Genomic DNA, 121,896 nt, shown 5'->3' on the forward strand with positions numbered 1-121,896 from the left:
GAAGGGGATTGGAAATGGATCCATGGAACCTCAAGGAGGTGCACAGAGCCTGGTGTTTGTTTTCATGGTGCCTCTGATACTGTGGGCCAATTTGACTTGATTCAGTGAGGGGATGGTATTGTGCCATCACATGTCTAATTCAATTCCTCTAAGTCAGGTGGCCAAAATATGAGTGAGTTTGACTGGCTCTCTGGGATCTATGTGTCCTTTGCTGTTTGGAGGCAGAAACCTGGCTTGAATCCTGGATGTGCACTTTTCAAATCAACCTGGCAGGGAGTTTGAATTCTAGAAAGCTGGGCTTCAGAGTGTTACTGTAGCATGTCCATGAGTAGGTCCACACTTTCAGAGTGTGAGCTGTGCTTATGACTCAGTTCTTTCTCTCCAGAGATTTCCACAGCCTCTGTCTTCCCTCTGAACCTGATGCTTCAGCCTTTGTTGGACACCCATATGAAGGAACCTGTCTAAATCCATGTAAGGTGATTTCACTGTTGGGTTGTTTAGGATTCCAAGCTGAGTCCCGGGTAGGAAGGCTGCTGATTAATGGCTTGCTTTCCTAACTTAAATAGGAGGGTTGCTGCTTTCAGCGAGGGGCCTGGCTGACTGAGACTGTCACTCCACCAGATATAGTGCATCTAAGGGGGCCTAGAGGGATATGGGTATGCAAATCACATTAGCAAGAGCCCCAGGCCAGGGCAGAGCAGGATTCCTCTGTGGGATGTAGAGGAAGAGCTGAGACTTGCTGTGAATGCCCTTGCCCACCAGATGGTGCCTGAGCACTAGCAGAACCCCTTCTACATCTCCATGACTGTACTTTCAAACTCAAATATATGGTTGGAGATGGGTTAGTGGAAGCCAAAAGAAGGGCCCAGATCTGGGGCTGGGTTACTGGGCACCTTCTAGTCTCTGGACAATTGGCCTCATCTCAGGAGAGGGGACATGGTTCTGCCTGCTCATCTCTGGTTCAATTCCTACATGGTCCTGTGGCCCAATGGCTAGGGAATTTGACAGGCTGTCTGGGGTCTGAATCTCCTGATTGTTTACATGCACAACTCTGGACCCAGAGTTACCTGGCTGGAATGTTGGCTGTATGGTTTTCCAGAATCAGTCTGGCCCATGTAGAGTTGAGCTACATAGTAGAAAGGTGGCCCTCTGGTTGTGAATGCACTTTATCAAGCTGGTGCTTTTTAGGAGGCAGGCTGTGCTCAGGCCTGTGCTCTTTCTCGCTAGAGATCTCCTCATGCTTTTTTTTCCCCTCCCACCTGAGACTCTTCCTCCTCTGCCAGACACCTGTTCAGAGGAAGCTACCTGCAACTAGGTAACATGAGTAAAGCCTGGGTGGTCCTTGGTTTCTATCTGGGTCCCAGGGTGAAGGGTGCGCATTGATTCAGAGCCTGCTAAAATGACTTACAAAGATGGGTCATTGACTTCAGGATGTGGGCTGAGTATATGGGGTGACTGTGAAGAATCTATACTCCTGCCCCATAGTGTATTTCAGTGCGCCTGCGAGGAAGAGGAGTAAAGACATCATGCTGGCACGTGCACAGATCAGTACAGACCAAACTTTTGCTGTGGGAGGCAGAGGAAGGGCTGAGAGTTGCTGTTAGTGCACGTGTCCACAAGAGAGCACCAGATCACAGCACAGCCACCCTGCAGCTCCCTGTTTCTATCTCCAGGCTCAGAAGGGGATTAAAGTTGGACACATGGAGATGCCCAGAGCCTGCTGTTTTATTCATGGTGCCTCTGACCCTGTGGCCCAATTTGCCTCAACTCAGTGAGGTAACAGAGTTCTGCCATTAAATGTCAAATTCAATTCCTATCTGGTTGGGTGGCCCCAAGTTTAGGGAGCTTGATAGGCTGTCTGTGGTCTGAGTGTCCTTTGCATGTTTGCAAGCAGAACTCTGGATCCATAACCACCTGGCTTGAATGTTGGATGTGCAGTTTTCTGGTGGGGAGTTTGGCTTCTGGAAAGCTGGGCTTCAGGTGATGAATGTGGTGTGTCTGCACTGTTGCATTTTGGGGGTGGGGTGGGCTGTGCTCATGGCTGAGCTCTTTTTCTCCAGAGATCTCCACAACCTTCATCTTCCCTCTGCACCTGAGCTGCTTCAGCCTCTGCAGGACACCCATTCAAAGGAAGCTCTCTAAATCCATGTACGGTGAATCACGAATCACGGCTGGGTTGTTTAGAATTACAAGCAGAGTCATGGGGAGGAAGGTTGCTGATTCTAAGCCTGCTGTCCTGACTTAAATAGGAGCGTTGCTGACTTCAGGCAGTGGCAGAAAGTTGGGTATGGTGAGTGGCCTGGCCCACTGTGAGTAAGTCACTCCCATGTGTATTTGTGTGTCATGAGAGGGAGAGGGGTAAGAGCATCACACTGACAAGTGTCCCAGGCCAGTGCAGGCCAAGGTCCCTACATGGAGGCAGAGGAAATGCTGAGAGTTGCTGTTAGAGCAGATTAGCACCATCTGACACCAGAGCACAAGAGATCCCCTGCCCTCGCCACAGGTCCCAGACTTCACCTTCAGGCTTGGAGGCAAGTTTGGAGATGGGTCCTTGGTCTGGTGGCCCAACTGCTAGAGAATTAGACAGGCTCTCTCTGGTCTGAGTCCCCATCATGGGTTGAATGCAAAACTCTGGACCCAGAAATACCTGGCTGGGATTTTTCCCTACACTTGGCTATCATCAGGCTGGTCCATGTGGATTTGCACTTCTGGAAAGTAGGCCTTCTGTTTGTGAATGTACTGTGTCAACACAGTGGTTTTTGGGGGGGGGGGGCAGGCTGTGCTCATACCATTTCTATTTCTCTCTAGAGATCTCCTCAAGCATTTTTCCCTCCCCCCAAGCCTCGTCCTCCTCTGCCAGACACCTGTGGCAGGTAGCTACCTAAAACTGGGCAAGGTATATAAAGGCTTGATGGTCCTTGGTTTCATGCTATGTCCCAGGGTGGAGTAGTGCTGATTGTTTAGGGGTCTGCTCACATGACTTACAATGTGGTGTCATTGATTTCAGGGTGTGGGGTGAGTGTCCTGGCTGACTCTGAGATTGTTATACCCTGGCCCATTGTGTACTTCTGTAGGCTGAAAGGGAGAAGAGTAAGGAAATCACACTGGCAGTGCCCCAGGCCAGTGCAGACCAGACTTCTGCTGTTGGAGGTGGCATCAGGGTTCAGAGTTGCTGTTACAGCACATTCTGGTCAAAGGGCACTAGAGAACCCACAGAGACCCTCCTCTCCTTCAGGCTGAAATACCCAGTTGCTGATTGGTGGGACCCCATGGAAGTGCTCAGGGCTGAGTTGTGGGTGCAGGGCACCTCATCATATGGACATTTTAATTTCTGCCTCAGAATGTTGATGTAATTCACTACTCTTTAGTTCAAATTCAGCATGTTTCTCTGGGTAAATGTCCAGAAATTTTGACAGACTCTTGGGGTTCTGAGTACCCTTTGCTTGTTTGAAGGGACAAGCACATACCTGGCTTGAATCTTGGATGTGTGGTTTTCTAAAACCAGGCTGACATCATGTCCTCTCTTGTGTATTCAGTTCACTGAGAGGAGAAGGAAGAGGACAATCAGGCTGGTCCTTGCCCAAGACTAGTGCTTACAATTGACAAGCCCAATCTTCAACACCTTTGTTTCTGGGACCAAAGGTCTGCCTCTGAGAAACAGGGCAAGCTGACACATGGAACGTGTCACACCCTTGCACCTGTGGCACCTGAGCTGGCTGACATGCCCATCGGATTCTGAAGGCACATCTGAGTCCCTTCCCTGAGGTGAGTCTGTTTGGCCAGAGTATTAGAGGCACCCTGTTTCCAACCCCAAACCTATAAGCATGTTCTGAGTGTTCCCACAGTCCTTCTGCAACTCTGTCTCTGGAATCTCTGCACAGGGGCTCTGCCTGTGCTGTGGTTTGGCGTGGCCACCTTCAGCTCTCACACCATCTCTCAGCCCTTCCTCCTGTTTCCCTCAGCCGCCCTAGAAGCGACATTGGCCCTGGGCCCAGGCAGCTTGATTTTGTTTCTCTTCAGCTGCTCAGCAGCATGAATGCCCTAGAAACTGGGGCATTTCTCTCTCACAGTCTCCCTGAGTGTTCACCCCAACTTACCCCACACCCAATACATAAACCTCTGCATCTCCACCCACTGGGTACGGAGAGCCTTCTTTAGATCAGCTGCAGCTGCCTTCGCTCACATGACTTCCTTCAGTTCTGCTCCTTGAAGCAGTGGCTGCACACAGGGAATAGAGGTGCAGATGGAAGGGGAAGAGAGAACTGTGGGGAGAACTCCAGAAAGATACAGCACAGGGATTCCTGTCTGCCCCCTAAAATAACACCACTTTTACAAGCTCCACTCACCACCACCAGTCCCTTTTGACCTGTGATGGCTTGAGAGAGGCTGCAGATTTGGTCATTGTAAAGCCAAGATTCAAGACAGATATTGTGGGTCCAGTGTCCTTGCCCCTTGAGAAACAAAAAGCAAACCTAGCCAAGGGTACATGTCCACCTCCATGGCCCCTGGGCAGCCAGAGCAGGATGGAAGTACTCAGCAGATGCAGAGAGCACATGTCTTTCTGCTCACTGAGGTGACTCAATTTGTGCCAGAGAGTCAGCGGCACTCTGTGAGCCATCTTAACACATCCTAGTGCTCCCACTAATGCTACTTTGCACCATCTCTGAGTCTGGAGGTGCAGTTGGGGAGCCCTAGGTGGGCTCTATCTGTGCTCTGGCCCCTTCTGGAGACTGTCCCCTCTAACACCAACTCTCAGCCTTTCCTCCTGTTTCCCTTATCAGACCCCCATTGCCCTACTGGCCTTGGGCAGCTGCCAGCTTGATTGAATTCCTGCTCACCTTTAAGCCAAGGGAAGTGCCCAGAGAGTGGGGTAATTCTCTCTAAAAGACTCCAAGCACTCACTGCTATTGACCCCAACTTGATGCATTAAAACCCACTGTTTTCTCCCACCCACATGTGTCATGAGAGCATCCTTTCCATCCGTTACCCTACTTTAATTCCCAAGAACTACCTTTAAGTCTGCTCCCTGAAACAGGGGTTGGGGACAGGAAAACAAGGCCTCAAAGGAAAAAGAAGAGGGAATTTAGGGGAGGTGTCTTGAAGCACAAAGCATAGCAAATTGCACAGTCACCCAATCAAAACAGCACCACTTTTATGTGCTCCGTTCATGACCACCAGCCCCTTTGGCCACATGACAACTCTGTGGAGGGGCAGGGGCAGGGGGGTGGAGCTTGGCAATTGCAAGGCCCAGATTCAAGACCGACATTTCAGGTCCAGAGTCCTGCCTCTGAGAAACAAAAAGCAATCTTAGCCCAGAAAACCTGTCAAACTCTCTGGCCCCTGGGCTACCCAGGCAGGCTGGAAATGCCCATCAGATGCTGAAGGCATAGTTATGCCCCCTCCCTGAGGTGAGGCAATTTGGGACAGAGTATTAGAGGCATACTATAACCAACCCCTCATCTAGGAGCCTACTGAGTGCCCCAACATGCCTGCTTCACCTTCACCTCTGAACCTGAATTTGCTGAGAGTCTCTGCCAGTGCTCTGGTGTGGCCTGGTGACCATCTGTTCTAACTCCATCTCTCAGCCCTTCCTCCTGTTTCCCTCAGCAGCCCCTGAAGCTGCACTCTCCTTGGGCCCTGGCAGCTTGATTTCACTTCTCCTCAGACACCAAATACAATGAAGTACCCTAGGCCCGGGGTAATACTCTCACAGTCTCCCAGAGCATGCACCCCAGCCTACCCAACCCCAATATATTTAAACCCTCTGCATCCCCACCCATTGGGTCTTGAGGGCCTTCTGAAAATCAATCACACTGCCTTAGTTCATGAGAACTGCCTTTATGTCTGCTCCCTGAAACAGGGGAAAAGAGGCTCAGATGGAGAGGGAAGAAATTTGGTGAGATCTTTTGTGAGGAAAAGGACAGAGATTAGTAAATCCACCCATGAAAACATCACCCCTTTTACATGGTCTATTCCAAACCACCAGCCCGTTATTCCACATGAAAATCCTCTGCAGTCCTGAGGCTTAAATTACAAGCATGACATTGAAGACACAGGTTTCTCATCCAGAGTCCTGCCTCTCTAGAACCAAAGGGAAATCAGACCCCAGAAACATGTCAGGCACTCTAACCACTGGGCCCCTAACCAGGCTGGAAGTGCCCCAGCACATTCTTTTTTCTTGTGTGTGGGGGGCACACCCATGGCATATGGAGGTCCCCAGGCTAGGGGTCAAATTGGAGCTGCAGTTGCCTCCCTATGCCACAGCCACAGCAACGCAGGATCCTCACTGCATCTGTGACTTACACCACAAATCACAGCAACCCCAGACCCTTAACCCACTGAACAAGGCCAGGGATCAAACCCAAGTCCTCATGGATTCTACTCGGGTCTGCTAACTGCTGAGCCAGGATGGAACTCCACCCCAGTACATTCCGTAGTGACTCCTACAGGCTGTGCCTGTGCCCTTGTGCCACCTGGCAGCTGTGCCCTCTAACACCATCTCTCAGACCCTCCTCCAGTTCCCTCAGTAGCCCTCTGGGCTGCACTGGCCTTGGGCACCTGCCCAGTGGATTTCCTTCCTCCTCTTCCTCCCAGAGCACTGAAGTGCCCCACAGGCAGGGGTATTTCTTTTGCAAGCTCTCCCAGAGCACTCACCACAACCTACCGCACCCCCATACATTAAAACCCTGGGCCACCCACCCCCATCTTGGTCCTGAGAGCCTTCTTTAGATCCATCCCCCTGCCTTCATTCATGATAAGTACTTTGAGAAACAGAAAAAGGATACAGGAAAAAGAGGCTCAATGGATAGAAAAGGAAGGAATTTAGGGCCATGTCTTAAGAGAAAAGCCACAGTAATTCGCACAGCCACCAACCAAAATAGCACAGCTCTTACATTCTCCCTTCATGGATAACAGCCCTTATTTGTACATGATAAACCCATGGAAGCCAGAGACATGAAAACTGCAAGCTCAGGATTTAAGACTAATGTTTCTGGGTCCTAAATTGTGCCTCTCCTGAAACAAGGGAAGTCCAACTCCAGAGAACATGTCAAGCTCTCTGTCTCCTGGGCTACACAACCAGGCTGGAAATGCCAATCAGATTTTGAAGTCCCAGGTGTGACCCCATGCTGAGGTTGGGCAATAATGGGCCAGAGAGTCAGAGGCACTTGTAACCAACATCACAGCCCTGGGCACATCCTGGAGGTTCCACCAACCCAGCTTCAACCCCACCTCTGAGGCTGGAGGTGCAGCCAGGAAGGTTACAGATGGGCTCTGCTGCTGGTCTGGCACAGTTGGCAGCCTTCCTCTCTAACAACAACTCTCAGTGCTCCCTTTCATTTCTTTCAGCAGCTCACCAGTACTGCGCTGGCCTTTGCACCTGCCACCTTGATTTCCTTCCTCTTCACCCTTCCAGTGCCATGATGTGCCCTACAGACAGCTATTTGTCTCTCAGTGTCCACCAGAGCACTCACCCAACCTACATCACCCAAATACATTAAAATTCCCTGCCTCCCCACACAATGGCTCATGAGAGCCTTCTTTAATTCAATCACCTACCTGTGGTCCACTCCCTGAAGCAGATGTTGGACACAGGACAAAGCAGCTTAGATGGAAGTGGATGAGTGAACTTTGGGTAGAACCCTTGAGAGAAAAAAACACTGGAATTACCATAGCTGCCCAATGAAATCTCACATTTTTTTACATGCTCCACTCATGACCACCAGACATTTTTTTCTACATGAGAACATCGCTGAGGATGGAAGCTTGAAACCTGCAATCCCCAAACTGAAGACAGATATTTCAGATCCAGAGTCCTGCCACTTGAGACAAAAAGGGCCATATGATCTTAGAGGACCAGTCAAACTCTCTGTCCCCTGGGCAACCGGTCTAGGTTGAAAATCCCCACCAGATGCTGAAGGCACAGATATTTCCCCTTCCTGAGGTGGTGCAATTTGGGAGTCAGAGGCACCCTGGCATTAACCCCAACACTCTGGGCATGTCCTGTGGGTTCCAAGCTACCATCTCAAATCCAACCTCTGCACCTGGACATGCAGCCAGGGAGCTGAAGAGGGGGGTTCTCTCTGCTGGTGCTCTGGTGCCATCTGGTGGTCATTCTCTCTTAACAACACCTCTCAGCCAAATTCATTCCTTCAGCAGCCCCTGGCGCTGTACTGACTTTAGACACCTACCTGCCAGCTTGATGTTCTTCTTTCTCACTGTTCCAGCACAATGGCTTGCTTTGTAGACTGGGGTATTTCTCTCTCAAATTCTCACAGGGCAGTCATCCCAACATACCCCACCCCAATACATTAAAAACCCTCTGACTCCCCATCTACTGTGTCTTGAGAGTCTTTAAATAAACCAGCTTGCTTTCATTTGCAAGACCTGCCTTAACTTTGGCTCTCTGTGATACTGAAGTCAGGGGCAGGAAAAAAAAGCCTCAGATGGAAATAGGAGAGATAATTTTGGGGAGATGTCTTGAGGGAAAAACACAGTGATTCTAACAGCAGCCTACCACCCATTCACCAGCACCAACCTCCATCCAGATACCAAAGCACTCAAAAGTCAGGGTCTTCAGAATTGCCAGCTCAAGAGATTCAAAACAGATGGTGTCTTGGTCCAGAGTCTCCCCACTCAATAAACAAAATGCAATCCAACCCCATTGTGCCTGGCAAGTTTTTCTAACCATCATGCAACCCAGCTTCTGCTTGACATGAGTAATCTTGTCTCTGGGAGTCACAGGTGCCCTGAAAACACCCCAGTTCTAATGGGCCCTTTCTGAAGGTTCCCCCAAACCCATCATCACCCCTAACTCTGAGCCTGAAGGTGCAAACTTGGAGCTGCAGATATACCCCAAAGATACACCATCACCCTCTTGTGGCCACATGCTCAAATAGCAACTCTCAGGCCTGCCTTCCCTCTCCCACAGCTGCCCTGGGGGCTGCACTAGCCTTTGGCAAGCCTGCTGGTTTGACTTGGCTCTTCCTGTCCCTCTAAACTGGGATATTTCTCCCTCAAAGTGTTTCAGGGCACTGACCCTAACTTGCCGAAGGCTAGTACCTTAATGCCCTCTGCTGCCCCCCCCCCGTTATGTCATGAGAGCCCTCTCTATACTATATGTATTAATTCACTACTATATATATATGTTTATGTTTGTTTATTTAGTTAGTTATCAGATCCACCTCTGGCAGGAAGAAATTGGCACAGATTGAAACACAGACTAAACCGTCTTTACCCCTGGCCAATATGTTAAAACCCTCTGCCACAATTATAACGTTAGAGAACCTGGCTGTTTCAGCAAATCATTTTAAACTTTAAATATGACATTAAAAAACATAACTTCTCAGAGCTCCTGTCATGGCACAGCGGAAACGAATCCAACTAGGAACCATGAGGTTGCAGGTTTGATCCCTGGCCTTGCTCTGTGGGTTAAGGGTCTGGCATTGCCTTGAGCTGTGGTGGAGGTCACAGATGTGGCTCAGATCTGGCATTGCTGTGGCTCTGGCATAGGCTGGCAGCTGTAGCTCTGATAAGATCCCTAGCATGGGAATCTCCATATGCCATGGGTGTGGCCCTAAAAAGACAAAAAACAAAAAAATTAAAAAATTTAAAAAATAAAAAACATAACTTCTCTCAAAACAACAGTGAGGTACCACCTCACCCCAGTCATTATGGCCATGATTAATACATCTGCAAATAATATACACTGGAGAGGGTGTAGAGAAAGGGTAACCTCCTACACTACTGGTGGGAATGTAAATTGGTACAACCACTATGGAAACCAGTATGGAGCTTCCTCAGAAAACTAAAAACAGAACTAACATGTGATCCAGCAATCCCACCTCTGGGCATATATCCAGACAAAACTTCCGTACAAAAGATACATGCACCCTTATGTTCACAGCAGCATTATTCACAACAGCCAAGACATGAAAACAACCTAAATGTCCACTTACAGAATAACAGATTAAGAAGATGTGGTACATGTATACAACAGAATACTACTCAGCCATAAAAAGAATGAAATAATACAATTTGCAGCAACATGGATGCATACTAAGTGAAGTGAATCAGAAAGAAGACAGGAGTTCCTGGTGGTGCAGCAGAAAAGTCTTTTTTTTTTGGTCTTTTTGCTATTTCTTGGGCCGCTCCCACGGCATATGGAGGTTCCCAGGCTAGGGGTCGAATCGGAGCCATAGCCACTGGCCTACGCCAGAGCCACAGCAACGTGGGATCCGAGCCGCATCTGCAACCTACACCACAGCTCACGGCAACGCCGGATCATTAACCCACTGAGCAAGGGCAGGGACCGAACCCGCAACCTCATGGTTCCTAGTCGGATTCGTTAACCACTGCGCCACGACGGGAACTCCGGTGCAGCAGAAATGAATCCAACTAGGAACCATAAGGTTGTGAGTTTGATCCCTGACCTTGCTCAGTGAGTTAAGGATCTGGCATTGCCATGAGCTGTGGTGTAGATCACAGACACGGCTCAGATCTGGCACTGCTGTGGCTGTGGTGTAGGCCCACATCTGTAGCTCCAATTAGACTCCTAGGCTGAGTAGCAACATATGCTACAGGTGCCACTCTAAAAAGCAAAATAATAATAAAGAAGAAAGAGGACAAGTACCATATGATATCACTTATCTATGGAATCTAAAATACTGCACAGGAGTTCCCATTGTGGCTTAGTGGAAATGGAACTGACTAGTAACCGTGAGGCACATGTTCAATCCCTGGCCTCACTCAGCTGGTTAAGGATCCAGCATTGCAGAGAGCTACGGTGTAGGTTGCAGATGTGGCTCATATCCTGTGTTGCTGTGGCTGTGGTGTAGGCCAGTGGCTACAGCTCTGATTCAACCCTTAGCCTGGGAACCTCCATATGCCATGGGTACAGTCCTAAAAAGACAAAAATAAATAAATAAAATAGAATAGAATAAAACACTTCATGAAATGAACCTATCTACAAAACAGAAACGGATTCACAGACATGGAGAACCAACTTGTGGTTGCCAGTAGGCAGGGAGTTTGGGGTTAGAATATGCAAACTCTTACATTTAGAATGGATGAGCGATGAGGTCCACTTATAGCATATAGAAGTATACCCAGTTTCTTAGGATAGACCATGATGGAAAATAATATCTTTTAAAAATGTGTGTATATATATATATATATATATATATGTATGTGTGGGTCACTTTGCTATACAGAAGAAACAGGCAGAACATTGTCAATCAACTATACTTTTATTAAAAAAGGTAACTTTTGGAAGTCCCCTTGTGGTGCAGTGGGCTAAGGATCTGGCATTGCTTCAACAGTGACATGGGTTTGATCCCTGGCTGGGAATTTCCACATGCTGTGAGCAGTGCCAAAACAAAGAAATGAAACAAAACAAAAACCCCATAACATTTAATGTCATTTTAAAACTATTCCAAAAAAATAAATAAGTAAAAGGAGTTCCCGTCGTGGCGCAGTGGTTAACAAATCCGACTAGGAACCATGAGGTTGCAGGTTCGGTCTCTGCCCTTGCTCAGTGGGTTAACGATCCAGCATTGCCGTGAGCTGTGGTGTAGGTTGCAGATGCAGCTCGGATCCCACGTTGCTGTGTCTCTGGCTACAGCTCCGATTCGACCCCTAGCCTGGGAACCTCCATATGCCGCGGGAGCGGCCCAAGAAATGGCAAAAAGACAAAAAAATGAAATAAAATAAAACTATTCCAAAATGGTACTGCTTTTTACATACAGAATGCAACTTTCTCTAGAGAATAAGCATTGACCATATATCATAGTTGGCTAAAAGTAGACACCAATTAAAGTACTAAGGTTAACCACACATTCATATTAATACCAAAATAAATCTAATTTTTCTTTCTTTTTTTGGTCTTTTCAGTCTTTTTTCTCTTCATGTTTGCACCTGTGGCCTATGGAAGTTCCTGACCGAAGGACTGCATCAGAGCTGCAGTTGCAGGCCCTCACCATAGCCATGGCAACAGTGGATCTGAGCTGCATCTCAGACCCATGCCATAGCTTGTGGCAATGCTGAATCCTTAACCCAGTGAGCCAGGCCAGCTGACAATATTGGGTCCTTAACCCACTGAGCCACAATGGGAACTCCATAAACTTCTAATTTAATACTGGACTAATCTATTAATTAGTAGAAGCAATACAGTTAGTATGAGTAATAATAAATAGTTCTCCTTGGTTCCTAGTCGGATTTGTTAACCACTGAGCCACAATGGGAACTCCTAAATAGTTCTCCTCATATAAGTTTTTTCCAGAACTCACTGATAGTTAACAATGAAATAAACCCAACTAATACTTAACTTTTTCAAACATTGTTAACCCAACAAAAGTATGCATTTAAGGAAATATTTTTAAAATGGTAAAAGGAACTCTATAATTACAAACCCTGCCTCTTTATAAGAAACACTGCCTCTAGCACTTTTGGTATTAGAGGTTCTACCCACACAATGATATGTTTAATGGTCACTATATCTTGAATGTGGAAAGGTGGCATAGTCATTCATGCTCTAAATAGGGACTGTGTGACTGGTTACTTGAGGGTTTTACTGTTTTTTTGTTTGTTTGTTTATTTTTTAATTTTAGGGCTGCACCCAGAGCATATGGAGGTTCAGAGACTAGGGGTCAACTCAGAGCTGCAGGTGAAGGTAGCTGCATCTGTGACCTACACTATGGCTCACAGCAACACTGGATCCTTAACCCACTGAGCAAGGCCAGGGATTGAACCCGTATTCTTATGGATCCTAGTTAGGCTCATTAACCACTGAGCCATGAAGGGAACTCCCTGTCTCTTTTAATTAGGTGGGAATAATTTGAGTAGACCCTATGGAGCTTTAACTAATTAATCCAAAAACCAGTAAGTGAACTTCAAGGGATAACGTAATTCTTAACAGAGTAACAATTTTGGTTGGGATGCCCTTGGAAAATAAAGCTGTTCTCAGGGAGAGAGCAGTGAGCAATGGCTTGAAGAGAAATCTTAATTTCCTGCTCAGGAATTGAATTTGGGCAGGCTGCATGAACACCAGGAATCATAGCTGCTAGACCATCAGGGGCTGGAGACTAGAAGCAGAGATGCCCTGACTCTTGCCCCCACTGAAACCAAGAGTGTTTCAAGAAGGCAAAAACTATTAAAAAAAAAAAAAAAGCACAAAGTTTATTATTATAAGCACAGGACATGTGGAAGGACAGACAGGGAAGTGTTTAGAAGCACAAGAGCGCATCACCCAGGTCTTTGTTTTCCTCTGGCCAATGGCAATTACTCTAGGTCTTAGTTTTCCTCTGGCCAGTTATCCTGCTTTACTTCTCACACTTGATTGAACCCAGGGCTCTCCTCAGTGTGTGTGTGTGTGTGTTTGTGTCTTTTAGCCAAGATGGATTCCAGCATAGGGGGTTATGGGAAGACTGACAGCATCAATTATGGGATAGTACCCTTGCCTTTTTAATCCTGTCTTTCTGCACATGTGTAGCTGGGGTCTCCCTGACCCCAAGGATGGGATGTGGTCTCTTGATCTTTTACCCAAGAAGGGCTTAGCCCCTCTCTGCCCTGCCATTACCATTATTTTAAAGTGTCCACAGGAGAAAATGCTCATCTCTTTATCCTGTTCCTGTTATTTTCTCTTGAAATATAAACAGGATGCTAGTTGTAAATATCTAACCTGGAGCCTATATATCTTCTGCCTCAAAACAACCTCTGAGGGATGAAAATTTAGACCAACTAAACAAAATGCCTTATCACCTACTGATCTAAAATTTGATCATTGGAACAAGTTGCATTGGGGATAATAGCATAATCCTAATTCTAGATTTCAACAGTAGGGTTACAACCTCAATGCTGGATCAGGACATCCCAATGGTGTAACCGCTATGAAGGGTCTGTTTGTCCAGCAAAGAAAGACCTACATGAACTGAGTTCAGACTGGAGTAGTCCTGGTCACTTCCTGTTATAGACTTCTCCCAGTAAGAAAGGACAAGAGAAATAAGGCCAAATTTTCAAAATGTCTTCAAACTAAATGATGATATAATCTACATTCAATTAATTTATACATCCACTACTGTAGATAGAAGAGGGTTTGTTAGAGTTTTCAGAGCCCAGCCATTGCACAAAAACTTGAACCTTTATCCACAGTAGTTCAATTTCTTTTCCTAAGAATATGCTTATAATTAGCATTATTTCACTAATTACCCAATTTTACCTGCTATAGCATTCCTTACATGCAGTGAATTAAAAATCCTAGGCTAATCACAAATCCAGAAAGGGTCAAAAACTGTCAGCCTCTATGGATTATTATAACCCATTACTGATGCAGTCAAGTTATTTATTAAAGAGCCACTACAGAACTTACCATTGTGGTGCAGCAGAAATGAGTAACTACCTGACTAGTAACTATGAGGTAGCGGGTTCAATGCCTGGCCCTGCTCAGTGGGTTAAGGATCCAGTGTTGCTGTGAGATGTGGTGTAGTTCACAGACATGGCTCATATCCTGCATTGCTGTGGCTGTGGTGTAGGCTGGCAGGTGTAGCTCCAATTCTACCCCTAACCTGGCAACCTCCATATGCCTTGGCTGTGGCCCCACAAATCAAAAAAAAGGGGGGAAAAAAAGCCACTATGACCAACACTATCATCAATATGTTTATTATGGCAGCAATGCTAGCATTAACACTGGCTGACACACTATGAATTCTTCTCCCCATGTCCTATATACTCATTGACATAAACCAAGGGGTACTGTTTATATTAGCTATATGAAGCCTAGCCATCTATTCCAGATTCAGATTCAATATACACACTAACTGCAGCCCTGTGGGCAGCAGCACAGACAATCTCATATAAAGGAACACTAGCGATTATTCTATCAGTCCTACTGATAAATGGACAATTTACACTCCACCAGTACTTATTACACAGAAACACCTAGGACTAATTTTCCCACCTTGACCCCTACCCAGAACTTGATTATTCTAGCAGAAATCCAGTGGATCCCTTGTAATTTAACAGAAGTAGAATCAAAACCTGTATTTGGCTCCAATGTAGAAAGTGTAGCAGGCCCGTTCTCCTTGTTCTTCCCAGATACTGTGTCAATATCACTCTTATAAACATTTTCACAACAATCCTACCTTTAGGAGCATTTCACAACCCCTACAGGCCAGAATTACATACAGCTAATGTCATAATTAAAACACCCCTGGCAATCTCCTTTCTATGAATTTGAGCACCTTACCTGCATTTTTTATATGATCCGCTTACACATCTATTTTTTTTTTTTTTACCATTAGCCCCCTGTATATGAGAGGTTTCATGATGTGTCTTCACATCAGGAATCCCACCATAAAGTTAGTATGTCTGACAAAAAGTTACTTAGAGTAAATAACAAAGGTCTAAACCCTCTTATTTCTAGAATTGTAGGAATTGAGCTACTGTTAAGAGTTTTACATGCTCCAGGATTCCATGTTACACCACGTGCTAGAGGAAGGTCCACTAAGTGAGCTATCAGGCCTATCCCCCCAAGATGTTGTTTAGATCCTTCCTGTACTAATAAACCCTATTGTTTTTACTGTCATTCTACTGACTATTATCTCAGGAAGCAGAATTGTAGTAACAGGTGCACAGTGATTAACATTATCTCCATTCTAGAAAAAAAATATCTATAAGCTATAGAAGCATCAAACAATCCACCACATCACTACTACTTATGATGGCTATTATTGTTAATCTAATACACTCTGGTCAAGGAACACAATGAATTTCAAAAATTTTTAGTCCAACAGCACCCACCATCAAAACAATAGCTTTTGTCATAAAATTGGAACACTCCCCGTTTCATTTCTGAGTGCCTGAAGCAACACAAGACTTCCATGAACAGCAGGCTCAATACTTTAATGTGACAGACTTGCACCCCTAACAGTTTTATGCCAAATCTTACCATCCCTCTGATCTCAGAGAGACAGCAGTGAGTGATGGCTTGAAGCAAGATCTTAATTCTCTGCTCAGGAGTTGAACCTGGGCAGCCTGGATGGAAACCAGGAACCCTGACTACTAGAGTAGCTAGAGGGTAGAAGCAGAATCCCCTGATTCTTGGGGGTTCCTGTTGTAGTGTGGGGGAAACTAATCCAACTAGCATCCATGAGGATGCAGGGTCAATCCCTGGCCTTGCTCAGTGAGTCAGGAATCTGGCACACCTGTGAGCTATGGTGTGGGTCACAGATGCACCTTGGATCCTGCATTGCTATGGCTGCAGTGCAGGCCAGTGGCTAGAGCTCCAATTTGACCCCTAGCCTGGGAACTTCCATATGCCTGGGTATAGCCCTAAAAAGCAAAAGAATCCCCTGATTCTTGCCCCTGTTGAAAGCAAAAATGTTTCAAAGAGGCAAAGACTGTAAAAAGAGGTATATAAAGTTTATTTTTAGAGACAAAGTCCAACATGTGGGAGACCACAGACAGAAGCTGTCTATTTATCTAAGGCAGAAGCAAAGCAGTACTACACAGCCAAAGGAGGAGTACAGACTCCGGCATCCCCCTGAAAGAGGGGCAGCCAGAGAGCTGATTTAATCACTTACATGGGATGGTTCTTCTGGTTCTTTGTTTTCATTTGGCCAATGATCTTGTTTTAGCTTTTGCCCCCGACTAGGCCCAGGGCCCTCCCCAATCTGCATGCATATCTTTTGGCCAAGATGGATTCCAAAGCAAGGCCTTGTGGGAAGGTTATCTAGACTTATTATGGCCTGGCATCCCATTCCTTTTTGCCCCAGAGAAGTCTTTCTGAGCATGTGTAGTTGGGGTCTCTCTGACCCTGAGGATGGGGAGTATGTGACTGCTTGGTCTTTTGACCAAGCAGGGCTCAGCCCCTCTTCTGAGCCTGTCATTGTTTAACAGGTCACAGAAAACAAATACCAAGTATCTGCCTTGTGCACATTGTTATTTCCATCCTCAAGCACAGACAGGTGGCTGCTTTTCACTGTTTATCCCAGAGCCCACCTATCTGCTACCTCAGGAAATGAAAACAAGAGGCTAGTTGTACCTATTCTCCTGCCTCAGGAAGGGTCCACAAGAAATTAGTTGTAAATGTCTATGCTGGAACCTATCTTCTGCCTCACGTTGACCTAAGTATACTACTGTCAGCTCTATCATGAATCATACCTGGAGACTGCAGAGGATTCAACTGGGATCAAGTACAGAAATTGTGGCCTGCTCATCAAGTGCCTATATATGTATAACAGCTATTACAATGCACAATCCAGCCATAACAATCCTAAATGCACGGCTTTATATCATAATAACACATCTTCTTAATATTGATGCCCAGCTCAGGTACTGCAACAGTATCATCATCACACACAGAAAACCACACACCTCCCCTCACAATCCTTATCCTCACTAGAGCATCATCAGGAGGTCTCCCACCACTATCAGGATTTTTACCCAAGTGAATAATCATGCAAGAGATAACAAGATAACATTTTTCTACTTACACTATTAGCCATCAGAGCACTACTTGCTACTTGTCCACATCACTAACTACATTCCCTTCAATAAACATCAAGACAAAACGACAATTTGTACATACAAAACAACCTTCCTTGCATTACCAATCATAATATCCACTCTATTACTACATTTAATGTACATATGTATGTAAGTATCTTTTTATTTATTTTTTTTTGTCTTTTTGCCATTTCTTGGGTCACTCCCTCGGCATATGGAGGTTCCCAGGCTAGGGGTCAAATTGGAGCTGTAGCCACCGGCCTACGCCAGAGCCCCAGCAACGCGGGATCCAAGTCGCATCTGAGACCTACACCACAGCTCACAGCAATGCCGGATCGTTAACCCACTGAGCAAGGGCAGGGATCGAACCCGCAACCTCATGGTTCCTAGTTGGATTCGTTAACCACAGCACCACGATGGGAACTCCTGTAAGTATCTTTTTAGGGCCACACCTGGGGTATACGGAAGTTACCAGCTTAGGGGTTGAATCAGAGCTGTAGCTGTCAGCATACACCATAGCCCCAGCAACACCAGATCAAAGCCACATCTTCAACCTACACCATGGCTCATGACAACGCCAGGTCCTTAAGGCACTGAGTGAGGCCAGGGATAGAACACACGTCTTTATGGATACTAGCTGGATTCTTAACCCAGAGAGCCATGATGGGAACTACCTCTATTACTACCATTAACACCCATTCTATCAGTACTGGACTAGGAATTTAGGTTCATTTTGACCAAGTTTTCAAAACCCTAAGCAAATACAATATATTTAAATCCTGAAAATAAGGATTGCAAGTCTCTAGCCTACATCAATTGAATGCAAAGCAAATTCTTTAAGATGGGTTTCTGCCTCAGGAAATTTTTGCTTAACAGGCAAATACTCCAGTCAATTGGCTGTAATTCTACTTCTCTCACCTTCAAGAGAAATAAAAATCTGGAAAAGCAGCTGCAGAATTGAAACTACTTCTCTGAATTTGCAATTCAATTTGTTGATTTATCACAGGGTTTGTGAAAAGAAGGCTCAATCTGTTTAGATTTATACTCTGCTCAGCCATTTTACCTGTGTCCATAAACTGCTGAGTATGTTCAACACATCACAAAGATATTGGCACTTTGTATTTGCTATTTGGTGCCTGAACAGAAACAGTAGGCAACACCTGAAGTCTATAAATCCATGCTGAGGTGTGCTGATCTGGAGCCTACATGGAGATGAGCCAATCTATAATGTAGTCATGGCAGCCCCTGCATTTGTAATAGTTTTGTCCACTCTGATTGGAAAGTTTGAAAACTGTCTTGTTCCACTAATAACTGGGGCACCTGATGTGGCATTTCCCCGCATGCATAACACAAGCTTTGACTACTTCCCCCTCATTCTTACTCCTCCTTGTATCATCAATAGTAGAGCTGGTTCTGGTACCAGTTGAAGCATACATCCACCTCTAGCCACCAATCTGGCACATGCAGGAGCCTCTGTTGAACTAACCATTTTCTCCTTAATTTTAGCAGATGTTTCCTCAAATCTTGGTGACAATACTTTGATGACTAGAATCTTTAATGTAAAACCACCAGCCATTGTTCCAATTCCAAACACCATTACTGGTTTGATTGGCCCCAATTATAGCCATCGTACTGTAATTAGCACTCTCAGTCCTAGTGTAACCAAGCTAGTGTCCTGTGGGGCTCCTAGACACACACGTTTTCTGTGTCCTCCATTGCTTGTGTTTTGGGAATAAACTTCAGCCTCCATGACCTTCCCTGAGTTGCAAAGGGCAGGTTCAAACAGTTGATAATCTGGGAAGGGAGAGGATGCAGAAACGAGAGAGGAGCGATCAAGAAGGAATAGTGCAGATTTGGGGGCAGGGTCTTGGTCCCTTCTTGAGGAATATGGATAACAGTATCTTTGAATTCTTCTGCAGAACTAGAAGCCCCAACAATTGGAAGGTGTTAATGAAGCATTCTTTATTCTGTAAGGAAGACCACTAGACCATTGGACACATGCTTTGAAAACAATGCCAGCTGGCTTCCACTCTGATCCTTATCTGCAGTTCCATTTTTCATTCTCAAAAGTATAAAACCACTTCCCAATCTCTCCTAAGGAGGCCACAGTCTTTAAGAGGTTATCCTGATGTGACCCTCTTTGCCTGGCAAAGCAATAAAGCTATTTTTTCCCCTTTTGTCCCCTAATCTGTCTCTGCACTTCTATTCAGCACTGGTGAGCAGAGGCTGAGTTCTGGCAACACTAGCAGCCAGAATTATTTGAGTTAATGGATCAAAATTTAAATTTTACTTTATTTGACCCTGCAGAAGGAGACATAATTCTATACCAACACCTAATTTGATTTTTTGGTCACAGTGTCATGTCATGAGACATGTTTCTACAATATTTCTTAGTCTCTTTGCTGAAAAGTCCATCTTGTCCTGCTTTACTTTACCCCATCTTCCTGCTTGAAAACTAGTCACAGTGCTGGTGAATGTTCTTAAGCTTAAGAACAAAGACCCAAAGGCCTAAGTTATTTATAGGCTCAGCTGAATGTGGACCTAATGCATTGGTCTAGGCATGCTGAGCCTGTGCATATAGGCATGCCACTTGCACAGCATGATATATCCTCTTAAGAACAAAAGAAAGAGGAGCCTCATGGCCCCAAGGGGTTTATGAGGGGTCGTTAGCAGGATGTGTATTAGCAAGGAGAACCAAGGTGCAAACCTAGGCATGCCCAGGTTGCTGCAGATAGGCACACCATCTGCAGAAGCACATTGGTGATTTTCTAGATGCTATGCATAGATAGCTGATGCCAAGCTTCCTCAAATGCTAATGACTGTTAAATGCCCAAAGGTCAGAATAAAACCTTAATCAGCAGCTGGCTTTGTGACTTTTAAAATAACTTAAAAAAACCTGTATCCTGCACCTACAACCCCCTTCTCACTTGACATAATCCTCAAGAGCACAATAAAAGCAGTGTGGTTTCTAGAGGTGGCGCTCTTGGTCCCTGAGAACTTGAGTCCCCCGTTTCCCAACTTTAATTAAGATCAATGTCTCTGTGTCTTGTTTTATGTTAACATTTTTCCTTGAATTTCACAGCACCCTTTCTTCAGCCCCATCCTGCAGAGCTGGACTCAGCAGTACCATCTGTATTCATAGCCTACCTGGGTTTAGAATAGTCTCACATATCATTACATACTATTCAGGATGAAAAGTGCTTTTCAGACACATGGCAATGGTATGAATCATGCCCATTGGATTTTAGGCTCTATCTTGTGGGGCCATCATATCTTTACATGGGGATAGATGTCAACCTGTGAGCTCACTTTAATCAGCTGCCATAATTATTGCTCTTCTTCCAGGAGTAATAGCATTTAGCTGATTAGCACCTCTTCATAGAGGTAGTATAACATGATCTCCCACCTATTGTGAGTTTAGAATTTATTCTTCTTTTTACAACAGGTGGTTTGACAGGAAGCATTTTATCCAGTTCATCCCTGGACACTGTCTTTTATGGTACATACTCAGTAGCATTGCACTTCCATTATGTAATGTCAATGCGAACAGACTGCAATATTATGGGAGGCTTTGTACACTGATTTTCTCTATTCTCAGATTTACACCTAATGTGAGCAAAAATCCACAATTATATATGTAGAAGTAAATATGACCTTCTTCCCAGAGCACTTTCTTTGTTTTTTAGGGATGTCACATTACTGCCACTACCCTGATGCACACACCACATGAAAGAGTTCATCTATGAGCTTATTCACTCAGTAACAGCAATTAGTGATGCTAATTCTCTGCATCATCTCAGAAGCATTTGCATCCAAACAGAAAGTCTCAGCAGCTGAAACTACCACTACTAACCTTGAATGGTTACACTATGCCTCCAACCTATCCTACATTTGCAGAGTCTACCCATGGGCATTTACAATTAAGGAAGGAATCCAATCCTTGTCAACTGGTGTCCAGCCCACACCATAACCATCATGTCTTTCTCAATAAGTGAACTAACAGGTAAACTTACGTTGCTTTGCCAAAGTCAATTCAGAGTCAAAAATCCTGTACGTCACTGGGCATACCAGTTTCAGGTAGGCTCTTAAGGGGCAGTATCACCTATTCTGAAAGAACTTCTACAATTTCATGATCACACATTAATAACCATTTTTGGATAAGTTCTTGCCTTCTATATTATTTTACTAATATTGACAACTAAACTGATTCATACATGTACACCAGATGCATAAGTAGGATAACTTGAACCATTTACCAGCCACTGTTCTAATCTTTTTTTTTTTTTTTTTTTTTTTTTTTAATTACATAAAGTCTAAACCCACGTCTGGGTCACATTATCTCTCATGACCTCAATTTTACATGATTTTCTGGTCGCTATCTTCTATTCAGGTCAGGGCAGAAGTTTTGCATTTCTCAAATACATCATGATTGTGCCTATGTCTGCCCTTCCAGTAAATCTAATTATGTGATTCTGGCTCTTAAATACCTTACTGGCTTTGATAGGGATGGAGTAGGCACATGCAGTTGTAGAAACCCCAATAAGGGCCCATAGATAAAGGGGGAAACTTAGGGGACTTTGGGAGATCTCTTTAAGTTAATTACTCAAAAAAGCCATCAGAACTATACAGGATTGATTGACTAGTGGCGGTGTAAGAATTGCCTCAGGTCATTGGGTGGCAGATGAGGCCTGCGTTCAGATTCAGAACAAGGCCAGGAGTTTGAGAAACACATTTTGCTGACTTGAATACACACCTTATTGGATATGAAGGAGGAGCTACCACTACTCTCAGAAAGGAAGAGGCAGTCTTTTCTGGCCCCACCCCCTTTGGATAATAAAACTGTAGCCCACCGGATCCTCAAAGAGGCATGAGAAAACCTGAACCTCTGTGAGTCCAGACACTGGGTGAGTGATTCTAATTTAAAACCCTGGGTTCAGAGTTCCCATTGTGGTGCAGTGGAAATGAATCTGACTAGCATCCATGAGGACGTGGGTTCTATCCCTGGCCTCGCTCAGTGGGTTAAGGATCTGGTATTGCCATGAGCTATGGTGTGGGTCACAGACACAGCTCAGATCCCACATTGCTGTGGCTGTGGGGTAGGCCAGCGGCTACAGCTCTGATCAGACCCCTAGCCTGGGAACCTCCACATCCATGGGTGCAGCCCTAAAAGACAAATAACTAAAACCATGGTTCAAGTCCCAATCTGCATTTAGGCTGGGCTCAAGCCCCAGTCTGTGTTCTGGCTAGGTTCAGTCTGTTAGTGTTGTCCATTTCAGCTTCCAATTACAATGAGAGGAAACTCCTGACACTTTCTATGGCCTACAGAATCCACCATGATCTGGGCCCCATTTTTTACTTCTTTTGGTCACACTACAGCGTATGGAGTTCCCAGGCATGGAATCAGATCTGAGCCACAGATTCAACCTATGCTGCAGCTGTGGCAATGCTGGGTCCTTAACCCATTGTGCCAGGCTGGGGATGGAAACTGTTTCCCATTGCTCCAGAGATGCTGCTGATCCCGTTTCACCACAGCGGGAATCCCACTGTTCTAATCTTAATTACCCTATCAACATTGCAAGTCCTTTATGTGTTCCATGCAATCAGTAACTCTTTCCTAAAAACCACAGGTCACCAATGAAACTGAAGCTACAAATACACAGATAATGAACATTTAAATTTTGACTCCTCTACGTGCCCGCATCAGATCTAAAACCAGGAGAATTATGACGAATAGAAGTCAACCGCTGAGTAACATAGAGATAATCACTGAATATTAATTTCACCTGAAAATGTTTTACACTCATTAGCTGTTCCCCCTTTAGGCCTAAAAACAGCTCCTCTCCCAGGACGCCTAATTTAGAGACCCTGATTCTAACAGGACCAGGCCTATGTTGTGGAAAATGATCAGTCAAAGTTGTTTTCCTGTGTTCAAGACATGACAGAGGGAGATGATGGAGGTGTGGGCTGAATCCGGAGCCCAAGGTGGGCATGCTCTCTGAGCTTCAGGACAGGAACAGGGCCTCTGGGGTCCCAGGCCACCTACCGTGCCCTCCTCTGTGGGATCTTGGGAACACTGTGTGTGTGATAAGACAGCCCATGCAGGTGTCACAGCCCTAATGCATTCTCCCCTGCAGGGTCCTTTCTGCCACAGGAGCAGAGACCACACAGCAAGCAGCCCCCCATCCCCTCAACCTGCAGGGAGAGGGGAGGGGAGCAGGGACACCAGAGCAATCTAACTCAGACACCAGCATCCCTGGAGCACCAGTGGGGATAGCGATGACACAGATGAGGCTCAGCCCAAGAGATGGGACCAGAAGGACCCACCTGGACAGTCAGGTCGTGGCTCATCTGGGCCCCAGACACACTGTCCCTCATAAGCCCTGTCCCTAAATTCAGGGTCTTGACATGCAAACAGGCTGAGCTTCGGACTGAAATTCAACTCTTCCAAACTGATTCCTCAGCAAACACTGCAGGAATACACTCAAATGGGGCCCAGGAGTTGACAAATCATGGACTGCAAAGCCAGGACTGCAGGGGGTTGGGGAGTGAGACTTCCACCCCAACTCCCCAGACTCCCCACCTGGGTACCACATCCACACTCGATGACCCCGCCTCCCCAGACCCTGCACCCGGGGTCACATCCTCTTGGTTGATACCAGGGCTGTGCTGGATGGGACCCCAGTGTGATGTAGGTTCCTGGGACCTGCTAGGACCATAGAAAGAAATGCAGGGTCCATCTCCTCCCCCAACACTTTTCCCAGAGAATTCAATCCCCTCCTCTTTTCATTTGGTTCTGGATTACTGTCATTGTTTTTAAAGCTTTCAGATAAAGTTGAACACATTTCCTTGTCTCTGGCATGCTTGACCCTTTCCTGTCTCACTGAGGTGATGAGAAAACTCCCAGGACAGCAGAGCTGAAAGAGGAGGTGCAGGTCTGGGCTCTGAAAGGGGGAGGGGCAACCAGAAGGAGACTCTAAGGGCTACTTCACCTGCTGCCTTTTGGACCGAAACTGAGATTCACGAGCCCAGCAATCAGTTCACCAGGGAAAACTCTTCACCCTGTGCATGCTGCTGAACTATAGTCATTGTGAGGTAGCCCAGGTGAGGGGTCTGCACCAGCCCCAGGGAAGGTGACCTTTTCAGGGGTGGGTCTCTGGCCTTCCCATAGCATTGACCCCTGGGAGGCCAGGTCACCACACTCAGAGCAGACACTGTGACCAGGCAAGCCTGCACAGCTCTAGACCCAACACTTAGGTGCTGACATTCAGACAGAGACATGGGGCTTCCCCACATGTCCCTGAAGCCCCGGGACCAAGGCTGAGTCTCCTCCATGTCCCCTGAATCTCACAGGACTGAGGCCAGATCTCCACCCAGGTCCCCACATACCCCTGAAGCTCCAGGAATGAGGCTGGGTCTCCACATCCTAGTGTGGGCAGTACCTGTCAGGTCTAAATGTTCTCATAGTAGACAGCACACAGTCAGGTCTAAACACACTCAGTGTAGACAGCACATGCTCAGGTCTAAACACACTCAGTGTAGACAGCACATGAACGGTCTAAATCTACCATGTAGACAGAACTTGGTCATGTATAAACTAGCTTAGGGCTGCTACCCTGAGAGGCACAGGTCATCCACATGGGGTTTCTCATCTCTGGAGAGGGGATTAGCTGCTGTGGGAAGTAAGATGTCCATTTCTTGGTCAATAAATCAACACTGGGCTCCAAATTTCACCCACATTAGGAAACTGCACAGTCTTTCTGTCATTAAACATTTTACCATGCAAAACAAAATGTTCCCAATTTCTCTGGTCACGTGATGGTCAGGACACAGGCAACTGTCAGGAGCTTCTCATAGTGCAGAGTAGGCCCCTGCAAGGACCAGATGTGGCCTGATTCCAGCATCCTGGTTCCCACAGGAGTGGCTGCCCTGGAAGCTGGGACAGCACAGTCCCACACAGTCCAGGTGGACCATGTTCAGGATACTGAAAGCCTGGCTCCCAGATCCTGCATCATGACAGCATGTGCAGGGTGGGTTGGGGGGATCATGGGGAGAGGTTGGGAAATAGAAACCACTCAAGCAGAGAACCCAGAGGCCAAGCTCCTTGGGCACCTGCCTGTTTCCACTTGTGGCCTGCATGCCCCCTTCAGCTGGCCAGCATCCACCCCACATCCACATTGCCTCCTCTTTCAAAACCACAGGGTCTCACATGCAGGAGACCCAGGGGGGCTATCAATCCCCCACCCCTAATGCTGGATTTGGGGATAATGAACCCCCATGACAGTTTTGGGACCCTCCAAGGAAGGAGGCTATGTGGCCCCATTCCAGTTAAGGCCATGCTGAGTGATGGGGGCACAGGAACTACATTCAGGGCCTGGAGAGGTTATCCACAGGTCTGGCCAGGCTCTCCAACCATGACATTGTGCCTTAATGGAGATATGGGACAGGTGACTGAATGTAATGGGGGCCTAAGCTGGACCCTTGATGAGGCTTAGGGAGGGCATGAAGGACATTACTGAGACAGCTACCATGGTGGGGAGACAGACTCTGTTAGGACAGCCTGGGTCAGATTAAGATGGTGGAATAGAAGGACTGGAGCTCAACTTCTCTCCTAAAAACAACAAAATTCACAACTAAAGACTGAGCAATCTCCACCCAAATGGACTGGAAACCCATACCCTACTCCAGAAGAAAAAGAGGAGGCCACATCAAGAGGTAGGAGGGGTGATTTCATGATATAAACAACCCCATACCTCCCAGGTGGGAAGCTCCACAGACTGAAAACTAACTGGTTCACAGAGACTCACCTACAGGAGTGAGAGTTCTGAGCCCCACATCAAACCCTCACAAGCTGGGATCTGGCACTGGGAGAAAGAGCCCCTGGAGCATCTGGTATTGAAGGCCAGCGGAGCTTGTGTGCAGGAGCTCCACAGGACTGGGGGAAATGGAGACCTCATTCTTAAAAGGCGCACACGGATTTTCACGTGCACTAGGTCCCAGGGCAGAGTGAGATCTCCACAGGAACCTAGGTCAAACCTGACTGCAGTTCTTGGAGGACATCCTGGGAAAACAGGGGTAAATGTGGCTTGTTGTGAGGGAAGGACATTGAAGGCAAAGCTCTCGGGAATATTCAGCAGTTGCCTTTCTCTGGAGGTGGCCATTTTGGGAAAATCTGGCCCCACCTGTCAGTCAGCTGCTGAGGAGCCCCAGGGCAAACAACAATCCAGGTGGGATCACAGCCCCACCCCTCAGTAAACAGGCTACCTAAAGAGCCTCAGTCACAGAGTTGCCCCAATCCCATCCAGAGACTAAGCCCCACCCACCAGAGGGATTAGAATCAGCTCCACCTACTGGGCAGGCATCAGCCCCTTCCATCAGGAAGCCTACAGCAAGCCCCCATACCAACTTCAGCCACAAGAGGGGCATTCACCAGAAGTAAGAGAGGCTACAGCTCTATTATTTATAAAAAGGTCACCACACCAAAAACCTATAAAAATGAAAAGACAGAGGCCTATAACTCAGATGAGGGAGAAAGGAAAAACCCCAGAAAAACAGCTAAGCCATGAGGAGACTCTCAGCCTTCAGGAAAAAGACTTTAGACTGTCGATGCTGAAGATGATGCAAGACATTGGAAATAAACTGGAGGCAAAGATGGATAACTTACAGGAAACACTGACCAAAGAGATACAAGATATAAAACTTAAACAAGAAGAGATGCAAAATACAATAATAGAAATAAAAAATGCACTAGAAGCAGCTAACAGCAGAATACAGGAGGCAGAAGAACAAATAGAATAAGCGAGGTGGAGGACAGATTAGAAGAAATTACGGATGCAGAACAGAAAAGAGAAAAAAGAATGAAAAAAAAAATGAAGAGAGTCTCAGAGAACTCTGGGACAATGTTAAATGCACCAACATCTGTATTATAGGGGTGCCAGAAGGAGAAGAGAGAGAGAAGGGGACAGAAAAAATATTCCAAGAGATAATAGCTGAAAACTTCCCTAACATGGGAAAGGAGCCACTCACTCAAATCCAGGAAGCACAATGAGTACCATACAAAATAAACCCAAGGAGGAACACTCCAAGACACATACTAATCAAACTGACCAAAATTAAAGACAAAGAGAAAATCTTGAAAGCAGCTAGGGAAAAGAAACAAGTAACATACAAGGGAATACCGATAAGGTTATCAGCAGATTTTTCAGCAGAAACTCTGCAGGCCAGAAGGGAGTGGCATGATATACTTAACGTGATGAAAGGAAAAAACCTCCAACCAAGATTACTCTACCCAGCAAGGCTCTCATTCAGATTTGAAGGAGAAATAAAAACCTTCTCAGATAAGCAAAAGCTGAGAGAACTCAGCAACACTAAACCAGCCTTACAATAAATATTAAAGGAACTGCTCTAGGCAGAAAAGAAAAGACAGCAATAGGAAACAAAAATTCCACAAATGACAAGGCTCACCAGTAAAGGTATATATACAATAAAGATATGAAATCATCCATGCACAATTATACCATCAAAATCATAAATCATGAGAAGAGGTGGGTACAAATGTGGGACACTGGAGATGAACTTGCAATTAAGAGAAAAACTTAAAACAATCTCATATACATATAGACTCTTATATCAAAACTTCAGAATAACTTCAAACCAAAAATCTACAATGGATACACAAACAAGGAATCTCTGGAGAAGAAATGTATCTCATAGTAAATAAGTGCATAATCCACCATGAAGGGGGTCATATGACATCATTCTTGGAATGCTGAAGTCTTACATCTGATTCTGATTTCCTCTCCATCAAAGAATTTGATAATTATAATTAAACAATGCCACTGTACAATTAAATAATACAGTTCTACAATTGTATTATTAATAACCATTTCTCTCCATGGTACAATGTAAAGTCTATAATGTCTTGTTTATCACATCACCTAGAATGGTGTAATGCTTATATTGAAGAATCAATAAGATGTAACAAATTTTGAGGACATATTTATATAGTTACATTGTTTTTTAACCAATTTATGAATTTTATATTTTACTTATTTTCAGAGGGTGTATTATTTTTGTTATTCTTACCAGTGAAGTTATTCTTTTTATTATGCTATATAAAATATTGAATGGTATATAAGGCTTTCTTCATAAATTTTAGTTGCATAATATAACAATTTTAATATAATGCTAATTTTTAAAGAAAAATTGAAATGTAATAGATAAAACTAAGTAGTAAAGATGATAGCCATAAAAATGGGATAAAGTATAGAATAAATTTCCTATTTGTCTCAGCATATTTTCCATTCCACTTCTCCAGTGGGAGTCACTTAATCTGTTTCTTAAGATCCATGATATAATAATCTGTGTGAATGTAATTGTGTTTAAATGTATGTATTCTATTCTGTAAAAAATAAAAAAATGAAGTGTCAGGCTTTCCAATAAATAAATAAATAAATAAAATAAAATAAAATAAATAGGACAGACTGCTCCATCCACTTAAATGCCTGAGATCTGTGACCTCACACAGCAACACAGGATCAACTGAGCAGGATGTGCTGATGTATTCATGGCCCAATTCAGTCTGCAACCAACTTGCAAGTACTTTCAGCAACACACAGGTGTGTGAACACTCATGTGCAGCACACATTCTAACATAGGCACATATACAGCACAAATATACACATGCTAGCACATAAATGTGCATGCACAAAATGCATAGCACACATGCCCTGCACACACCTGTGCACACACACAGCACACATATGCCCACAGTCCAGCACACACTTCACACACAGGGAATAATGAGTATTGCAAAGCATTAATTCCTGAACACAAGTGAAGTTCATATGTATTCTTCCCTTTTTCTTGACGTTAATGTTTTTCAAAATAAAAAAGTTTAAGAAAAAAGTTACCAGTAAATGACTTTTGATTCATAGGACTTTCTGAAGTTATTCCACAATATTTTGACATGAGAAATTAATGTAGATGTTATACCTGTCCACTGATGGCTGAATAGTGAAGCAGAACAGTGTCCATCCACACAATGGAATGTGTCAGATCCATAGAGACAGAAAGTACCATGTGGGGCAGGGGCTGAGGGAGGGGGGATGGGGAGTTAGTGTTTACTGGGGACAGTTTCAGTTTTGTAAGATGAAAAAGTTGTGGCGATGGATGTTTGTACAACAGTGTGAATTGCTGTATGACTTGAGATGCGCACCTAAAAATGGTTAAGATCAGAGTTCTTACTATGGCACAGTGTTGCTGCAGCTGTGGCACAGGTCACAATGTGGTGTGGGTTCCATCCCGGACCAGAAATTTCCATATCCCATGAGTTCAGCCAAAAAAAAATGGTTACGATGCTAAATTTCATGTTCTGCATATCTGAGCACAATTTTTTAAACGTTTAAAAAAAAAACAACAGCTAATTGTCCATGAATGCCAATGAGATGCACAAATTTACTAATAACACAGGCAGGAAATCCATAAGAAAATGCTATGCAAACAGCTAGCACAGATTGGCAGACGTTAAATATCAGCCTGATGTGGAGCAAAGGAAGCTGCTACACGGCAGGGTACAAGCACTTCTGAAATTATCTGGGTCACATAGCAAAGTATTTGTACACACAGACCACAGTGCTGCTTCCAGTCAAACCCACAGCCATGAGCACTGCACGTGGACACATGGAATGGACTCTGTAGCCACAGCAGCCAAACCCACAACCATCACAATCGGATGCAGAAATGAGCCATGTGCACTCACACAAAGGAAGATTCCACACACAGAAATTATGTTTCTACTTAACATTATTAAAAATTATTAAAAAAAAAAAAAAACCTATATCCACAGGATAAAAGAATCTCATGGACACAAACTCTGAAGACAAGATCCCTGTCACAAAATCGGGAGAACATGACTGTGATGCAGGAAAGGCATGTCCTTTTGTGATGTTCTCTTTCTTGATATTTATGATTATTCTTTACATGTACAGAACATCATTCTTAATGTGTAATTAAAGCACATCACTTTTGTTTATTAAAAAGGGGGCCAGAGTTCCCTTGTGGCTCAGTACCTTAAGGATCTGTCATTCTCACTGCAGTGGCCAGGGTTCCTGCTGTGGTGTGGGTTCCAACTCCAGCCTGAAAACTTCCATATGTCATGGGGATGGTGAAAAAAAATTAAAATATGAGGGCATCAGGAGGTCCTGTCATGGCTCAGTGGTTAACAAACCTGACTAGCATCCATGAGGACATAGGTTTGATCCCTGGCCTCGCTCAGTGGGTTAAGGATCTGGCATTGCTGTGGCTGTGGCATAGGCTGGTGGCTAGAGTTCAAATTGGACCTCTAGTCTGGGAACCTCTGTATGTCATGGGTGCGGCCCTAAAAAGACAAAAAGACAAAAAAAGGAGTGGTCTCTGCACCAAATTACAAGAAAAGAAGCCAGGGAGGACAGTCTCTACCAAGGAAATCTACCCTCAATCTGCTCCAACCCTCAAGCCTGAAGGCAATGCCCATGAACGGGGACCAGAGCAGCGACACTCAGGGGGCTCTAGGGCCTCAGTCCTGGGTCGCTGCCTCCACAGAGCCTGCGCCATCGCGTCTGACCTCTCAGTCACTCTGGGCATGTTGCTCTTGCCTTGGTGGCTCTGGCACAGGTCAGCCATCACCATCACGGGGAGAAGAAATGTGAAGAAGCAGGTTCAAGCTGACCCTCCTTCTCCTATGGAGGTGATGCCACCGTCCCCAAGAGAGGATGGCAAGGCCGTGGAATCCAGCCTTGCTGCCCAAGGCCTGACCACACTAGGGCCCACGTGTCTGACGCCACAGGAAACATTTCCTGAGGTGCCTCAGACCGCCTGGCTGTACACGAAGGGGCTTTTAGACATGCAGGTCCTTCCTGACCCCACACCTCAGGGGTCAGATCCCGGAGGTGGGACTGGACCCCTCCAGGTTTTCACTTTTCATATGGCTTCTTTGAGATTTAATTCCCATACCACACAATTCACCCATTTTAAGGACAAAGGTCAGCGGTGTTTCTGTTTAGTCACAGAGGTGTGCGACCATCAGCATTTTAGAACCCTTCCATCGTCTCCCCCCAACTCTCACCCTTCAGAGGCCCCCCTCATCTTCCACGGCCCCAGCACCACTATCCGCTTTCCATCTCCATGGATCTGCCTGATCTGGACATTTCATGTAAGTGCAAACACACGCCACTTGTCCTTTTGCATCTGGGTTCTTTCTCTGAGCATCATTTCCACAATGTGGCCTGTGTCAGTGCTTCACTCCTTCCCGTGGCTGAGTAACAGGCCCCCCCTCTGCTTTTAACTCTGTAATTTACTCTGAATGCTTGTTCCCATCTCACAGGAATGGTGAGAAGTTCACGCTCCATCATTCTGGAGGTGTAACCTGCACTTGTAACCCACACCCGGGGTCCTGTGCAGAGTTACCCTGTGTGACCAGAGCCCCAGAGGAAAGATGAGACAGGCCTGCCTGTTTAGAGGACACACACCTGCAGTCTCACCTGAAACCAACTTGCTGGTCCTTGTCCTGTGAGACCTGTACCCAGGGCACCACATGGGGAACACAGAACAGTCAGGGGCCTCAGCACTACCTTCAGTTCAGGCCCACCCCTGGCCACTATCTAGGGAAAGGGCTGAGACTCCAGGGGAGGGTCCCTTTTGTCTCTTCCAGCTTCTGGGGGCTCCAGGTGTCCCAGGTCTTGTGGCTGCCTCCCTCCCATGTCTGCCTTCATCTTCACATGGCCTAGCCTCTGTGTCTATGGCTCCCCTCATTTATTATATATTTATTTATTTAGTCCTTTTAGGGCCACATATGTGGCATATGGAGGTTCCCAGGCTAGGGGTCAAATCAGAGTTACAGCTTCTGACCTACACCACAGCCACAGCAATGTAGGATCTGAGGTTTGTCTGTGACCTACACCACAACTCATGGCAATGCCGGATCCTTGACCCACTAAGTGAGGCCTGGGATTGAACCCAAATCCTCGTGGACACTAGTGGGATTCATTTCCACTGAGCCATGACGGGAACTCACTCCCCTCATCTTAAAAGGACACAGTCTCACAGGATTAGGGCCACCCTAATGCCTCTGTCTTACCTATTTAAAGGACCAGGCCCTTCTTCCACATATGTCATTCCCTGAGCCCCTGGGGTCAGGACACAGATGTCTCTCCCTGTGGGGGGCAAATCCTACTCCCAAGATGACAGATCCCATAGGATAGCTGTCTTTAGAGGAAGAGGGGATCAGGGCACAGGGACACCACACACATACCCAGGGCCACAGGAGGTAATCAGGACTCTCTTCAACCATGTCTCACCCAGACCATCCTTGGCCTCAACTTTGGCCCTGTCCTTGCTCGGCCTGCCAGCCCCATCTCGGCAAGAATCCTGCTAAGTCAGCGCATAAAGGAGGACACCAGAACACACCATCCCAGAATATGCCTCTTTGGCAGGGGGGTCACTTTGAGCTAAAGGCCACCCAGATCCAGCAGACACAAGAAAAGCTCTAGAACAGGGCACAGGCATTCCTTTGGCAAAGGAAATTCACCTTTATAGAGGAAATGCATTGAACAAATGGCACTAAACCCCCTTGTTATCTGTAGTTTCCTGGCTGCCCTCCCATAACTTACTGCCCTCCAAAGAAGCCCAAACCCCATTCCTTTGTCCAGCCCAAGGTGGGTGACAAGCCCAAGTTCTAGTTGCCCAGTGATGGGGTGTTCATCACCAGGTGCCCCCATGTGTACAAGTGATGCTGCAAATGCTTCCATGAGCTAGCATTAGCCTAATGAACGTGTGGGTGCCTTTCACTTTTTGGCCAGCCTTGTATGTGGGGCCCCAGCCGGAGAACCCACATGGGCAGAGGGCAGGAAGTTCTTTCTTCCCCTGCAGAGACCCTCCCCTGATATGTGGTCACCTTGGATTGCTGGTCACCCTGGATATCTGGTCAATTGTGGTCCTGGTCACCTTGGATACCTCATCACCCCAGGTACCTGGTTACTCTGGATACCTGGTCATCCCAGATACCTCATCACCCTGGATACCCAATTGGGTCCTCACCCTCCATCTCCCCCAGGCGATGTCTGATTCCAAGGATCCTGGTAGGTCAGTGTAGCCAGATTCCCCATCCCCCGATCTCTATCTTAGCAAGGGTCCATCACAGCCCCTGATCCCACTGGTTGGCCGTAAACTCCTGGCCCACTCTGAATTCAGGATGGAGCCTGGTTACATATGCCCACTGCCATGTCTCCTAAACAAAATCTGTTTTGATGCTTCTATCACCATCTTACTCTGGTTCTCTCTGAGAGAAGACACAGCAGGAAGAGATGACAGCTTTCTACATGACAAAGAAGGAGGCCACAGGAGAAACCAACCCTGCCCACACCTTGAACTTGGAATGTCAGCATCTGGAACCCAGGAGACATTAAGTGTCTGCTGTTTAACCACCCAGTCGGTGGTGTTAGATATGGTGGCCCCAGGAAGCACAGACACCAGCTGCTACAGAGGGATGGCCAAGAGTTGGGTTTGCATCTGAGCTCCACCACTAAGGAGCCATCCTTGGACCAGTTACCCCACTGTCCATGCCTCGGTTTCTCAACTGTAAGGTGGGATTGGTAATAGTGCCCATCACAGAGGGTCAAAGGGTAGATTCTTTGAGCTAAAACACACAAGGCATCAGAACAGAGGCCCACAGTAACCATGCGGCATCCTTGCCACCACGTGGACATTCTGGACACTCTCCTCTAAGGGGAGGAGTTCCCTCTAGCTTGGAGGAGGCCTATCCACCGGCACCACCTCCAACTGTGGGAAACTTTTTATTATAGTTGATTTACAATGTTCTGTCCATTTCTGCTGTATGGCAAGGTGACCCAGTCATACATACATACATACACATTATTTGTCTCATACCACCTTCCATCCTGTTCTCTCATAAGTGATTGGATATAGTTCCCTGTGTGATAGAGCAGGGCCTCATTTCTTATCCACCCCAAATGCAATAGTTCATATCTACTAACCCCAAACCCCCAGTCAGGAAACTCTCTATACAGCTTGGGAGGGAGGGGGGAGGTGTAAAAATTTGCCACCCAACTATGCCACTTTGGCATGAGGGCTCCTTTGAGTGGAGGTGACTGAGAAGCAGTAGAAAGGAAAACTCTGCCCTCCTCCACCTGCTGACCCCTTTGTGAGGATGCCCCCCTCCCTCTCCTGCACCAGGAAGGGGAGAAAGACCTTTATCATCTGAGAAGGTACTGACTTCAGTCTGCATAACAAACCTCACTTAAATTGGCTCCATCTTCTGTTATTTTCCTCCATATGTTTACCTTCCCACAACTTCCTGGCCCCCAAAGCTGAAACCTGTCTTCCTTTGTCTTGTCATAGGCACCTATGTCCTTAGGTCTGTCACTTTATGCCTCCACTTTTTTGAGAAGGGCTCTGTACAGAGACACAATAAATCTTGGCTTCTGTTGATTCATTGTTTGTTAGTTAAATTCGCAGATCCATGGCACAGAACATAAGAGGGTAGGTAAAAATTTTTCCTCCCCTATACAGCATCAAGTACACCAACAGCATCACCCCTTGGTCCTTGTTCCACCTCCGCAGCAACAGAGATCCACCCTTTCCCCATCTGTGAGACACTAGACTGCACACCTGCCTCCAGCTTCTCTCACAGCCTGGCCCCTGGCTCTCTCAGCTCATGGCCTATCTCAGAAATGCCCTTCAGGCATGAGCACAGGACCTCAGGCCACCTGGAGGGCATGTGACATTCAGGCAGCAAGTGTCCATGTGGGTGGCTCTGGACTCTAACACGCAGGACACACAGGAGCAACTCCACCCTGGAGCCAGCCAGCTATGATGATCTGTACGTCCCCCACACTGGTTTATGTAACGCTAGCTCAGGGCCAGGGCTTGGACCTCAAACCCTACCCTCAGGGGTCTGTAGCCTGGGATGGCTGCACCGCAGGACCCCAAGTGAGAGTGTGATCAGCCCAACACAGGGAAACATACTTCTGCTGTCCTCATTAGGAGAACAGGTCTTCTCCCAGCCACCCACCCCAGTGGGCCACCTTCACAGCCAAGCGGAGGGTTGATGGGAATCCAGCCCCTCTGGATCCGGTACCTGTTGGGCCAGATCTCAATGATCCCAGACCTGGGGGCTCAGGTGACACCTGGGACCTCGTGGGGATTCCCCAGTTTACTTTTAAGGGAAAACCACTGAGTTTCAAACGAAGAGAACCAGAATTCATCAACCCAAATATGTTCATTTGGTATAAGGAGTGTTCTGAGCAGAAGGCCACTGAGAACCAGCAGACTCAGGAAACACGGTAGGAACAGGGCACACGCTTTCCTTCTTTAAAGGAAATGCCCAGTTGTGGGGACCTCACCTTCTCCCACACCTGGAAGAGGCCACTTAATAACTCTCATCCATAAAAAAGGCACCAACCTGGATCTCAAAACTCCACTAAACACCCTTCTTCACAGGGATTTCCTGGCCACCTTGCCCTGACTCACCCTCCAAAGCTTTTTCTTTGTGCAGCCCAGGGGGGTATTTAAGTCCCCTTCTTGCTGCCTCCTTGAGTAACATGTCTTTATCAAACACACACGTACACATGCCTTTCCATCTTTACTTCTCTTGTTAGTCTGTCTTTTCTCAGTTTAAATTCTGGGTTCCAGGCTCTGAACATGGAAGGGGAGAGGATGCTGGAGCCACTGGCATCCATCGAGAAAGCCGTATTGGACTCTTCAGGAATGGTGTGTGCAGGATGTTAAACACAGCAAGTGTTAGGAACTAACTTACAGCCTCACATAGAATAAATGATGTTAAGAATCAAGGCAGGAGTTCCCGTCGTGGCGCAGTGGTTAACGAATCCAACTAGGAACCATGAGGTTGCGGATTCGGTCCCTGCCCTTGCTCGGTGGGTTAACGATACGGCGTTGCCGTGAGCTGTGGTGTAGGTTGCAGACGCGGCTCGGATCCCGCGTTGCTGTGGCTCTGGCGTAGGCCGGTGGCTGCAGCTCCGATTCGACCCCTAGCCTGGGAACCTCCATATGCCGTGGGAGTGGCCCAAGAAATAGCAAAAAAGACAAAAAAAAAAAAAAAAAAAAGGGAATCAAGGCAGCACATCCTCAAAACTGCCCCTATCACTCTAGACTCACTGGTTATCATATTGTATCTACTACCCACTCTGCTTGCTCTCACCCCCTCCCACCCACACTGTGTGTGATCAAATGCTCTCTGGGTGTCCCCTGGACTCCATGTCCAGGAACTTCTCACTGGACACTTGAAACTGGCCACCATGGGAATATCTACACCACAGAAATGGCAAAGGCCAGAGCCTGGTCATGGTTGATCATGCTTGTGATGTCCCAGACTTAGGAAGTGATGGGAAAGTGTGACTCATGCAGACCACATGCGCGGGTATGTGTCTACACAGATGCATCCTAGCAACTGAGAGAACACGCTTCTGGATCCAGAAGCCAGGACGTGGCTCGGCAGAGGCTGCTGACATTACAGAGGCAGAAATGAGCTTCTATACATGCAGGGTTCAATCTTGCGCCTTAGTTACAAGAAAATCAGAGCAATGTCTGAACCACTCTCATGAGTCAACTAGGGGACCACGGATTGTAGGAGAACAGGAACTGGGCCAATATCTACAAATGTTTCCTGTGAGGTCCTGGGCTCTCTGGAATTTACACCAGAGTCCTGTCCACAGTATTTTTTAAATTGTGTGTTACATATCCTGTGTATCAGTTTAGCTAATAAACATTCATGATCATATATACAAATTTGGGGGAGCTCATTGACAATAGAGGATTGTGTGTTATCTGTTATTATATGTCAGCATATCATCATCATGTTATCTGTGTACCTCCATCCTTCACACGACCTTATATCATGAATTGTGCACACATGCTGGATCTTCTTTCCCTGGAGAATGGGGTTGGCTCACTCCTGCCCACTAGCCAGCACACTCCTGTCCATGACCCCATCACCGACCCCCTGAAAAACTCAGACCCTGAAACATGAGCTGGACACACACCCAATACCTCGGTGTCCAGGGATATGGATTTTCCAGACTTTTGCCTCAATTTCACAACTTGCCTAATTGGAGAAACACCACCACTCTGCACACACAGATGTCAGCAAGAGCAGCGGGCAGAGTTCCTGCGAGACAGAGCAGGAAGAACACAGTGTGTCTGAGCAGCAAGGCCATGATTACAGCTCTGGCAAAGCCAGGTGCCCTCACATGAGAAGAAGGACTGATGCTGTTGCTGCACGATGTCTGCACCCAGCAGCCAACACCATGGGAGGGGGAGTCGCACCAACAGACCTCAGCTTCCCCCAGGCCTGAGTGAAGGAAGTAAGGAATGGAAGGGGACCCAGCAGGGCATCCACAGGGTCCACAGCCCTTCCCCGAGAGAAATCCCAAAGGAAAACAAACAAATGGGACCCGATCAAAGTCAAGCTTTTGCACAGCAAAGGAAATCATAAAAAATAGAAAAGACAACATACAGAATGGGAGACGATATTGCAAATGATGCAACCCGCAAGGGCTTAATCTCTTAAATATACAAGTAACTCCTACAACTCCACAACAAAAAGTAAACAATCCAATTGAAAATCATCAGACGATCTAAATAGGCATTTCTCCCATGAAGACATATGGATGGCCAGTAGGCACATGAAAAGAGGTTCAACATTGCTAATTATTAGAGGAATACAAATCAAAACTACAATGAGGTACCACATTACACCAACCAGAATGGTATCATCAAAAAGTCCACAAACAGTAAATGCTGGATAGGGTGTAGAGGAAAGGGAACCCTCCTACACTGTTGGTGGGAAAGTAAATTGCTACAATAGCCATGGAAAATAGAATAGAGGTTCCTCAAAAAACTAAGAAACAAACAAAAAAACCCGACCTACCATATGATACAATAATCCCACTCTTGAGCATATATCCAGACAAAACTATAATTCAAAAGGTATGCATGCAGCCCTATGTTCATAGAAGCACTATTCAAAAAAGTAAAGACATGGAAACAACCTAAATGTCCATAAACAGAAGAATAGATTAAGAAGATGTGGTACATATACACAATGGAATACTACTCAGGCATAAAAAAGAATGAAAGAATGCCATTTGCAGCAACATGGATGCAACCAGAGATTATCCTACTAAGTGACATAGGTCAGAAAGAGAAAGGCAAGTGCCATATGATATGCTTGTAATGTGGAATCTAAAATATGGCACAAATGAACCTATCTACAAAACAGAGACAGACTCATAGATACAGAGAACAGATTTGTGGTTGCCAAGGGAGAAGTGGGAGTGGGGAGGGAGTGTGATGGACGGACTGGGAGGTTAGAGTATATGCAAACCATTGCATTTAGAAAGGATAAACAACACGGTCCTACTGTACAGCACAGGGAACTATAGCCAATCTCCATGATGGAAAAGAATATAAAAAGTACATATAGGAGTTCCCATCGTGGCACAGTGGTTAACGAGTCTGACTAGGAACCATGAGGTTGCAGGTTCAATCCCCTGCCTTGCTCAGTGGGTTAACGATCTGGCATTGCTGTGAGCTGTGGTATAGGTTGCAGATGTGGCTCAGATCTGGCGCTCTGGTGGTAGGCCAGTGGCTACAGCTCTGATTAGACCCCTAGCCTGGGAACCTCTATATGCCACAGGAGCGGCCCTAGAAAAGGCAAAAAAAAAAAAAAAAGTGTGTATGTGTGTATATATGTGTGTGTGTGTGTCACTATGCTATACAGCAGAAATTGGCACAACATTGTAAACCAACTATACTTTAATTAAAAAAAACTTCCTAATTTCAAAAAAAATTAATTTCCCTCATCAAGACTGTAACAGGTGACAATGTTCACTGAGCAATACATGCCAGACACTGAAGAACCTCATTTAAAACCCATGAAAAATATTTGACTTAGGTTCTTTCTTTCTTTCATCTTTTTACGGCCACACCCATGGCATATGGAAGTTACTAGGCTAGGGGTCCAACTGCACCTGCAGTCGCCAGCCTGCTCCACAGCCACAGCAATGCCAGATCCAGGAATGTCTGTGAACTACACTGCAGCTTGTGGCAACTCTGGATCCTTAACTCACTGAGCAAGGCCAGGGATTGAACCCGTATCCTCACAGAGACTATTTCAGGTCCTTAAGCCACTGAGCCATGGTGGGAACTCCCTGGGTTTTTACTCCCAGGCCACCTGACCCTAGAACTCTAGGATGAAACTTTGCAACTGTCATCAGCTTTACAAAATAAAATGCACTGAAGTTACACTTGAAACAAACAACTGTGTTGGATAAGGAAACATCCAACTTCCAGCTCCTGAGAGGAGAACCTGACTCCAGCATCCAGTCTGGCTCCAAACACAAGCCTGCCTCCACCGTGAAGAAAATGTGACTGTTTATCTGGGAGGCTAGATGGAGCAGGTGGTCTCTGCTCAGCTGCACAAAGGGTGACGCTCTTCCATCTCTGCAGCCTCTCAGCAGGTACCCCTGTGTCAACCACAGTTTCACACTGCTTCCAGAATAAATGGTGTTTTCTCTTCGATGTTTGTGGAATGTGCTCTCTCTTCTGTCACAGCCAAGGTTGGAGTGTCCCCCCTTCATGTCACAGCCCAGGTTTGAGTGTCCCCTCTTGTCACAGCCTAGGTCTGAGTGTCCCCTCCCCATCACAGTCCATGTATGACTGTACCATCCTCCTGTCACAGCCCAGGATCCGAGTGTCCCCTCCCTGTCCTTTCCTCCTGTCACAGCCCGTTGCCTTTCCACAATGGGGAAGGTGACCCGAAGGGCCAGAAACCCTCTCCCCGTCTGTGTCTGGAACGGTCTTCCCAAAAAGACCCAGCTGAGACTCAGGACCCCCTTTCTGACCAGGCCACACAGAGTCCCTCCAAGCTCCTCAGCCTGGAGGTGACCCACTCCTTCCCAGGACTGGTCAGAACAAAGCTGGTTACCCACATGTCCCCTCCTTCCCACCCACCTGCATCCCCTGCCCTCCACCTGGGCAGAAGCCCCTCTCTGGGCACCTCCTGGGTCGAGGACTCTGATCCATGTACCTTCAGGTCACCTTCATGCCAGCCCCATACCTGGGCCCCTGTACTAGTGTTTACTGCTCTCCACAGAGAAACCTCCTTTGCTCCAAGTCCCCAGATGCCTGCAGACCTTGTCAGCAGGGACGTCTATTGTCACAGTCCCCCCCACACACAGCAAGAGTCTACTACCCCTACAGTAAGAGGCTCCCCGTTACAGCAAGAGTCCCCCTCTGTTGTTCTCTCCTGCCTCCAGAGTCACAGCCCCTCAATAGGATCATCATCATCCTTTATTGGTCCCTCCCCCTCTACAAACAGTGCCACTCCGGCGTCACCGTCCTCGCTCTACAGTAATAGTTCCCTGTTGTTGTGGTTCTTCCTCTACAGGGAAAGTGCTCCTCATCTATTACGGCCCCCACTCTGTACTAACACCCCCCTCTATGATCATGGTCCCCAGTCTATGGCAATAGACTATCCTCCATTGGAATAGCCTCACCTACATGATGATAGTCCCCTCTCAATGGTAACAGTCTCCCCTCTACGGTAAGAGTCCACTCTCTGCAGAAATAGTGCTGCCTCTACTCTCATCACCTCCTCTACAGAAGGGTCCTCCTCTATTGTGCTAACCCCCTTTATTATAGCAGCCCCTCTATTGTCACAGTCCCTTCTCTATTGCAACACCCCCACATTATCATAGCCCCCCCAATGTAATATTCCCCCCACAGTAATCATCCCCCCACTACAGTAGTAGTCCTCCTTTATGGTAAGAGTCCCCTCACCACAATATTACACCCCCACATTGTCTTAGCCCCCACTTATTTCATATCCCATCACACTGACACATCTCTACATGAGTCACCTCCCTAGTGCTCCTTGTAGAAATATAGTCCTTCCTCTACAGTAACCATTCCCCCCATTGTAACGGTCCCCCCATTCGGACCCTCATCCCCTGTCATAGTCCCCCCTTTTCCCTCAAGATAATTTTTTTTTTTTTTTTTGCCATTTCTTGGGCCACTTCTACAGCATATGGAGGTTCCCAGGCTAGGGGTCAAATCGGAGCTGTAGCCGCCGGCCTACACCACAGCTCATGGCAACGCCAGATCCTTAACCCACTGAGCAAGGCCAGGGATCGAACCCGCAACCTCATGGTTCCTAGTCAGATTTGTTAACCACTGAGCCACGACGGGAACTCTTTTGAAATAAAAGTTTCCTAACTGGATTTGAATTTATTTCACAGGCCTCAAGGGACTGCAAGAATGACAAAGAGCACATCAGTCATTGCAGGGCCCAGGCATGGGCAGTATGAGGCACCTGTGGATGTGAGTCCCCTATCAGGTAGGGTATTGTTGGTGTGCCCTGTGTCACCATCAGGGGGCATCTCTGTGTCTGTCACCATTATGGGGATACCTGTGGGTTTGTGTCTGCTTCTCCATTGCAAAGGAGATCTCTCCCCAAACACAATTCAAGTGACACTAAGAGTGTCCTGTTCACTCTGGTCCCCATGTTCCCAGGACTCTCCCCATAACTCAGGTCCTCTGATCACTGGGTGCCCTGTCCCCTCCTGTCCCTATATCCCCAGCCCTGTTTCATCAGAATCTGGATCACTTTGTAGTAAGTCCCTCATCCTCCCATTTGCCCCTCAACCTGAGAAGGTCATGAGTTTGTCCATGATGGGAGGAAAATTGTCCCATCCCCATGGACACCAATCCTGCACTTGCTAGGCACAGACCGCCTCCCAGGTGCACAGATGTGGTCACCCATCCTCCCCCTTGCTGCAGACCCCAGCTCTCTGGTTTCCAAGTAGAGATTCAAGTGTGCTCAGCACTGGCACCAACCAAGAACCACCCGGGTGATCCCACTCTCCGGCCTCAAGCCCTTGGGCAGCAGCACTGGGAGTCAGCTGAGCGCACCTGCGCATCCTGCCGCCCTCTCCACCAAGCACATCCTCAGCTGGATCCACTTCACCCTCTGCCCCGTGAGCATGAGGAGAGGCTTTCACGCATGCGTGGGGGCAAGATGAGTTAAGCATGGCCAGGTGAGACATTTGGGCCGCCCACCTGTGACCACTCAGCAAGGCTCCAGCTCTCCCCATGCGCATGTGCAGGTGGTGACTCACGCAGAGTAAACACGGGAAATCCTTCTCAGCTGAAGGAAAGGATGAACGTGCATATGGATGAAAAACCCACCCAAAGCTCACATCCTCCCCCCACCGGAAGCCCTTCATGCTCACAGGCCACCCAAAAGCTCAGAGGGCTCCCCCAATGTTTACTGTCTCCCCAGGAGCTTGCCAGGCCCCTCTGAATGGTCAGCAGGCTACCCTGATGCTCATCAGCCCCATGGAACACTCATCAAGCCTCCTGGACTCCCCCAAAGCTCAGTGGGCTCCCCAAATACTCACTGTGCCCCTAAACCCTCATTGGATGCCCTCAACAGTCAGCAGTCTCCCCAAGTTCTCACCCACACCAAGCAGCCCTGATGGCCCTGTCCCTGCAGCATAAGGACAACAGGAGACCTCAGCCAAGAGATTTTCCCTGACCCCGACCTGACCTACTGACACAGTGAGCAGCACAGGAGATGGTGGTCTTGTCAGAGCCCCCCTGAGCTGCAGCCCAGGAGTCCTGACGGCTCAGTGGCTCCACACAGTGTGGCCCCCACCCTCTGCTCTGGGAACACCAAGCCTGTGAAGAGATGCTTTCCCAAGGCCCCGGTCCCTGCAGCTTCTCTGGCTGCCCCTCCAGCCCCCGAGTCCCAGAATGGAAGGAAGAGCGGGGGCCTGAGGGGAGCATGGACCGCCCTCGACCCCCACCCCACCTCGAGCCCGCATTCAGGTGGACAGGGCACTTACTGTGACCTCTGAGCCCGCAGCGTCTCCGGCCTCAGCTCTGCCTTCCCTAGCATCTCTCCTTCCAAAGGGGGCCTGGGCACGTCATCCAACATGCTGGGCTGTGACTGGATGGAAACTCCCACTCCCAGGGGTGTGGGCGGAGCTACATCCCAGAGCTGATCTGCCCCCATCCCAGCACCAGCTGCAACCCCCACTTGCAGATGGACGCACACTGTGGGGATCTCACTGCCCAGCTGGGGGTTGCCGGATCCTCCTGGCTGACCAGGCCCTCACAGGGGGCTTGAGGACCTCCTGCCTGTGACCATGGCATCCAGTGGTCAGAGGACTGGACATGAGGAGTGCTATTTGTGACCACGGAGTCCTGTGGTCAGAGGAAAGGAGGTGAAGTTGTCCTGAGTGTGACCACAGTTCCCAGTGGCCAAAGAATAGGGAAATGAAGAAATGAAGGGGTCCTGAGGGTGATTTCAGGGGCCAGTAGTCAGAGGACCAGGATGTGAGGATGTCCTGGGTGTGACCACAAGGCTCACTGGTCAGTGGACTGGACGTGAGCATGACCTGACTGGATGGCTGAGCTCTGGTCACTGTCCATCACTGTGGTCACTGGATCCCAGGGCTGGAGCAGACAAGAATCTCACTCCAGGGCTCTGTTGCGTTGTCCCCCCCAGTGCCCATGGCAATGTTCTCTGAGCACATTGGTCAACAAACAGCAAGTCCTCCACTGAAGTGTCCAGCCCTTCCACCCTGAGTGGCCCTGTCACAGTCCTGACCAGGGTAGGTGACCTCAGTGGGTGGAAGTGGATCCCCGGGGCACATCCACACCTGCAGACCCACCTGCACCTGATGCTGACCTCAAGGTCCCGCCCCCTTTCCTCGTTCCTGTCTGCTCCTCTTGGTGAGTCCTACACTCAATGGAGCGCCTTGTCCACCTGCACCCCTCACACTGGCTGGAAGTCAAGGAACAGAGTGGACAAATGTCGGGATGGCTCAGAGGCTGACTAGGGTGAATTCCCCAGGGGGCCTCTCACCCCTCCATTCAGAACCTTCATCCCTCTCTCATTGCTGCCAGTGGACTTGGGCTACTGATCTTTTATGGGGATGTCCACTCAGCTGCCCCAAAGCACCTGGCTGGCTTCTCATTCCTTCCCTCCATCCAAACTCAGGCCTGGAGGGCTCCTCCCACCTCCCCTCCACCTCCCACCTCCCACCTCCCCCCCCCTCCACCTCCCACCTCCCCTCCACCTCCCACCTCCCCTCCACCTCCCCTCCACCTCCCACCTCCCCTCCACCTCCCACCTCCCCTCCACCTCCCACCTCCCCTCCACCTCCCACCTCCCCTCCACCTCCCACCTCCCCTCCACCTCCCACCTCCCCTCCACCTCCCACCTCCCCTCCACCTCCCACCCTCACATTTCCTGCCCCGCCCCCTCTGCTTTCCTCCCCCTTCCCTGCCTGCAGCTCCTCACTGGTCCCTTGCTCTCTGCTCTGCCCTCCGCCACAGACCAGGACCCCAGGTGGAGCTTGTACAAAGGGCCTGCCCACCCACCTCCACTACCTGCAGAATAGACCCTACCTCTTGTCTGGGTGGGGCTTCCTGACAGCCCGCCTTCAGGCACCTTCCTCCCAGGAGAGGTCTCCTCCTGCCCTTTACCCTCCCGCCTCCAGGGGGCAGAATCACTGCCCAAAGTTGTCCAGATCCCCAGAAACTATGACTTCCTCAGGCTCTGTGGCAGAGGGGAATCGGGTTGCAGAAAAGCTGAGCCTGAGGCAGAGGCAGTTCCTTCCTCACCCAGGCAGGCGGAGCAATGAAAGCACTTAAATGTGGACGCGGGGCCAGAAGGAGGTTCAGTGGCTCTGTGGGAAGGACCCCTCATCAATCTCCAGCTTTGCATATGGAGGAAGGTATGGGAGCCAAGGATGTGGGGATCCAGATCTGGAGTTAGGGTTAGGGTTACAGTTAGGGGGTAGGGTTAGGGTTAGTGTTTGGGTCAGGGTTAGGGGGTTAAGGATGGGGTTAGAAAGTTAGGGTTAACGTTAGGAGGTTAGGGTTAAGGTTTTGATTAGGATTGGAGTTAGGGTTAGGTTTATGGATTAGGGCTAGGGTTTTGGGTTAGGGTTAGGCTTAAATTTAGGGTTAGGGGTTAGTGAATGCAAGGTGGTGAAACGGTAATATTTTGTTGAGCAGCTGCGCTAATATCTGTGCTTTTTCTCTTAAGAGGTCTCCTGAAACTGTCATTTTCTTTCCATGTGAACCTCTTTGTTCTCTATATACATCTTGTATGAAGCCGCAATTTAAAGCCAGGTTGAGTGAATTAAGGCATGTAGATTAATGAAAAGAAAGCTCTCACTGAGTTCCCTTCTGGATCCCTGGGTTAACGATTTATCTTTGTCACTGGGTTGGGTTTGGGATCCTGTGTGGTTTGAAAACCATCAATGGGCAGACAACTCACACACAGTTCTGGTGGGATCACTAAATCAAGAAAGAAAGAGGGCAAGAGAAAAAAAGAAAAGAAGCAAGACTTTATTTTATGAATCAAGTAATACCAGTTGGAAAACTAAGAAAAAAGTTGCATATATATATATATCTTCATAAATACAAAAGTGCAAGAATTATGAAAGAGAAAGAAGGCTGTCATGATATGATGGGGTGGGGGCTGAGGGTTTAAACAGCGAGGCCTGGTGTAGGCTGGCCCCAGGGCTCTGAAAGCCTTTGACAGGGAAAAAGGGCACTTCTTTGTATTTCATGAACGCAGGGACTGCTGAGCTGGGGACAGGAGGAAAACCTGAGAGTGGCTGTTAGAGCAGATGTCTAGAAGATGGGGCCAGAAGGTGGTTGTGTGGCAGTGTGTTTAGAGTGCTTGAAGCGTTCACTGGTTTTCAGAATGGCTTGTGTTCTTCTAGAGTCAGGTGCCGAGACACACAGCATCAGTGTTGTATCATGAGCTGGCCACTCTCATGCCCTGGATGGTCGGGGGTTTAGGTTGGTGGAGAATGTGGCTGGTGCTGCTGAATGAACTGGGGACTTTGGTGGCATTATTTTGGGCAGCTGTCATAATCCCTGAGCGTTTTTGCCCAAGAGACCTAGTAAAATTTTCTTCTTACCTTTGAGATGGGCCTCACTTTTCAGTATGGCGCCTGAGTAAAAAGCCCTGACTGGGAGTTCCCTTCGTGGCTCAGTGGTTAACGAATCCGACTAAGAACCATGAGGTTTCAGGTTCAATCCCTGGCCTTGCTCAGTGGGTTAAAGATCTGGCGTTGCTGTGAGCTGTGGTGTAGGTTGCAGACGTGGCTCGGATCCCACGTGGCTGTGCCTCTGGTGTAGGCAGGCGGCTACAGCTCCGATTCGACCCCTAGCCTGGGAACCTCCATATGCTGTGGGAGCAGCCCAAGAAATGGCAAAACGACAAAAAAAAAAAGCCCTGACTGAAACTAAGTCTGATGAATTGAGCATGTTTGCTTTGATACCAGAAAGATGGTACTGGAATTTGGGTTCTTGTTCATGATGGTTGAAAAATGAACTCCGTGAATGCTCAGGCAGCAAGCAAGCAAAGTCTTCATTAAAGAAAAGCAAATAGCTCCCAGGACAGGCTGGGCGTGGGGAGAAGAGCTCTCCTTTTCTCCATTGTCCAGTAGGGATTTTTATCTCTTAAAGGTGGGGAGGTACCAACGTGGGGTCCAGAAAGATGGAGTTTTTCTCCCATTGGCCTTGCTCAAATTACCTATATCAGTCCTTGTCCAAGAGGGGTTTTAGGGGGAAATATCCCCAAAGTTTTATGGTTCCTTTGTCCTTTTCTTTCCTTAGATTAAGTCACCATTCCTCTTATTCCTTTTTTATCAGTCAAGGAGTGGGCTAGAGATTTGCATTTCCTACAGTAAACAAAGTCTGTGGGGAATTTGCATTTCCTATAATAAAACAAGGCCTGTGGAGGTGTAACTCCCTGGAGCCCTGAAGCCACAAAGGTTAATCAATATCCCTATCAAAGGAATGTATCAGATGACAAAAGCTCCTACCCTGACTGCCTGAGTTAATATTCTGCCTCAGTTTGGTATCATCGGGAAAGTTCTCATGGAATTCCCTTATGGCTTCCAGGCTTAAGTGTCTCTCCTTGTCACTGCTATGGCTCTGGTAAGAGCTGATTTGGGAGATCAAACTCTGGCCAGACATCCCAGTGTCGCAGGTGGCACCCAAATAAATTGATAAATAAAAACAGACATTGAAAAGAATGACCTTAATTGATAAAGAAATCAAGGAACATATAAGTACAGAGTAGCTAAGGAATTTGATAGATAAGCAAATTCTAAAAGCTCTCCTAACCTTGTAATTCGGGTGACAGATGTTTTTAAGGACGAGCCTGGAGATGCACAGCATAGGCGTGGACTCATTTCCTGGGCAGAGCATATCCATATGCCACACTTGGGTGCAGGTACAAAAATTAGTAAATAAATAAATAAATATGTTATTATTGAAATAATTTCATACACGTTCAGTAAATAGGTCTGGTCTCTTGTCACATTGCAAGGAAATCTTGACACATTCAACGGAGACATTTTGCCTGTCTCTTTTCTGGAGAGGCAGGAGCACCGATGCAGACACCTTCTCTTGTGAACACTGAGCTGCTAACTTTGTCAGTTTGTTTTATCATTTATTCTTTTCCATTATCGCTGATATATTGTGCTCACTTTCTCTTTAACAACAACGTGAGCCAGTCATACATGTATATACATATCCTCTTCTCACATTATCCTCCAGTTTGTTATAAAAATAGCAAATAGAGTTTCCTGTGCTATCGATCAGGACCACATTGCTTACCCACTCCAAGGGCAAGAGTTTGGATCACTTCCACTCCAAATCCCAAGCCTCCCAACACTCTCCCCCTCCAATGCTGCATCCACTGTCTATTTTCCAGTTTCTGAGTTTCTTTTCTGTGGAAAGGTTCGTTGGTGTCATTTGTAAGATTCCAGAGAGAAGGGGTATCCCATGGTATTAGTCTGTCACTTTTGGACATATTTGCTTAGTATAGGAGTTTCTATTTCCATCTGCGTGGATGTGAATTACATTATTTTCACTGTGTTTTGGCTGAGTAGTAGTCTATTGTGTGTATATACATCCTCTTCCTAATCCAGTCATCTGTGGATGGGGACATAGATGTTGTTTCCATGTCTTGCTATTTTGAAGAGTGTTGCAAGATTATATTGGGACATTTAACTTTTTTTAAAAGAACATTTCCTGGATATATGCTCAAGAGTGGGATTTCTCAGTCATACAGTCATTCTATATTTATTTTTTGGATTACCTCAATCCTGTGGTCCATACTGGTTGTACCAATTTACATACCCACCCACATTGTAAGAAGTCTCTTTCTTCTCCAAAACATATCCAGGGGTTATTTGTAGACTTACTAAAGATGACCATTCGGAAAGGGGTGCGTTGGGACCTCAGCTTCGTTTGGATTAGCATTTCTCTCTCTATTAATGAGAGCTAGGGATCAATTTTTCTGGTTCTTGTTGTCCTATGTATATCTGGTTTATGGAAATGTCTGTTCGGGTCCTTTGCCAATTTTTCAATTGGGTTGTTGGTTTTGTTTTGCTCTTGGGTGGTATCAGCTGTTGAGCTGTTAATTTTGAAACCCCAGCCTGATCTGGGTTTTGGGATCCGGATAAAGTGCCTGCAGAGGTGGTAAAATGCTGATATTTTGGTGAGCAGCTGTGCCAATCTCTGTGCTTTTTCTCTAAATATGTCTCATGAAACTCCAGCCTTTTCTTTTTATGTGAGCCTCTTAGGTTCTTTCTATGCACCTAAAGCCAGATCAGCAATATTAAAGCCGGTAGATTGATAGATTTAAAGAGAGCTCTCACTGAGATCCCTCCTGGCTCCGTGGATAAAAGATCTGTATTTGTTGCTGTGGTGGGTTTGGTAAACACTGTGGCTTGAAAAACATCAATGGTCAGACAAGACAATTGTGCTTCAGGTGGGGTCAATAAATTGAGAATGAACAAGGGAAAGAGAAAAAAAAGAAAGCCAGACTCTACTGTATGAAGGAAGAAATCACAGTTGCAAAATGATGAAAAATAATAAATATTTACATACCAACAAACCTATCTTCATAAATAAATACATTCAGAGATATATTAAAAAAACAAAATAGGCCATCAAGGCATGAAGGGACAGGAGCTGAGTGTTTGAATGGAGTGGCACGGTGTAGGTTGGCCTCAGGGCTCTGAAAGCCTTTGAGAGAGAAAGAGCCCACTTGGAAGGGCACTTCTTGGTATTTCAAGAAAGAAGGGGGAAGGAAATCCAAAGACCCTTTTGCCCACTGCCACTGCAGCCCCGAGTGGGGTGGGGGAGGTGCTGAGCCAGAGAGGAGGAAAACCCGAGAGTTGCTGTTACAGCAAATGTCCACACGAGGGCACCAGAGTACCTTCTGGCTCCAGGTGCAGACTCTGCGGTGAGGTTGATTGTGTGTTGAGTGGAACCTACAGCAAGCACTCAGGTTTTTTGGTTGTTTCCAGTGCACCAGGGAGTCTCTGCTCCAAGATGCCTCATGTCAGGCAGAGAACACAGGTGTCCCTTCTGGTTTTTGAGATGGATTGACAGCCTGGTTGGGTGGCAGTGTGTTTAGAATGCTTGAAGAATTCACTGGGATTCAGAATGGCTTGCATTCCTACAGAGGCAGGGGCCGAGACCCACACAGCATCTGTGTTGTACTGTGAGCTGGCCATTGTCAAGCCCCTGGCATTCAGGGTTTTGGTAGGTAGAGAAACAGGCTGGTGCTGATAAATGAGTGTAGGACTTCTGTTGCATTGGGGTGCTCAATGTGCTAATCCTATGAAGTTTTTGCTCAAGAGACTTAGTGAAATTACCTTCTTGCCTTTCAAATAAGGCTGCACTTTTCAGGCCGGTGACAGGGTATAGATGCCTGACAAAAACCAGGTCTGATGAATTAAGCAGGGTTGATTGGTATCATCAAGAAAGCTCTAGGGAGTTCCCTTATGGCTGTCTCGCGTAAGTGTCTCTCTTTGTTACTGCTGTGGTTGTAGTAAGAACTGCTGTGGGAAATCTAACTGGCCAGACAATATCCCATTGTCTCAGGTGGCACGCTAATAAATTGAAAAATAAAGTAGATATTGAAAAGAGTGTGCTTAATTGATAAAAAGACAATGAATACATACATATGTATTCCTACAGAGTAACAAACGAATTGATACATAAGGAAATACTGAAAGCTTTCCTGAACTTACACCTTGGGTGGCAGAGTGTTTTTAAGTAAGAGCCTGGGGACGTACAGCATAGGTGTGGATTCATTTCTTTGTCAGAGAGTATCTGCATGCTATACATGGGTGCAGGAGTGTAAATAGGTAAGTAAAAAATAAATAAAAATGTTTTTATTGAAATAAATTCATACACACTAGTTAATTAGGTCTGGTTGGATGTCACTGCTAGGAAAGCTGGACAGGTTCAACGGAGTCTGTGTGCCTGTCTCTTCTCTTGAGAGGCAGTAGTCTTGACCCAGATACCTTCTCTGGTGAACAAAGAGCCACTAATTTTGGGTTTTTTTTTTTTTAATGACTTAATCTCCATTATCACTGATTTATGGTTCTCAATTTCACATTAACAACAAAGTGATCCAGTCGTACATGTATATACATATTCTTTTTCTCACATTATCCTACATTTTGTTCCAAAAATAGTGACTAGATTTTGTTCCCTCTGCTATACTGTGGGATATCTTTGCTAACCCAATCCAAGGGGAAAAGATTGGATATATATACCCCAAATCCCAGTCCCTCCAAGACCCTCCCCCTACAATCTGGCAACCAAAAATCTGTTTTCCAGTCCATAAGTTTCTTTTCTTTTTTCTTTCTTTTTTTTTTTTTTTTTTTTTTTTTTTTTGTCTTTTTGCCATTTCTAGGGCCACTCCCGCGACATATGGAGGTTCCCAGTCTAGGGGTTGAATCGGAGCTGTAGCTACCGGCCTACGCCAGAGCCACAGCAACACGGGATCCGAGCCGCGTCTGCAACCTACACCACAGCTCACGACAACCCCGGATCGTTAACCCACTGAGCAAGGCCAGGGACCAAACCCACAACCTCATGGTTCCTAGTTGGATTCGTTAACCACTGAGCCACGATGGGAACTCCCATAAGTTTCTTTTCTGTAGAAAGGTTCACTTGTATCATTTGTAAGATTTCAGAGAGAAGGGGTTTCACATAGTACTTGTTTTTCTCTTTCGGATATATCTGGCTTAGTATGAGTGTTTCTATTTCCATCTATGTAGCTTTTTTTTTTTTTTTTTTTTGCTCTTTATCATGGTGAGTAATATTCCATTGCGTATATGTACATATTCTTCCTAATCCATTCATTTATCGACAATGAGTTTGTTTTAAAAGAATGTTTCTTCAATATATGCTCGAGTGGGAATGCTGGGTAATGCAGGTGTTCTTTATTTATTTAGATTTACCTCGATCCTGTGTTTCATAGTGTTTGTAGCACTGTACATAACGACCCACATTTTAAGAGGGCAACCTCTTTGAGAAACCCTCTCCAGGATTGATTTTTTTGTAGAATTCCAAATCATGGCCATTGGGACATGTGTGAGGTGATACCTCCATGTAATTCGGACTGGAATTTCTCTTGTAATGTGTGATGGTGATCAGTTTTTCCGGTGCTTGTTGCCCTCTGTCTGTCTGGTTTATGGCAATGTAAACTGATGAATTTGCACATTTTTCCATTGGGGTGCTGGTTTTGTTTGGCTGTGGGGTGGTATCAGTTGTTAAGCATCAGTGTTGATTCATGAGCTGGCCATTTTCAAACCCCTGACTGTCAGGGTTTAGGTATATGGAGAGAGAAGCTGTGGCTGAAGAATGAATGGGGGAATTCGCTGGCATTAAGGCAGGCAGCAGGGCTAATCCCTGTGCTCTTTTTGCTTGAGATACCAAAGGAAATTTCTTTCTTGCCTTTCAAAATGATCCTCTCTTTTCAGTACGATGCCAGGTTATGGAGCCCTGATCAAAACCAGGTCTAATGAATTAAGCAGGGTTGATTGGTATCATCAAGAATGCTCTCCCGTGTGTTTCCTAGTGGCTGACTGGCTTAAGAGTCTCTCTCTCTCTCTCTCTCTCTGTGCTGTGGCTGTCATAAGTGATGCATTGGAAATCAAACCTGGGCCAGACAACATCAAAACCTCCTAGGTCGCACCCAAATAAATTTATAAATAAAAAGATATTGAAAGGAATGTGCTCCAGTGATACAAATGTGTTTAAATACTTATATATATTCCTACAGAACAGCTAAGGGAATTGATAGATAAGGCAGTAATAAAGGTTCTCATGACACTACACCTTGACTGGCAGAGTGTTGGATCAATGAGCCTTGGGTTGTGCAGCCATGGTGTGGGAGCAATTCCTGGCCAGAGAGTATCTGCATGTGACAAATGGGTGCAGAAAATCCATTTGTAAGTAAAAATAAATTAAAAACTAAATAGGATTATATAGAAATAAATACATACTCCTTACATAATTACATCTGGTTGGATGTCAGATGGCTAAGAAATCTTGACAGGTTCAACCAAGTCAGTCTGCCTGTTTTAATCTTTGAGAGGCAGGAGTCTGGACACAGACAGCTTTATCATGAATGCTAGCCAGTAATTATGGGGTCTTATTTAAAATCATTTTTTTATTTCAATTATACCTGATTTAGAGTGCTGTATTTCTCTTTGACAGCAAAGGGATCCAGATCTCTATGTGTGTAAGTGTTCATTTTCTCACATTATCCTCCATCTTATTCCAAAATAGGGGACTAGATATAGGTCCCAGTTCTATACAGGAGGCTCTCCATGCTTACCCACTCCAAGTGCAAGAGTTTGCATCAATTATACCCCAAATCCCAGTCCCTCACACACACCACCTCCAATCTAGCAACAAGCCACCTGTTTTCCTGTCCATGAGTTTCTTTTCTGTAGAGGGGTTCATGTGTGCCTTTTGTGAGATTTAAGATAAAAGGCATGTCCGTGGTGTTTTTCTTTGTATGTCACATTATTTCATGTAATCTGGGAGTTTCTAGTTCCATCTCTGTGGCTGCGAATGGCATTTTTTGGTTTTTATTTTATGGCTGAGGAGTATACCATTGTGTATATGTACAGTATCTACCTAATCCATTCATCTGTCAGTGGACATTGTGTTTGTTCCCGTGTCTTGGCTATTTTTTTTTTTTTTTTTTTTTTTTTTTTGTCTTTTTTTGCTATTTCTTTGGGCCGCTCCCGCGGCATATGGAGGTTCCCAGGCTAGGGGTCGAATCGGAGCTGTAGCCACTGGCCTACGCCAGAGCCACAGCAACTCGGGATCCGAGCCACGTCTGCAACCTACACCACAGCTCACAGCAACGCCGGATCGTTAACCCACTGAGCAAGGGCAGGGACCGAACCCGCAACCTCATGGTTCCTAGTCGGATTCGTTAACCTCTGCGCCTCGATGGGAACTCCTCCATCCCCCTTTTTTTTCTTTTCCTTCTGGAATTCCTCTTATGTGTAGATTGGCCTGCTTTATATTATCCCATAGGCCTCTTATACTGCTTTCATATTTTTTTCATTTGGTTTTCTGTTTGCTGTCCTGATTGGCTGATTTTCATTATTTTATCTTTCACATCACTAATTCGTTCCTCTGCAGTGTTCATTCTGCTCTTTATTGCCTTCAGCTCAGTTTGTATCTCTGCAAATGAATTTTCTAGTTTTTCTTGGCTCCTCCTTATATTTTCTAGTTCCTTTCTAAACGAATCTGCATTACTGTTCGTATCCTCTCTAAATTCCTTCAGTATTTTCAATAACTCCCTTTTGAACTCAATGTCTGTCAGACTGCAGAGGTCTGTTTCATTGTTGATTGCTTTAGGTGAATTCTCCTGTTCCTTTAACTGGGAGTGGTTTCTGTGCTTCTCCATCATGCTTGTGTTTTTCTTTCTTTTTCTGTGAGTTTGGGGTAGGCAAACGGTAGTGTTTTAAGGGTACTTCTATGCAAGAATAACTGTTTGTATTTTGGGGGGGTTACTATTTATCTTTGGTGTAGGAGTTTGAATATTTGCTGTCTCTTTCTTTGATGTGAGCAGGCTGTTATTCCCAGGATGCTCAGTGTGTTTTCAGGGAGAAGGAGGAAATGGGTAGGTGTCATGAGACATGTTTCTACAATATTTTCTTAGCCTCTTTGCTTCTATTTTCTATGCCGAAAACTCCATCTTGTCCTGATTTACTTTACCCCATCTTCCTGCTTGAAAAACAGTTGCAGTGCTGGTAAATGACTTAAGCTTAAGAACAAAGACTTAAAGGCATAAGTTATTCATGTTGTCAGCTGAATGAGGACATAATGTGTTGGTCTAGGCACACGGGACCAGTGCAGATAGGCATGCCCATTTGCACAAGCATGATATGTCCTCTAAAGAATAAGAGGAAGAGGAGCCTTATAGTCCCAAGGGGTTTATGAGTGGTTAGCAGGATGTGCATTAGCAAGGAGAACCCAGGCATGTGGGGTTGCTGCAGATATGCACGCCATCTGCAGAAGCACAATGCTGATTCTCTAGAATGCTGTGCATAGATAGCTGAAGCCAAGCTTCCTCAATGCTAATGATTGTTAAATGCCTAAATGTCAGCTTGAAAGCTTAATCAGCAACCGGCTATGTGACTTTTAAAATAATTTAAAAAAACCTATATCCTGCACCTACACCCCTTTCCTCACTTGCCGTAATTCTCGAGAGCACAATAAAAGCAGTGTGGTTTCTCGAGGCGGCGCTCTTGGTCCCTGACATCTTGAGTCCCCTGGTTCCCATGTTTACTTAAGATCAATGTCTCTGTGTCTTGTTTTATGTTAACTTTTTTCCTTAAGTTTCACAACACCTGTTCTTCAGCCCTAATATGCTGAGCTGGCCTCAGTAGGTAGGGCCAGCGGTCAGTGCCTGGTGGTTGGGCTCTCAACAGCAGCAAGGACCAGCAGATAGGTGGCACAGGCTACTTCTAGTTGCAGGGTTCTGGGAAGTGGTAATAAGCTCTAGGCAGATCTTCAAGGTGACCAGAGCATTTGGCAGTAGCAACAGCAGGGTGCGTGCATTCCCAGGGGAGTGAAAGCAACAACAGCTTATGTTTGATTGCAGTGCCCTCCTCTGAGGTGATTGGAACCACAGGAGGTGTCTGTTCAGGGACCCCTAGTGGGAGCAGGTCATGACCACCTCTAGAGTCAGTGATTACTGTGGTGTTCTGCCCCTGCCACCTGTAGACCATGCGTGAGGAACCTGTCTCACTTAGCCCACATATGAGGTGCTGTACAGGGTGCTCCTAGTTGCAGGATCCTGGGAAGTGACAGAGATCAGGCATACGGGTACTGCCCGGAATGTTTGGCAGTGGCAGCAGCAGGGTGGGTGTGTTCCAGGGGTGCGAGAGCACTGAGAGGTGGTGTTCGGTCACAATGCCCTCCTCTGTGGTGCGCTTTAGGTGAATGTGGCTGCAAGTGATTTTTGTTCAGGTATCTCCAATGGCAGTGGGCCACACCCCCCTCTGGAATCCAGGATAACTGCTGCAGTTTGCCCCTGCCACCTGCAGACCACACAAGAAGCACACTTTCCCACTTAGCCCATGCAGAAGGTGCTGCACCAGCTACTCCTAGTTGTAGGATCTTGGAAAGGGACAGTGACCAAGTGTCACCCAGAGCATTTGGCAGTGGCAGCTTCAGGATGGGTGTGTTCCCAGGGGAGTGAAAGCAATAGCATGCACTGCTTGGTTGAAGTGCCCTATTTTTTTTTTTTGCAAACCCCTGAGTTGGCTGCGGTTGCAGGTGGAGCCCACTAACAGCCCCTAGTGGTGGGAAGCCACACCTCCGCCTGGCCTCTGAGATGACTGCCGCAGTCTGTCCCTGCCACCTGTAGATGATGAAAGAGGTACCACATTGCACTTAGCCCCCTTATGCCCTTAGCCCACACAATAGGTGCCTGGCCACCATTAGCCTGCACAAGAAGTGCCTAATCGCCCCTAAAGGAGCAAGAGGCTTCTCACCACCCATAGCCTCTGCAAAGCCAACCTGCCCTCTAAGCCCACAGGCACGTGCATGCTTAGGAGCGGGGAGTTTGCTATGGCAGCCCCTCCTCCTCTCCCATCCCCAACAATGGTGCGTTGTCTCTCCTGCAGGTCCAGACCTTCTCCCGGGTTCCGCCTGTCATGGCATTCCCCTCCTTAGCCTGTGGGGCACTGCTCCTTAGCCCCTCATGCCATCCCCAGTTCTCTCCCAAGGACTGTCCTCTGGAGCCTGAGTCCCAGTGACCAGCCCCCACCCTACTGTCTCAGGCTGTGGTGTCGGGGCCAGTGGTTCAGATGATCTGTGCGGCTCTCACTCTGCCCCACTGTTCTCAGTCCAGCTGCTGCACTTTTCTCAGCAACAGTTTTCTCAGCAACAGTTTTCTCAGCAACTTTTCTCAGCAACAGTTAGGTGGCTTCCCAGGAGGTGGGTTCCTTTTATCCTTCACAGCTCCCTCTGAGGAATGCTAGTCCTGTCCTGATTCCTTCTCTCTCTTTTTCTTTTGTTCTACCCAGTTATGTCAAGAATTTCTTGCCCTTTTTGGAGGTTTAAGTTCTTCTGCCTGCATTCAGTTGATATTCTGTGTGAGTAGTTTCATACGTAGATTTTTTTGATGTGTTTGTGGGAGAAGCTGTGCATGACCTCTTGCTCCACCTCCTAGAATGATATAAAGAAAGTTCTCATGGAGATCCCTCCTGGCTCCCTGGGTCAAAGGTTTGTCTTTCTCACTGTGGTGACTTTGGTAACTTCTGTGGCTTGGAAACTGTCTCTGGGCATACAACTCACACACGCTTCAGAGGGATTCATAAAGTAAGAAAGAATGAGGTAATGAGGGAAAGAGAAAAAAAGAAAGAGAAAAAGAGGAAGAATTTATTGTAGGACTAACAGGTGGAAAATTAAGAAAAAAATCTGGAGTTCCCATTGTGGCGCAGTGGTTAACGAATCCAACTAGGAACCATGAGGTTGTGGGTTCGATCCCTGGCCTTGCTCAATGGGTTAAGAATCCGGCGTTGCCCTGAGCTGTGGTGGAGGTCGCAGACGCGGCTCGGATCCCGCGTTGCTGTGGCTGTGGTGCAGGCCGGCAGCTTCAGCTCTGACTCGACCCCTAGCCTGGGAACCTCCATATTGCCGTGGGAAGCAGCCCTAGAAATGGCAAAAAAAAAAAAAAGAAAGAAAGAAAAAAATCTAATGTTCCATATGTACACACCTCTCAACATAAATACATTGGTGCAGGACATGATAAAAAAAGGAAATAAGCTGTCAAGACCTGATGGGTCGGGAGCTGAATGTTTGAATGGAGTGGCATGGGGTAGGTTGGCCTCAGGGCTCTGGAAGCTGTTGGGAAGGAAATGGCCCACTTGGAAGACCCTTCTTGGTATTTCAGGAAAAGTGGAGGAAGGAAATCCAAGCAGCATATTGCCTAAGGCCTATGCAGCCACAGGGGCTGCTGAGCCAGAGAGGATGATAATCTGAGAGTGTCTGTGAGAGCAGATGTCCACAGGATGGCACCTGAGTACCTTATGGACCCAGGTGCAGGTTCAAGGCTGCAGGTGCAGGCTCAGTGATGGGGTTGATGTTGTATTGCGTGGAACCCACAGCAAGCACCCAGAGGTTTGTGGTTTGTTTCTGGGAACCTAGGACTCTGCTCCAACATGCCTCCTGTCAGGCAGAGGACATATATGTCCCTTCAGCATTTGCTGTGGATTGGCAGCCGGGTTGGGGGAGGCAGTGTGTTTTGAATGCTAGAGGCAGTCACTGGGTTTCAGAATTCCTTGCATTCCCCCAGAGGCAGGAGCTGAGACCCCCACTGCATTGGTGTTGACTCATGAGCTGGCCATCTTCAAGTCCCTGACTGTCAGGGGGTTAGATATGTGGAGAGAGAGGCTGGTGGTGATGAAAGAATGTGGGACTTCGCTGGCATTATTAGTTTTGCTAATCCCCATACTGTTTTGACTCAAGAGACCTAGTGAAATTTCCTTCTTACCTTTTGGGATGAGCCTCTCTTTTCAGTATGTCACCAGGGTAGGGAGGCCTGACCAAAACCAGGTCTGATGGGTTTGATTTGTATCATCAAAAAAGCACTCAGGGTATTCCCTCTTGGCTGCCAGGCTAAAGAATCTCCCTCTTAGCTTATGCGGCTGTGGTAAGAGCTGCATTGCAAAATCAAATCCTGGCCAGAAAACAACCCAGTGTTGCAGGAGGCACCCCAAAGAAATTTATGAAGAAAAATAGATGTTGATAAGAATGAGCTCTATGGTTATAGAAATGAATAAATACATGACTACAGAATAGCTAGAGGAAATGATAGATAAGGCAATCTTTTTTATTTTATTTTTTTTGTCTTTTGTTCTTTTATGGCTGCACCTGCTGCATATTGAGGTTGCCAGGCTAGGGGTTTAATCGGAGCTACAGCTGCTGGCCTACACCACAGCCACAGCCACTTCAGATCTGAGCCGCATCTGCCACTTATACCACAGCTCACAGCAACGCTGGATCCTTAACCCACTGAGCAAGGCCAGGGACTGAACCTAAAACCTCATGGTTCCTAGTCAGATTCATTTCCACTGCGCCATGATGGGAACTCATAGATAAGGCAGTCTTAAAAGATCTTCTGACACAACACCTCTGTTGGCAGAGGGTTTTAAGTACTAGCATGGGGCTATACAGCAGTGGCATGGATTCAATTCCTAGCCAGGGAATATTTGCAGGACTCCAAATTGGCGCAGAAAAATAAATAGGTAAGTTAAATAAATAAATAAATACATAAGATGTTAATATAGAAATAAATTCATGCACCTTAAGGTAATTAGTTAAGGTTACATGTCACATGGCTAAAAATCTTGACTGATTCAATGGAGTCAGGTTGCCTGTTTGTTTTTATAGGCAGTCGTCCAGACCCAGACACCATTTCTGGTCAACACTGAGCTGGTAATTTGGGTGTATTTCATCAATTTTTATTTCCATTTTAGCTTATTGGTAGTTCTCAAATTCTGTTTGACAGCAAAGTAAGAGATATACATGTCCGTACATATTCTTTTTCTCATATTATCCTTGATTTTTTTCCAATGTAAATGACTAGATATACTTTCTGGTTCTATACATCAGGATCTATTGCTCACCCATTCCGAGGGGAGATTTCACACCTACTACCCCCCAAATCCCAGTCCTTCTCACACAGTCACCCTCCAATCTTGCAACCACACTTTTTTTTTTTTTTTGTATTTTGTCCTTTTTAGGGCCATACCTGTGGCATATGGATGTTCCCAGGCTAGGAGTCTAATCAGAGCTGTACTCACTGGCCTACACCAGAGCCACAGCAACACCAGATCCAAGATGCATCTGTGACCTACACCATAGCTCACGGCAATGCTGGATCCTTAACCCACTGAGCAAGGCCAGGGATCAAACCCACAACCTCATGATTCCTTGTCAGATTCGTTTCTGCTGCATCACAATGGGAACTTCATCACAATCATACTTCTGTTTTCCAGTCCAAGAGTTTCTTTTCTGTAGAGGGCTTCATTTGTGCCATTTGTTGGATTACAGATGGAAGGGCTATCCTAGGCCCTTTGTCTTTATCTCATTTTTATCACTTAGTCTGGGAGTTTCTAGTTCCATCTATGTGGCTCTCAATGGCTTTGTTTTGATATTATTTTATGGCTGAGTAGTGTTCTATTGTGTATTTGTACAATATCTACCTAAACCAATCATCTGTTGATGGATATTGTATTTTATTCCATGTCTTGGCAATTGTGAATAATGGTGCATTGAACATAGCGGGGCTTTTGCCTTTTGGATAGAACTTTTTTTCTGAATATATGCCCCAGAGTGGGCATATAAACTACAGGGGTTCTTTATTTATTTTTTGGATTTACCTCAACATGTCCAGAGTGTTGGTAACTTATTAAATACACACTCACACTGTGAAGGGCACCCTCTTTTCAACACCCTCCACAGGATGTGTTATTGGTAGGCTTAGTAATAGTAGCCATTCAGACAGGTGTGGGGTGGTCCCTCAGAGTAGTTTGCATTGGTATTTCTCTCCAAATGAGTAATGATGATCTTTTTCTTTTCTTTTTCTTTTTCTTTTTTTTTTTTTTTTTTTTTCGGTGCTTGTTGCCCTCTGTATATCTGCTTTAGGGAAATGTCTATTTAGGACTTTGCCCCATTTTTCCATTGGGTTGTTGGTTTTGATTTGCAGGTGGGTGGTATCATTTGCCCAGCTGGAAATTGTGAAACCCCAGCCTGACCTGGCCTTGAGATCCGGATCAAATGCCTGCGGGTTGTGCATGGAAGGTGGTGAAACGGGGATGTTTTGGTGAATAGCTGCTCTTATCCCTGTGCTTTTTCTCTCAAGAGGTCTGCTGAAACTCCTTCCTTTACTTTCCATGGGAGCCACTTGTGTTCTCGCTATACACATGCTCTGATGACCAGATCTGTAGCCAAATTCAGGGGCATTAAGGCTGGTAGATTGATAAAAAGCAAGGTCTCACGGAGATCCCACCTGGCACTCTTGGGAAAAGTTCTGTCTTTGCACTGGGGGTGGTTTGGTAACCTCTGTGGCTTGAAATCCATCGATGGGCTGGCATGTCATACACAATTCAGGTGGGGTCAATCAATTAAGAATTAAAGAGGGGAGTTCCTTTCTTGGTGCAGTGGTTAACGACTCCGACTAGGAACCATGAGGTTGCAGGTTCAATCTCTGGCCTCGCTCAGTGGGTTAAGGATCTGGTGTTGCCGTGAGCTGTGATGTAGGTCTCAGACATGGCTTGGATCCCGCATTGCTGTGGCGGTGGCATAGGCTGGCAGTCAGTAACAGCTCCAATTAGACCCCTAGCCTGGGAACCTCCATATGCTGTGGGAGCGGCCCTGGAAAAGGCAAAAAGACAAAAAAAAAAAAAAAAGAATTAAAGAGGGATTGGGAGAAAGAGAAAAAAAAACAAAAGAAGCAAGACTTTATTGTATGAATTAAGGCATAAGTGTTGGAAAATGAAGAAAAAATCAATGGTTCTATATATACACAACTATCTTCATCAATCCATTAATGCAGGGATATCTAAAACAAAGGGTGTCATGAGCTGATGTGTCAGGAACTGAGGGTTTGAACGGTGATGCAGGGGGTAGTTGGCCTCAGGGATCTGAAAGACTTGGAGAGAGAAATAACCCACTTGGAATGGCCCTTCAGGAAAGTGGAAGAGGGGAATCCAACCAGCACATTGCCTAAGGCATCAATAGCCAGCGCGAGGAGGAAAAGCTGACAGTTGCTGTTAAAGCAGATGTCCACAAGATGGCGCCAGAGTACCTTTTGGACCCAGGTGCTGCTGCAAGGCTGCAGGTGCACTCTCAGAGGTAGGCTGCATGGTGAGTTTGGTGGAATTCCCCCCCCCCCCAGAGGTTTGGGTTTGTTTTCAGGGCGTCTGGGACTCTGCTCCCAGATGCCTCCTGTCAGGCAGAAGACACAGGTGTCCCTTCAGCATTTGGTGTGGATTGGCAGTCTGGTTTGGGGGCAGTCTCTTTTGAAAATTTGAGGGATTCAGAATGCCTTTGGTTCCTCCAGGTGTGGGAGGGGAGAGCCACACTGCATCATTTTTAAATCATGAGCAGGCTGAGTTCAGGCCCGTGACTGTTGCGGGTTTAAGTATGTGGAGAGAGAGGCTGGTGCTAATGAATAAATGGGAACATCACAGGCATTATGACAAGAAGCTGTGCAAATCCCTCTGTTGTTTTTGCTCAAGAGACCTAGCGAAATGTCCATCTTGCCTTTTGAGTTGAGCATCTATTTTCTGTTGGGTACCAGCGGAGGGAGGCCTGACCAAAACCACATTTGATGAATTAAGCAGGGTTGATCTGCCTGATCAAGGAAGCTCTCAGGGAGTTCCCTTGTGGCCACCTGGCTTAAGAACCTCACTCTGTCCCTTCTGTGGCTGTGGTAAGAGCTTCATTGGGAAATTAAACTTTGGCCAGAAAAAAAAACCAATGTCACAGGTGGCACCCAAATAAATTTGTACAGAAAAAGAGATATTGCAAAGATGGAGTTCAGTGGGTATAGAAATCAAGAAATACATCTATGCCTGCCTACAGAGTAGCTATGGGAAATGATAGATAAGGCAATCATAATAGATCTCCTGGCACAACACCTCTGTTGGCTGCAAAGGTTCAAGTACAAGCATGGGATTGTACAGCAGTTGTATGAATTCAATTCCTAGCCAGGCAGTATCTATAGGACACAAATGTGTGCAGAATAATAAATAGATAAGTAAAATAAATGAATAAATACATAAATTAAGATGTTAATAGAGAAAAATTCATACACCTCAGGTAATTACTTAATGTCGCATGTCACATGGCTAAAAAACTTGACAGGTTCAGTGAGTCATGTTGCCTGTTTTCTTATGGATAGGCAGTCTCCTGGACCAAGACACCTTCTCTGGTCAACACTGAGTTGGTAATTTTTTTTTTCCCCATCAATTTCTATATCCATTATTGCTGACTTATAATGTTCTATTTCTCTTTGACAGCAAAGTAAGGCAGACATGCATGTATATACAGATTTGTTTTCTCACGTTATCTTTGATCTTCTTCCAAATAATGTGACTAGATATACTTCCCCACACTATATATCAGGATCTCATTGCTTACCTACTCCAAGTGCAAGATTTTGCATCTATTACCCCCCAAATCCCAGTCCTTCCCACACATTCCCCCTCCAATCTGGCAACCACACGTCTGTTTTCCAGTCCATGAGTTTCCTTTCTGTAGAGGGGTTCATTCGTGCCATTTGTTAGATTCCAGAGAGAAGGGGTATCCTAGGCTATTTGTATTTCCCTATCACACATATGTCACTTAGTATGGGAGCTTTTATTTCCAGCTCTGTGGCTATGAATGGCTTTATTTTGTTTTTGTTTTATGGCTGAGTCGTGTTCCATTGTGTGTATATAACATCTACCTAATTCAAACATTTGTCAATAGGTATTGTGTTGGTTTCCCTGTATTGCTACTGTGAAGAGTGCTGAAATGAATATAGTGGAGATTTTAATTTTTGGAAAATAACATTTTTGTTCTGGATATATGCTCAAGAGTGGGATTGCTGTTTACTACAGTGGTTCTTTTTTTTCGGATTTACTTCGATCCTGTTGTCGAGAGCAATTGTACCAAATCGCATACACACCCATACTATTGGAGGGCACCCTCTTCATGTCACCCTCCTCAGGACTTGTTATTTATAGACTTATTACTAATGGCATTCGGACAGGTGTCAGGTGGTACATCAGAGTAGCTTGTATATCCATTTCTGTCCTAATGAGTGATGGTGATCTTTTTTTTTTCTGGTGCTTGTTGCCCTTTGTGTATCTGGTTTAGGGAAATGTCAGTTCAGGAATTTGCCCATTTTTAAAAATTGTGTTGTTGTCTTGTTTTGCTGTTGGGTAGTATCAGTTGTCAAGCTGCTAATATCAAACCCACAGACTGACCTGGCTTTGGGATCCAGATCCAGTTCCTGCGGGTTGTGCATGGAAGGTAGTTAAATGTGGATATTTTGGTGAGCAGCTGTGCCCATCCCAAGAGGTCTGCTGAAACTCCATCCTTTCCTTTCCATTGTAGCTTCTTTTGTTCTCTCTCTACAAGTGGTCTGAAAACCAGAGCTATAGCCACTTTCGGGTGAATTAAGGCCGGTAGATTGATGTAAAGCGAGCTCTCACAGAGATCCTACCTGTTTCCCTGAATAAAAGTTCTCTTAAAATCTGCATCTTGAAATCCTTCGATGGGATGGCAACCCACGCATGCTTCTGGTGGGGTCAATAAAGTAAGAATGAAAGATGGATTGAGAGAGAAATAAGAAAAAACATGCAGGGCTTTTGTATGAATGGAGGCATAAGAGTAGGAAAATTAAGAAAAAATAACTAGCTGTATGTATACCCAAATGTCATCATCAATACTTAAGTGCAGAAATATCTAAAAGAGAAAGAAGGTGGTCATGAACTGATTGGTCGGGAGCTGAGTGAACAGAGTGGCAGGGGCTACGTTGGCCTCTGGGATCTGAAAGCCTTTGAGAGAGAAACAGCCCACTTGGACGGGCCTTTCTTGGTATTTCTGGAAAGTGGAGTAAGGAAATCCAACCAGCATTTTTTTTTGGGGGGGGGTCTTTTCTTGGGCTGCACACACAGCATACAGAGGGTCTCAGGCTAGGGGTCTAATCGGAGCTGTAGCCGCTGGCCTACACCACAGCCACAGCAATGTGGGATCTGAGCTGAGTCTGCGACCTACACCACAGCTCACAGCAATGCCAGATCCTTAACCCACTGAGCAAGGCCACGAATCAAACCTGCAACTTCATGGTTCCTAGTCGGATTTGCTAACCACTGAGACATGATGGGAACTCCCCAACCAGCATTTTGACTAATAAGGTCGATCAATGCAGCACCTGGGGGCAGCTGAGCCCGAGAGGGGGAAAACCTGAGAGTTGCTGTTAGAGCAGATGTCCACAAGATGGCACAAGGGTACCTTCTGGATCCAGGTGTAGCTGCAAGGCTGCAGGTGCAGGCTGAGTTGGTGTGGATGGTGTGTTTGTTGGAACATACAGCAAGAACCCATATGTTTGCAGTTGTTTTCAGGGCACCTGGGGCTCTGCTCCAATATGTCTCCTGTCAGGCAGAGGACACATGTATCCCTTCAGCATTTACTGTGGATTGGCAGCATGTTTGGGGGGGAGTTTGTTTCAAATGCTTGAGGTATTCACTGGCCTTCAGAATGCCTTGCATTCCTCCAGAGGCAGGAGGAGAGACCTACACCGCATCAGTGTTGAATCAGGAGCTGGCCATGTTCCAGCCCCTGACTGTTGGATTTTAGGTATGTGGAGAAAGAGGCTGGTGCTGATGAATGAATGGGGAACTTTTGCTGTCATGATGGTGGGCAGCTGTGCTAATCCCTGTGCTGTTTTCACTCAAGAGACCTAGTGAAATTTCCTTCTTGCCTTTTGAGATGAGCATCTACTTTCTGCACAGCCCCAGGGCAGGGAGACCTGACTGAAACCAAGTCTGATGAATTAAGCAGTGTTGATCTGTATCATCAAGAATGCTCTCAGAGAGTTCCCTTGTGGCTGCCTGGCTTAAGAATCTCCCATGGTATCAGTCTTTCTCTTTAGGACACTTTTCACTTGGTATGAGAGTTTATCTTTCCATTTATGTAGATGTGAATGACATTTCTTTTTCTTTTTCTTCTTTTTTTTTTTTTTTTTTGCTCTTTATATGGCTGAAAGTATTCAATTGTATATGCGTACATTCTCATCCTAATCCAACACCCTGTCCATGGTCATAGAGTGTGTTTCCATGTCTTGCTATTTGAATAGCGCTGCATGAACATAGTGGGGCAATTAAATATTTAAGAACATTTTCTGGATACATGCCCCGAGTGGGATTAATGGGTTTTAGCATCCTTCTATACTTATATATTGATTTACCTAGGTCCTGAAGTCCATAGCAGTTCTACGAATTTTCATGCCCACCCACACCTTAGGAGGGCACCTTTTTCTCCACACCCTTTCCAGGTATGGTTATTTGAGGACTTAATAATATTGGCCATTCAGAGGTTTTATGTGGTAGCTCAGCTTTGTTTTGATTTGCAATTCTCTATTAATGAGTGATGGTGATCACTTATCTGGTGCTTTTTGCTGGGTATCTGGTTTAGGGAATGGTCTATTCAGGTATTTTGCCCATTTTTCAAGAGGGTTGTTGGTTTTGTTTTGCTCTTGGGTGGTATCAGTGGTTAAGCTGGTAATTTTGGAAGCCCAGGCTGACTTGGGCTTTGGGATCTGGAAAGTGCCTGCAGCTTGTTCATGGGAGGTTGTAAATAGCAGATCTTTTAAAGAACAGCTGTGCCAATCGCTGGGCTTTTCCTCTCACATGTTATCATGAAACTCCATCCTTTCTTTCCATGTAAGGCTCCTCTGTTCTTTTATGAACCTGGTAAGAACAACTGGCCTAATGCCAGGTCAGGGCTATTAAGGCTGGTACATTGATTGATATAAAGAAAGACCTAGCCAGAATCCCTCGCAGCACCCTGGGTACACTTCTGTCATTGTTGCTGTGATGGGTTTGGTAAAAGCTGTGGATTGAAAAACATCGATGAGCAGGAAACTCATGTATGCTTCAGGTGGGGTCAAAAAATTCAGAGAGAGGGAAAGAGAGAAAGAGAAAAAAAAAGAATCCAGAATTTCCGGTATGAATCACAGGTGGAAAATTAAGAAAAAAACAGTTGCATATCTACATAAAAATCTTCAATAATGTATAAGTGCAGGGATATATAAAAAAGAAAGAGGATGTCATTACATTATAAGTAAGGAGCTGAGTGTTTGAATTGAGTGGAAAGGTGAAGTTTGGCCTCAGAGTTCTGACAGCCTATGAGAGAGAAATAGCCCACATAGAAGAGCACATATTGGTATTTCAAGAAAGTGGGGTAAGGAAATACAATGAGCAGTACAGACAATGGGAATGCTGAGCTAAAAAGAGGAGGAAAACCCGAGAGATTCTCTTAAATCAGATGTACACAGACACAGAGTATCATCTGGATGCAGGTGCAGCCCCAAAGAGCTGAGAGGTTAGAGCTCCAAGCACTTCAAGTGCAGGCCTGGGGGTAGGGCTGAGGGTGTCTTGATCTGAACCCCCAGCAAGCCCCCAGCGGCTGTCCTGTTGTTGCCTGGGCACCAGGGACGCTCGGCTCCAAGACACCTCAGGTCAGGCAGAGGGCACAGGTGTCCCTCCAGCATTTGGCGGTGGAGCGGCAGCCTGGTTGGGTGGGTGGCTGCGTGTGTAGAAGGCTTGAAGGATTCCCTGGGTATGGGAAGGCCTGGTGTTCCTCCAGTGGCAGTGGCCAAGACCCACACAGCATCTGTGTCGCCTCGGGAGCTGGCCATGTTCTGGCTCCTGACCGTTGGTGGGATTAGGGAGGTGGAGAAAGAGGGTGGTGCTGATGAAAGAATCAGGGATTTCGGTGGCATGAGGCTGGGCCCTGGTCTAGCCCCTGGGCTTTTTTTCGCTCAAGAGGCTCAGGGAAACTTCCTTCTTGCCTGCTGAGATGAGCCTCCCTTCTCAGGTTGGGGCCAGGGTCTGGAGGCCTGACCGAAACCAGGTCTGATGAATTAAGCGGACTCGACTGGCATCATCAGTCATGCTCTCAGGGAGTGCCCTCGTGGCTGCCTGGCTTGCAAGTCTCTCCTTGTCACTGCTGGGGCTGTGGCAGGAATTGCGTTGTGAGATCCATCTCTAGCCAGACAACATCCCATTGTTGTAGGGGGCACCCAAAGAAATTGTTAAAAACATCATGTTGACAATGAATGAGCTTCACTGATAAGGAAGTCACTGAATCCATGTCTGTCTACACACACACACACACGCAATATGTATCTATTCCTACAGAGTAGCCAAGGGATTTGAGAGATAAGGCAATCCCAAAAGCTGCCCTTACCAAGAGCTCAGGTGGCAGAGGGTTTTTGGGACGAGGCTGGGGTGTCCAGCTGAGGAGGGACTTCCTTGCAGGGCAGAGTGGATCTGCATGCCACCCATGGGTGCAGGACCAGCAATAGGTAAGGCAAATCCTCGGTTGTGAGTGCAATGTTATCCGAGAAATACCTTCATACACGTGAGGGAATTTGGTCTGGTCGGATGTCACTTTGCTAGGACATCCATGTGCCTGTCTCTCTTCTCGGGAGGTGGCCATCTTGACCCAGCCGCCAGGTTTGGCGTTGCTATGATCACTGATTGTGTTCCATTATCACTGATGTTGGTGCTCAGTTTCACTTTGACAAGAAAGGGACCCAATCCTACATGTATCTACGTATTCTTTTTCTCCCAGGATCCTGCACTTGGTTCCAAAGGGAGTGACACGCTATCATTCCTGGTGCTGCACAGCAGGATCCCTAACCTCTCCCACTGCAAGGCCAAGAGGTTGGATTGACTACCCACCGCATCCCAGGCCTGCCCACCCCCTCCCCCTCCAGTGTAGCCACCAAAAGTCATTTTTCCAGTCCATGCATTTCTTTTATGGACTAAGGTTCCTAGCTGTCCTTTGGAAGACTCCAGAGGGAAGGGGTTTCCCATTGTGTCTGTCTTTCACTTTTGGACAAATTTTGTTTTGTACAGTTTTCCTTTCCATCTCTGTGGCTGCCAAGGGCATGTATTTTAGTGTTGGTGGGTGGGGTGGGTCTCCTTTTTATGGCTGAGTCATATTGCCTCGTGTACATGGACACCCTCTTCCTGATCCCATCACCTGTCTGTGGACATGGCCTGCGTGTTCATGTCGTGCTCTTGGGGAGAGGGCCGCAGGAACACCACGGGGCACTGAGCTTTTTGCAATGGGCATGTTCTGAATACATGTCCTAGGGTGGCAGGGCCGCTCCCACGCTCGTGCTCTGCTTCTTGTTCGGATTACCTGGATCCTGTGGGCCACAGTGGTTGTACTCATTTCCATACACACCCACACGCTAGCAGGGCACGTTCTTCTCCAGCCCCTCTCCAGGGCTTTTCTTTGCAGGTGTATGAATGATGGCCACTTGGAGAGGGGTGAGGGGGACCCTCAGCTTCGCGTCTTTTGCAATTCTCTAGGAATGACAGACAGGGATCCTGTTTCCGGTGCTTGTTGCCTTCTGTCTCTCTGGGGTAGGGAAAGGACTCTTCAGGTCTGTTGCCCACTTTTCCATGGGGTTGTGGGTGTTGGTTGACCCTTGGACACTATCAGTTGCAGAGCTGTCCCTTTTGGCCAGCCCAGCCTGACCTGGGCTTTGGGATCCCGAGAAAGTACCTGTGGGTGGTGCACGGGAGGTGCTAGAAGGCCGACAGTTTGGTGAGCAGCTGTGCCAGTCACTGGGCAGTTTGTATCAAGAGGTCTCCTGAACCTCGATCCTTTTCTTCCCATATGAGCCTCTTCTTTTCCTTCAGGATAAAGTGCCTGTGGGTGGTGCGTGGATGGTGGTAAATCAGTGATCCTTTTGTGAGCAGCTGTGTTAATCCCTGTGTATTTGCTCTCATGAGGTCTCATGTAACTCCATCCTCGTCTTTACCTTTGAGCCTCTTCTGTTCTCTCAATACACCTGGTATGTAAACCTGACCAAAGACTGCTAGATTGATTGATATAAAGAGAGTTGTCACCAAGAATCCCCCCAAATCCCTGGGTAAAGATCTGTGGTGGATTTGCTCACCTCGGTGGCTTGCCAGACATCGATATGCAGACACCTCAGGCCAGCTAAGGTGGGGTCAACACATTAGGAAGAATGAGGGGAAGAGAGGGGAAAAGGGAATGAAAGAAAAGAAGCAGGATTTTGGCATAGGAAGGAAGGAATCACAGCTGGAAAATGATTTAAAAAATCAATTGTTATACCCCTACTTACCTCTCTTCATCAATACATAATTGCAGGGAGAGCTACACAAGGAAGAAGGCTGTCTTCTTCGGAAGGGTTGGGAGCTGAAGGTTTGAATGGAGTGGCAAGGTGTAGGGTGGCCTCAAGGCTCTGAAAGCCTTTGAGAGAACAGTGGCCCACTTGGATTGGCACTTCTTGGTATATCTCCACATGGAAAGCGGAGGAAGGAAATTCAAGGAGCATATTGCCCCCAGCAAGTGCAGCCCTGGGGGGCTGCTGAGCCAGAGAGAGGAAACCCTGAGTTGCTGTTAGAGCAGATGTCCACAAGATGGCGATAGAGTACCTTTTGGACGCAGATGCTGCAGCAAGGCTGCAGGTGCAGGCTCAGTGGTGGGGTTGATGTTGAGTTGAGTGCAACCTGCAGCAAGAACCCAGAGGTTTTTCAGTTTCCTGGGCACCTGGGACTATCTGGCCCAAGATGCCACATATCAAGGTGAGGACACAGGTGTCCCTCATCTGAAGTGGATTTGCATCCTGGTTGTTGGGAGTGTGCTTAGAACGCTTGAAGATTCACTATATGTCAGAACACCTTGTGTTCCTCCGGGAGGCAGGAGCTGAGAAAAACACAGCCATTTTCCAGCCCCTGACCGTCAGGGCCTTTGATACGTGGAGGAAGAGGCTGGTGCTGATGAAAGTATGGGGGACATCGGTGTCATTATGTTGGGCAAGAGAGCTAACCCTTGTGCTTTTTTCACTCAAGAGGCTTCGTGAAATTTCCTTCTTGCCTTTTGAGATGAGCCTCATTTCTCAGTGTGGTGCCAGGTTATGGATGCCTGACTGAACCCAGGTCTGATGAATAAAGCAGGATTGATTGGTACCATGAAGAAAGCTCCCAGGGTGTACCCTCGCGGCTTCCTTAAAAGTCTCTCTCTGTCACTGCTATGGCTGTTGGTAATAGGTGCGTTGTGAGATCAAACTCTGGCTAGACCACATCCCAACATTGCATGTGGCACACAAATACCTTTATAAATATAAAGAGATATTGAAAAGAATGAGTTGAATTGATAATCATATCAATGAATACATATATTCCTTCACAGTAGCTAAGCAAATTGATAGGTAAGACAATCAAAAAGGCTCTCCTGACCCAATACCTCAGGTGATAGGGTGAATTAAGTACTAGCCTGGGATGAAGAGCAGAGACTTGCAAACAATTCCTAGGCAGAGGGTATCTATATTCACTGACACATGAAAGTAGATACACTCAAAGCAAGCTCTCAGGGAGTTCCCAAGTGGCTACCAGAATTAAGAGTCTCTCATGGTCATTGCTGTGGCTGGGGCAAGAGCTGCGTCGGGCGATCCACTTCTGGCCAGACCACACCTCCATGTGGCAGGGGGCACCAAAATCCATGGATAAACAAGAAGAGCGATTGAAACGAATGAGCTGAATGGATAAAGAAATGAGTCAATGTCAATATCTCTTTCTCACTCTCACTCAGTCTCTCTATGTATAAGTATATATGCAGACACACACACACACACACACATATATATTTGTACATGCATACACAAAAATACACCCATATATATAGTATGAAAGAATAGCTAAGGAAATGGATAGATCTATCAATCCTAAGTCTCTCCTGACCCAATATCTCGGGTGTGAGTGGGTTGAAGTGCCCGCCTGGGGATGTCCAGCCTAGGAGTGAATGCTTTGGCAGAGTGATCTGCATGCCACACATGTGTGCAGGAAAATAACTTGGTAAGTGAACCTATTCAAACAGAATCATGTCTTTATACTCATAAATTCATCCACGCCAGGTCATTAGGTCGGGGCCGATGTGGCTAGGCTTGGAAATCATGATCGAATCCACGGAGTCCTTAGGTCTGTCTCTTTTCCTGAGGGGCAGCAGTCTGGACCCTGACAGCTTCTCTGGTGAACACTGAAATGCTCCTTTTTCGGGCCTTTATTTTCATGACTCATTTTGGATTGTTGCTTACTCGAAGTGGATCCATTGCCGTTTCACCCCAAAGTGACCCCATCGGACATGACCGTCCATCCTGTTTTTCTCACATGCTCCTCCCTTTGGTTCCAAGAAGAGTGACTAGATATCGTACCTTCTGTTCCACAGCAGGATGTCTGCAACCCACTGGAAGGGCAAGGGTTTAAATGGATGACCTTCCCAATGCCAGCATTCCCACACCCTCCCCCTCCCCCTCCCATTTGGCAACCACCATCTGTATGGCAGTCCAAGGGTTTCTTTCCTGTAGGAAGGTTCCTGGGTGTCACTGGTCAGATCTGAGAGGGACGGGGTTACCCATGGTATGTGTGTCTTTCTCACAGACGTATTTTGTTTGGTGAGAGCATTTCTCTGTCCAACAGTGTGGTTGCCAATGGCACCTTTTTTGGTGCCATTTTAGTGCTGAGTCGGCTTGCGTTGTATAGAGGGACATCTGCTTCCGAGTCGATCATGTGTCCATGGACATAGAATGGTTTTCCATGCCTTGCTCTTGGGAAGAAGGCTGCCTGAACCTAGTGGGGCATTTACGTTTTTGAAGAGAACATTGTTTGGAGACAGGGCCATGAGCAGTCGTGCTGGGTCCGACTGTCATGCCAGGGTTCTTTGTGGGATGCCCTGGATCTTGAGGTCCATATGCATGCCATCATCTATCCGTGGACATGGCGTGCGTGTCCATGTCTTGCTCTTGGGGAGAGGGCCGCAGGAACACTGCGGGGCACTGAGCTTTTTGCAATGGGCATGTTCTGGATACATGCCCAAGGGTGGCAGGGCCGGCTCCCACGCTTGTGCTCTGCTTCTTGTTCGGATTACCTGGATCCTGTGGGCCACAGTGGTTGTACACCTTTCCATACACGTCCGCCTGGAGCAGGGTACCTTCTTCTCCAGCCCCTCTCCAGGGCTTTCTTTGCAGGTGTATGAATGATGGCCACTTGGAGAGGGGTGAGGGGGACCCTCAGCTTTGCGTCTTTTGCAATTCTCTGGGAATGAGGGACGGGGATCCTGTTTCCAGTGCTCGTTGCCCTCTGTCTCTCTGGGGTAGGGAAAGGATTCTTCAGGTCTGTTGCCCACTTTTCCATGGGGTTGTGGGTGTTGGTTGACCCTTGGACACTATCAGTTGTGGAGTTGTCCCTTTTGGCCAGCCCAGCCTGACCTGGGCTTTGGGATCCTGAGAAAGTGCCTGCGGGTGGTGCACGGGAGGTGCTAGAAGGCCGACAGTTTGGAGAGCAGCTGTGCCAGTCGCTAGGTATTTGGGCTCAAGAGGCGTCGTGAAACTCGATCCTTTTCTTCCCATGGAGCCTCTTCTGTTCCTTCCAGGCAGCTGCTAGGAAGACATGACCGAAATCCACGTCGGGGATATTCAGGCCGGTCGAATGATTGATAGCAAGGAAGCTCTCGCCGAGATCCCTTCTGGCACCCTGGGTCCAAGAGATGTCTTTGTCATTGCGGTGGGTGTGGAAAACACTGCTGCTTCCAAAACCTTCATGGGCAGACCACTCCCGCTCGCTTCAAGAACCAGAGGAAGGTGGAGCAGATCTCGGTGCAGACGTGGATTCACAGTGAGGTGATCAGTAGCTGAGCTAAAATTCACACAAGGTACAAAATGCCTACTCCCTCATTTTGGCCCTGGATATCTTGCACAAGAATCTGTGGCTCATCCTAACTGGAACCAGAGGGCAAGGAATTCTGGGAAATGTCATTCAGTGTAGCCCATTTGACATATTGTACAGCCAACAGTGCCTGTCACAGGATGGTGTGATTCCAGGTTACCCTCATATTTTTACATGTTTTATTCTTTACAATGAACATATTATATCAATAATCTGAAAGAAGTTATTCTTTTTAGAACAGTCATCCTTTATTTAAAGCAATTATAAGAACCAGAGTTTCATTATTAAGAATTAAGTGATGATATACACAGGTGAACATCATCACTTTTATCTCCAAGTATAAAAAAAGGTGGTCATGTTTTAATTCATCTTTTGCTACTTAAACCTTGTTGACATTGGCTTCAGGCCCCAAAATGAAGATAAAGAATGCAGTACGGGAATTTCTGTTCATGGCTCAGTGGTTAACGAATCCGACTAGGAACCATGAGGTTGCGGATTTGATCCCTGGCCTTGCTCAGTGGGTTAAGGATCCGGCGTTGCTGTGAGCTGTGAGGTTGCAGGCGTGCCTCGGATCCTGCATTGCTGCGGCTCTGGTGTAGGCCGGCGCTACAGCTCTGATTAGCCCCCTCGCCTGGGAACCTCCATTTGCCTGCCGCAGGAGTGGCCCTAGAAAAGGTAAGGAAAAAAAAAAAATAGAATGAAAATGAAATATTAATGAATAGCAAGTTCTTAATCCCTTGGTATCTTCAGTGTAGAAAACTGTCCTACAAGTTACTCAATCTTCATAGTCTAAGAGCTACTGCTGTAGATGATGTAACTGACGGCAACATCCCGGTCTGATGCTCAGGGAAGCTCTCCTCTTGGGCACCAGAACCCTTTTTTGTAGTGTATAGAAGATTCTGCTGTGTTGATAGTCCATGAACACTTTGAGATTAAGGAGAATATAATAAGCACATTTTTAATGCTTGTATAGGATGCCAAGACTCAGTGTAGACTTCTGAACTCTTAGATGTGAATTCCTAGAACCATGCGTCTCAAACTGTTTTCCAAGCTTGGCACATGTGATGTTTCACTGGCTCAGCCCTATTCCCTGGGGCTTCCTGGCATTATGCCACTGAGACTGTGTTAACTAGAACTGCACCCCTCCTGCTACCACTTCCAAAAACGCATCAGAAAGCAGGTGAATTCAAGTAACATTACAGGGAATGACCTTCGGTCTGCAGGAACTTAAAAGGCGAGCTTTGAAGTTTAAATGGTTAATAACAAAGTAGTAGTTGTAATCCCACTTGAATGTTACTATGCCCTGGTTAAAAAAATTGCGGTCCCGAGAGTTCCTGTTGTGGCACAGCGGCAAATGAATCTGACTAGGAACCGTGAGGTTGCGGGTTCGATCCCTGGCCTTGCCCTGTGGGCTAAGGATCCGGCGTTGCCCTGACCTGTGGTGTATGTTGCAGATGAGGCTCGGATATGGCCTTTTTGTGGCTGCGGTATAGGCCGGCAGCTGTAGCTCTGATTCACCCCCTAGCCTGGGAACCTCCACGTGCCGTGGGTCTGGCCTTCAAAAGGGGGAAAAAAAAAAAAATTTGTGGTCCCCAAAACAGTATGCATGTAAAGGGTCAATTACCACTGGATGGGGAAAGACAATATTAGAAACAGTTGGAGGTATTTCTTTTTATCCCATCTTTGAAAAATTACTGTTTGTTATATAACAATACTGAATATTAATGCATTTGTAAAATTTATAAATATCCATATTATGAGCATATGTGCTAAGCCATTTTCTACTGACTGGGCTGCAAAGTCAAAACTTTGAAACCATCAACCTAAAAGAAAATGAAACTAATTTTCTTCACTTAAATGCAAATTTTAGCAAAGTTTTAGGAGATAAGGTAAAGCCCAATGCTTTTGCTACTAATTTGTAAAATCCAAAAATAAAAGCTACAATAGCTAATAATAAATATAAAAAAGTAAGTTAACAGGGAGACAGCACTGGAACAGAACGACAACAGCATCTTTCAGGTAAAGATGAAAGGCAGCTTACACTTATCTATGCACAGCATGCACAGAGTAGTTATTATACAATCCCCATGATCAGTTCAAACGGAAAAAAATGGACAGCCTCTTGGCATCTGATGTGGCCTTTAGCATTTGGGTCTCTTAAATGCTACAGGTGACTCTCCAGTATTTAGGAAATATGTGAGGTCACATGTGAGGTCAGAATCATTTAGTTACACTTGAGCCGCAACTCCAGGATGGAAGAGCAGTGGGCACCTGGAAACCACTGCATATGGCACAAGCAACCATCTTTACCAACCAGAAGTCTCTTGAGGCCATGTGGTTTTAGGCCAGGGCTTTTCTAGGGGAACATACTGTACATCATCTAAGTCTGAACAGTCCATGGAGAGTCACAGTGGAAACAAAGCTATAGGCAGTAGGAGGAGGTGTAATGCATCCAGAATGAACAGGATATAAGGTTCTGTAATCTTCTAAACCTGTATATTTAGGAAGGGCAGAATCGACAGTCATAAATTTATGACTATATATTTTAAAAAAATCACTGGAAACAGACAAACCTTGAAGATTTTATGCTGAGTGAAATAAGCCAGCCTGTCTTATGAGGAGTAAGAATTATCAAATTGTCAGAGAGCCAGAAAGAAGGTTGCCAGAGACTGGGGGTGGGGAAGTAGGGGGTTAGAATTTAATGCAGACAGAGTTGCAGCTGGGGAAGGTGGAAAAGTTTTGGAGATGGATGATGATGAGGGTTGTGTCGCAATGTCAGTGTACTTAATGTCACTGAACTGTACACTGAAAATGGTACATTTTATGTCACGCATATTTTATCACACACACACACACACACACACACAAAGCTTTTACCACTGCAGAAGCTAATATGGAAAATGAACAATGTTACTGAAAAAGATAAAACCTTTTTTTTTTTTAAATCAAGAGATAAGCTCCCAGCCTCAAGCTCAAGGTCTAGACTGAGGACAACCACTCTGAGCCCGCTTAAAGGATAACCACACAGTTTAAGAACGCTGTCGCACAGGCCACCTTGGAGCTGTCCTTCCTTCGGTGTCTAACTCTTCCAGACGTCCCAGTACTGAGGGCGGGCCTCCTTTTTCCAGCCTTGCCCAGCCTTGTCATTCGTAGTAGACAAATGAAAAGTTCCAGAAACCTGTTCTGTTTGGGAAGGTTTTCTTTTGTTCCAGGCTTCGGTGGTTAATATGCTTAACAAATTTCAGAGTTTCTCTGTCTCTGTAGACCAAGGCCAAAGAATTGTTTTCTGGATTCACTGTCAGTAGCTGAAATAGGCAAGTACAATGATACATCAGAACATGGAGATTAATCTCACCTCTTCAGTGATTCACCACTGAACAGATGGTTTCCACATCAAGTACTCAGACAACAAAGGAGCCTTTCAAAGAGGCTTTGCTAGGAAGAGCTATTGCCCTGGCTGTCAAGACATTAATCCAACAAGCCCCATTCCAATTCACACCCAGGAAGGTTTTACCCAATGCATTTATTTCTTACTGCACTGAAAGGTTCATGGGAATGCACCATCTGATATAGTTTAAAGTATCTCAGTTGGGGAGAATAAATGTTTAGCGATTACCCTTTAGCATGTCTATTCCATGCTGAGTAGTTTCTACTAGAAATTAGAACCACTGCCAGACAGACCAATGTGGATTTATCAGATAAAGATACTGGTGGAAGGTCACAAAAATGGGGTCTCTGAAGAATTAAAGCATCTTCAAGAACTAAAAAGGATAGTTTGCTATGAGAAGCAACTTACCTCTTCGTCTTCACCTTTGGCAATGTAGGAGGTAAAGCCACCATATTCTGGCTCCCATCCTTACAAAGGGAAAACAAATAGCACTCAGAAAGCTCTCACTGCAGGAGTTATATCATCTGTTTAAATCACTGATCCCATGCTGCTTAAAACCGGGGGATTTGGGGGTTTCCACTGCGGCATAATGGGTTAAGAACCTGACTGCAGCAGCTCGGGTTCGATCCCCAGCCCAGTACAGTGGGTTAAGGATCCAGTGTTGCCACAGCTGTGGCGTAGGTCTCATAGGAGCTTCCTTCCACAGGTCCTGGCTCAGGAACTTCCATAAGCTGTAAGTGCAGCCATTAAAACAATAACAACAACAAAACTGTGGGATCTGGGAGTTCAGTAGCAACCAATTCTGACTTATGAGCCTGAGTTCATCATTCAACCAACACTGAATGAGAACTGAAAACTAAGAACTAAATATAAAATATACCTGGAGGGATAATTACTTTAAAGCTCTGGGGGGTCCCTTAGAGGGAAATTATGGTTCAGTCCATCTCCTGTATACCTCAGTCAGATAAAAACAGTACTGTGAGTGGGAAGACTGAAATTCATGACCCCTAAGTTCCCTTCCATCATAGAGCACCCGTGATCTGAGAGCCCGGCCAAGGCAAATTATTTCTGAATGGGTTCAGTTACAGAGGGTGTTCAGGAGAGACTGTCCCTCTTACCTTCACAGCCGCAGTAGAGGAGGAGGTCCAGGGCAAATTCAGTCTTGGTGTTGTCATGGATTAAAGTGTAGTGACCAGTCTTCCAATGCCTCAGTTCCCCCTGGCATGTGGGAACACTTGATTCTAAGAAAAAACAACAGAAGGCCAGAAAAAATAACTTTGATACCATTGCTAGATTGCAAAAGAAAGGTAATTAGGAACAGTATAGCACTTAAGAGAAACCACCTTGGTCTTTTTTTTTTTTTTTTTTTTTTTTAAGGGCCGCATGCAAGGCATATGGAGGTTCCCAGGCTAGGGGTCTAATCGGAGCTACAGCTGCCGGCCTACACCATAGCCACAGCAACGCCAGATCCAAGCCTCGTCTTCGACCTATGCCACAGCTCACGGCAACGCTGGATCCTTAACCCACTGAGCGAGGCCAAGGATCTAACCTGCAACCTCATGGCTCCTTGTCAGATTGTTTCCGCTGCACCACGACAGGAACTCCTGAATAGTATTTTAATTTTTCTGCCTTTTTCTAGGGCTGCTCCCACAGCATATGGAAGTTCCCAGGCGAGGGGTCTAATCGGAACTGTAGATGCCGGCCTACACCACAGCCACAGCAACGCTGGATCCTTAACCCATTGAGCAGGGCCAGAGATTGAACCTGCAACCTCATGGTTCCTAGTCAGATTCATTTCTGCTGTGCCACAGTGGGAACTCCCAAGAAACCATTTCTATAAAACTTCAGCTGACCTATTGCTCCATTACAATGTTATATATTATATATAATATATATAAAGCTTATATATTATATATATATATGATTATCAGAAATTACCATTTCTGACTACTTGAGAAAAACTGACTTTCTATTTCTCTTACTATAAATTTCAGGTGGAGTATACATTTAGCTGTCAAAAAATTTTTTAATAATAATATTCAATATTATTTTTATTTTTTTAAATTAAAAAAATTTTTTTTTTGTCTTTTGTGTTTATAGGGCTGCACCCAAGGCATATGGAGGTTACCAGGCTAGGGGTCTAATTGGAACTACAGCTGCCGACCTATACCACAGCCACAGCAATGCGGGATCCAAGCCTTGTCTGCAACCTACACCACAGCTCACGGCAACACTGGATCCTTAGCCCACTGAGCGAGGCCAGGGGTCAAACCTGCAACCTCATGGTTCCTAGTCGGATTCGTTTCCGCTGCACCATGACGGGAACTCCTGATTATTATTTTTAAATAGACTTTATTTTTTAAAGCATTTTACAAAAAAATTAAATTTCCCAGGACAGTTCCTGCACCCCTGCCACACTTACTTACCCCTACCCTTCTCTGGCAGTTTCCTTTATTATCAACATCTAGTCTTAGTGTGGTTTCTTTGTTAGAATTGACCAGTATTGATACATTATTATTAACTAAAGTCCAGAGTCATGTGTTTTTATATTATTTAAAAAAAAAAAACTTAAATTATCAGGTCTGTAATGGCTTTGGTTCACTTTCTGGATGTGATCTAGCTGTGCGAACATTTAACGCTGCTGTTCCATGCCTCAGCAACTGTATAGCTTTTATTTTAAAAAAGCTTTAGAGCTTTTCTTTATGATGGTAAATTCTATAAACAGTGGCGTGCCTCTGTGGTCCCTACTCTGCTTTAGCCCAGGACCTTGCATACAGTAGATGCTCAATAACAGAATAAAGTTATCTTTTGGTTGCCTGTATAGATTTTCTTCCAAATTGCAGGTGCCCACAAAGAAGAAACATAAAAGGGATAGAAATGTACAAATACTTTTTTAAAAAGCCCTTTAGGTTCACTGATCTGCACCTGATTCCTTTCCGGTCTAGGTATGGATGCTGCTATCAATTATCAAGGAAAACCAACTATTCTAAGAAAGGTTGTTTTGCGTATTGAAGAGCACAGAAAAAGCCACCTGGGTCTGGTTTTTCTAAATACCTGGGGTGACCAGAGTGACAGGTCAGTGAGTTTGGGAAGCTACGGAGTATGAGTTACATTGCTTGCAATCAGCATCTCGCACGGATGGTTGTGTCCATGCGCATCCACTTCCCTCGCCTTTGCTCTTCTGACGGCACAGCATCCTGCCCAGGGGATGAGAGTGGAAGCAGGGAGAGCAAAACTGAGGAGAGGAGCTGCGTAATAGATTGGCTCATCTGATTTAGTAGGTGCTGAATTTATAGCTGCTCAGCTAATGGTGCCAAAGTTTCCAAAGAAGTGTTCTTAAGTTTCCTGTATTCTTCTCTTTTCCATATTTTTTGTACATGATTCAACTTCTACTTTCAATAATTCTCTTCTATCTATTTGTTCAAATTCAAGCAAGTTTTTCTTAGGCTGATAGTGGTTATTAGCAGAAAGAAGCCACTCACCTTCCTCTCCTTTATGTTCTTGTGTTTTAGAGTAATTTTAGGCCAAGTGAGTGGTATTTCTTCCTACCATTTATACTGTTATTATCAGCCCAATAAAATGTACTAAACATTTTTCCTACCTGAAATGCTCTTCCCGAAGACCCTTCTTGCCGCGCAGATCTGAGCTTAGATGACAGCTCCTCAGACAGGCTCTTCCCAACTGCCCATTCACCCTAATAGGCCACCCAGTCATTCCTTAGCACATAACCTTATTCAGATTTACTGCCTAGGACCTATCCTTATTTGACGTTTTCTTATTTGTGTTATCATTTAATCCCTGCCCTCTCCTATTAGAATATAGGCTCAGGAGAGCAGAGACCTTGTCTGTCTTCTACTCCAGCTCTAGAAACAGGGCTTAGCATGTAGTAGGTGCTTGAGAAATATTTGTTGAATGAATCATGAATACCCATGCTAAAAATAGGGACAGAATAAAATAGCTTACCTTTCTTTGCTTTGGTTTCCTCTGGCTCTGGGTCTATCTGTTCATTGCTCTGTTGGCTGCTGTCGCTAATGGCCTCCCGACTGTTCTCTGGCTCAAAGGAGCTGTGGCTAGTCCCTTCTTCAGTGTTATCAGCAGGAGAGGCTGCTTCTCCCTCTTTTTTGTCTTCAAGCTCATCTTCTTCTGAAGGAGCCAAGAAGTGAAGTTTCAGGCCTGTGAAGTTGGAGAGCAGCAAGAACATTGCCTCTGAGCGAAATAATGCCATGCAGTCCTTCAGGATTTTGGGAAGCTTGCTCTCCTCAGCCTTCTCGTAAAACCTGAAAGGCAGCAATGTCAAGGCGTTCATCAAAGCCACAGATGCAAAATTACTCATGTGATGAAAGTCCATCATTAGCTTCCATTTGTTTGTTTTGTCTTTTGTCTTTTTAAGGCCGCACCCATGGCATATGGAGGTTCCCAGGCTAGGGGTTGAATCAGAGCTGTAGCAACTGGCCTATACCACAGCCACAGCAACGCCAGATATGAGCTGCATCTGCGACCTACACCACAGTTCACAGCAACACCGGATCCTTAACCCACTGAGCAAGGTCAGGGATCAAACCCGTGTCCTCATGGATACTAGTTAGGTTCATTAACCCCCAAGCCGTGACGGGAACTCCTGATCATTAGCTTTCTCTCTCTCTCCCTAAACTTTGGTAGAGCTTACTGAAGCACAAGTTGTCAACAGTAGTGAGATTTTGTTAGGGCCTGCTACTGGATGTCCTTGGGAACACACGTCATTAGGGCCAGCGTCCTATTGTTAGAGATGAGTGTCGCAGACAAATAGGCAGGTGTTGAATGAAGAAGCAAATGTCTTGGATGATGGGTTCTACCTTTTGTTAGGGGGACCTTGGCTGGTCCATTCCACATCTCCTTTCTCCAAAGCCTCACACACCTCTGCAAATTTCTCAGGCTGGAAAATGAGCAAATAAAGCAGCAGTTAGCAAATCTCCCTATGGTCCCACACTGTAGCAGCTCTGAAGAATCATTCTGGCTGATTCTCAAAGGGCCAGGTGACTCACCCCTTTTACACAAGATTCCCCAGTCCTGATATGGTAAAGCCAGAGCAAGGACTGGATAAATTGTCAGCATGCTTTAACCAAGAGACCTGAGTGTCAATTTGGGCTTATCCCTTAGGTGGTTTTATGTCTTATATAAAATTACTAAACTCCCAATTTACTACATTTATTTATTTATTTTAGTGCAGTACCCCTAGACTGGGCATATGGAAGTTCCCAGTCTAAGGGTCAAACTGGAGCTGGAGCTGCCAGCCACAGCCACGGCGGATCTGAGCTGCACCTGTGATCTACATCACCGCTCATGACAATGCTGGATCCTTAACCCACTGAGTGAGGCCATGGATCAAACCTGCATCCTCATGGATACTAGTTAGGTTCATTACCACTGAGCTATAAAGGGAACTCTAAATTCCTGCATTTATAAAATGAGAATCATAATACAGACTCCAATTCATAAGATGTGAAGGGAGAAAATAAAACCACATAAACAATGTTATTAAAATGAAAATGTCTATATAATGCAGATTCTTTAGGTCTCAGCTTATTCCCTTTATTTAATCAGCATTCTAAATTTTAAAAGTTCAGTATAGTATAAGAAGCTGATTAATCTATGGAAATATTCTCCACAAGAGGTTTTATAAGGTATTTGTTTAATGCAGTTTCCCAAGGAGTATTCTACTAACAGTAATTTTATTAGCTATAAAAGAGGAAAGATGATCCCAAAGCATGGTTTATTTAGGTCAGGTGGATGAAATAGGTTAAACAAGTTTATTTACTATAGTACTTCTCAAATTCCTTACTATGCTGTTAGCTATACAATTCTGAGAAAGGCAGTATGTAGAGTCTCTCAACCTTTTTTTCTTGAAGGGACCAACTTTTGGGACTGTGATTCATGGGACCCAGGTTCAACAAGTTGAAGTACATCAGTGACCCCATTTGGCCCTCACAGCAACTCTTGAAGATGGGCAAGCCAGGTATTAGCCTCATTTAACTGATGAGGATGAGAACTTTAGTGCTTTGCTCAGGTCAGTAAAACCACAGAGCCAAGACATGAATATAAATTCTTCTGACTTCTTTTTTTTTTTTTTTTTTTGTCTTTTTGCCATTTTTCTAGGGCCGCACCCGGGCCATATGGAGGTTCCCAGGCTAGGGGTCCAATCAGAGCTGTAGCCACCAGCCTACACCAGAGCCACAGCAACTCGGGATCCTTAACCCACTGAGCAAGGCCAGGGATCGAACCCGCAACCTCATGGTTCCTAGTTGGATTCATTAACCACTGCGCCACAACGGGAACTCCCTTCTGACTTCTTATCTAGTTCTCTACTGTAACATGCACCCTCATCATTCACAAACATTTGTTACCAGGTGCTGATCAGTTAGTGATCTTCCCATTAGTAGAAGTAGTGGTAAGCGCCACAATCATCAAATGCACAGCACAGGAACCACCCCCGACTGTAGAAGTGTGTGTGCCATTAAGGTTCTGGAGAATTGCAGATACCAAAGGGACTCAACCCACTAATACACATCTGAAACCAATGTTAGCTATTATCATCATGTGTGTATTTTATTTGAAAAAGGGATGACATAAATATTTCAATCCAGAACAAAACAAAAAGCAACAAAAACTCTCAGTGATACTGTTCACCTACCCAGAAAGCAAGACTGCATGCCACATCCAATATATCAGATCGGACATGCCAGCCTACCTTAAGGAACTCTTTTAGGAGAATTTCGGAGCTTTCTTCAAATTCTTCTTGTATTTGAACTTGGTATTCCATGTCAAGATAAGTAGGGTTGATCCAGTCACACAAAACTTCATGCTATAACGAAGCAGCAGATGCAAAGTGTTAGTTAATAATTCCTACTGCTTTTGTTATGACATTTCACACTAGTAAAATATATGCAAATCTTCATTTTAGAATTTTCCCCTTGTTAAATAAACAAAGTTCTGGAAAGCTCTGCCTTAAAAAGACACCATCAGGAATTCCCGTTGTGGTGCAGTGGTTAACGAATCCGACTAGGAACCATGAGGTTACGGGTTCAGTCCCTGCCCTTGCTCAGTGGGTTAACGATCCGGCGTTGCGGTGAGCTGTGGTGCAGGTTGCATACGTGGCTCGGATCCCGCGTTGCTGTGGCTCTGGCGTAGGCTGGTGGCTATGGCTCTGATTAGACCCCTAGCCTGGGAATCTCCATATGCCGAGGGAGCGGCCCAAGAAATAGCAAAAAAAAGACAAAAAAAAAAAAAAGAAAGAAAGAAAAAAGACACCATCAAAAGTGTATCTGCGGAGGGTGGAGCGGCAAAAGCCTCATCTCATTAGCAGGATGAGCCATCTTTAAAGCCAGAAAAGCAGAGTTCCCTAGTGGCCTAACAGGTTAAGGATCTGGTATTGTCACTGTGTGGCTCAGGTTCGATCCCTGGCCCAGGAACTTCTGCATGCTGCAGGCATGGCCAAAAAATAAACATAAAGAACCAGCAAGACATAAAGAAAGACAGGCCAGTTTCTAAGATGAGGGATTTATCTTACATCTTGTGGGATGTGAGGGCTCCGAGGTAGGAGAGGTTCAAAGTAGGTGGGAGGCCTGGTCAGCGAAGGACCATGAAACCAGCCACTGATAGACAAACGAGACTTCTCTTCAGACAGGACTTCAGACACCTGGAAGAACAAGAGCAGCAACACATCAACGAACCAGCCAAGGCTCACTAATTTCAGGACCTTTCACACTAAGTGCGAAAAGCTGGCTGGACAGTCCAACTGGAAGCCGGCATGGGTAGATAATGGGTGACTGAAAGGCATGCTCTTTGGCACCCTATGTACCTGTGGCTTATAGTCTTTACCTGGTGAAAGGATATTGGAGATACTTCGAAGAAAACCAGTGTGTTCCATGATGGGATAAGGGACTTGACAATCTGCTTCGGCTGAAAGTGCTCTGGGTCGGGAGAGAACATACCCACAAACATGCTTCATTAGTAACCCTTTCTAGGCCACCTCGTAATTTGCAAATTTCTAAGGGCATCAAGATGTCCCCTTCAGATCCCCAAATGCCACCCTTCCACCTGTTCTTACTATACCATCCATTACTGATGAAGGCTGGAAAAGTTCTAAACATGTTCTGGAGCCCAGTTCTGGTGTCAGTCATTAAAAGACCCTGCCCTCCTGTCAAATGGATGGGTCCTGGCAGATTCATAGCCACACGCAGCTGGACTTGGTGCCCTCTCCCCTTCCATGGCCAGCACTCAGAAGCAGGGTCTGACTATCCCACATTTTAAATCAACTCTAAATATCTCCGGAGTAATGATTATTTCAAGCACAACTTAGAGGTGGTTGTTGGGCTGCCATTCATTCTCCCTGCGGTCGTCACTATAATGAACTGGCTTCCATCTCCTTTGAGGAGTGTCCGTTGCTCCTCTGAGCGCACTCAGAGCGGTTGCTGGGCTTGGAGAGCACGCCTTTGTCTTACCATCAACACTGTACATGTCCAAGGTGCCCCCCAGGCTCCTGTCCCAGGGAGGAACCAGGTAAAGAATGAAGGCGATCCGGCGCCCTTCCAGCTCGTCATCATGGCAGAGCAGAGCATCTGCAATAGTTCAGTGCAAACTGTAAGGTCCCTGTGTGGGCAACGAGCACCTGCCATCTGACTCTGCCAGACGGCAGAGTAATGTTAGCTCCTTCAGCTTTAAAATGATACCACTGTCTCTGCTTTTATAATTACAGAAATAAAACTGATCAATATAGAAAACTCTAAAAACACTGAATAACACATACATATAGACTCAGAGATAATCAATACTAATGTTTTTAGATATTTTTTTTAGTATTTTCCCAACATAAATGTATTTGCTTTTCGAAAAATAGTATCCTGGAAGTTCCCTTGTGGCACAACAGGTTAAGGATCCAGCATTGCCCCAGGTGTGGCGCAGGCCACAACTGTGGTGTGGGTTCAATCCCTGGCCTGAGTACTTCCACATGGTACAGGTGCAGCCCAAGATAGATAAATAAGTATTCAACAGTGTTTTTGTTTTTGTTTTGTTTTTTGCCATTTCTTGGGCCACTCCCATGGCATATGGAGGTTCCCAGGCTAGGGGTCCAATCAGAGCTGCAGCTGCCAGCCTATACCAGAGCCACAGCAACTTGGGATCCGAGCCAAGTCTTCGACCTATACCACAGCCTACGGCAACGCCGGATCCTTAACCCACAGAGCAAGGCCAGGGATCGAACCCACAACCTCATGGGTCCTAGTCAGATTCATTAACCGCTGAGCCACGATGGGAACTCCACAACAGTGGTTGTTTTATGGCTTGCTTTTTTTTTTTCATGGCCCAGTGTTTTTTCCGTATCACTATACACACTTGTCATCTCTTTTAATGGCTGCATATTCTGCTGTATGTATTATGAATTACCTCTCTCCCCCTTTAAACAATCTTCAATTTGTTAATTATGTTGTTTTCATTTCTTGTCTATTATAAAGAATGCTTTAATGAACATCATTGTACATAGATCTTTTTGTACTTGCTCCCATTATTCCTTGAGCTCAGCTTCTAGACACCGATAGGACTGAGCAAAGCAGGTGTCCATCCAGGGTGGGAGAGGGGAGGGGATGTTATGATGAAGTGAGATCATTCTACGTGGAGGAATTGTTTTAATAAACATTGAAGACAATGGAAGGCAGAATCCTCAAGGCTGAAGAATGGAATTACAAATATGGAAAGGGGAAGTCTAGAATGAACCCTATGGTGTGGAAATGAAACCGGAGGAATCAATGTGAATTCAGTTTCATCCATATATGTATATATATGAAATAACCAGGGTTCTTTGGCAGAATGGTCAACTCCAGGTCTAGAGCACATTTATATTTCCTGTGGAAATTTTGTCTGGCCAGAAGAAAGTAAGGTGCAGTAAGAATGATGAGTGAAACTAAGCAAACCCATATAGGGGCCTTCTTGGCCACACACTGCTTGGTGTCCCCTACTTATTGCTGATTGGAAAAAAAGGCTATGGAAATAAACTGTTACCTCCTAGGCCCTTTATGTGAGACAAAAAGCAGGTCCTAGCAGCTAATGACTGAGGAATAAAGAATGCAGAAGCAAAGGTAGGGCAGCAGACAGGAGCGGAGATGTACTTCTACAATAAATCAGTTACAAGGATTCCCAGCTCCGTTTCAAAGGTATAGAGAAGTCTGACACACATTCCTAAGCTCTTATTATAGAAGCCAGACCCCCCACCATGAGAAAAGCTGACCATGAGCATGTTGCCCCCAGACTGGGTAGAACCATCCGAAGACTGATGATGATGACCTGTGACCTCACCACGTTACCTCACGACACTCCAATCAGAGACCTATGCACAAGCTGACCATGCACCTTGTAACGCTCTCCTTCACCTTTGCCTTTCAAAACTCTTTCCTAAATCCATCAGGGAGTTTGGGTCTTTTAAGCAGGAGCTGCCTGTTCTTGTCCAGAGTCCTGCGATAAACATCTACTTTCCCTCACCACAACCCAGTGTCAGCACGTTGGGTTTGCAGTGCATCATGAGCAACCCAAGTTTAGTTTGGTAACATGAAGACAAGTAAAAGAACATAGATGGAGTTCTTGTCGTGGCTCAGAGGAAACAAATCTGACTAGTATCCATGAGGATGCAGGTTTGACCCCTGGCTTCACTGAGTGGGTAACAGATCTGTCATTGCTGTGAATTGTAGTGTAGGTTGCTGATGCAGCTCGGATCTGGCACTGTAAGCTGGAGGCTACAGATCCAGTTCAACCCCTAGCCTGGGAACCTCCACATCCTGCGGGTGCAGCCCTAAAAAGACAAACAAACAAACAAACAAACAAAAAAAGGACAGAGGTCAGCTTAAAGGGGCACCCCTTGATCAAATCAGGGACAACATGAGCATCAACATGATGACAATAACCATTACGCAAATAGTAACCCTTAAATTCACAGACATAAATAAATGAATAAATAATTGGGGCAAGGGAAAAGTTTTCTTTATAGCAGATTGGCAAATAATAATAAATGGAGAAGAAATGATTTTATCAGAAAAATCACAATTTGGCAACCTGCAAAATAATAATGTAGCAAGAAATACCAGTGGATGCTAAAACAAGTGAATCAAAGTTTGATGATAAATGGGATAGTTACATGATCCTAAACTGTCTCCCCACAGAATACTTATATTTTTTGCCTTTTCTTGAGCCGCTCCCGCGGCATATGGAGGTTCCCCGGCTAGGGGTCTAATTGGAGCTGTAGCCGCTGGCCTACGCCAGAGCCACAGCAACTCGGATCTGAGCCGCATCTGCGACCCACACCACAGTTCACAGCAATGCTGGATCCTTAACCCACTGAGCAAGGGCAGGGATGGAACCCACAACTTCATGGCTCCTAATCGGTTTCGTTAACCCCTGTACCATGATGGGAACTCCACAGAATACTTAGTAACATAGAGGAAGAAAACAAGTTTACAGCAGAAAAACTTGATGTCAGCTACCACCTTCATTAAGTGATCAAAGTTAATATCACTAGTAATAAGACAGAGAAACCACTTGATAAGATGCAGTAAAGAGGTCACATAATTCTGTAATATGCCTGCCAAAAATGCATGGATGGCTTGAATCTAATCATGAGGAAGCAGTATATAAACCCAAACTGAGTGAAGTTTTACAAAATAACACATCTGTGAATCTTCAGAAGCATCAAGATAATGAAGGTCAAAGAAAGACTGAGAAACTGTTCTAAATGAAAGGAGACTAAAGAGACATGACAGGGAAATGCTATATGCACAACCCTGGACCAGATCCTTCTGCTATAAAGGACCAAATCATGGAATCTGAATGGAGCCTGGGGATTGGACGGGAATAATGCATCAACTGTAATTTCCTGATTCTGATGGTTTGTTACTGTCATGCGGGAAAATGTCCTCGTTGTAGGGGTAACAGAGCATCCTAATAGCAACTTATTCTCAAGCAAAATTTAAAAAATTATTTTTACTATGCTTGCCACTTGTCTATTAGTTTGAAATTACTTCAAATTACAAAAAAAAAGTTTAAAAAGGGCATATAATATGACTCTTCATGTGTCTACCTTATCCTCAAAATGTTATTACCAATTTATACTTCCCCAGGACAATCTATTGAGAGTAAACTCAAATCCAAATTTTATTTAGTAAAATAAAACCTTTTCCTTCCAAGTGAAGACCAAACGTGCTTTCAAAGTTCATTTATATGCTCAGAAAGGGAACAGAAGGATGCACCCCAAACAGGCGACAACGGACACATCTGAAGAGAAAGGGGAAGAAGGTGAAGGGGACCATCATGGATCACACTATACTCTTGTATGACTTTTTTCTTTAAGACTATATTCACTTATTACCTTCAATAGAAAAAAAAAAAAAAAGAAAAAAAAAAAAGGCACTGAGGGAAATATCTGTTTCTAGGAAGTGTAAGAGCAGAGTTTACAATATCACCTCGGAATTTCCTGGTAGTGTATGCAAAGTTGGTGTGTATGTGCATTATCAGCGGTCTTCTGAAAATATTAAAACTGAGCAGGACCCTGCAGAGCCTTCCTGGGCACAAAATCCCTCTATGTGCCCCACTGTTATTTAGAGTAAAGGCCCTAGTCTGCTAAGCCTCTCTTGCGTTCCAAGGAGCAGGCGCAAGCAGTTAATGATTAGGACAGCACAGTCACAGGACTCGGAGTTCCTCCCAAAGGGCTAGAGATAACAATCTGACGCCTGTTTTTGAGCTGTTCTGCAGACACTAAGAACCCCCCTCCCCCGCCCCCCCCCCGCCCCTGCCACCACCACCACCCAGGTGGAAGATGGTGATTATGCACTGACCACAAGCATGTAGACCACAGACCAGTTGGAACCGGAAGTCTGATGACTGAGATTTCTGCACCATCACTGTAACCTCACCACCACAATCAGAAGGTCCACGAGCTGATCATATGCTCTACAACCCTCTCCCCAGTCTTTAAAAACCTTTGCCTGAAAGCCACCCTTTGGGGAGTTCAGATCTTTTGAGCATGAGCTGCCCATTCTCCTTGCTTGGTGCCCTTACTTTGCTACAAACACCACTGTCAGAGTGGTGACACTCAGCTTTCTATGCCTCGGACACACCAGCTCTTGCTGGGTTACAATATGGTCGTAACTTTCATCATATTCCCAAAGATATCCACTACCTTATACCTTCCAATACGATAGGCATTTCCATGTATGAGCTGGGGCAGAACATCCCTACTACGAAGATCCTAATGCAGAGTCCCCGTTGTGGCACAGCAGAAACAAATCTGACTAGGAACCATGAGGTTGCTGATTCGATCCCTGGCCTCACTCAGTGGGTTAAGGATCCGGCGTTGCCGTGACCTGTGGTGTAGGTTGCAGACTTGGCTTGGATCTGATGATGCTGCGGCTGTGGCGTAGGCTGGCAGTTGTAGCTCTGATACGACCCCTAGCCTGGGAACCTTCAGATGCTGCAGGTGAGGCCCTGGGGGGGAAAAAAAGAGCCTAATCCTATGCAGGGACATGTAGTCTAGAATTTTGCTTCACTGACACTATCTTTCTATCATCATTTAGGTAAAGCCTTTTTTTTTCTTCCTTTTTATGGCTGCACCAGTGGCATATGGAAGTTCCCAGGCTAGGACTCGAATTAGAGCAGCAGCTGCCGGCCTACTCTACAGCCACAGCAACACTGGATCTTTAACCCACTAAGCGAGGCAAGGGATGGAATCTGCATCCTCAAGGACACTGTCGTATTCTTAACCCACTGAGCCACAATGGGAACTCCAATTAAAGCCTTCAAATCTTAGAGATATCTGGGTCTTATCTTACCTGAAAATTCATATTTAGCACAAGACATGTCAATGGTTGATTCCAGATCAATCTTGGAAATGTCAGAAAGCCAAGCCCGGAAATGTTCAAACAGAATTTTCCTGGAAATGTAAACAAAAGATAACTTATTGAGTTCCCTAATGGCTTAGCAGGTTAAGGTTTCAGCCCTGTGTTGTGGGTTCCATCCCTGGCCTGGGAACTCCCACATGCCCAGGGCACAGGCCACCCAGCCCTCCACAAAAATGTTATGTCATAATTTGGGCTCCATTTGGATCTATGCCACAATGGTTTTTTTTTTTTTCCTGGAGGTTTCAGTTCATTTACGATTCAGTCGCGAGAACGTTCCTCAGTGTAAATCTCTCTAATATATTTTTGCTCTACTATTTCCTTTTATTTTCTTCCTCTTAAATTTACAGTATTGCCCCATCACAACAGTGGTCTGGCCTCTGTCATGTGAACACCAGTGTTCTGGTCATGTCTGATTTTTAGACATGTTTTTCAGCACTAATACCAGCACCACTGTTTAATGAACACTTGGGTGGGTGACACTGCTGTAGATTAAAAACTTTAAATTGGAGTTCCCGTCGTGGCGCAGTGGTTAACGAATCCGACTAGGAACCATGAGGTTGCGGGTTCGGTCCCTGCCCTTGCTCAGTGGGTTAACGATCCGGCGTTGCCGTGAGCTGTGGTGTAGGTTGCAGACGCGGCTCGGATCCCGCGTTGCTGTGGCTCTGGCGTAGGCCGGTGGCTGCAGCTCTGATTCGACCCCTAGCCTGGGAACCTCCATATGCCGTGAGAGCGGCCCAAAGAAATAGCAGAAAGACAAAAAACAAACAAACAAACAAAAAAAAAACCTTTAAATTGTAATAATGATGAATATTATGCTACTTGTAGAATAACCAATAAACTCTTTCAAAGGAGTTCTGATATTAATAGGATACCAAAAAAAAAGACTACTGAACATTTCCCTTTACCAGCTAAAGTGGCTCTGTACAGAATTCTCTTTAACACAATTTAAAACTCATTCAGCCAATCAACTTTGAAATTATGTTAACCTTGAAGAATTTACATTTTAATGTCAAAGTAAAATGTCAATAAAACTGAAACAATTTTTTAAAGTGTTTCTGTTCAAATTTTGCACATGAAGAGACAATATTTTGGGATCATCCTAGTTCAAATGTACATAATTGAAGTCCCCATAAAATGCAATTGTGCTGTTGATAACTAAATATCAAGTCTCCAGTGAAATTTTATTACCGAGTATCTTCTAACACTGTATGCTACCCAATCCAAAAAAATTCTATAAAACATTGCGCTTGGTTAGTCCAACAAGTGCCATGTAACGTTTATGGGCAGAGCTGCAGAGTGCTAAACCAGGCTTCAGGTAATATGAGTGGTCAACATTGCTGCAAAGTATTGAGTCTTGATGTTTTAAGTATTATCAAAGCCTTCAATCCCACTTTTACTGGTAATATCAGCTTCCAGATATTTAGTCCATATAAAGCTCTCCCTCTACTCACCCTATGAAAGTGTCACAAGGACAGGGTTATTTTCTGTCATCATTCTAATTTGTTAATTGTATTCATGAGAGAAATCACAGAACCGAACAGGGAAATAAAAAGACCACCTTTCTGTAAAGACCAAGGAGTTCCATCTTTCATACTGTCTGGCTGTTACCCTTTGGGTATAGAATGTAACTCAGTCCCCTAGGAAAGAAATGCCTACCAGGGGAATGGTGTAAACTAATGAGATAATGGCTTAAAGCATGGGCTTGGGGGGAAAGGTCTAAATATATACGAAATATTATGAATTATAGTTAACACATGAGCAATACTTCAGGATTTGGAAGAAATAACAACCTATGAAGACTGCCACCATTCAAGGAAATATTGCAGAAAAAAAGGGAATGAAAAAACAACTTCCATTGTATAGATAAAAAACAAACCACTACTACAAGGTAACAGGTACTAGAGAAAAAACCCTATTATAAGTAGAAAGAAACTTAAAAAAACCTGTAGTCCTACTAGCCAGATTTAACTATTCCATTCTTCCAAGGCTTTTCCTTTTGTACTCACATAGATATCCAAATATATGTCTCTTTTTTCAAATGGGATCACGCTGTGTTTTAACTTTTCTCTTGGCAAGCATATTTCACCTAGCCTAATATACCTTTGCCTGGCAAGAGGTATCATCATTTTATACATCACTTAAAAAAATGTTTCGGAGTTCCTGCTATGACCCAGTGGGTTAAAGATCTGGCATTATCTCTTGGGTGATACAGGTTTGATCCTCAGCCTGAGAACTTCGATATGCCACGAGTGGGGACAAAAAAACAAAAACAAAAACAAAACAAAAAAAATGTTGCAAGTTAAACTGGGACACTGGAGTTCCGTCGTGGCTCAGTGGTTAATGAATCCGACTAGGAACCATGAGGTTTCGGGTTCAATCCCTGGCCTCGCTCAGTGGGTTAAGGATCTGGCGTTGCGGTGAGCTCTGGTGTAGGTCGCAGACATGGCTCAGATCCTGTGTTGCTGTGGCTGTGGTGCAGGCTGGCAGCTACAGCTCCGATTAGTCCCCTAGCCTGGGAACCTCCATATGCTGCAGGTGGGGCCCTAAAAAGACAGAAAAAAGTAAAAAAGTAAGTAAATAAACTGGGACACAAATAATTGTGTGAGACACGGGGAGGTTAAAATGTTAAAAAAGTATCTTAGAATTGATGAAATAACTTTATACCATACTCATGTTAAAAGTCATACACATCATATTCAATAGCTATACAGTTTTTCATGTTATGTTTTGTAACATTATCTATATAAATCCTGATGTGTGGCCATTTAATTTGTTATGTGATTTTTCACCATTATAAACATTACAATAAACAACCTTGCATGGACTCTTTGAGCAGCACATCCTTAATTACTTCAAGATTTTTTTTTTTTTTTTAATGGTTGCACCCACGGGGTATGGAAGTTCCTGGGCCAGGGATTTAATATGAGCCACAGCTGGAACCTATGCCCCACCTGCAGCAATGCAGAATCCTTTAACCGGCTGCACACAGCAGGAACTCCAGGATAAACTCATTCAAGTGGAATTACACTACAAAAAGATAAGCATCATTTTAAGGGTTTTGATACATCTTTCAAATCCATCTTCTTCTGAGAAAGACTATACCAGTGATAAAGGTATATGCATTTCTGTCAACACTGCAGTTTTTATTTTTAATGTTGCTAATCTAATATGTGAGAGATGGTATCCTCAGCATTAATTTGTTTCCTTGATTACTAACAAGGCTTATCATTGAGAACTTGGGCCTTGGAATCAGACAGGCTTGAGTTTGTATCTTAGTTCCCTCAATTCTTACCTGGGTAGCCTTGAAGAGGTTACTGATCTCTGTTTGTTTCCTCCTCTACAAAAGGGGACAAGAGGGAGTGGTTTTCTCAGGGCTACCTGAGACGCTGTCGTCCTAATTTTACCCCAAATAAAACTTAACTCTCAAAAAAAAAGGGACAATAATGCCAACAACTCTGCCTGGCACATATCAGGCACCCAACAAACAGGAGTTACTTGTTTACCTTAAAGCACAGATGTGAGGCTCTCTTCTTTTCTTCAAATCATCAGACTTGATCATGAAAAAAGAAAAAAGGATTTCTTCCATCAGTGAGACACAGAGGCGAGTAGTGTGCACTCCAGCAGTCCAACACTGGGGTTAAGAGCCTGGACTGGGAAGTCAAACTGCCTGGGTTTGATGCATGGCCCCTTCATTTGGCAGCTCTGTGACTCAGGCAAGTTACTTAGCCTCTCTGTGCCTTATTCACTCAATAAACACATAGTTATTACAGTGGAGCTTCTATTCTTGAGGGGGAGAGACAACAAAGATAAAAAAGTCAATTACTAGTTTTAAAAAAGGTGATAAATATAGAGGGAAAATGAAGAAGACTACGAGGTCCAGCAGTGCTGAGGGTGGGGAAGCGATTGCCATCATAAATTTGGTGGCCAGGTTAGCTTTCACTGAGGTGAAGCAAAGACCTGAAGGAGGTGGGGAGGTACGAGGGACTGTCTCAGCAAAGAGGATTCAAGGTCCTGAGGGTGAAGAATGCCTGACCTGTTCCAGACATCACAGGAGCCTGTGTGGCTGTAGTAGAGAGTGAGGGGAGAGCAGTAGGAGATGGGGCCAAAGAGGCACTGGGGGCCTTAGAACCACTTTCAGTACTTTGGCTTTTCCTCAGAGAAATGAGAACCTTTGGAGATCTTGAGCAAAGGAAGAAAATGATCCCATTCAATTTTTAAAAACTGAGATAAAATTCACATAATATAAAATTTACCATTTGAACCATTTGAAAGTGTGTAATTCAGTGGATTTTTAGCATTTTTACATGCTGTGCAACTATCACCACTATCTAATTCCAGAATATTTTCATCACACTGGAAAAGAAAACCTGTATTCATTAGGTGGTCACCCCTCACTCCCCGCCCCCCACCATCCTGGTTCCTGGAAACCACTAATTTACTCTCTGTCACTACATATGCTTTGCTGGTCATCACATATAGATGGAATCACAGAATATGTGGCCTTTTGTGGCTAGCTTCTTTCACTGAGCATGTTTTCCAGATTCATCCATGCTGCAGCAGTATTTATTCATAACTTTTTTGGCTGAATAATATTCCATCTTATAGACAAATCATATTTGGTGTATCCATTCATTAGGTAATGGACATTGGGTATTTCGACTTTTTGGCTATTATAAATAATGTTGCTATGGATATCTGTATACAAGGTTTGTTTGTTTGTTTTTTAGGGCCGCACCCGCAGCACATGGAGGTTTCCAGGCTAAGGGTTGAATCAGAGCTACAGCTGCCGGCCTACGCCACAGCCACAACAACTCGGGATTTGAGCTGCATCTGTGACCTACACCACAACTCACAGCAATGCCGGATCCTTAACCCACTGAGCAAGGCCAGGGATCAAATCCAAAACCTCAAGGTTCCTCATTGGATTCATTTCCACTGTGCCACTACGGGAACTCCCATCTGTGTACAAGTTTTTGTAAACAAATATTTTCAATTCCTCTTGGGTCTATTAACATTTTAAAAGAACACAATGGCTGCAGGTGGGCAAGGATAGAAGCAAGGTGCCTGGTTAATACTCTAACAGAATAATCCTGGTGAGAGAAAAAGATGGCTTGGATCAGTTGCTGGCTGTTGGCAGTGGGCCTGGAAAGAAGTGGTTTTTTCTGAATCCATTCTTAAAGTAGAGCCAGGAGAATTTCCCAATGGACTGGATATAAGATGTGAGAGAGGAATCTAGGATAACTCAAGGTTTTTGCCTTGAGCCAGGGAAAGACTGACTGTGATTGTGATTAACTGAGATGGGGAAAGTTGCAGTTAGAGCAGCTGCAATTAGGGGGAGAAGCCCAGGAGTTCAGTTTTGGAAAGTGGGAGATAGGAGATACCAAGAGTAGAGGCAAAGCCATGAGACTCCCTGGAATCTGTCTGGAAGGGATCCAAGGGTTAAGCTCAGTGTGCTCTGTCATTAAGAAGTCAGGTACAAAAGGGAAGGAAACTAAGGACTCACCAGTGAGGTAGAAAGAAATTGAAGAGAGCATGGTATCCTGGCAGCAAAGTGAAAAAAGTCTCTGGGAAGAAGGACTAACCGAGTAGGTCAAATGATGCTGAGTGTCAAGTAAAACCAGGCCTGAAGACTAATGACTGGACTTATTAAAGTGGAAGATGTGAGTGACCTTGACACGTATAGTTTCAGTGGCGTTTTACAGGTCAAAGCCTGACTACAGTGGGCTTAACAGAGAAGCCAAGAGGAGGCTGGCACAGTATAGGCAACTCACAAGGAGTGCCACTGTCAGGGGGAGCAGACCACTGGGGTAAAAGTTGAAGGGGGAAAGGTAGGTCAACAGCTTTTTTTTCCTTGCGAAGAATAGATAGCTTTTTGTTCTGGTTGTTATGTTCCTCTCTTCTCCAGAAGAGAACAAAAAACTGAAATCGTTTATCTGTGAAACAATAATAGTAATGTATTGTTATAAGGATTTAACGAATTAATAAATATAAAGCATTTAGCATGGCATAAAGCATGCACCTAGTCATGCTTGCTTTCAAAAACAGAATATCGGGCTACTCCTAATGACAAGCTTGGTTGGGGGATTGGAAGATGTTAGAGACCCATTATTAAGTCAACTCACAGCATAAGCAGAGAAAAAGGGAAATAAGTAAAGTTTAAAGGGACAAGAGATTGAAAGCAGGTTTTGTATTTCCTGTCTTAGGATGAAGAAGTTCAGTCCCAGAGTGAGCATAGCAAAAATTATTCACAGCAGAGTCTCATCACGCACCCATGGGGATCTAAAATCAGGGCTTCTTTTTCCCCTCATTACTCAGGGCCCTTTTTCATTATTTTGCCCTTTGCTGACTTCATAATTAAAAAAGAATTATCTATCAAATTGCATTAAGTAAAAACTACTTTGATTTCTCAACCTCAGTAATCAGAGACACATGTAGACCTAAATCAACAGAAGAGGCCTAGTGTTATCAAAATCGATATAATTACAAAGGCAGACTATCTCTAGTTTTTAATTAAAGTATACAACTTTACTACGGATAAAAGTTATTTTTCACTAGGTTTTCCAAATCATTAAGAATCACATCATTTGCGTGTTTAACCTGGTTAATTCAAGCATACGTACAAGGCCCAAGGAAATACTGCGGGACACAACCAGCTCTAGTGTAGAAGAATAAAAGCAAGACAGAGAAATCTACAATTTTCTTATCCCAGATAAAAATAAGTCAAGGGAAAATGGAAAGAAAACAAAATAGTTCTTCATCTTCATTTTTATTTTATTTTTTGTGATTTTAAGGGCTAATGCCCTTAAAGTTTTATAAATGTTTCCAAGAATGATGTATGCTATGTACTGAAAATTATCTCCCCAAACTGGGAAAACCAAGGACCTATATATTTATATACCTAGACTGGGCATGTCTTCTCAGAGTAGGAAAACCAGCCTTGATTTTGGGAAAGACTTTTCTGCCAAATTAAACTGTCCACCAAAAACAGCACACGCCTAACTCTCTGCAGGACATATTGCAATATGTCAAGCCACCTAAAACAAAGACATGAACTCAAAAATTTAAGTAGTTGGAGTTCCCGTCGTGGCGCAGTGGTTAACGAATCCGACTAGGAACCATGAGGTTGCGGGTTCGGTCCCTGCCCTTGCTCAGTGGGTTAACGATCCGGCGTTGCCGTGAGCTGTGGTGTGGGTTGCAGACGCGGCTCGGATCCAGCGTTGCTGTGGCTCTGGTGTAGGCCGGTGGCTACAGCTCCGATTTGACCCCTAGCCTGGGAACCTCCATATGCCGCGGGAGCGGCCCAAGAAATAGCAAAAAAAAAAAAAAAAAAAAAAAATTTAAGTAGTTATTATCTTCTAATATACTTACTCTCTGCATTATACCACTCCCCCAAATGTACTTATCCCCTTGTTTATAATGTATTTACTACCGTACTGTATTTTTTGACTATCTTCACCATCACTATCACCTCTATTATTTCAGATTTTAAAGGCTTTCAGGGCAGGAACTGGCAAGTTGCCCAGATAATAATTACAGTACCTGACACATAGCAGGCACTCAGTTTATGTTAAATGAACAAAGTCAGGGAAAGGACAACCCTTAATGGCAAACCCAAACTAAAACCTCAAGTCTAGGAGTTCCCGTTGTGGCTCAGAATCCGACTAGGAACCATGAGGTTTTGGGTTCGATCCCTGGCCTTGCTCAGTGGGTTGGGAATCCAGCGTTGCAGTGAGCTGTGGTGTAGCTCGCAGACTCGGCTCAGATCCTGCATTGCCGTGGCTGTAGCGTAGGCCAGTGGCTACAGTCCGATTCGACCCCTAAGCTGGGAACCTCCATATGCCTCGGGAGTGGACCAAGAAATGGCAAAAAGATAATAAATAAATAAATAAATAAAACTTCAGGTCTAAAGGTACTGAATGACTTTCACAGATAATTTCTGAAGTAGAAAAGCTAATGTGAAAGGGGCATAAATACCTGTTGGAACTTATATAAATCGTTATACTTTTCATGGAAGTCCAAGTTCAAAAGTTCCTTCTGAAGTCCTTCCAAGAAGCTTTGGCTTTGGATGAAGTTTGGGATCACGCAGTGAAGAAAGGGGTCCATGTCCATAACAATGGCTTCTGTTGGAAGGAAAGCATTATGTATGGCTTTTCCTCTTTTGAATTTTTGACCCCTGAGTAGCACAGTAGAGAGAATACAAAAGGGATGGTCATGATTTTCAGGAACCTAGTACTTAAAGTCTAAGATTTGGGGGAAGAATTATAAGCTCTTCTCTTTTTTCTTTACTAACTCAATGCTACTTTTTAAAAATATTGTGCTTAGATATAAAGGTGCATAACATGAGTACAGGTGATGTCACTAAATTAAGGTTCCTGGTCTTTGGGGGTTTTTTTAGTTCAATGATTACTTATTGAATCAAATGTATTTTAGAGTCCTAATTCATTCCACTCTCTCCCAAACTTAAAACGAAGGTACCAAATAAAAAATGAGAACAGCAATAGTGGCTGGCAATTTTTCCTCAACCCTTTTTCATTTCCTAAGTTACTGTTAGAGTTAGTTATAGAATACACTTTTTTTTAAATTAGGTCAGGCATAACCTCCCCTAACTCCTTGAGTTTTACCTCAACCCTTTACCCATTGTCTCTGGTAGGAGAGATTGAGTAACCTTCTAAAAACCCACCACAACCCACCAGGTTCCAGGTACAGTGGGGCTTTACATGCATTATCTCATTTAATTGTTTCAACAGTCCTAAGGTAGACATCATCACTATCTTTTTCCCCCATGTAAGGAAAGTGAAAAGTCTGCTGAGTGTACAGAGCTCACACTTTGAACACTAAGCTGTCACTTTCTATGTGCATCCGGACACCTGGGACTCACCTCTTTAAAGCATTTAACCATTGAAGCAAAAAACATGGCAAGCTTTCGAAGGGAAAGCATGATGCATTATGCAGAATTCTTATCCTACATGGCTGAAGCTGAGGCTGGAATCGTTCGATGCAGGTTCCTTCCTTTGGTCAAAACATGTTTACTTTCATGGTCATGTTGAACTACAGGCCAGTAAAATTAAGCTCAGGTGCCAGCCATCTGGCAGCTCCCAATAAATGCTCTGGCTACGCTACCACTGGACAAACCAGCAGTACCCTTGGAATAAAAACCGCAAAAGCCACTTAAGTGTGTGTCCAAATGTTTATTGGTCCTTATTCAGGAAAATATATATTGATACATACATATATTAGTTTATTAATCTCATTCAACATCTTTTCGAGGTAATGAATATTAGTTATCTTACTTTACACAGGAAGGAGCTGAACCCATTGCCCAGCTACGCGCAGTCAATGGGGAAGAGTGTAACTCAGTAATCCCAAATTTCAGAATTTCTATGAACTTGCATGCCCTCTACTTCCCGGAAACTGCCTGGCCTACATTTCTTCCTCTCCTAAGTTTCTAAATCCAAACTGAACTTGGACTGAAAGGGAACAGCAGGCTAGGAAGGAGTCGGAGGTGGCCAAAGTCACACTCTCTCCAAAAGCCTCTTCCCTTGTAGTCCCGCTGCTCAGCACTTAGCTCGGGTGCCAGGACTTTTTCAGAGGCCCCAAGCCTGCGCTGCGCCTCCCCCTTCAGATCTCGCTTACCGTGACGGAACGGCGTCCTACGACTCCAGGCCTCAGCCACCTGCTTTTTCAAGGTTTCCTCCGTGACAGCATCCGAAATATTCGCCATCACCTCCTTCTTTACTTTTTTTCCCGCCCGACCAGGGCCAAGCTCAGTCGACCGTTTCCCATTCATCTCTTCGCAATGTACAAGACCCACGCCACACTGATCAAGCAATTATTTTCCTACAGAGACCTTCCAGAATGCCGACTTTCCGTGGTTCCCAGGGCTATCCAATAGGAAGTACCAAAGAAAGAGGAGGCGGAACCCATAGCTGGTTTACCAATAGGAGCGCCAGATATTGCGGCCATCCCACCAGCGATTGGCTCAGTGGTGCTCGGTCGGGCAGGCCACCGCCTCTCTACTTCCTGCCGCCAGATGCTTCGGGTTCACTTCCGGCGTACGTACGCCTCCTCTTGTGCTCGCTTGTTAATGGCGGGCGGCGGCTGCTGAGTGGGACGCTGAGGACCGCTGCCCGCACAGGAAAAGTCTCCCTGCCTCCCTCTTTCCGCTCGCTGCTAGTACCGGGAGCTCGCTAGCATGTCTGTGGTGCCGCCCAATCGCTCGCAGACCGGCTGGCCCCGGGGGGTCAACCAGTATGGCAACAAGTACATCCAGCAGACCAAGCCCCTCACCCTGGAGCGCACCATCAACCTGTAAGTGTGGCATGGCCCTAGCACGCTGCCTGGTCGGCATCACCTTCCTCGTGAGCTCTCCTGGAGGCTTCAATTTTCTCCTTCCGGCGCGCCCCCGGCGGGCTCCGCGCCTCCTCACTATCCACACTCTAGCTCTGCGGGATGCGCCTTTCTAGTTCCCACAGGCTCCTTCCTCGCCCTCCAGCACCGCGGGACTTGAGTCCTACCTGAGAGGGTTTTCTCTTTTCTGAAAAGAAGGCTTATTCACGTGCCTCTGCAGTCATTGTAGGAGAAAAGCCTTTTGCCTTGAACTCGTTCTTTCCCCACCTCTCTGGAGATAACCAACCGCAAACCGTGGTTTTCTTTCTTCAGCACCATGTATTTGACATTGTTCTGAGTGTTTTATTTGGTATGCGTGGTGTAATGTAACGTCGTTTTTGCAGTTTTTCGCGTTACTCTAATAGTAAGCTTTCGAGATCTAGCTATAACGCGCGATTTCCTTTTTTTCCTCTTTTACTTTATTGCGGTTTAGCTCCTGGATATACCACATTTTATTCATGCCCTTAAGCATTCACATGTCCTTTTCTGCCGCAGCAACAGCATTCAAGCGCCCGAAAAGGACCCAACTTGGGAAGGTACTGGGGCTTTCATTGTGGTTGGACTTTCAGACCATGAAGACTAAAATGTAGCTTCAGAGAACCCGTTGTGGGCCGCATTTTATTTTCAGTATCTTTCTGTTTAAGCTCTTCAAGCCATTGCATTTCGAATTCACTCTGGAAAGTAATCTCACAGTGGCAGGGAATTGTGGCTCAAGAAATTATCAGTATATTAAAAAAAAATCATTTCTGAGAGTTTGGGAGGCACCATGGTGCTGACCCTAATGAAGGAAAACGGCCAGTTTATGCTGGTCAGTATTTAAAAGGTGCAAGGATTTACTGATACTGGTGTTTTGGTTGGACACTTTAGATTATTTCTGTTTTATATTCAAATAAACTTTCCTTCCTCAAAAGCTATTTGAAATTGAAAAGATGGTTATTGTTGTTTAATTTGTGTAAATAGGTGCCGGCTTGGAAATTTAGATAATAAAAATGTTGGGTTTATGAAATCTGAAATTTGTAGATTGTTATATATACATGTTAATTTTGTAGGTGTTAGATGTTAAAAGTAATAGCATTTAGGAGTTCCCATCGTGGCACAACGGAAACGAATTCGACTGGAAACCATGAGGTTTCGGGTTCCATCCCTGGCCTTGCTCAGTGGGTTAAGGATCTGGCGTTGCCATGAGCTGTGGTGTAGGTCACAGATGTGGCTCTGATCTGGCATTGCTGTGGCATAGGCCGGCAGCTGTAGCTCTGATTAGACCCTTAGCCTGGGAACCTCCATATGCCACGAGTGTGGCCCTAAAAAAGCAAAAATAATAATAGCATTTAAATTACATGTCACATTTTTAAAAAATCCTTATACTATTCCCATGAAGTGGAAAAGGCAAATGTTCTTTTAAAAAGTATGAAAGCACAACCTCTGTATTACTTTCAGTGGTAATTAAGGCTAGAACTCAAAGTTTACCCTTGATTTACTTTTTTTTTTTTTTTTTTTTTGTCTTTTTGCCATTTCTTTGGGCCGCTCCTGCGGCATATGGAGGTTCCCAGGCTAGGGGTCCAATCGGAGCTGTAGCCATTGGCCTATGCCAGAGCCACAGCAACGCGGGATCCGAGCCGGGTCTGCAACCTACACCACAGCTCACGGCAACGCCGGATCGTTAACCCACTGAGCAAGGGCAGGGACCGAACCCTCAACCTCATGGTTCCTAGTCGGATTCGTTAACCACTGCGCCACAACGGGAACTCCCTTGATTTACTTTGATTGCTGGATCAGTTCATATCAGGCCATCATATGGAAGACACTTGATGAAATGTTTTAATTTTTGCTCCATTAAGGTTAGGGATTGATGGATTTGCAGTACTTTTCCTTTCCTACATAAACACAGTAGTCAGAAGTGTGTTGTGAACTCAGTTCATCTGGGTGAGTAACGGTCTGAATTGAAAAGTTTTCTCTCCAGTATATTTTATTAGGAAATGTTGCATGAAATACTGCATGAATGCTTACTTTGTAGCAGGCAGTGGGCATAATAATGCTGGTTATAGTGGTGAGGAAGTTAGGTATAGTCCCTGCTTTACCAAGCTCACAGTATGATGGAAATAGTACATGTGTCTTGGGTTGGCACTCACAGCTGAAAATTCTTAAATTTCTTTCTTTCTTTTTTTTTTTTTTTTCTTTTTCTTTTGCTATTTCTTGGGCCGCTCCTGCGGCATATGGAGGTTCCCAGGCTAGGGGTTGAATCGAAGCTGTAGCCGCCGGCCTACACCACAGCCACAGCAATGCCGGATCCGAGCCGCGTCTGCAACCTACACCACAGCTCACGGCAACGCTGGATTGTTAACCCACTGAGCAAGGCAGGGACCGAACCACAACCTCATGGTTTCTGTTCAGATTCGTTAACCACTGCGCCACGACGGGAACTCTGAAAATTCTTAAATTTCATCTTGATGGCATCTCTTCATTGATGTGAGAGCTGGCTTTTGCAGTAGAGATGTGTTATAGCTATCTTTAATTCTTTCTAACTCAGATTGTGAGAACTAAATGTTAACATATACAAAGCATATTTAAAGTTGTGGGCACACAATGCTGTTTGGAATTGCTGTTGGTAATGACGACGGTGTGTCTACTGGAGATGTTCTTAAAATCTTACACTCTGGAAAAAGTGCATTTTAGTTATTTAGAGCTGCTTCACTTATGCATAGACTTTGGCTTCTGGAATTAAAAAGTAATTTTTAAAGTTTTGGCAGCTTTGATTTGTTCCCCTTTCCAGGATAGCTAATTAGATTAGTTATGTAGTTTCTGGCTTTTGATGCAAAGTGTTTTGATAGAACAGATATTTTGGGGATAGGCAGGTATGGCCAAAGCATTCTTACTCAAAGGTTTATAATCAAAGGCTCCTTACTGTAAGGCTTATGATTGAGGGGTTACAAGGTAGTTCATGTGATGAACTACAAATATGGGTTTTTAAACTACCTTTAAGGGGAAAAGTCTTTACTGGGCAAGAAGAAAATTGTCTTCAATATAAGTCATATTTGGAATTCTTGAGAGAGGAGAGACTGTTCAGATTACATCTGGTGGGCAGAAGATTCAAATGAGAAGGGAAGAAAAAGGTTACTGAATAGAATAAATGCAGAAGGCTGAAAGATCTCGAAGGGAAGGAAAAGTTCATCTGAAGAAGAAACGTACCAGAAAAGTCTGAAGATAGTTGACTGGGAGAAGTAGAAAATAACTGGAGAGATGATGGAAAGTGGTGGCTCAGTTTTTCAAAAAAGAGAGATTAGCCATTGGCACATGAAATTAATAGAATTTCTGATTAGATTAGTAGAAGAACCCAAGGGCACATCAGCCAGGTTGGCAGTGTTAGTATAGGTCCATAATTTAAAACCAGAGGATTACCTTTTTTTTAGATAGCCCCTCCTCTAAGCATTTAAGGGCTTTATGAATAGTGTGTATGCCTGAAAGTTCAGGTATGGAGTAAACAACTTGATCTAATGGAAGCTCTGGCTTTAGTGTCCAAAGATCTAGACTCTAATATTTTCTGTTTTGTTAACTTATTTTTTTTTTTTCTTTTGTCTTTTCTAGGGCCGCACCCGCGACATATGGAGGTTCCCAGCTAGGGGTCTAATCAGAACTGTAGCCATCAGCCTATGCCACAGCCACAGCAACGCCAGATCCTCGACCCACACCACAGCTCACAGCAATGCCGCATCCTTAACCCACTGAGCAAGGCCAGGGATCGAACCCGCAACCTCATGGTTCCTAGTCAGATTCGTTAACCACTGAGCCACGACGGGAACTTCTGTTAACTTATTATTTAACTTCAGACAAATCCTGTGTCTCTGAGTGCAGTATGTACACTTCTTACCATGGTTTTTTAATGTGTGGTTGGTATTCTGGTAAATTATGTTCTGCAGTTGTCATACTAGTTATTTGTCTTTGGATCATAGGTACCCTCTTACCAATTATACTTTTGGTACAAAAGAGCCCCTCTATGAGAAGGACAGCTCTGTTGCCGCCAGATTTCAGCGCATGAGGGAGGAATTTGATAAAATTGGCATGAGGAGGACTGTAGAAGGAGTTTTGATTGTCCATGAGCACCGGCTACCCCATGTGTTACTGCTTCAGCTGGGAACAACTTTCTTCAAATTGTAAGTGTCATTGGAAATTAACAGCTTTTAATAGGATTGCTGTTTTATGCAGCTTTGAAATAGTTTTAGCACTAAGTCACTTATCACAACAAACATTGCCGTTAATGGAGTTTTGTTGAGGGTGTTGGCCAATGGCATGCAGGAATCCCTAGGCCAGGGATCCAACCTGTGCCACAGAAGTGACAACACCAGAACCCTAACCTGCTAGGCCACCAGAGAACTCCATATGGAGTCTTCAGGGAAAAAAGTCATAAGGATTTTTTGCCTAACTAGAAATCTGCATGTTTCTATATATTGTTGATGCTAATGACTGAGCCTGATAGAAGCTTCTGGGAAACAAATTAGTCCAAGTTCAATTTCTAAGTGTCATTGTAGCATTACTAAGAACAATTGATACTATTTCTTTCCTAGGATGAATAGTGTTGCTATTCTTAAAATGGCTTATATTTTTATAGGTAATTGTTTAGTTTTCTCATTTAAGTTTAGAAATCTCTCAGTTTATGTATAGTCCACAACTGTTTGACCAGATTGTACTAAAGAATTCTCAAATGAGTTCTTGAAAAATGCCCCATTCTTCAGGTCTAGAGAGTGTGGGTCCACTGCTCTCTGGGCATTTCTAGTCTCCAGATGGCGTCCACGGAGAAAAGATTGGGATGGACTGCTTTCCAGCAGTTATATGATGTTTATGTAGCGGTATATATTTTTTCTGTTTAAAACTAGGGTTTGTGTACTGTTAGTCTGATAAATTAGCCTCATGAATTTGACTTTCTAGCACGTTCTTGACATTTGTTTGCTTTAATTGCTTTATCGTGTAACACTGAAATATGTGTTAAACAGTACTTCATAGAAATGATTATTGTGTCCTTCCTATGATCCCCAATTGTGTTAAGTTGGAAGCTGAAGTTGTTAACCTTTATACAGACCAGGTGGTGAGCTTAACCCAGGAGAAGATGAAGTTGAAGGACTAAAACGCTTAATGACAGAGGTATTTTTCAACTTAACTATTCTGACGATTTCGTTAATGTTCATCTAAATACCATCAACTTAATGCATAATCAGTTTTTTTGTGTCTTGTGAAAAGGATGGGTTTATTTATTTAGTTTTCAATAAATAAAACCTCAAAGTGTTAGTACAGTGTTTATTTTCTGAAAGTTTAACTTATACTTTATCTTAACATTATTTTTCATTGAAATGATGTGGCAGTCATGTTAATGAAATAGCATTTACTGAGTAGTGCTGCTAAACACTGTTCTAAGTGCTTTACATGCAGTAACTCCTTTAATCATTACAACAGCACTAGGAAGTAGGTACTGTTATTAATCCCATTTTATAGATAAGGAAACCATGGCACAGAGGGTTCAAATAACTTGTTTTATGTTATAAAGCTATTATGCCCTGAAGCTGGAGTTTTGAGTGCAGGTGGTTTTGTTCCAAAGTAGGTTTTAATAGACTTTTAACAAGAGAATGATTCCTGTTGTATACTTAATTCCATTTTTGAACATTCCTTTTAAGGCTTTACTCAAATTGTACTAGTTTTTAGAAGTCATTCTAACGTCTGCCTCTAAAGATATGGGGCCAAATGCATAGATGCTGGAGATTTTTGACATTATAGCTTGTATTCATTATTAAATAGTTTTCTTTTTTAGCATGCAGTCCCCACCCCCCCATTACAAACTAATATATATTCTGTGCAAAAACCTTGGCAAATGTAGAAAGTAGAGGGAGAGACAAAACTAAAATCACCTGTAGTCCTATCTCTTTGATCTACTGGTTTGCCTTTGTAGTATTTTTTAAATGTGTAAAAGCTTTTAAATATTGTACATATGGTAGTTATACTTACCCCAGCTTTTTCTCAAAACTCCACCAAAAAACAGTTAAGGTGTTTTAGAAGATAGAAATCCAGTAGTATTGAGGGAGTGCAAAATGAGACAGAAGCAAGAACAAATTTTTAGAAGCTGGAAAGCAGATGAGCAAATCATAACTGACCTAGCAGAAACCTCAGCACAGCAGAAGGGCAGTCAGGACCCAGCACTGCAGAACACCAGAAAGGCTACGGGGTTGGAGGTGCCTGGTGCCTGTGAGAGTGGAGGCTTGCATGAACTGAACACTGAATGGACTGGCAGTCTGTATAGGATGTGTTTATATACCTAAATTGTCCTTCCCAGTCTGTATATTTAGGCAAAGACTGGCTGCTGATGAATTCTCTATAGAGACTGAGTCAAAAAATACTAAGTAGTGAAAAAGTTGAGGTGAGGAGCATCAGTGTAAGTTTACATCTTGAATAGATGGACTTCTAGACTTCTAGGCAGTTAGAGTGTTAACTAGTTTTACATATGCCAGGCTGAAGGTTTTCCTTCTGGAGAAAGTGATTAATTCCAAAAAATACTCCAGATGATGGATAGATGATGTTTGGTCATCTTCCCAGAGAAATAGTCCTATCACTCATGCATACAGAGGTGACAATTAAGCATCTTATTGTTTTACCCTTAACAGTGAGCGGATTACCAAGTGTCACCACACTTTTGAAGAGAGTTTTTTTTTTTTTTTTTTTCCTTCTTTTTAGGGCCATACTCGTGACATATAAAGTTCCCAGGCTAGGGGTTGAATCAGAGCTATGGCTGCTAGCCTGTGCCACATCAACACAGGATCTGAGCTACATCTGTGGCCTACACCACAGCTCACAGCAACACCGGATCCTTAACCCACTGTGAAAGACCAGGGATTGAACCTGCATCCTCATGGTTACTAGTCGGGTTTGTAACCCGCTGAGCCACAGCAGGAACTCCCTGAAGAGAGCTTTGTAACAGGAGATCAAAAGAAGCAAAAAGAACTCAACAGAAACAGATAATTCAGTAATCAACAGAATTATGATTATGATTTTTTTCCTTCAATGGCCTCACCTATAGCATATGGAAGTTCCCAGGTCAGGGATTGAATCCGAGCTACAGCTGCAGCAATGCCAGATCCTTAACCCACTGTGACAGGCTGGGGATCAAACCTGCACCTCTGCAGCAGCCTGAGCCATTGCAGTTGGATTCTTAACGAACTGTGCTATAGACGGAACTCTGATTAATATTTTATTTATTTATTTATTTTTGCTTTTTAGAGCCTCACCTGTGGCATATGGAAGTTTCCAAGCTAGGGGTTTATTCACAGCTACAGTTGCTAACCTACACCACAGCCACAGCAATGCCAGATCTGAGTCTCTGACCTTCACCACAGGTCATGTCAACGCCAGATCCTTAACCCCACCAAGTTGGGCCAGGGATCGAACCTCCATCCTCATGGATGCTAAATCGGGTTTGTTACCACTGAGCCACAATAGGAATTCCTGATTAATATTCTTAATGTTGTAAAAGGAGATAACTGCTGACGTAGAACTGTGTGCCATTAGAAAAAACTCTATAGCCAATTAAGAAAAAAAAAAACTCATGAGTATTTGAAGGAAAAAAAAACTAGAATGAAAAATTCAGTGGAGAGTTAAAAGATTGAGTTGATGAAATTTTCCAGAAAGTAGAACAAAAAAAAATAGGTAAGAAAAGATAAAAATACTACATTGTAATAGAAGGGTCAATATAAAACTGTAGAAACAATAAGGGTCTAACTGTACAGCACAGGAAATTAATATCTTATGATAACCTATAATGGAAAAGAATTTGAAAAAAAAATAGATATATATGATGTATAACAGAATCACTTTGCTGTACACATGAAACATTGTAAATCAACTTAAATTTAAAAATACTAAGGAGTTCCCTGGTGGCCTAGTGGTTAAGGATTTGGCGTTGTCACTGCCGTGGTTCAGGTTCAATCTCTGGCCCCAGAACTTCTGCATGCTGCAGGCAAGGCCAAATATATATATATATATATGGACATATATATATGTAAACTGGATAAACAAAACAGAGGAAAGGGAATTAGCAAAGCAATAATTCAAGAAAATTTCCCAAACATAAATCATCAGTTTTCAGATTGAAAAAACCTATTGGCTTGCCCTCTATAATGAATGTTAAAAGATCTATGCAAAGACATAAAGTTTTAAATCAGTTAGACTAAAGAGAAAATCCTAAAAGCTTCCAAAGTTGGGGAGGAGGAATGAGGAGACATGGATTAAATACAAACATCAAAATCAGAAATGGCATTGACATCCCAGAAATAATACTGGAAGCTAAATGATCATGGAGCCTGCCTTTGTAAATCTGAAAGTACGTGATTTCTATTCTAGATTTTCCTGTCTAATCAAGCTGTATATCAAGTGTACAAGTAAAATAAAGTTTCTAGCCATACAGAGTTTCCATAAATGTGAAATCTCTCGATCTTTTCTTAGGAAGCTACTGGAAGGTATTCACCACCAAAAAGAATAAACAAAGAAGATACGGGATTCAGAATATAGAGAGGATCTGACTACACAGGAGAGGGGCCAAGGGAAGCCCTAGGCCTTCAGCTTGTGAGGGAGGGCTGAGCATCTACAGATTGCAGCATGATGATAGAAAAATGACTTAGGAAAAAAAACACTTGGTAGAATATTTGATACCTGAATTGAGAAGAAATTTAAGTTCTTGTGGAGAATGTGGGGATGAGTTAGTGATAGTGAATTGAATGGAACAGTTGTTATTTCCAAAGAAAAGGTTGTACAAGTAGGGAAATATAATTTACTAAATGCTCTGTTGCATCTGATTCACCAAGTCATATTAATTTTAATACTGAATATTGACTTAAATATTGATAAATGGGTGTGTGGTAGAAGAGAAAGTATGAGTGGTGGATATGGTTTTAAGATCTAAATTCTCATCCTTAGTAGAGGGTCTCTTTTTTTTTTTTTTTTTTTTTTAAATGAAAAGCAATCAAGAAATGGTCCTAAAAGAATGTGTTAAAAATGTAGCTAGAGTACCTGACAAATACTATGTAGGCCAGGTGGTCAAGGTTAACATGAGTGATTGATAGAAGATACCCTTGCAGTGATAGGATAAGAATGAAACTTTACCTCTGTGATTTTACTTCCCAGATCCCCCCAAATCCATAATCCCAGTTTAATTGAGGGACATTATATTAAATACCTAACTAGTATTTCTCCAAACTGTCCATCAAGATTGTCAAAAAAAAGGAAAGTCTAACAAACTGTCAGTTTAGAGGAGCTAAAGGAGAAATGACAAATGTCATATCTTCAGCGGTAAAATTAAGGTTATCTGATTAAAATATGTATTTCAGTTGATATTAAGATATCAGTTTGGGTTTATTAGTTGTGCCAAATGTGCTATCTTAGTGTAAGAGGCTAAGTAATAGGGAAAACTGGGTGTGGGGTATATGGAAAGTCTCTGTACCATCTTTCAGCTTTTCTGTAAATCTAAAACTGGGACAGACCATTTATTTAAGAACAAGAATGCTTTGGAGTTCCCGTTGTGGCGCAGTGGTTAACGAATCTGACTAGGAACCATGAGGTTGAGGGTTCGATCCCTGGCCTTGCTCAGTGGGTTAAGGATCCGGTGTTGCCGTGGGGTGTGATGTAGGTCGCAGACGTGGCTTGGATCCCGCGTCGCTGTGGCTCCGGCGTAGGCCGGCAACTACAGCTCTGATTGGACTCCTAGCCTGGGAGCCTCCATATGCCGCAGGAGCGGCCCTAAAAAAGGCAAAAAGACAAAAAAAAAAAAAAAAGCTTTTAAAAATAGGGAGTTCCCATCATGGCTCAGTGTTACTGAACCTGACTAGTATCCATGAGGACGCCAGTTCGATCCCTGGCCTTGCTCAGTGGGTTTGGGATCTGGCGTTGTGAGCCGTTGTATAGGTCGCAGATGCGGCTTGGATCCTGTGTTGCTGTGTCTGTACTGTAGGCTGGCAGCTGTAGCTCTTCTTCGACCCTTAGTCTGGGAACCTCCATATGCTGCAGGTGTGGCCCCAAAAAGACCAAAAAAAAAAAAAAAAAAAAAAAAAATAGAGTCAGATATCCAGGGGAAAAACAGCTAAATGTTGAACCAGTGGGAATGGTGAAGTGGGACAGCAAACTGCCCTTTCTTATTGTGAACTTCGTAGAACCATTTTTGACTACTTAAAATATATAGAGCATGGCTTTGATTAAAATAATTTGTTTAAATCTTGTGCTATACAGACTTAATAGAAATGAAAATTGTGAATTTTGCCCAGTTATTTCTATTATGTGGTTAGACAAATGATTTATAGAAACTATAGTTTTGATTCTAGAAAAAAACTGCTGTGTGCCATTAACTAATGTAGGTAAATGATCACCTTTGGCTTTCCCTGCAAAGCCAGGGCATAACAACAGATTTGTTGGTCCTCTATGGTTATGTTGATGCTAGATTGCCAATTTTGAACTAATGGTATATGTCTTGGGCGGAGTGACACAGATAATAAACAGCAAACAAGTTATAGAAAGGAAATCCGTATGGGAGTCGTATTAGCCATTAGTCTCTGTTAGGAGTGCTGCCAAAAATATTTTCTTCACTGAAGGATACTCATGGATATATATATGTTTAGTTGTTTACTGGCTGTATCTTTGTGTGTGACAGATACTGGGTCGTCAAGATGGAGTCCTGCAAGACTGGGTCATTGATGATTGCATTGGTAACTGGTGGAGACCAAATTTTGAACCTCCTCAGGTCAGTGTTCAGTTATTTTTGCTGGGCATTTGGGGAAGTAGGAAGCTGATTTAATTCTATTCTCATAGTAGAATTTGACTTGAAATTTCCTTTTCTCCCTTTTTAATTTAAATTTAAAAATTAAAAGACAAGCATTTTTTTCTTTTAAAGGAAAATTTCAAAAATATACAAAAGTAAAATAGTAAAAGTAAATGAATCCCATTACCTGTCATTCACAGTCAGTGGTTAACAATTCATGGTCATGGAGTTCCCGTCGTGGTGCAGTGGTTAACGAATCCAACTAGGAACCATGAGGTTGCGGGTTCGATCCCTGCCCTTGCTCAGTGGGTTGACCAAAAAAAAAAAAAATTCATGGTCAAACTTTACCAACCCTATGCCCATACTGCTCCATTCCCACTGCCCTTACCTTGGGTTATTTTGAGGCAAATCCTCCAAAAAGTGTAAATTGTAAGTATTTTATTTTTTTATTTTCTTTTTTGTCTTTTTGCCATTTCTTGGGCCACTCCCGCGGCATATGGAGGTTCCCAGGCTAGGGCTCGAATCAGAGCTGTAGCCGCCAGCCTATGCCAGAGCCACAGCAACGCGGGATCCGAGCCGTGTCTGCAAACTACACCACAGCTCACGGCAACGCCGGATCTTAACCCACTGAGCAAGGCCAGGGATCGAACCCACAACCTCATGGTTCCTAGTCAGATTCGTTAACCACTGAGCCACGACGGGAACTCCAGAATTGTAAGTATTTTAATAGGCATCTCTAAAAGGTAAGGATCTTTTTAAAACATAACCATAGTACTATAATTGTCATACTAAAAATAAATCCACAATATCATTGTATGTAGTCAGTGTTCATGTATCCCTGGTACTTTCAAATTTTTATTTTATTTTTGTAATTTTTTTGAGTTGGGGATAGGTTGGCTCCTTGTCTTTCTTTTTTTCCTGGTAATTGTTCGTGAAAATAGATCATTTAAATTCCTTAGTGTTTCCATTGAGGATTGTGCCCACCCCCCACTCACTCCTTTATTGGATACATAGCTTTTTCTCCTCAATGTCCTATAAATTGGTAGTTAGATCAAGACATAGGGTTTGGGGGGTTCCCATTGTGGCTCAGCAGGCTAAGAACCCGACATAGGCGTTCCCATTGAGTGGCTCAGTGGAAACAAATCTGACTAGTATCCATGAGGACACAGGCTTGATCTCTGGCCTTGCTCAGTGGGTTAAGGATCCGGCTTTGCCGTGAGCTGTGATGTAGTTTGCAGATGCAGCTTGAATCTGGTGTAGCTGTGGTGTAGGCCGGTGGCTATAGCTCCAATTTGACCCCTACCCAGGGAACCTCCATATGCTGTAGGGGCGGCTCTAAAAAGCAAAAAAAAAAAAAGAAAGAAAGAGGAACCCGACATGGTGTCTGTAAGGATGCTGGTTCAATCCCTGGCCTTGTTCAGTGGATAGAGGATCTGCTGTTGCCACAGGCCGCAGCATAGGTCACTGATGCAGCTCAGACTGGCATTACTGTGGCTGTGGCATAGGCCAGTGACTGTGGCTCCAATTCGACCCCTAACCTGGGAACTTCTCATGCCGCAGGTGCAGCCCTAAATAGATGCACAGAAAAAAAGAGACAGGCTCAGTTTTGGGGGGAGGGAGGTACAAGGCTTGCCATTGGGGGGTATATTATTTATCTATTGCTATATATGTACTGCCCCAAAGTTTAGCAGCCTAAAACAGCAGACATTGTCTTAGTTTCTCAGGGTCAGGCATCTGGGAGCTGCTCAGCTGAGTGGTCCTGTCAAGTTCTCAGCTGGGGATTGCATTATCTCAAGGCTGGCCTAAGGCTGAGTTATCTTATCCCAACGTCACACATGTATTTGTCAGCAGACCTCTCAGTTCCTCCTGGGCTGTTGGTCTGAAGGCTTCAGCTCCTTGTTGGCTGTTGACTGAAGGCCTCCTCATTTGCCATGAGAACATCACCATAGGGCAACTCCCAGTAAGAGAGCTGGCTTCCCCCAGAATGTGATCTAAGAGATAGAGACAGTGCCCAAGTAGGAAGCTACAGTTTGTTATAACCTAATCTTGGCAGTGACATACCATCACTTCTGCTTTTGGTCACACAGACCAACATAGTACATTGTGGGAGGAGGGGAATGCACAAAGGTGTGGATACCAGGAGGCAGGGACCACTGTGGGGGTCTTCTTAGAGCCTGGCTACCACAGGTGGTAGCATGGACTTCTGTCAGGAATTTTATAATGTCTAGTTGTCTTTTTTGTAATGTTAATAGCTCATGGATAATAGTTTCCTAGATCTATTAATTCATTAGGATGTTAATCCTTTTGTAAAGAGAAACTTATCAGCTGGTTACTCTGAGGTTTAGTTTGTATAGGGAAGAATAGATGCTTCTTTTCATCTGCTTACCAATGTTCAGAAGAATGAGTTAATTTCTTAGCATCCTTCAAAGGCTTGACTTTATTCAGAAAGAGAATAAGACTTGGGTGCAGATGGATTGTTTGAGAGGTGATCCCAGGAAATAACAAAGTGCAAGGAAGGGGAGACGAGAAGTAGCGGAAGTCAAAATGGTACATAATTGATCTTATTACATCCGTGGGTAACTGGATTGATCCTGCTGTGGACCATGAGGAACCATGTGCAGTGCACCTCAGAATTGCCCATTGGAAGGATGAGAGACTGAGGACGTCCATCTCACTGGATGAGGGGTGTAATCACTCCCTTGCACTTTTGTGATGAGAAAATTTCCAGGGCGTTGGAAATGCTTTGAGGATGAAAAGCAAGAGTGGGACAGTGGCAGCAAGCAAGGGAGCTTCCTAGCACTTTCAAGCACAGCCTCCCTGAAATCTAGGGTGGGATGAGAATCTGTTGAGAAGCGCAAAACATGTTTCAGTACCTTTTAAAGTGTCCTTTGACCTCCATGGATTTAAATATGTTTGATGTGTATTAATCTATTGTAATGATTGATAATGTTACTGATGTGCACATTTTCCTGTCTTTGACTAATGGGTGCCTTTGTAAGTTAGATCCTGAGTTCTTTTGACAAGGTTCGATGACTTCTGATAGCTTCTTTGTATGAGAGGATGTTCCAGCTCTGGAATTGCACAAAATATCAGCCAAGCAAAAGATTGTGCTTGTTCTGTCTGTCGTCTCCTGACTCTGCTGTATTGAGGGATAGGAAGAGAAGGTGCTATGGCAGCTGGTGCTCGTGCTCACTACCTGAGAATTTTCTTGGCTTTAAGAAAGTATAATTTTGGGAAGTTCCCATTGTGGTGCAGCGGAAATGAATCCGGCTAGGAACCATGAGGTTGTAGGTTCGATTCCTGGCCTTGCTCAGTGGGTTAAGGACCCAGGAGTTGCCATGAGCTGTAGTGTATGTCACAGATTCGGCTCGGATCTGGCGTTGCTGTGGTTGTGGTGTAGGCCGGCAGCTGTAGTTCTCATTTGACTCCTAGCCTGGAAATGTCCTTATGTTGCAGGATCGGCCCTAAAAAACAAAAAAACGAAAGTATAATTTTGTCTGAAAGTAGTGAAGTTCCTGGTTCAAAGATAGTACAATTATTGTAAACTTTTCTTTGGTTTCTTAAACATTCCTTGATCTAACTGGAAGATGCTCAGTAATAATACTGTTTTCCAGGATGCTTTCTGAGTACCTTCATTTATCTCTGCCATAGTTCTTAATTCACTGAACCCTAAGTTTGGCTCTGATAGTGTAAGATATGACCTAACGGTTGTGTGTTTGTTTAGTGAACTTGGACTAGTTCAGTGTCAGTAGGAAGAGAGCATGATACCACCCCCCTGGTCTTTTTGTATAAAGTGCAGTTGACTTAAATACCAAGATGAGGTATAGAAAAGAAAGGCTTAAATGAAAAGGAACATATGGCCTTGAGTAGAAGGAAATTGGGGTAACAGCTGGGCACTGGTTTGGTCATGGTTTGAGAACTTTGGTTGTATATAAACCATAGGTCTTTTTCAGCCAGTGCTGTTCAGGCTTACTTCTCACTTCTTTGTGTTGCTGCCAGTGTGCCTGGTTTTCATGATAGTGTAGGGTACCCACCTCCAAAGCCTGGGATAGCAGTCTCGATTCATTATTCCCTAGGGATAGCTTGGTATATCATTCTAACCAGAACACTGATTAGGTGCCATTGGGATGGCATAGTGGGAAGTAACATAGGTTTTTATAGTTAGATCAAAGTTGGATGCATTCAGTTGAATCCTGGCATGATTGCTTAGCCGTGTCATCTTGGAAAAGATACTTAGCCTCTCTGTGCAAATTCCTTACATAAAATGGGGGTGATAATACCTCTTTGGCAGCCTGTTTTTATCCTTCTTTTCCAATATTCATGCCTATTTTCGGCACTTTTTGATTACCTTGCCCTCAAATACTTGAAAATAAAAGTAGACTTTTCTGAATATATTATGGGGAGATGTAGGAAAGGTTTCATTATATTCACATGGTAGAACAAAAAAAACTCTATCTTGGACTTTTAGAATTCTCTATGTTAAAATTCTTTTGTAGGAAGCAACCTTCCCTCTCTAATTCTCTTCGTCCTTTAAGTTCTCCAGAGTATTTTCTCCTTTTCGCAGGCTGTTTGACTTTGTCCTGCTGAAAAAGACTGCTCATCTGGTGTTCCCGCAGCATGTGTCCTGTGTGCGTGTGTGCTTGTTCTGGGAACAGATGTCCTGTCAAATAGCTCACAGGCTATATTGAAACTTTTAATATTTTAAACATGTCTACATCAGGAGTCAAAAATTTTAACTTTTGATATATTTTAAAAGACAACTTTTATTTAAAACATTAATATCAAACTTCATTGTATCTTAAATTTCTCAAGCTATAAATCCGTGTCTATATATTTGTCTTAAATGGTTGAATGGTTTACTACTTGATACTTCATTTTATTAAAGCCTTTCTTTATTAGTGCCTCTGTTAAGTACCAGATGCTGGTAAAGGGAAGACTGGAACGGATTCTGCTTCTCCCAGCAGTTTACACTGTATTGGGGAATAAACATGTAAGAAATAAATGAAGTCATGGGATACCTGTTAAAGTAAAAATGTGTTGTGATAGTGAGGAACCTGGTCTCAGAGGGCTCATATTTGAGCCTAACGTCTGAAATGAGGGAAGGTGGTAGATGGAGGCATGGGAGATAAAAGGGATGGCTTGGCAACTATGAGTAATTCTCTTTTGTTATTTTAGTATCCATATATTCCTGCACACATTACAAAACCTAAGGAACATAAGAAGTTGTTTTTGGTTCAGCTTCAAGAGAAAGGTAAGTTATTTTGGTTTTAAAGTCAGCCATCTAAAATCTTCTGTAGTTTGACTTTAAGAATACCTCTGTTTTGTGTTTTCTCCAAGTTCCTTGGATTTGAGGATTTATTGTAAAACTAAAAACATGTACCAATTTTGTACAGAATTACCTAGTTTTTCTTTGATGTGCAAGTCATATTTACAGGGGGGTGGGGAAAATAAGTACCTAGAGCCTAAAATAATAGATTATAGTATTTATTATATTACCAGAATATATTACCGGATTATAGTAGATAGCTGCTTGTATTTATTGTCACATTGTGATAAATTGAAAATTTTAGGAGACATATGAATTGTTGGAGTTTTTTAAAATATCTTTAGCAGTGTTGTGCATATTAACAAATAATTACTCCACTTCTTTTATAATACTTTTCAAATGGGATTCAAATTAAGAATTTCCTGGCAGCCTGTTAGGTTAAGGATCTGGCGTTATCACTGCTGTGGCTCTGTTTACTGTTGTGGCACAGGTGCAGTCCCTGGATTTGGAACTTCCACAAGCCTCAGGCTCAGCCAAAACCAAACCAAACCAAAAAAAAAAATCTAAAATAAATTAGAAGCTCAGGAGTCTTCTCCCATTTCTCTCGAGGCCAGCACTCAAGGTGCTTTTGGTTGTTAAAAGCATGGATCTCTTTAGAGAAACAGTTTCAGAGCTGTGACTATGAACTTTACTTAAAAGGCACAACCAGGAGTTCCTGTCGTGGCACAGCAGAAACAAACCTGACCAATATCCATGAGGACACAGGTTCGATCCCTGGCCTTGCTCAGTGGGTTAAGGATCGGGCATTGACATGAGCTGTGATCATAGACACAAAAGTTTCTCAAATATAAAATTGGTAATTACTAGTGAAATAGAAGCAGGAGTTATGTAAGAAATTACAGAAAATGAATACTGTTTTATTTTATTTTAGCCTTATTCGCAGTCCCTAAAAATTACAAGCTGGTTGCTGCACCACTGTTTGAACTGTATGACAATGCACCCGGATATGGACCCATCATTTCTAGTCTCCCTCAGCTTTTGAGCAGGTATGGAAAGTTGGATATTTTGTGGTTGAGTCATCCGAACTGCCAGATTTAAAATAATCCAGGTCACTTGAGAAGGGAGAATTCAAAAACTTTGGTCTTGGAGTTCCCTTCGTGGCTCAGTGGTTAACGAACCTGACTAGGAACCATGAGGATGCCAGTTTGATCCCTGGCCTCACTCAGTGGGTTAAGGATCTGGCATTGCTGTGAGCTGTGGTGTAGGTTGCAGGTGAGGCTTGTATCCCACGTTGCTTCGGCTGTGGCGTGGGCCGGTGGCTGCAGCTCCACTTAGACCCCTAGCCTGGGAAGTTCCAGATGCTGTGGGTGCAGCCCTAAAAAGACAAACAAAAAAACACAAAAAAGGAAAACTTTGGTTTTGAAGGAAACCGAGACAGTAGGTGGATCTTTAGGTCTTGTGCAGATTCAGCCAAAGATTAAATATAACTGTGTCCTCAGACCCTAAAAGTTATATTATGACATTCTGGTATTTGTGTATCTGTTCTTTCCCAAGTCCACTGTTCTCCACAGTTAAGTTTGAAGTCTTCATTCATAGAAGCTATGGTAGGAGTTCCTGTTGTGGTGCAGTGGAAATGAATCCAGTTGGTATCCTTGAGGATATGAGTTTGATCCCTGGCCTTGCTCAGTGGGTTAAGGATCCTGTGTTGCCATGAGCTGTAGTGTAGGTTGCAGACTCTGATCTGACATTGCTGTGGCTGTAGCCCCGATTCGACCCCAAGCCTGGGAACCTCCATATGCCTCGGGTGCGGCCCTAAAAAGACAAAAAAAAAAAAAAAGAATAAAGAAAAAAAAAATGTGGAGAATTGAATCTCTTGGTGTAATATGTACCCAGGTTTGGGCATGTGGGATTTAAGTCCTGAATTTTTACATAGAGGTTTGTTTGTTTTTTTGTTTTGTTTTTTGTTTTTTTATAAGCACAGATACAGTGATGAAAAGTGTGTCGGGTTGGTTTGTTTGTTTTAATTGACTTGTACTGGTTAAGGTCCTTGAGTTAATCACAGGTAGAAATTGGAGGATAACATAGTGGTTAAGAATATAGACTCTGGGAGTTCCCGTCGTGGCGCAGTGGTTAACGAATCCGACTAGGAACCATGAGATTGCGGGTTCGGTCCCTGCCCTTGCTCAGTGGGTTAACGATCCGGCGTTGCTGTGAGCTGTGGTGTAGGTTGCAGACGCGGCTCGGATCCCGCGTTGCTGTGGCTCTGGCGTAGGCCGGTGGCTGCAGCTCCGATTTGACCCCTAGCCTGGGAACCTCCATATGCTGCGGGAGCAGCCCAAGAAATAGCTAAAAAGACAAAAAAAAAAAAAAAAAAAAAAAAAGAATATAGATTCTGTAGTCAGTGTTTGGATTTGAATTCCACCTTCAGTGCTTCCTAGCACTGTGACCTCTGACAAATGAATATACCTATTTCTTCATCTGTGAATGGGCATGGTTGTCCCAGCTTTGTAGAATTGTGTGGATCAAGTAGAATAGTGCATATGAAGTGCTTAGAATAGTGCCAGGCACCTGATAAGTGCTTAATAAATGTTAAGTAAAAAACAGTTTCAGTAGTGATTTTGGCTTTCTATGAAATTGGTCTTTCTACTTTGGTACAGTAATTAGATTCCATCTTTTGCTCCTCTACTTTGGCCTGCTGATGGATTACAAGTTGAAGTACGGGATATGAAAAAAGTCATATTAATTTATTTAAGCTCTACCAGTCAGGTATCAAGAGCTGTATTGAGTTGTCAGAATACAATGATATTAAACCTTTTCCTTCCCTCAAGGAAAGTGGATGTCAGCTTTACAATTTACACCCTTAAATTTTTTTAAATTTTAAATATTCAGCAGCACTGTTATTTAATGTGTAAGATCTGACAAGTTAAAGGAAAAGGTGGCTCTGTATAGAAAATGCCCAAAATGTCAAGGAAGGGTTGAAATGTCCAAGTAAATTTCTTTATCAACTTCGGTAGAAACTATGTAAATAATACTGTTTTAATAAAGATAGTGTTCTTTTTAAAATTCAGGTTCAATTTTATATACAACTGAATTCCTGCACAGCGGAGAAGTAAGAGAAGCCATCTCTGTGAGCACAGCTATACACAGTGTAGAATAAACATGCTAGTAAGGTGTTTTTGGTTTTCTCTTTTTCCCTATCCCTAAATTGCCACCTCCTTTCTGTTGTTTGAATAGTAAAGTTAATATGAAAAACTAGATTTTGGTGTAAGCAAATGTGATAATGCTTAATTTACTTTTGTTAAACTACTCATAACTTTTTTATACAACATTAAAGAAAGTGGACTTCTTTCTATTAGTTTTTTTGTTGTTTTGTTTTTTAATTTCACATTAAACTTGTAAAAATCTTACAGGCAAAGATGGATTTTCCCCCACTAGGCTGGTGAATGTTAAAGAGACAGTGGCAGGTCAATCAAGTTTATGGGCCTCTTGTTCCAATACCATCCTTGGCAATACACTCCAAGACTGTGGTACAGGTCTTTATGATGTGTATCTTCTGTTACTTTTGGAAATAAGATTTGCTTGGTCGAATCCAAAGTGCAACTCCTGTTTTTGCATGAATTTTACACTGTCAATGAGTTGTATTACAGCAGAACTTCCAGTGTATTGCTACCTGGTGGGTGTTATACTGGGATAGCCAAACCTTAGTTCACAAGCAGCAGACCTTAATTAGGCATATGGAAAACTATAAAAATTGACCAGGTCAGGGAAAGTCATGGGAATTAGTATAAAAGGCTGATCGAGGGCTCATTTTTGTTACCCCATTCCTCACATGGTGGGGGAATTCATTATTACTGCTGTTTTGAAATGATGTCTTTGTTATTAAGGTCATGGTAAAATGATGATCTTGAAATAAGTTTCTAAAAATAGGTCTGTTAAGTTTCCAACTCTTGGATTATAAACTTAGTTATTTCATGTGACATGTTATTTTATTCCATAGAGATAAAAATTTGGTTTTAACAGGTGACAAAAAGCCTTTTTGAAAGTATTTTGGTGAATTCCTGTTGTGGCTTACTGAGGTAAAAACCCGAACAGTATCCATGAAAATGTGGGTTCAATTCCTGGCCTCACTCAGGATCTGACATTGCTGCAAGCTGCAGCAGAGGCCACAGTACAGCTCGGATCTGGCGTGGCTGCGGTTGTGGTGTAGGCTAGCAGCTGTGGCTTTGATTCAACCCCTAGCCTGGGAACCTCCATATGCCGCAGGTAAGACCTTAAAAAGAAGAAAAAATACATATTTTTTGCAATGATCTGAATCAGAATTAAGTTTTGTCAGCCTAAGAGAAAAATACCAAATTAAAAAAAAAAAATCTTTTGAAAACACTGGATCAAATTTGAGGCCATAAATAATCTTTGGGCAAAAGAGTTTGCTGGCTGTGTTATTGCCTATCAGTATATTGTATATGCCTTATTGCAAACTGATGACTGTAGGTTTAAGGTAAAGGAAATCGTACAAGATGTATGTACTTAAAAGTACAAGAGATTGATACATTTATGTTTTTAATAGCTGGAAACGAACTTTTGATTAATTGTACATTTTTATGGTACTGATCACTGGGCTCTTCTGAATATTGGGTGATGTGAAAGATACATCACATATTTTTCCTTATTTAGACTTGAGAAAATCAAACCAAGAGCAACTGAGCAATTACATTTATAAACATTCAAGTTTATTTAGTTGA

At 44.6% G+C, this 121,896-nt stretch overlaps 2 protein-coding genes and 2 long non-coding RNA genes across 5 annotated transcripts; 2 read left to right on the forward strand and 2 right to left on the reverse strand.

The window, feature by feature from the left end:
- On the reverse strand, positions 2,817 to 43,511 carry LOC110260950. Its single transcript, XR_002344580.1, has 3 exons — positions 43,416 to 43,511; positions 7,558 to 7,641; positions 2,817 to 3,540 (listed from the first exon to the last, which is right to left on the reverse strand). It is a non-coding gene; the product is annotated as an uncharacterized LOC110260950 (long non-coding RNA).
- On the forward strand, positions 60,735 to 73,511 carry LOC110261273. Its single transcript, XR_002345311.1, has 3 exons — positions 60,735 to 60,816; positions 61,643 to 61,806; positions 73,138 to 73,511. It is a non-coding gene; the product is annotated as an uncharacterized LOC110261273 (long non-coding RNA).
- Positions 73,657 to 100,617, reverse strand: OGFOD1 (2-oxoglutarate and iron dependent oxygenase domain containing 1). 2 transcript variants are annotated; one of them, NM_001244319.1, is given in 13 exon segments: positions 76,341 to 76,735; positions 77,227 to 77,285; positions 77,937 to 78,059; positions 80,782 to 81,095; positions 81,651 to 81,730; positions 83,543 to 83,656; positions 84,362 to 84,490; positions 84,673 to 84,764; positions 85,296 to 85,412; positions 90,660 to 90,760; positions 94,232 to 94,278; positions 98,703 to 98,848; positions 100,362 to 100,617. In NM_001244319.1, coding segments are annotated over 13 exon segments (1,638 nt in total). In that variant the 5' UTR covers positions 100,516 to 100,617; the 3' UTR covers positions 76,341 to 76,573.
- On the forward strand, positions 100,809 to 120,512 carry NUDT21 (nudix (nucleoside diphosphate linked moiety X)-type motif 21). The gene is given in 7 exon segments (NM_001244247.1): positions 100,809 to 101,036; positions 105,062 to 105,262; positions 106,184 to 106,247; positions 111,784 to 111,873; positions 117,067 to 117,142; positions 118,089 to 118,203; positions 120,226 to 120,512. Coding segments are annotated over 7 exon segments (684 nt in total). The 5' UTR covers positions 100,809 to 100,920; the 3' UTR covers positions 120,248 to 120,512.

Source organism: Sus scrofa, chromosome 6 (genome assembly GCF_000003025.6).
Source record: "Sus scrofa isolate TJ Tabasco breed Duroc chromosome 6, Sscrofa11.1, whole genome shotgun sequence".
In the NCBI taxonomy this organism is placed as follows: Eukaryota; Metazoa; Chordata; class Mammalia; order Artiodactyla; family Suidae; genus Sus; species Sus scrofa.

Coding starts and splice junctions, on each gene's coding strand:
- OGFOD1 (XM_021093391.1), bottom strand. CDS start 98,737: ATGAAAAGTATAACGATTTATATAAGTTCCAACAG. Junction 84,491..84,672: donor CTCCAATATCCTTTCACCAG/GTAAAGACTATA, acceptor TTGTTCTTCCAG/GTGTCTGAAGTCCTGTCTGA. Junction 83,657..84,361: donor GCCCTCACATCCCACAAGAT/GTAAGATAAATC, acceptor GCTTCGTTATAG/CATGAAGTTTTGTGTGACTG.